Below are 144,179 nucleotides of genomic sequence, written 5' to 3'. Positions count from 1 at the left end.
CCCTTCTAACATACCAGAGATCTTCACTACTTCAGATTAATGGAAAGTATTTATTGTAGTAATCATTTACTGCTGTGTGATGGATTACTCCCCAATTTAGTGGCTTAATAGCAGTATACACATTTATTAAGTCAGGTTTCTGTGTGGTCAGTTTCTGTGAGTCTGCTTAGCTGGGTGTTTTCAGGCTCGGGGTCGCTTGTGTGCTTACACTCAAGATACCAACCAGGGTTACAGTTGTGCATAGGCTTGACTGGGCCTAGAGCACTCTCTCTCAAAGAGAGAGAGAGAGAATAAGGCAGAAGCAGCAATGTCTCTTTTGACCTAGTGTTAGAAGTCATACCTTGTCCCTTCTTCCACTTCAAGTCACTAGAAGCAAATTACTAAATCCAGTGTACATCCCAGGGGAGATGACTGAGCTTCACCTTTTCAAAGAAGGAGTGTCAGTTTGGAGGCATTTTTGTTTTTAATTGGAGGGGGGAAAAAACAACATAATGTAGAATTTGCCATCTTAACCATTTTTTTTCATCTTAACCATTTTTAAATGTACAGTTCAGTAGTGCTGAGAATACTCACATTGTCATACAGATCTCCAGAGCTGCTTCATCGTGGAAAACTGAACTCTATAGACATCAAGCAGGTCCCTGTTTCCCCTTCCTCCCACCCCTTTTAATCACCATTCTGCTTTCTGTTCCCATGAAGTTGACACTTTAGATTTCTCACACCCTGGAATCACATAGTATTTGTCTTTCTGTTTGTGGCTTATTTCACTTAATACAATGTCCTCCAGGTTCAGCCATGTTTTAGCATGTGACAGGACTTAATTTCTAATGCTGAATCATCTTCCATCAAACAGATAGACCTGTTCGTTCATCTCTCTATCTGTCCATGGACACTTGGGTCGCTTCCACCTCTTGGCTCTTATGAAGAAAGCAGCTGTGAACATGAACGTGTAAATATTTCTTCAAGACTCTGTTTTCAGTTCTTTTGGATGTGTACATTAGAAGTAAGGTTGCTGGATCATTTGCTAGGGCATCGTTTTTTGAGCAAACACTATACTGTTTTCCACAATGGTGGCACCACTTTATAGTTTCCCCTAAGCTCACCAGGTTTCCAATTTCTCCACATCCTCCCCAACACCTGTTTTTTTTTTTGTTTGTTTTATTTTATAATAAACACCCTAACGGATATGAGGGGCATATAGTTTTGGTTTGCATATCTCTTAATAATTAGTGATGTTGCGCATCTTTTCATTTATTTGTTGACAATTTCTATACATCATCCTTGGAGAAATGTTTTTGAAGACTGTCCATTTTTAAATCGGGTTCTTGGGTTCTTGTTGTCAAGTTGTGAAGGCGTATTTTTAACCCCCACTTACCATACAGGTTTGTTGTGAAATCTAAAACATCCATGTATACATACCACATTTAATGTCATGTTGTAGGCACCCCCAAAATTTTACTTGTCCACTCAGGGTTTTTATATTAAGTAATATATGTAAAGCTGCTTTAAAAATTATAAAGTGCTACACAAATGTGAATTAATACTAAATATCTATATGCAAAGTATTTTACTATTTTTCTCAGGTTCTCCACATTTGAATGCTTGTGTCTTTTCATCTTTAGACTTTGTTCTAGTTTTTAGCTGTGATTCCTTTTTTTTCCATTTTATTGCAAGTTTTATCAAAAAACAGCAGTCAAAATAGAATGAATAAAGGCAGAGAAACAATAGCTAATTTCACTAAAGCCACATCAGAGGAAGATCTATTTGAAAATAAAATAAAATGGCAAGAAAGCTACAAAGATAACACCATTGAAAAATCCTAAGAGGACCAGAGCTGCTGTGTTCCTTCAGAGGATGTGAGTGATGTTGAAAGATTAATAACGTTTGGATCACGTTAATTACAGTGATGTTATAAACTCGGCTATTCTAGTTGCCATAACAACCCGCTATATGTCGGTTTTCTAATGACATTTCGAACAAGTGCTGAAGCGAACTGCCTCACTTGAGCACTTTGATTGCTGTCATTCAGTGATTTTTAAATTGAATTGTTTTGTTCTTAAAGAGTCAGAATATGTCACTGTCTTCAAATATTTTTTTTCTCAAAATTATGGAGAGGAACTGATACACATTTCTATACAATTATGGAGTACTCAAGAAAAAGAAATACATTTTGTTTGTCATATGCAAATAACAGATTTTTTTTTTCATAGGGATAAGGGAAAAAAAAAAAAAAAACCCACAGTAGGAAAGGGGAGTGCACTTTGTACCTCTCTGAGGACGTGTTCCCTCAGGGAACAGCTTGACAATAGAATTTTTCTTGGAAGGAGCTTACTTTTATCAGTTGTATTTCTCTCCTGTCCAGTCTCTCTTTTTCCTTCCATCTCCCTTTTCCTCCCTTCTGGTAAATTCTTGGAACCTGTGATGCTGATGGAGGTGGCAGCCACGTCTGGAAGTGAGGTGAGGTCGTGGCATTCACACGGCTCTCTGATCTCCCTTCCCTCCGCTGACCAATCCACTTCTCTCTCTCTCCAGGGGCTGCCTGGGGTACATAATGAAAGGAAGACTACTTGCCGCTGGCTTGTATTAGATTGAATTTTAATATACCCAGGAGAATATGTTAAATACGTATTGTGTCGCTGACAAGAAGCAAAGCGTGATTGTACTAGACGTGTTTCTAAGTTCCCACTCAGTCCCCAGCCTACTCTGCTCCTGCTGCCTGTCGGGGAGCCTCCCCACCCAGCCAACTGCCAACAGCAATCACTAGCTGAATCAGAGGTGAGGACCAGAGCCAACTCTAATCAGTCTCTCTCTCCCCTCTTCTCTGCTCTCCTCCTCTTTCCCTCCCTCTCTACAAGTTGAGCTAAGGGGAAAACGCACCATTTGCAATGGCATTTACAGTAGGAATGTGTTCAGTGACAAATCTGTGCTTCAGGATTCTGAAGGGAGAGTGTGCCCCCTGTCCCCCACCAGAGACCCAGCAGCATCTCTATCTATAACCCGTATCTCAGGCAATCTTGGTGGCATTCTCTTATGTAAAGCACATTAGAGTGTCCTATAAACCCTGATCCTACTGTTGCCTTCTGTTTAAGCCCAAGTCTGCCTCTTGGCCAGGCCAGCCATTGGCACCCTCTTCCACTCTCTCCCCTTCCTGCCATTCTCTGTTTTTAGAACTCCCTCTAATGACACAGACTTCCAGGGGCTTCCATCCTTCCCTCCCAAAAGCCCCCAGTCTACCGTCTCCTCACAGTCTTCTCAGAGACCAACAGAGTGAGTTCATCCATCTGGCCAGGCTTCTGTTGATCCAGACCCACAGCAAGACCAGAGCCGTGCCTCAGAAAGTGGGTATTAGGGAGAGGTGCTATCACTAGTGACATCATCTGGACTTGACAAAACTCACATGTGTTTGATTTATTCTGCATCTGGGGTGAAGCAGGTTTGCTGACCCCCATCCCTTTAAGTCTTCTCTGGTTGCTCCTTTTCTAGATACTGACTTCACTGGAACATATGTGAACTGGTTGGGGGAGGAGCCCCCACGGCTGTCACTCTCCACCCTTCTCACTCTAGTCTCTGCCTGGGAACACTGACCTATAGGCATTTTATCAAAGGACTCCTTTGCTCTCTGCTACCTGGGAAGACTGTGAGGAAATGGTACAGTGGGGGCTTTCAGGACTGACATTCCATTTTTAAATTTTTAATCAGAACAATTTTAGAGGAAAACAAGATGTTGCAACCTCAGTATTTTGACTTCAAGTACATTTTAACCTGTTCACCAGAAAAAAAAAAAATTAGACATTGTAGAAATAATCAACACAGATTTAAATCAGAAGAGCCAAAGCTATAAATGTTAAATGTAATAATGACAAAAAGCGAACTGAAGAATCTCATTGTTTTGGTAATTCTCAAAACTACAAAATTTGACCCAGTTAAAATCACATTTTGTAGAAATAACACAAAATAAAATTGACAAAGGCAAAAACTGCTCACAACCAAACTTGTTATTGACTTTTAAAATTGACTAAAAAATCAAGTCATCTTGTCAAAAATTGTACCTATAAAACCTAACCCAGGAAAATTAGACTTGGTAGAAAATGACCACAAAAGAAAGCTCAAAATTGCTGAAGTCGAAGTTGGGAAAATTTAATACAAGTACAAAATGTGATCATTGAATTAAATCCAAATTATTTCAGTGAAGTAAAAATACTGAAAATTATGTGACTCCACAGTAAAAAGAAAATTGATCAACGAATTAAGTTAAAAGAGTTGTTTCCAGAAAATAAGTTCTTGATGATATTCTCAGAAATGTTGGAATAATTCTGATGAAAGTGTTTGTATTCATTTAAGGAAAAAGTCCTGAGGGTCAAAACAACTGTGAGAGGAAAATATCCTCTGTGGGATTTCTCAGATAGCCCCCATTCCCCAGGCTTCCAGTTTTAATGCTTTCTCATTTTTTAAAGTTTCATTTATTTATTTGGGGGAGAGAGGAAGAGAGTGGGGAGGGGCAGAAGAAGAGGGAGAGAGAATCTCAAGCAGAATCTGCACTGAGTATGGCCCCTGATATGGGGTTCCATCTCATGACCCTGAGATCATGACCCGAGCCAAAACTAAGAGTGGGATGCTTAACTGACTGAGCCACTCGGACCACCCCTAATGCTTTATCATTTTAGGGAATATCTAGGATCTTCTTCTAGGGTTCTAACAACTTCTTCTACGTCTAAATACCATGGACTCAATGAATGACCTTAGCAAGTTGCTAAGGTCAAAGTTTACTACAAGACATGAAGGTTCACAGATACCCTTACCACTTCCAAGGGAATTCAGACTTTAAAAGCCACCTACCTGTCACCTCACACCCATTAGGATGTCTACTATCAAATAACAACAACAACCATCAACCACCAACCAACCAGAAAATCGCACATGTTGGTGAGGGTGCAGAGAAATTGAAAGCCTTGTACACTGTGCAGCCACTGTAGAAGACAGTATGGCAGTTGCTTTCAAAAATTAAAAATAGAAATAGGATGGGATCCAGGAATCCCACTTCAGAGTATATATCCAAAAGAATTGAAAGCAGGGGCTCAAAGAGATGTTGGCTCACTCATGTTCATAGCAACATTATTCACAAGAGCCAAGAAGAAGAAGCAGCCCTTCTCCTTCTCATCTCCTTCATCTGTGGGATAAACAGACTGATACATATATATATGGTGTTCAGTTATTCAGCCTTAAAAAGAAAAGAAGTCCCTTCACTTGCTACAGCATGGATGTACCTGAAGGATGTTACACTGAATGAAATAAGCCAGCTACAAAAGGACAAATACTGTATGATTCCACTATGTGAGGAATGGAAAGCAGGGACTAGGTGGAGTGAGAAGTAGGGACTCGTTTAATGGGTGTAGAGCTTCAGTCCTGTGAGAGGAAAAGCTCTAGAACTCTGTTGCACAGCAAAGACTACTTAAGACTAATGAACTGTAAGGGCACCTGGGTGGCTCAGTTGGTTAAGCAACTGCCTTCAGCTCAGGTCTTGATCCTGGAGTCCTGGGATCAAGTCCCGCATGGGGCTCCCTGCTCCACAGGGAGTCTGCTTCTCCTTTGACCTTCTCCCCTTTCATGCTCTCACACACTCTCTCTCTCAAATAAATAAATAAAATTTAAAAAAAAAACTAGTGAACTATGCATTTAAAAATGATGAAGATGGTAAATTTTGTGTGTTTTCACCACAATTTTAAAAAAATCAAGCTACATGAATTTTTAATAGGTAGAACTTAAACAGGATGGATAATTTAGGAAGTTGAGGCCACAACCTAAAAAAAGTGTCTCTCCAAGTTTTCCATGACACTCTCTTTGGGTCAGGCAAAATAAATCCATTTGATCTGAAAGCCATAGCTTAGAGAAGAAGCTTCTCAAAAGTCTCATGCTTTGTCTCTAAAACAGGTTACAAATTTTGCCTACCACTTCATACTAGATCAGAGTTTATTTTTATATAGAAATGACATTGTAGGGACGCCTGGATGGCTCATTCAGTTAAGCCACTGCCTTTGGCTCTCAGGGTCCTGGGATTGAGTCCCACCTGGGTCTCCTTGCTCGGTGGGGAGTCTGCTTCTCCCTCTGCCTGCTCTGCCTGCTGCTCCCCCTGCTTGTGCTCTCTCTCTCTCTCTCTCTCTCTCTGACAAGTAAATAAAATATTGAAAGAAAGAAAGAAAGAAAGAAAGAAAGAAAGAAAGAAAGAAGAGAGAGAGAAAGAAAGACAGAGAGAAAACACTGTAATTACCAGTGCAAGGGAGAGTCTGTGTTTCTTTGAGGACAGTTCCATGCTGGATCATAAGCTTTTATGCATGTTAGTGCAAAAAGAAAGAAATTCTAGCCAACATGGAAAAGGAGGCTTACATTGATCTGTATATGACAAAAAAGTAAAGATTGTAAAAATTTCAAACTTTTCTCCTCCCGAATCATCAGTGATAATGACACCCCAAGGAGACTCATTGTATATATCCTTAGTTTCACACTATCTCTTGGCTCAGTATCTCACACACCTAAAGCTACAGATACTCCAGTGGAGAAGAATATGCCAGTGTTTGAAGCCATAGCATCTGGGCAGAACCACCAGGCTTCAGGACGTAGTGCCTCCATGAGAGAGAAAATTCCCCTTTCCCACTGCCCTCTCTCTAAGCGGATGTTCCTAAAGAGAGAATTTCTGGTCACTTCCCTGGAAGGAGAACGAAGACATTACAGTTTTGTCACCAGTCATGCTCGGTGCTGGAAGGAACACTGAACTTTCTGGAGCACCCTCCATACCTCTGTCTTTTTGGAAAACTCCTACATGGACCTCAACACTGGGCTTGGGCGTCACCTCCTGGTAAGACTTCTGCCAGGTCCACCTGTCCAGCCGCCACGCCTACTCGCTCTCAGGGCCACGTCAGACCACAGGACTTAGACTCTCTGTTGCAGGATCCCAGTCCTGGCTGAGCTCAGATGCTTTGGATGAGAGAAGGACACATAAGGCAGCAAGAAGCAGAGACATCATCCAGGCAGTCCCACAGTCCAGCCAAGGGGAGCCCTGAAACCCTGGGAAGGAACTAATGGTAAAAACAGACTTGCCTTGGGAGAAGGGACCTCTGGCTCCTTCTTCCTATGACGATGCTAGACTCCGAGTTCAGCTCCTCTCTCTGCACTCCCTGCTTCTGCTTCTGACCAGTTCACCTGTCACCTCCACTTCTCTTTCTCCCTAATTTTACTCTGGTGCTATAATTTTTTGAGTTTCTCACAGTCAAAACTGTCAATGACAGGTCATCGGTTGGGTGAGTAAGTTATGTCTACTCTTGGGCAGAATGACAATATCAGGCCTTCCCAGAGTCCCTGGTAGGTCTGAAGATGGTTGCTTTTGGTCGAGTTGCAGGCTTCTGTCTGGGCAGTTCAGTTATGGCCAAGTAACAAGGTTGCGTGGCTCACAAGGCAATTTGTGCACAATTCCATTATTGTATATATCATAACGTAATTGAATTGTTTTCCCACATACTCAGTTCCCTACAAAACTAGAAAGGGAGCAGTCTCCCATCTTTGCACCTTGAACAAAGCACATCACCTGATACATAGTAAACTCTCAGTGAAAGTCTGGCGAGGGTAGGTGAAATACAGATGAAATCAGAAGACCCGAGTTCAGGTCCTGACTTTGCCATTTCATAGCTATGTGAACTGGGGCCAATTATGTAATCTTTCCAAACCTCCCTGTCCTTTTCTATTAAAAGATACTGATGTGATTAAATATTAAATGAAATGTGGACATACCTCAGGACTTGGCCCACTGTTGCTCTGTGTTTATGTATATAATATATTATATGTTATATTTAAGTTAATCATATTCAAATAACACAATTTTATAATTATATTAATGTATATAATTACCTAATTATTAAGGTGTGCTAAAATATATTAATATGCAATATCTGACTATACAGTAAAATTGATGCATAATATATAAACAATATATATATATTTTCTCTTTTTGGATCACTGCCATGTATTGTAATTATGTCTAAATATATTTTGTCTCCCAGTCAGAGGGCGAATTTGAAGGAGGGCATATGTGTCTTAGCCTTTGCACCACCACCTCACCCCATATGTCTGCACTAAGTAAGTATTTAAAATAAATGAATGGTGTGTGTTTGGTGGGGGGCAATGGATTTGAAAATGGCATTTGCTTAAAGCTCTAGATCTTAACAGTTTTCAAGAATTAAAAACAAGCAAGACATAGGAAGCATCACCAATAAATTATGGGCAAACTTAAGTTTCAGTAACTCTGGGTGCCTAGCAATCTTCTAACAGCCAAATGGAAGCAAGGCTGACTGCGTTCCAATTTTCCAGTGTGTGTCTCCACCTGCTGTATTTACTGGAAATCAGCGGAAGCATTCCTTCTCATACTAAGTTTTTCAAGCACATATCCCTGGCGACCTCAGCCCCGCGTTGGGCACAGGTACCTGCACATTTCCGCAGGCACCACTAGGGGGCAGGCCTTTCCTCCAGATGCACTCCTGAGCCGGGCACTCAAGAGGGGAGGGGGGCGGGAAATAAAAGAACCTGCCAGTGTCATTAGGTTTGTTTCTAAATGGAAAAAGACATGTGGGCTTGTCCAGATTTGTATTGTGTTCCCTTAATTAGTTATGCAATCTTTCGGCTCACCTTTCCTTTTGTTTTCTATTTCCTTGTTCAGGTTCTTCTCCTTTGGGTTGTAACAAATAAACCTTTTATTCATTTATTTATTTTTAGAGGCTTGACCCACAAAAATAAATCAAGATGAGGTAACACAAGTAAACACCGCATAATTTAGTTGGTGCAGGTTAAAAACCTGAGGCTTCATTTGGGTTTGTTGTTTTTCAAATAAAGAATTTTTTTTTAAGGAGCGGTTTGATTTCCCTAATTGTTCATATTTTGCTGGCTTGGCCAGAAGGGAAAGGGAGAAGGGGGTTGGCAGAAAGAAAACTTGAGAGATTCTGTGTGTGTCTGTGTGTGTGTGTGCGCGCGCATGCATGCGCACATACTTGCAGATGTAAGGGAGGGCGGGTGGGGGGAAGAGGAGGGACCGGCCAAGCAGATGTTGAGGGGTGGTTTGGTCCCAGGTCACACTGGCCTGTGGACTCTACGAGGCCACCAGGAGCCAGGAGCTGTCCTGGACACTAGCTCCCCTGTAGCCTTGGAGCAGTCATTCTGCTCACATCTCAGTTGCCTTGTCTAGAATGTGAGAAATGTATACTGAAAGATCTTCCAATTTAAGTATGAGCCGGTGTTGAGGGAGAGAAAACATGGGAGGGTGGTTGGAAATGGGGGATGAATATGCATGGAGAGTTCTGAGAATAACCATTACAAAGAAACAACTGAACAAACCAACAAAAAAACTTTGAAGCTGGAACTTTCTTCCAGCCATCCTGACTGTGGAGACTGCACTCCCATGGAGACCTCCCTTTGAAATATTTCCTCACGTGGCTGGAATACTCAGCCACTGGGCTGCTTTCTGTCCCACTCTCTGGACTGTCCAGGGAAGACAGGTAGGTATCTGAGGCATCAAGCAGAGATGTAGCAGCGTCAAGGTAGGCTAGTCTTGGCTGGCAAGAGAGGAGCAATTTCCAACCCCAAATGACAAACTAACAAAATTCACAACAAGAACTGACTCATGCCTAGTTAGAGCAGTGGTTAAAAAAAATCCGTCCCCCTGGGGATGGTACGCTACCCTTCCATGGCTGGGGTAAGCTCTGTTGCCTCAGTGAGTGCTGGCTTTTTATAATTTTTGGAAAATGCCACTCTTTTTATTTTACCTCCACAGTTGCAATTACTCTAATCTTATAGAACTCTAATAATCAGCTGGGATGTGAGTTCAGAGCCATTACCACTGTCTGACTTCATAATAGCCAATTAATTACTACTTACAGAGTTTCAATTATTTTTATCTTAATATGTCTGAGAGTTCTCTCCAGATAATCATTGAAGGAGTTTCCACCCCCATTTGATTACTCCCATGAAACTATCTCTCTGAGGAGCGTAAAAGATTGTTACTTTGCCTGTAACAAATATATATGAAGAATTCAAAGTACTGTACTTTAAATTTGTTACAACTGCAATTTCCAATAGCCACCACTAGGGGATGTGCTAAATTCTTAACTGGTAATTCTCAAAATCTGGGTCAGAAAATGCAGATTTCTAGGCTTGGTAGAATCAGTATCTTTGGGGTAGGAGATTGAGAAATCTGTCTTTATAATAAGTTTCTTGAATGAATTTGAGAGAAGAAGAGTTGCCTAACAGTAATAAGCGCTTCGTAACTGGTATAAGCTCCCTGGACTCCTTCCACAAAAGAAAATCATTATTTAGAAAATTAAGTCATCCTTGATTAAAAACACAAGAGTGGGGGCTCCTGGGCAGCTCTGTCCTTTAAGCATCAGACTCTTGATTTTGGCTCAGGTCATGATCTCAGAGTCGTGAGATCGAGTCCCAGGAAGTGCTCTACACTTCTGCATGGCACCTGCTTGTCCCTCTCTCTCCCTGTCTGCTCCTTCTCCCTCTCCTCCTTCCTCCTCTCCTCCCTCCCATTCTGCTCCTCTCTCTCTCAAATACATAAATAAATCTTAGAAGCAAACAAAGAAAAACAAAACCCCCACAAGGGTGAGTATCCCTATAAGGTGTATCCATGTCAACCACTTGGCTGGAACTCTCAAACCCCTCCAGGCTACCAGCAACCCTTAGCAACATCATTGCAATAGTTTTCTAACCAGTTACCTTCCTTCATTGCCCCTGGAATCAACTCTCCACAGATCAGCTAGAGTGATCTTTTAAAAAATAAGTTCTCTCATCTCACTCATCTGCCCAGAGCCTCTTAATTTACTCCCTATCACTGTCAGAATACAATACAAACTTCTTATGGTAGCCTACAAGGCCCTGTATGAACAGGGGCCTGACCAGCCCTTCTGGTGGCTCTCCCACATGCACCCTGGGCCTTCCCCTCTTGCTGTTCTTCAAGTAAACCTTTGGATCTATGAGCTTGCTCTTTCTGCTGCTCTTGCCTCGGATCTTCATGGCTGGCTCCTTCCTCCCTTCTTTTACATGTCTGCTCAGATGTCACCTCCTTAGACACTTTTTCTCACCACCTGATATCAGTCTTACCCATGGCGGCTGGGCTCCCTGGAGAGACTGGGCTGTCAGAAGGAGACAGACCAGGAGAGGCCCTTTTGCGGTCACAAGGCTGGAGCAGAGTACATGTTTGTTGAATGACGTAATGGAAAGCTTTAAGCTAAATCTCCGTGCAAAGTGAGAAAATATGAGAATATTAAATCTAGTTGCAAATTGGTACTGTCTCTTCCATTATTTTACAGATTCAATGGCTTTTTGTTTGTTTGTTTTAAAGATTTTATTTATTTATCTGTCAGAGAGATAGAGAGAGTACAGGCAGGCAGAGTGGCAGGCAGAGGCAGAGAATCAGGCTCCCCGCAGAGCAAGGAGCCTGATATGGGACTTGATTCCAGGATACTGGGATCATGACTTGAGCCAAAGGCAGCCACTTAACCAACTGGGCCACCCAGGCATCCCGATTCAATGGCTTTTTAATGAAGCTTTCTGTATGCCTCAACTTTAACACAACCTTCCCTTGTCTTCTTTCTTAGGAGTTGTTTTCAGTAGGGGTTTGGGGAGAGATGCATCCTTCTAAAAAGGCACTTCAGGGGCCCCTGGGTGGCTCAGTTGGTTAATTGACTGCTTTTGGCTCAGGTCATGATCCTGGAGTCCTGGGATCGAGTCCCACATCAGGCTTCTAGCTCCGTGGGGAGTCTGCCTCTCCCTCTGACCCTCTCTCCTCTCATGCTCTCTCTCTCACTTTCTCTATCTCTCTTTCTCAAATAAATGAATTAAATTAAAAAAATAAGGCTCTTCAGAATTTTCAAGGACCAAAGGACCTATGAAGTTTAAACTGCATATTTAATATATTTCAAGTTAATATTTTAATTATTGAATTAATATCTTTACTATTTATTTAACTTAAACCAAAAAAAAAAGTTATTTATTGGCTCACCTAACTGAAAAGTTCAGGGAGATAGACTAGCTTCAGGCAGGGTTGGATCCAGGGACACAAACATTGTCATCAGGACTCATGTCTCTCCATCATTTGGCTCTGCTTTCCTCTGCACTGGATATCTTGACTATTATTATAAACTAAAGAAATCAGTCTCAACAAAATGTGGCTCTAACCCTCTTCCCCGTAGTTGAAGATATTTGGTGTTGAGTCCTCTAGGTCTTCTTTCCACCCCTGTCCAGCCTGCCTCATAGCCCAGGACAACGACCTTCATGGGTTACATCATATGAGTTCCATGGGTCTGTGTCTTATTTGAGAATTTGGCCAGTGGGAGTCATCAGCAGGAGATAAGAGACAGAGAGAAAAGAGGGTGGTTTATTCATTGCCCACCTCTCTCCCTGTGGCTCTGCTTTCCTCTATCAAAGGACCCAAAGTGTGAGGCAGTCTTCTGCTAAACTGTAGCTCCCTCTGGGTTCCCATGGCTGTCCCCATCCCTTGCCTCTTTAGGCCTGGGAGTGCTGATGGGCACATGCAGTTGCTAGCTCCAACATGTTTCCCTTCACCCTGCCCACACCTTAGTAGAGTCCCCGCATTCATCGTTCTCTGGTCGCTCCATCTGCATGAGCCATCTGTCCCCCACCAGACTCAGACTAGCATGGCTTACGAGGGTTCTGTTGTCACCGTTGTCTCTTTCTGGTGATAAACATGCCTAAGTTGCCTCAGTGATGGCATTCTAGTCGTTTCCTCTCATTGTCTCGTTCCCCTGATTCTCTGAGCTGTACTTATCAACAGCTTCTCTAATGCCACCTGCCCCTCTGTCAAAGCCAAAACCCCCAGAAAGACTTAGTATTCGGTAGCTTTGTCCAGAAAGGGTCTCTGCCTTCGTTTTCTTTCAGGAGAGTGTATTTTAAGCATAGAGAGCTTTAAAAAAAGACTCAGCTACGAAAGATTCTTAAAAAATGACTCTCCCACAACACCTGTCACCCTATTTATTCTCAACACCCCTTAAGCGATACTGCTTTAAGCAAGACGGGTTGTGTGAGCCTTTAACCAACAAATATCAGCAACTGGGAAGCCCATAAATAGCAGCAGAGAGGACAAACAGGATGACTCAGTAAGCCTTCTGAGTCAGGCTGGCAGGGGCTGGCCTTCCCTCTTAATTATGGGGCGCTGGACCCATTGTCTCTGAAGTCACCTCGGAGTCTCGCCTAACAAATATCAGACATCCAGTTTCTTTTGAAGATGTGCAATCTTCCTCCTTTGACCTGCCATTAGAAAATAAAGTGTCTGAGCTAAGAGGCCTCCTGGTGGCTCACCGTCTGTGTCCTTGGCAATTAACCCCTTTCTGAGATGGGCCACCATCCACGCTTTTGGCTGGTCCTGGTCCTGGTCCTGGCTTTGGCACCCTCAATTTGGCACTCAAATACGGCACTTCACCTTCTGAATGTATCTCGTCTATCTTGAGGGTAATAAACGTTACATAGGTACAGAGCTGTGAAGATCAAGATCCATTTGGCCAGTTCTATGATGTAGTAGAAAAGGTAAAAGCATATTTGCTGTACTAGATGCTGTAATGGTGAACATAGGACATCATACACCTGTCAGAACCCACAGAACAGGCCAACACCAAGACTGTACCCTAAGGTCTCTGTTTAGTAATAATGTATCGATATTGGTTCACCAATGATAACATATATTATGCTAATTCAAGGTGTTAATAATAGAAGAAACTGTGCACTCACCATCTGAATATGTAGACAGAGCCTCTATATGTATTTAGAGATCAATATCCCTAACAAATAGTACTTGAAATTTGAGCCACCTTGAATACAAATAAAATACAGTGTGTTTGCCCATATCTGGAGGGAAAAATAGACAAAGGGAAAGACTTCTTTGCTACCTATAACTGTAAGTAGGCATGGAAGCATTGATCTTTGGAATCTAACAGTTGAGGTCACTTTTCAAAACCACTCCCAGTTTCAGGGTACAGAATGTCTCAGTTGCACCCAAGAGGTTTATTTAGCTAAAGAATGTTGCCAAAGCAAGGAAGCAGCCATTAGGTTTTTCCGAGGATGAGAACACATCCTGTCTGCGGACACACACGCGTGCCCCTACGCAGTGTGGGCCCCACAGCTGTCCTGTCCTGCTGCAAGGCCTTGGGGGTGGGGAGTGGAGCCCAGAGAGGGACCTGCTATGGGCAGAATGAGGATGGGCTATGCTGGAATGAGCCACTCCCTCTGAGAGTCTCTAAATGAGGATGAAGAATTTCTGAACTGACTAGAGACCCAAACCCATCCAAGAATAGAAGTTGGGAGGACAAGGGCTTTTTAAGTTTCTTCCAGAGAAATCCATATTAGAACATTGTTTCTAAGGAGGCTTTGGTTTCCCCCGGGTGAGCTCTGGTTTCAGAGGTCTTTCCCACACAAAGAAGTATTCAATAAAATGTGCTGAATAAGTGAGGGTCAGTTTGAATGTGGAGACGAGTATGAGGTGAGGTCCCAAGCATGAGTTACCACAGGAAGGAGAGACATCTCAGCAGCCAGAAGTGCCTAGTGAAAATATTAAGGCACCCACACAAGAAACAGTGGAAGGAGGAATAAGGAGGAAGATTGCATTGCAGAGTGGTACGATGAGAGCACGGGCTCTTAGTGAAATGACTTGAGTTTGAATCTCAGCCTCGTCACTTACTTGTTGACAGATCTTGGGCAAGTTGATAAACTTTGGTAAGGCTCAGTTTCCTTACTGTAAAGTAGAACTAAAAATCCCTAACTTACATGGGGATTAAATGCAGTTCCACATATAATATACTTGGTACCGTGTCTGCATTATAGTAAGTGCTCAATATTATTGTAGTCAGACATGTCAAATTTCTCTCCAAAATTGGTTTAAGAATAATGAAGGAAATAAATAAGTGGGTCAGAGAAGAGATGAGGAAAGAAAGGAAGTTAAATTCTCCAACGACTTGGTTAAATGTCTGTGGAAGAAGAAAGTCTCAGCAAGGTTCTGTCAGACAAACTGAATGGGTCCCTGCCCATACTGGGTAAAGGGATGTTTATCTTCTCAGCGTGACTTTGAACTGATATGACCATAAGGTGCTGCTGGAAATGTAAGCATGCAATGTGACTGAATTTAGGGTAGGTACTTTGCTTTGCAGGAATTGTTTGGTTTTTGGAAGAGGAAGAGTGCTGTGCTGTGATTTATCATAAAACTAGCGTTCCAACATCATTCGTTCTTCCCATTACAGTTTTAAATATATATTTATAATATATAATATATCCTTGGAAACAGGGTCGGAGCCCAACCTCCCACCCTGTGTGCCCAGTAGAAGGGCAGATGGGCAATCCCTCTCTGAGCTCCAAGGTCCCTAACCTCCCAGTTGCCTTCATTCCTGTGTGCCATTCAGACCTCCACTCTAGCATTTCCAGTCTGTAGGGCAAAAAGGAAAAGCTGAGCAGAGTTTTATAAAATATAGCTATAAGATCAAGGGAATGGTTTTGAATGCATTTGCTTACTAATGGGAATTTTTTTACGAAAGGGAAATAAAAAAGAAATTAGTTCAAATTTCCCTAGACAGATGTTTTAAAGAAATCTGAGCCTTGCAAAGTGCCACCAAAAAGCTTTTCTATTCTGAGGGAAAAAAAAGTAGAATTGTTGTTAGTTAAATGCTTAGTGCTTATTATCACCAGTATATTAGTTTTAGAGCAAATTTACACCACATTGGAGTTACATTTTCATGTTCCATGAGTACATTTTATACATCATTTGGGTCCCTGGTGTAACTGAAGTAACAATACAATAGTCCCATTTTATAGAAGCTAGAGAACGATATTGCTATTTTTTAAAATTTGTTTAGAAAATATACACTATCAGTAGTATTGTTGGGTATTTGGCCTAATATCTCTGGCCAAGCAATGTAATCTTTAGATATTATATGATTCCCATGAGAATAATTACTGTCACCGAAAAGTATGTGGTGATTCAGTTTACAAAAGAGCACATTGTTGCCCGAGCTTGCTGGCCTTGATGACATTCCCACGTGTTCAGGAGGGTCAGAACTGAGTTACATCAGCTCGCTGCTGAAAGCATCACACTGAAGTTTGATAACTGTTAAAAAAAAATAGAAGGCTGAGTGTTTGCCTATGTTTCCTGTATAAAGTAGTGTAATATTAACAGATCAGGACAAAATTGTGGGCTACCATGTAGGTCAGAGGAAAAGCATGTGAAAAAAATGCCATTCTTAACCAACATGGGCCCCGCGCATGATAACATACAGGAGAATACACAATCTTCGAACTATGAGAAATGACGGGGAGGGGCGCAAAAGAACAAGAAACCTCATTTGGTGTCAGTTCATTATTGAGTGACAGTATTTGCTACGTGCTTGCCCTCTTTGCGAGTTTAACTATTCTATTTCCTGATGGATCCATGCATCCATCAAGATCATTGCATTTTTGCATTTGCTCTAGGGAGATGACACATCAAGAAACATGTACTGGTCAATCCCAAAACTTTCCGATGGAGTAGTGAAAGTGAGTGAATACGACACACATGAAGGTACCAGCTACTGACTTCCTCCTGCAAGAAAGCCAACGTGCCACAAAGACCGAGCTGTGCATGTGCGGACAACAGTAATTCCAAGTAGTCCTATACTCCCTGAGGAAAAGGATTACTTCACTTTCTGGGGAGGAGTTTATTTACACAACATGAACAATCTGCTGAATTTTAATTCTGCCCTTTCTCAAAAAGCAGTCTGAGCTCTGCTTTTCAAAACAAGCCCAAGAAATAGCAGATTGAAGGGGCCTGAAATATGAAAACTTGCCCAACTATTAGCAGGAATGACCAATGTAAATAATGCTTCTGAAACTGATTTCACATACTTTGAGCTCTTGATCAGGCCATTTTGCCTCAAGCTAAAATGTTGGAGACCCTTCATTCTCAACATGTGTTTGTTTCAAGCATGACAATAACTCTTACTTCATCACAAAAAAGAAAAAAAGAGCCAAAGGTGAATCCTGGGGACCCTCAGCCCTCAGAGAATGACTCAGCATTGATTATGAGCTTCATGGAGAAACCCAGATGAACACAGGAAAACAAACAGGTGCCAGGCAGAAATTAGGCTGATGAGATGCTAACAGATTGTTTTTTTCTTTCTCCTTTGTAGATTTTCCATTTTGGTTGCAATACATTCTTTATTCACCGGATAGGTAACACCATGCCACTGTCCACAGGGACCTCCGTCTTAGTGTGCAGATCCAGAGACCAGGCTGCTTGCCTGGAACGGCTGCCAAAAACGGTGTCTCTCCAATGTTGAGGTTGCCCAGAGATGCCTTCACTCCTGTCATTTTCTTCTACAACGTAACCTTCTTTGGTTTTCTCACCCATTCCCCACTCAAATCATTCTATCTCCCTCCTGAACACCAGTGCCGTGTATCAAACGCACTGCTGGGCATCTGCCCTGCTTCTCCTCCGGGCCCCTCACACCAGCAAGGACCCCACCATCTCCCAGGGAGCAGCACCTCCATCCCGCAGAGCACCTAAACCAGACCCCTGAAGATCATCTTTGACTTTTTCTTCCTCCCATTGGATTCATAACCCAGTTCTCCCAATTTCACCTCTCAATTTCTCTTGACCTAGGCCACTCCTCTCCATCGCTGTGGCCACCACCTTGGTCAAGGAGGCTACCATCATTTCAAACCTGCATCACAGCACAGGCTTCCTGAGCAGACCACTAAGCATTCTTTAAATCTCCAATCTGATTTTTCTTACCCTCTTGCTCAAAACCTGCTCCCCATCGCCCCTCATCAAAAGCCAAATGCTTTTGTGTGATCTGGCTCCTATTTACTGCTATAATTTCAGGCCTTGTACTCTGTAATCTAGACACTCTGGGTCACGTGATACCCCAGGTTGCCTTCTCCTTCCAGGCCTTTCTGACATGTTTTTGCCTCAGTCTAGAAGGCCTGCGCCTTCTACTTCTTAGGCCTACATCCCTAGACCTGGCTAAACTTTGGGTCTTCAGGACTCAGACTACATGTCGTCCCTTTTAGTGGCACCTCTTTTCCCTCTGCACTAATTGGGTGATCCACAGTTTTACATGGCCTTCAAGTCAGAATATCTAAGCCACTGTATTTCATTTGTCTGTTAACTTCTTCTCCCACTAGATGATAAACTTCTTGAAGACAGGGATTTAGTCTTGTTCACAGTTGTCACCTAGCACGGAGCTCAGTGCCTGACACCTGGTGGGTGTTTGGTCACTGAAGAAAATTTATTTCTCCCGTAATTTTTTTTAGGTTTGCAGTTATAATTGAAAGTTAGAAGGGGTGCCTGGGTGGTTCAGTCAGTGAAGCATCTGACTCTTGATTTCAGCTCAGATCAACATCAGGCTCCTTGTCTAGATGTGGAGCCTGCTTGGGATTCTCTCTCGCCTTCTCCCCCTATCCCTCCCCCAGCTCATGCTGTCTCTCTCTACCTCTGAAAATAAATAAATAAAACCTTTTTTAAAAAGTTGGAAGATAACGTAAATGAACAAATAGCAAATAAATTAAAAGTTCCAATGTATGAGACCTACCGGCATCCATCTAACAGTCATAATTTCTTTCTTTTTTTTTTTTTTTTTTTTTAGATTTTGTTTATGTATTTGAGAGAGAGTGTGTATGTGAGATGGAGTAGGGAGAGGGAGGGGGAGAGGGAGAGGGAGAGGGAGAAGCAGATTCCCTGCTGAGCAGAGAGCCCAATCCCAGGACCCTGAGATCATAACCTGAACTGAAGGCAGATGCTTAACTGACTGAGCCACCCAGGTGACTCAAAAGTCATAGTTTCCTCAAGTAAATTTTTTCTTATTTGATGTGAGGGAATTCAATATATCAGTGTTTCATAGTCTTAGAAGTAGAGAACCTTGACTTTCAGGTAGACAACACCTAAAGAAGTCTAATATCGTCTCTCATGGCAGAAAAGCCATCATGTTCCTGGGCTATTGGGCATACGAGATTCTTCTTTATTAGTTACTTGTTTCATTGCAAGTGCCAGAAACCGAACTGAATTAACTTGGGGAGAAAAAAAATCACTAAACAGATGATTAGTTCATGGAATCCAAGAAATGATAGAATGATCAACACCAGAAAGGATAGCCAGCCTATTAAGTCTCAGAAAGGACTCAAAACCAAGACTGAAGAGTGGCTAGCAATCCCCGTGATTCTTCCGCAGCTCTGTCTCTCCCACCAGCTCTCTCCCCATGGTGGGGAAATTGGGCTGGTCTATTTTGGATGCCACTTAAAGGCTACCATAAAAATCATGATTTAAAATATTTTTTAAAGATTTTATTTGACACACAAAGGTGTACAATTAATAAACATATCCAATTCCTGTTTTCAAACTGTCTCCTATATAGAAAAACTGTTCAAGTTCTTTCCATCCCTTCAATGTTATGGAAATCTTATCTCTTGCTAAAAAAAAATATTTGTAGAATTAGAAAGAGGAGATGCAACTCATATGTGTTGTTTGTTGTTTCAATGGAGCTGAAGGACTCAGCATTCCACCTTTGTTCCTGAGCCACTAATCCAAATTCTTGTGGACAGTTCAGTATATATGCTGCTGAAGCGAACACTCACAGGCAGTTTAGACAGGAAATATGCCCTAGAAAGACACAGCCTTGCCGCAGCTGGAATTCATGAGTGTGATTTAGTGAGAACAGTGGAGGAGTTACACTCACTACACCTGGGTGCAAATCCCGATGCTGACATTTCTGGGAGCATGTCTGTGGGCAACTCAAAAGGGGTGAGTCCATTTACTGTCCCTCAGATGGAGAAGGGGACAAGTTAGCAGTTATCAAGTCCAGACGCTTTAGGTAAGTTTTTTCATTTAACTCCTGCTAAAAAATTGTTTATCCCTTTTAGAGATAAGAAAACAGGTTCATTGCTCCGACTGGTAAGGAAGCACGCCAGGATTTGTTTCCAAATCTAACCCTAAAGCTCATGTCTTCCCCATCGATGACATGTTGCTTCCTAGACTCACCTGAACTTGGGGAGGGGGGATATTGGTTTTGCAAGTCTCCTCTAGGATAGTGAGCACACCTAGTGCTTTCCCCTAGAAGTTCTTATATTATATCTACTACACTTGTTTGGGATTGAGGATTGGAACCAAGGCCAGGAATGGCGGAAGCAAATGAAGAACTCAGACACAAAATTTAAGGGGACACAGAAACTCAGTAATGAAAATAAATAATAGTGTAATACAATATTTTAAAGAATCCAAATGAATACCAAAAAAATGATGATGAACAGAATAATAACTTTTTTTAAGGTTTTATTTGTTTCACAGAGAGAGATCACAAGTAGACAGAGAGGCAGGCAGAGAGAGAGAGAGGGAAGCAGGCTCCCTGCTGAGCAGAGAGCCCGATTCAAGACTCAATCCCAGGACCCTGAGATCATGACCTGAGCCGAAGGCAGAGGCTTACCCCACTGAGCCACCCAGACACCCCAGAATAATAAAATTTTAAAGGAAAACAAGTTCTGATAGTGCTATGCCAAGCCATATTGGAGCCTAAGGCAAAAGGAGAAATGTGTAACCCAATATATGTGTTTTTCTTTATGTTTTAATGTTTTAAATTATAGTATGAACTGTGTAATAATACCTTATACACCTAGAATTTTTTTTCAGAACATTAAGAAATATTGAAAAGTTGAAAAGTAGGTATTAAGAACTTGTAGCATTTTACGTTTGTATTTTATTTATACCAAAAATAGACATTATTATCATCTTACTTTCCTGGCTTTAATGGAAGCAAATTCATTGGTAATATGTTCATGAAAGACATTAACCAGTTCTAAAAATACGTAAAACTCTGTATGTGGTTATACACGGCATAGAGGATTTATTCCTTTTGCCTCTGGCTTGGATGTGGCTCAGCCCATTTCTGACTGGTCCATGAGCTCCACCAGCAGCCTCTAACAGTATAAGGGCTCCGTAAATGGAAATAGGATGTCCAATAATATTTTACACTTCATCTCTCCTATCAGAATTCCTCTGGGGGGGGGAGCCTCTCCTTTCATGGAAAAATATCACTGTCAGGCCGACTTTTCGGATAATATCATAAAGGCTGATAAAGATAAGCTGTGTTCTCACACAACGCCAGGCGCAAATCAATGTCATACGTCTACCCATGCTCCAGGGCTTTCCAAGCTTAGCTCCCTGCTAAATAAGTGAACTCATTGTCTCCTAAATACCTGAAAATTGAGGTTTTGTATAACTTTTCTGGAGCACAAACATTCTTTTAGCAAACATTTGTAGAGAACCACATCCCTACAAAATAAAGCAAATCATGCCTGGGTTTGCAGGTGGTATTATCCAACCTTATGTTTTTAGAATCCCAGTTGATGGTATGTTTCATTGTATATTTTACCATTAGAAAAGCATGAATGAGGCATCTCTTATTACAATCAGAGCTATTTAATAATGCCTTATACTTTTATGATTTTCACTTACACCTGACATGAACATCCTATGAAGTAGGTAGATACCATCTTCTATAAGAAATTAATTTATAAACTTGTATGTTATTTTATTTTAAGTAGGCTCCATGCCCAGCATGGAACCCATGCAGGCTTGAACTTAAACCTTGAGATCAGGACCTGGGCTGAGACCAAGAGTCAGTCTCTAAACCAACTGAGCTACCCAGGTGCCCCCATAAACTTGTATTTTTAAAGCTGGAGTTTATCTAGTGACCAGTGCCCTGGTTTTCAGAGGAGGAAATCAAGCCTCAGAGCAGTGAAGGTTCTTGCACTCAGTCATCCAGCCAGTACAAGATAGAACTGGAATTAGCTCATGTCTCTGATTCTATGTCTCATGTCCTTTCTACCCCACCCTGTTGCCTTTTCTCACAACTATGAAGCCTAGATTTCAGAGAAGCAGGTGTAGACAAATAAAGCAAGAATGCAAGGTTGAATATAAGAAGGACTAAAATTACCTAACTAATATGAAATGATGTACCAAGGAGGATGTGAATTTTTTGGAATGCGAAGTGATGAGGAGTTACAGCGTTACTCAGCCCCAAGCTCCAGTGAGCCAAGGCCTGCGGGAAAGGGGAGATGTGTGGATATCACATGACTGGGGGGGTAGGAGGGTGGTCAGCATAAGCAGGTGTCAGTAGTTGGCCAACTTGACAGAAAGTTGAGTCACAAATCTGGCCAGATCCAAATCAAGAAACAGACCAAAGCCCCAGGTAGATGCCATTAGAAAGACCTAAGAAAACCAGAAATAAAATACACTACATGATTTTTCTTAAAAAAATACCTGGAGGAAAAGATGAAAATGTTATGGAGATAAATGCTGGTAATCCCTGCACAGCCATGTGAATATTCTTAATACCACTGAACTACATACTTAAAATTGGTTAAAATTATAAGTTTTATTAGATGTATATTTTACCACAATTTTAAAAAAATCATGATGTGATTCAGGTTAACCTCATTCTCTTCACCTCACAGGTGAAGACAAGACTCCTTCTAGGTCAGAAAGAGTCAGAATATGTTAAAGCAGTGGCTGGGGTAAAGATAGGAGAAATACACTACCCTAAGGGAACATTTGGTAATTTTGTGGTTATTTTGATTTGCTCAATGAGTGGGGTGCAACTGGCCAGGATCCTGGGATTAGAGAAGTCCGACAATATGTGGGTTGGTCATGAAGACAAAGAGCTTTCTCCTATCAGAGACAAGCTTTGAATGTCATTCCCAGGTGAGAACTATGTTTGTAATGATCTGAGCCCCACTTTATTACATAAGACACAGAGTATTTTTGAATAGTGTTAGATGAACGGTATTTTCTAGGAATGCCATTACCATATAAATGCAGGGAAGGTCAGATGCTGTCTCACTTAGAATTTCACCCAGCACTTCATACCATTTTGGAAGATCACCTCACCAATGGTGATACCACATGTGGTATCTGAGTCATTAATACATCCCAGTGTCAGTCTGCATTTCTAGCTGCCACAGTCACAGTGATTCTACGTGTTAGTGCAAGAACCTGGTTACAGTTCTTGTTTCTCTTTCTTAAGTTCTCCTTTATGTTATATTAATGTCATCTTCTTTTAAAATTATGTGTGGGGTTAATTAATGTTATCTATTCTTTTCATTTTAGAATAGAAAATATTTGCAACAGGAATGGGGTTGAAGCTGTTGAGACATACTTATATCCTGCCAAGATTTCTTGGAGTTCACAACTCTGGGTGATCTTCCAAACACTTTAGGGGAATCCATGCATTCTTTTGTCTGGACAGAGGCCACACCTTTATCACTGGCCTGCCGTATCCCTTTTGTGCTGGTGTCAAGAATCTAGCCTTGTCCAGACAAGCCAGAAATATCTCTTCCAAATACTCTGCAGCATCTTCACTGGGGAGCAAGAATTTCAGCTGTTAGAGTACTGGAGGCCTTGCGAGGGTACCTAGCAAAGAGTGTAGTTAGTACGAATTCTGAAGAAGAGGCAATGATCAGTCAAAAAAGGAGAGTCTAAGGGGACCTGGGTTAAGCAACCGGCTCATGATTATCAGCTCAGGTCTTGGTTTTTGGGTCATGAGTTCAAGACCTGCGTTGGGCTCCATGCTCCTTCATGTAGAGCCTACTTCAAAAAATGCAGATGGAGAAGGGTAGTCAGTCTATAATATGTGTTCTAGCCCCAAGCGTTGCTTCTAAATTAAGCAAAAATATTTAAGAATGTATGCCCAGGAATCACTGTATATAATCAAAAGGAAGTTGAGCTTAACTGGGACTGTGGTTATTCACAAAGCTGATCAATTCCTAGATCATTTTGGAGAGTTGATCATATTCTTATGTTCCTTGGGGAGACATTGATAAAGTCATTAAAGCAAAGGAATCCTGTTAAAAAATGTGGTCTCTGTCCTCCCTGAAAATAGAAGGTGACTCAACTCAAAAATAGTTTTCATTCCACTTCCTTTCTAATAACCACACCAATTTCCTGTATAATTGTTTTCCTCCATACACATTCACATCCATTTGTTCTCATACCTGAGAACCAGAGAACATTGTGTGTTTCTCTTAGAGCACTTTAAAAACAACTGTTCTTTGCACAACCACTTTATAAAACATAGCTTACCCAAACTTGATTTCATAATCTAAATTGGGCAATGAAAAAGCCAAAGGTTAATTAGTAAATTTAAATTCTAATTACTTTATCACTATGTTGTTTATAATGGTAAAAAATTAGAAACGACCCAAATGTCCACAGCAGGAACACAGTTCAGTAAAATACAGCCCATTCATAAATGGCATATCACTCAGTCTCCAAAATGATCTTATAGAATTCTTACTGTTATTGAAAAATGTGTAAGATATAGTCATGAAAATATTAAAGTTTTTAGTGAAAATGATGCTCATACATATGTGTGTACATATATACACATACGTACTAAGGGGGAAACTGGAGGTATATAAGACAAAATGTTACAAGTCATTTGAAGATTGTGTTTGCCTTTTTTTTTTTTTTGCTTACCTGTATTTTCTCACTTTTCTCCATCTATATTACTTTTGTAATAAAAATGGTAAGCCCTATATAAATAAACACATTTATCTTTTATTGACATCCAGTATTTTCTCTGAGGCTGCCATATTTTTCATATAGCTGCAATACACAAGCAACTAGACAGAACAGGAAGCCAGAAGAACTAAGATCTTTTTCTTTATTAGATACCCTGGGCAGTCATTATCTGAGTTCATCACCCCTCAAACTCCAAACTGACTCTTCAATGAGTGAGGATGAAAGGACCACCTTGTAAGGCCGTTCTGGGATCAAATATGACCCATATTGACCCAATGACCCAATGACCAAATATGACCCAAATATGACAAATAAAAGCTAATTAAGTTCACTCCATGTTTTTCTTTTTCTTTTCTTTTTTTTTTTTTTAAAGATTTTATTTATTTATTTGACAGAGAGAGGCAGGCAGAGAGAGAGGAGGAAGCAGGCTCCCTGCGGAGCAGAGAGCCCGATGCGGGGCTCGATCCCAGGACCCTGAGATCATGACCTGAGCCGAAGGCAGCGGCTTAATCCACCTTTTTAATATTCTGCTCTGTGCGTTGCTCTTTTTCTTGTGTTTTACTGTGCATTCAGCCTCTTCATGGCATGCTGTCGGTCATGGGGATGTTATACTGGTTTGGATTGAGGGCAAGGGCTGAGATGGGACCTCCAGAGCTGCCCAGCAGTCCTGTTCTGTGGATCTTCGCCACAGCCGGGACAGTGGTAAGGTGACCCTTGTGGCTCCACCTCCTGGAATGAATCCCTCCCACCACCCTGCAGAGATCCTGTCACCTGGGCTTGTGCTCACCTTCCGAAGGTGAGTTATTTTGTAGGGAATGTTGATTAGTCGCCTCACCTTGTTCCCCTTCATAGACTCTGCTCACTTTTCTGTTGGGTTTTTGAGTTTTTCTTAGATTGATCTGAAGACTTAAAAACAAACAAACAAAAACTCTACTTTGTAACTAGAGCCACAGGACCCCTGGGCCGACCCCATCCATACACACTGATCTGGGCCAGCATGGGGCCAAGCTCCAGGGGCACGGCGAGGCAGGCACAGTGCACCGCAGGCTGTGGGCCCACCGCCAGGTAACCACTGGGCCTCACTGGCCTGGGCCCTGGTGAGAGGGACCCTGTGGTTCTGCTCTGGGTTCCCTGGGTGGCAGAGTGGGTATGGCAGACTTCATTCAGGATGAAGTTTTTTTTGGTTCTTTGTTTTTTAATTCTATAAGCTAAGCCGTTGTTGGTTATTTTCTGTTGTGAATACTTGTTTCCCAGTCTGGCATTTGTCATTTAATTTTATTTTCTATTTGTTTCTTGCTCCTACTGAGTATCCAGCTGGTTTTACATATTAATTCTGTATCCAGAAACTGTCCCTTAATGCACTTTTTAATTGTAATTGCTTTTGGATTATGGTGGATTTTCTATGTATACAATAATGTCCTCCATATATAATGACAGATTTGTTGTTTTGAAGTTAATCTTCATGCTTTCTTTTTCTTTTTTGTTGCTTTATTTCCTATGTGATATCTCACCTACAATGTTGAATGGAAATGGTAAAAACTGGGTTCTGCTTCTTGGAGGAAAGCTTTCAATAAATGAATATTAATAATAGTATTTGTTACAGATTTGTTTTAGACAATCTTAAGATTAAGGAAGTTGCTTTTTTTTAATTTCAGTTTTGTTTTTTTTTTTGAAGCATAGTTTACCCACAGCACTATCTTAGTTTCTGCTGTATGACATAGTGATTCAACGTTTCTATGCTTGACTCAGTGCTCATCACTGAGTGAGGTCCTCACCTGCCACCATACTTTACTACTATATAACTGACTTTGGTCCCTGTGCTATCCTTTTCATCTTGGTGACTTATCTATTTTATAACTGGAAGTTTGTGCCTCGTAATCCCCTTTCCCTAGTTTCCCCCATCCCTCCCACCCCCCTCCCCTCTGGCAACCATCAACCAGTTTGTTCTCTGTATTTTGGAGTCTTGGATTATTTCTTTGTTTGTTTTGTTTTGTTTTTTTTTTAGATTCTACAGAAGAGTGAAATCATATAGTATTTGTCTTTGTCTAACTTACTTCACTTGGCTTAATACTCTCTAGATCGATCCACTCATGTTGTCCCAAATGGCAAGATCTAATTTTTTATGACTCGGTAATGTTCCATTGTATATATACACCACGTCTTCTTTATCCACTCATCTGTGGATGGGCACTTGGGCTGCTCCCATATCTTGTCTATTGTAAATAACGCTGTTACAAACCTAGGGGTGCAAATAACTTTTCTAATTAATGTTTTTGTTTTCTTTGGGCAAATACCCCATAGTGGGATTACTGGATCATATGATATTTTTATTTTTAATGTTTTGAGGAATCTCTCTACTGTTTTCCACAGTGGCTGTGCTACTTCACAGTTCCAACAACAGGGTGCAGGTTCCTTTTTCTCTACATTCTAACCAACACTTGTTATATCTGACCATTTTGATTCTAGCCAATCTGACCTGTGTAATATGATAGCTCACTGTGGTTGCATTTCCCTAATGACTAGCATCTCTCCATGTATCTGTTGGCCATCTGGATATCTTCTTTGGAGAAATGTCTATTTACGTCCTCGGCCCATTTTTGATCAGACTATTTGAGTTTTTTTGGTGTTGAGTTGTGTGAATTTCTTCAGTATTTTGGATGTTAACCTCTCATCAGAGATATCATTTGCAATATCTTCTCCCATTCAGTAGGTTCCCTTTTTGTTTTATTGATGGCTTCCCTTACTGTGCAAAAGCTTTTTTATTTTGATGTAATCCCAGTAGTTTATTTTTGCTTTTGTTTCCCTTGCCTGAGGGGACATATCTAGAAAAATGTTGCTATGGCCTATGTCAAGGAGATTACTGCCTATGTTTTCTTCTAGGAGTTTTATGGTTTCAAGCACACATTTAGATCTTTAATTCATTTTGAGTTTATTTTTGTGTGTGGTGTAAGAAAGTGGTCCGGTTTCGTTCTTTGTCATGTAGCTGTCCAGTTTTCCCCAGCATCATTTATTAAAGAGACTATTATTTCTCCATTGTATATTCTTGCCTCCTTTTTGTAGATTAATTGACCATGTAGGCATGGGTTTATTTCTGGGCTCTGTGTGTTTCTTAAGCTAGCCATCATATTTATTTGTTACAGCAGGATGGACATAAGTGAATGGATATACAATTATTACACTTCTACTCCCCCTACAGAACTCAGATTCTGTTACTGCCTGTAGGAAGTTTTCCTGACCAACCCCTCCTCCTGCCCGAATCTCATTTCGATGATCTTCTGTGTACTCACCTATCATCTGCTCACCTATACAATCACAGATCAAAACAATGACTTGCTTAGTTTTTTCATTTCCTTTCCTCAAGGGAAGGCACCATGTCTTACCACCAGTAGATCCATAAGAATGCCTGACACTTACCAAGCCCTCAGTAAATGTTTGTGGAAGGAGTGAGTCAATGACCACTTGCACCTTATGTCTCTTACAAATGAACTCCCTTCAGACACTTCCATACGTATTGCCTGGGACAGTTTTTGAATCTTTGAAAATCTCAGAAGGGTCTCCAGCTCTCCCTGCCAGAAGATCATGTGTTTCACGTTGACACCTTGCCAATCACCCAAAGAAGTCCTGCCTCTCATTCATGCCATTGTCAAGTTGGCTTTGGTTTCCATGTCACTGAAAATCTTTCCTCTTCCATAAATCTTTTTTCAATTTTTCTCCAGCTTGTTGCAATCTTTCACCTGTTGAACTTCTGAAACCCATAGGGACTATGCCATTAATCTGACAATCACCATATACTGCTAAGCACCTTTTTTATATTATTGTATTCAACTGTTATTTCTCTGCAGTCTTGTAGCTCAACTCATATTTATTTCTTCGTCCCCCAGGTCCCAGAGTACATTCCATGTAGTCGCTGCCAAATCTTACTCGTCATGGCCTTTCCTACAATGTTTTGCATGTGTGTACCCACAGATGTTTTTTAACTGACTTGAGGACAGAGGGACATCATTTAAGGAGCTATATTTTCTGTTTACCACCTCACCAACCCCAGACCCCCTGAGACCATCCATTCTTTTTCTGGCCTTTCTCTGCCCTTTCTCCAGCAGCTTCCAACTTTCTCACTTCTGGCTTCCATTTGGGTTCCACACTCAGGAGACTAATGGTGGCAGGACAGAGAGGTGGAGAATTGCTTCCCGTGCTTAGCCAGCCTGCATTGTTTGTGTCCTTCTAAGACTGTGACTTCTCTAGGGTCATTCCTCTTCTAAGGTTCTACCTCTCAACTGGGGTCCCATCACATCATTTTCTCCCTCTGTCTTTCCTGGCCTGGGGCCTAGGTATCTTTTGTTGATTCTCCTGCCTTGCTCACACTATGGTAAGTAGTCTCTTCATTAGGATCTCTCCAGAATCCCAGTAGAGTGTGTAGTTTCTTTGCCAGGAACTTGACTGACCCATGAGACTTTGGTTTAGTTGGGGATGAGACTAGAATAACTTTATAAGTTATCATCCTACCCAGGACGCTTATGGGCGGGAGATGGGGCACTGCTAATAATTATCATTATCATCACTGCTAATAACCATCACCACAGGCATAAAGCAGAGCTGTTTCAGGCTACCTGGAATGGATGGACATCCTAGGAAAGTCAGACACATAAGCAGATCACTGTATAATGAAAAGATAAAACCTTTCTAAAAGAGATAGTATTTCAGGATAGCGTAAGATAAATGCCAAAGGGTGGAATAGACTTTCAGAGCTATAGCCTTGCCAGGAAAAGAGAGATCATTTCTCCTCGGGGAAGACTATTGAGATCAGCATGATGCTCGGTGCTCCTTCTCCAACTAAATGAAGTCACGCAATCCATGTGTGCTTGGCCCGTTTTGTAGTTTTTCTCCAAGAAATCTCATTCCCAGTTTATACCCACCTCCACCCTCACACACCCCCAGCATAATTCTCCCTGTGTCTTTCTATTATGCTGCGTTTGTAGGGAAAACAGATTAATTTAAATTTTAGTCAATCCTTCCTTTTCAAAAACACCAAATGCATTCCTGATTCAGCTGTCAATCACTGTAGATATGGGCTATTTTTAATTTTTTTAGACCATGGATTAGCTTCATTTTGCAAAGATATCTGAGAGGTGACTAACAAGCTTTACTCGGAAACTCAAACACTCGTCCTAATGATAGCATAAAGCCTAATAAGTAATCAAGAAATCCTTTTTTTGGTGTACGTATGTGTGTATATTTTGCCTCCCTAAACAAAGGATTTGACACCTAACGAATATCAAAAGCCTTGTCACCCTCTACAGAGGGAATCCAGACTCATTGCTCCCCCACTTGTAGCTGATTCAAAGCCGCTTGGCAAGGCAGTGTTTCTAATCCTCATGTCACCAGTAGAAGCAAGTTGCTATGAGCCCCAGTGTGTGACTTCAGGCTTGCCAAATCGCCGCTTTGTTCAGGCATATCATGCAAATGCGATAGTTCATAAAAACACTGGTACTCCTACCTGGGAGCAGGAAGTACCAGCTACATTGGTACCAAGAGTTGCTTTTCTCCTACTTGCCAGCCAGCTTGTGCTAGTTAGGATTAGACCAGTGAGAGCTAGGGGAGATTTAGAAGGAGTCCTACAGCACCAAGACCCACAGGGAAGAAAGCAGTAAGTGGCAACAAAAAGCAGGCACAGAAGTTTAAGGGAAATGGTGCAGATCAATGCAGACAGGTGGGAGAAAAGAGAGGAGCAAAGTCGGGGAAGAGATGTTAGAGATGCCAGTCACATGGGCAGCCTCTTACTCCACACTCGCAAGCCATTAAGATCTGAACGGAGCAGGGTGTGCGGAGCAATTTCGGCAGGATGCAAGGTGCAGGCATGAGACAAGCAAAAGCGGCAGGGTGCCTTTGACTACGGAAAATTCGAACTGACCTACGTGGCTTTTCAGGTCTAATCCACTGCAGGCCCGGTTCAGATTCTTCCAAGGCACTCTCAGCCTGCTGCTCACCATATCACCAGGGAGAGTCTCTTGCTGTTCTGACGGTTCTTCTCTCTCTCCGGTACCTAGCACACACAGTATTCTGTAGGAGGAAAAGAGAGCACTGGAAACTCCCTGATGAGAATATTCTGGGTCCATATGGGGTGTAACATTCTGTCAGCCTGTGAATTTTAAAAACCACCCTAAGGCCCAAAACTAATCCTTCAATTATGGGCTGTTGCCTGCTGTGCTTTGCACGCATTATGTGAAATGGATTATAACTAATTTTTCAAAGTCAGCAGATTGTTATTTACCCATATGTTGACAGTCAGTTTGAAGAGACAGAAACTGTGTATCACCTACTCCATGAAAAACACTACACCTACTCAAAAGTCTTCGTTGGCAACATTTACAGTGGCTTTTCCTTTTAAAATTATATTAACATAATTGTATGTATTACATATAAAATTATCTGTAATTTTTATATAAATATTTTCATAATATGCTCTATAGCTATAAATGTATATTAAAATACAAATATTACACAAAATAACTTATAAACGTACCGTATATTTTATAGAAATAATTTTATATACAATATGAATATATTATAAATACTATATATTATAAAATTACATAAATAGTTTTGTTATAACTTCTAAAGGAAAAATCAATGTAAGTGTTTCTAATCGATGTGTGTGTGTGCATGTGTGTGTGTTCAGTACCTAACATTGATAAAAACCTTTTCTAAAATGTGGCAAGGATCTACATGGCACAATATCAATATGGGCACATGCGTTTTACAAATCTACCATTACCGTTATTTATAATGACAAATAATTACATTCCCCCTCCTCTCAGAAACGCATTATGAAGCCTACTTTGCAATGGGTACTACGCTGTACATCCTGATCTAAACTCGTGTAAGGTAGAACCCCTCTTCTCAGGAGTTTTGTAGACCCATATGAGAGAACCAGTTCCTTCACAGCACGGTAAATGCCTTGATAAGTATGTGCTCAGGTGCCAGAGGAGGGGATTCTGGGAAGAATTTTGCAAAGAGGGTGTCAGCAGAAGCTGAATTTTGAAGGATGATGAAGAGCTCATTGAAGAGAGGATGAGGGGGAACAGAAAGGGTATTCATGCAGAGGGTAGAGGGAACCCTACCCCCTACCCTCTGCATGGCTCTGTCTGATGCCTTTATGCCCAAGACTCAGGGTAGACCCTAAAGAATGAATGCTTGACAGCAAGACTAGATTGATAAGGTCCCTATCACTAAGGCACTTGCATGCTAACCCATGAGCCATGGGAGATTTTAAACAGTGACATAGCATGATCAGTTGGTAGAGGAGGAAAAAAAAAGAGATGAGTTTAAGGAGAAAGGTTATAGGCTGATACTGGAGACTTTAAGGCACCCCTGGAAGAAGAAATGAGAGACAGTAGAAAGAAAAAGACGAGATTAATCAAGCTGTTTAGGAGTGAGAATTTAATGTCTTAGAGCTGCTTTTAGGTGGAGAATTAGAAAGTGGAACAAGTCTAGGTTGTCTCTCCAATTTCAGGCTAAGATTATTGGGTGAGTAGTGGTATTCTTTATGAATACAGGACTACTAGAGGATAAACAGGCTGTTGTTGTTGGTTATTTTCATTTTGGCAGTGTTTTGGGGGAAGGATGTGGAGATAAAACATTCCTTCTGGGGTGTTCTTGTTTGAGAAACTCTGGCTCCAGAGCTCAGAGCGTGGTCTGAACTGTAAGCTCAAAAATGGGACCTGGCCAGCATATGAGCAGATGTGGACGCATGTGATGAGGTCACTTGGGAAAAGGGAGGGAAGGTGGAAGAACAAAGACCCAGGATAGAATCTTGGGGTCCACTGCCAAGGGCAATAAGCACAGATTGTAAAGGAATAGCCAAAAAGATAGAAGGGAAAACAGAGAGTATTTTCTTTGAAATGGAATAGGGAAAAGGGATCAAGGAGAAAGAGACTTTGAGAGTATCAGATACATTGAAATCAAGAAAGATTTTTAAAAAGGGGGGAAAGTGCTTACTGCTTTAGCAGTGCATTCAGAGAAAAAATTAAGTTTCTGGTATATAATGAATTGATAGACTTTAGTGTGCCAATTTAATACTGGAAGTCATCACTGGACTTTAACTCCATGTGTATTCCACTGTCAAATAGTGGATCAAAGATCATTCCCCTCAACAAGGAGAATGACTTTCAAGGGGTTGACTTTCTGTGGTGTCACCGTTTGGGGACTCCAGAAGCAGATTCCAGTGAATGGTGAGCTAGAGTTGAGCATGAGACATTTATGAGAGATTGATACTGAGAGGAGGGAGAGGAAGGAAGGTGGAACAGAAGGAACATGCTGGAGGAAGTCCAAGAACAGGTTAAAACACCTGCGCCTCTGTAGCATGCCTCACTAGGTCACTGGATGTGCACTGCCCCTAGAAAGGCATGGCATCAGGAGGTGGTCTCTAGAACTGAGGCAGACCCTGAAGGGATGAACAGCTGGAGTCCCCGCCCATACTGGACCACAAGGGGATCCGGGCAGTGCTCATTTGTTCGAACCTGCATGGCTTGCAACGTCTTTGGCCAAACATGTGAAACAGACCTATGACAATGGGTCGTTGAAGTAGCCACCTGTTTGTTCTTTGTTCTACATCAGCATTATAGAGCCAGTTAGTTCTCTGTCATTACAAGTATGAAACGATTTTTGGTGATAAAAAGTCATTAAATTATACTCATATGATGTAGGTTATGTGGGTATAAAAACCTGGACTAGACAAGAATGTTATAATTATATTTTCTTTTGGAATTAAGTGCTTGCTATAGTTTATGTCTGAAGGAAAAGAAAAAAATAAATTGAAGTATAGGACAAGAAAGCAATTGAGCTGTTCCAGTAATATCCAAAACAAAGTTTGTATTACGGAGGTGGAGAGGAACATCTTTTAACAAATGCTTTGTAGAAAATGCTTTGTAATTGGACAGCCCTGAGAAAGTAGAATGAAGCAATCATATTTGGTTATATATTGCATTGATACCGTTTGACATCTCCTCCTTTGCAAAATAAATTTCCTCTGTGCCAGCTGTAATTAGGGGCTGAGATAAAGCTGCCTTAATATTCTGCATATTTGATCGGGGCTGCCAGCAGCTGTCGGATCACTGGCTCTGTTCTCATGTACAATGAAAACATCAAAGACATCTGTGCTTTGCCCTAAAATTAGTGTCAGAATTGCCCTTCTTTCCTTTATTGTGTAACCAGCTTTGCTGCATAACTAACTAGGGAAACTCCAGACCCTGCTGCCAGAACCCTGAAGGAAAATGATCAAGGAAAGACTGGAAATGGGCAGATAGGTCCTGTGCTCGGCATAAGATGTCAGTGTCGGGGGTTTGGACTCACACAGACTTGGAGTTCACACCTCCGTGTTTCCCACATCCCTGTGACTTAGGGCAGGTTACTTAAATTCTCTCAGCCATAATGTCTTCTTTTGGCAAAATGAGAATGATGATAGTCCCTACTTCATAGAGTTGTTTGGAAAGAACGGTACAGATGAGGCAGGAAAGGGACTCAGTGTGTGCCCTGGGTTTAGTCTCCACACCCTATGTGTTGCTGTCCTCATTCCTTCACGTCATGCCTTCTTGAAGAAATAATAACTACAGTGGCTTTCAAGTATTCATTTACTGACAAAACAAAAGTGTGAAGAGAGCCCATTCTCCACAGTGTGAAAAGAGTCCCTTAGCTCTAACACATGCGCATGCCCACAACATACAAACCGGGGACTTGGTGACAGAACTAGAGGCTGTTATGCTGTCTCTGAGCACCCCAGCTGCTTTTGTTCTTTGTATACGGGGCCTTGGCATTTTTTTCCCACTCCTCCTCTTGCCTCTGAAGATGTATATTTTCAGAAACATGTGCTGGCTTTTCTCCAGTTGCCCCTCCAACTCCTGACACTCTCCTGTTCTGTGTCCTGGAAGGTTGACCTAAATGGATGGTAATACCAAGCCCCTTTGCCTTCTGGCTTCCCAATGGGTCAGGCGAGGGGGCGCCTTGGCAGGAAGAAGAAGGAAAGGAGGAGACGGAGGTCAGGTTGTTTTTTCCCTTGGCTCTCCTTGCTGAGCATCAGCAGCCCCTACTCCTTACACCATGACGCCTAGCGGAGCTAACAGGTCCCAGTTGTCATTAACCCTGGGGTACTTCTGCATCTCTTGGTCGCTTCTTGAAACCCTGTTCCCTTTGTCAACAGTCCCTTAATTAAGCTCGTGACCCAGCTTGAGTGTGCCATCTGTTTCCTGCCAGGATCCTGACTGATTCAAACATCTCAGGCTCCTTTGAGTTCCATCTCTTCGAACTCATTTTCTTCACCTCCTCGACCAAGTGATTGGGTTTCAAGTGGCAAAGATTTCTTTTCATGATGAGGGGAGGAGTGGGGAATGTATAGGGAGCTTTGTGAATATTGTCTCATAATTTTTTGTCCCATATGAGACATTAATAAAGAGAATATGGATACATTTTTTAGAGATTTTTTTCACTTATTTGAGAGGGAGAGTGAATAAGAGAGAGCACAAGCAGGGGAAGGGCAAAGAGAGAGGGAGGAGTAGGCTCCCTGCTGAACAAGGAGCCCGATGTGGGACTCGATTCTGGGACTCTGGGATCATGACCTGAGCCAAAGGCAGACGCTTAACTGACTGAGCCACCCTGGTACCCTGGGTACATTTTTATGTGTACTAGGAAAATCTAGTTTTAATCCTGGGGAGTCTGGGATGGTGTCCAAAGAGGAAGGTAGGCTTTCACTTTTTTCCTCATGCACACACTTGTATGATTTTGTTTTTAATTGGAGAGTATTTTTCTTTATTTTTTTAAAGATTTATTTATCTGGGGGCAGTGGTGGGAGAGAAAGAGTGCAGAGTGGGGGAGGGACACAGGAAGAGAATCTTCAAGCAGACTCCCCACTGAGCACAGAGCTGTACTCAGGGGCTCAACCTCACAACCCTGAGATCATGACCTGGGCCCAAACCAAGAGTGAGATGCTTAACCCCTTAACTGACTGAGCCAGTCAGGTGCTCCTCTTGTATGATTTTTTTTTTTTTTTTTTAGAAAGAGAGAGAGCACAAGGAATGTGGAGAGGCAGAGGGAGAGCGAGAGAGAGAATCTCAAGCAGGCTCCACACCCAGGGTGGAGATGGGTGGAGCCAGTCAGAGCTGGACAAAGTCTCAGTCTCATGACCCTGAGATCATGACCCTAGCCAAAAGCAAGAATCAGACACTTAACTGACTGAGCAACCCAGGAGCCCCTGATTTTTATTTCTATAGGCAGGTACTACTTCTGCCTCCAAAAAGTGTATATTTATATATGTAAATTATATATTATGTGTATTTATTATATATAAATGTGAAATATTTTAAATACATATACATATTTACAAGGATGACTGGGTGGCTCAGTGGGTTAAGCCTCTGCCTTCGGCTCAGGTCATGATCTCAGGGTCCTGGGATTGAAAGCCCCGTATTGGGCTCGCTGCTCAGCAGGGAGCCTACTTCATCTCTCCCTCTCTCTCTCTGCCTGCCTCTCTGCCTACTTATGATCTCTCTGTCAAATAAATAAATAAAATCTTAAATATATATATATAATTTACATATAATTTATATATATATATATATATATATAATTTTTTTAATGTTATGGAGCAAATAAAGATTCCAGGATCTTCCTCCAGAAACTGTGAGTCAGTGGCTGTTGAGTGGGTCCCAGGATGAGAACACATAATGTTCTGGTGTAACCATTGTTGCCGAGCCACAGTGTGCATTTGTGAACTTGTCCCACACAGGAGCCCCAGCTGTTGATCCAGGCCAGAATCCACTCACCAACACTTGAAACACAGCCCCAGTCCCTGGAGGATGGGGTGGTTTTTACCAACATACACCAGAGTGCCTTAAGACCAGGGGCAGCCCACTCCTGCTTGTCTGGATCTGTGCTGATTTGCGGCCACGGGAGCTTTGGACTGCTATCTTCACAGTTTCTACTAGTATTGAAACCTGAATTTGGAGCTTAAAGTAGGATTATGCGGATGATACTTGGATCTCGTCTATCTTCTTTCCTCACCCCATCTGCAAACCCTGCTTCGACCAATGCTGCTCAAATCCCCCTTGGCCATGTTCTTTACTAGACAGTTGTCTGCCCCCCAGTTTTTCTGATCTTGCCCATTGCATTGTTCCCTGAGCCCCAGCTTAGTAACTTTAATTCTCTTGGACCTTCTCTTTCAGTGTTTAAATAGTTTCTTTGCCACTAACCCTGTTACCAGGAATCTTCTAATCTGAATTTAACTTGATTTTAATCTGTATTTGTATCTAACCTTTTTTTTTCCTTGAGTAGCTTTCATTTAGAAATACAATGGAATCTTTTCTCATTTTTCTTGCTTTAGTGGCCATGACAAGTGACGTCACTAAGTCACCTCAGTCATTTCTACAACAACAGTCCCATCTACCTCCCAACACTGACTCAACAACTTGATTTTTTAATAAGCCATTTTATTGTGAACCACATGTTACAATTTTAAGTAGTTATTGAAAATTGAATAAATAAATGTATATATGTATCCCTTAAGATCTTTTACTGTACAATGAAAATTTTAAAAGATTTTATTTATTTATTTGACACACAGAGAAAGATCACAAGTAAGTACAATGAAATGTTTTTAAGTGGTAACTATTCCATACATGGCTCTCTCCAAATTTCCAAGGGTTTCTGAAGCAAACTGAGGTTCTGTTGTTTTTTTATAGTGGCATTCTCTGGTGCGGGTCTACTAGACTCTCCCTAAAACAAAGGGGTGGGCAAGGAACCAGTCACCTCTCTCCTAGTCAGTGATTCACCTGTAGAAGTTGTCTTGTCAGTTCTGGAAGCTCAGATATCAACTAATGAACTGAGGCCCCATTCCTCTTTGGTTCAGCAGACTTGTATTCAATTATCTCTCCCTCCCACTCAGAAGCATGACTTGGTTACTCATTAATTTTAAGGGGATTTCCTAAGAGACATCGGGAAAGATTTCCTGGTTATGTGGGCTGACAGCTATGGAAGCACTAACAAGGGAAGTCATAAAAATCTCTTCCTGGGAGTCTTTATGAAAACAAAATCAAACAGGTCTCATTGAGCAACAGTACAAGAAGGAGAGGAAGAGACGTGAAGCAGTGAAGTGTTGTCTGATTCTATGATTGCGTAGTAACAGATGGACTGCTAATTTAAAATAAGAAGCAGCAATCGACAAGAGTTAGTGATTCCCACATTCCATGGATGTTTTAAGCACAGATTTATGCTAACTGTATTCTCACCTTCTTTGAGCTTAATACAATTTCTTCCCGAGTTGCAGGGCAGTATTTACCATTACAAATAGTGGAAGCTGAACTTGAGATTTAATATCTGATCATGACTTATCTTCCTCTCCCGTGTCGTTCCAGTCTCTGGTAGTGCCAGGATTTTTGGTGTGGGTAGAATGTAGGATGTGGCTTTTTATTCCTCAAGTTCGCTTCTGCTCAATCTCCATCCCTCTTGTATAGGAGAGGATGAGGATGAACACAGCTTGCCCACACCTCTTATTAAATCGGTACAGTCAGCTTTGACACAAACATACTTTCCATACCTATCTAATTTACTGTAGCAAGCACAGGTTTTAAACAAATTTTTGCCATCAGGTGAACACAGCTGAACACAGCAACAATCCTTCTCTTTGCCTGTGAAGTCAGGCATTTTTTTTTACGCTTATCTTTTACAGGTTTGCTTATGGTAACCCTATCACCACCATGTGTCAATGCCCATGGAGAACCATATTTCTGTGACTTTCTTTTAGGAAATCTGTTATTTTAGTACAGATGACTATTATTCAAGTAAAAAAAAAATTTTATAATAGTTCGTTTCCAAAAAGCGGGTAACTGCTAAAGAGAAGAATCAGCTGAAGCCTCAAGTGCTGGAAAGCAGAGTCTTCTGTGGCCCTCCTAGGGCCCTTAACTGGGACTCCCTCCAGGGCCCTGGCAGCAATGTGTGGCTATATTTATGTACTGTATGCTGAGATTCTTAAATCTTAAAATTATCCGTAATAGAATGTTATTCAATTACTGAGCCCCTTGTGTATGGCAGACACTAAGGGCTTTACCTATAGCTTCTTATGAAATTTCATTCAATCCCCTAAGAGAATATGAGTCGCAGCTCCATACTACAACGAGGAAAGAGGAACAAAGACACTGGATAACTGACTCAAAGTCATGTGCAAAGGAGTAGTGGAGACAGGGTTTACACTACCCATGGTCCAAGTAAGCTTTTATCTCGGGGGCTTTTGTGTACAGAAAAGCATATTTTTGATAATAATTTGATGAATATTCAATTTATTAAAATATAACTTTCAAATCTATTTTTCTTTAGACCTTTTTATATCATCTAGGGACGATCCCTTGTACTTCTTTGCTTAATGCTCAAATATCTCTTACATTTGACAGCTCAAACGCTTATAAATATTTAGCTATTTATACATTTCATTAATCAGATTCTCTCAGACATCCTAAATTACACTGGCAAACTCTTAAACCGCCTGACAAGTCAGTATTTTAAAAAATTTTTCTTATAAGAAATTTTATACATCTAATACACCAGATCTTTAAATTTAGAATCTTACTTCCTCTTAAGCCTAAAATACAAACAATATAGGGGCACCTGGGTGGCTCAGTGGGTTAAGCCTCTGCCTTCGGCTCAGGTCATGATCTCAGGGTCCTGGAATTGAGCCCCATGTCGGGGCTCTCTGCTCAGCGGGGAGCCTGCTTCCCCCTCTCCCTCTGCCTGCTTCTCTGCCTACTTGTGATCTCTCTCTTTTTGTCAAATAAATAAGTAAAATCTTTTAAAAAATAAAATAAAATACAAACAATATACAAAAGTGACTTTATCGCAAGCCTAAGTTACTAAACTTATTTTGAAATTTCAGTATTAAAGTACAGGTTTTTGGTTTATCATTTCATTATTTCTTTATCTTTCTGGGAAAAATGAATAAATGTTTACCCAAGCAGAGAGGACAGAGTTACCCCTTCAAGACTACTTGTCATAGGACACAGAGCTTCTCCTAAGACTAAACCAGTGAATGTTGGAGTGAGCCTCAGTTTATATCCAGATTTTACCTTCATTGCCCCTGGGCTTCCTAAATCTGTCCATCCAACTTAGATAATCAGATAAGTTTCAACTCCTTGTGATCTTATGACTTTCTAAAAATCTTCCATCCCTTAAAATATTGGGAGTTTTTCAGACCTTCAAGTTTTAATTTCTTTGTAAATAACTATGGACTGTTCTGTTAGTGAAACTTTGAACATGTTACCCAGACTTCAATCTCCACCCCCTTCACCTGTTTATCTTTCTCATCAACTACTATTTTATGGTTATAAACAACCCTAAAAACCTTCCTGTAGCATCTGTAGCTTTCTGTAGCATCTCTACCTCTGGGAATGAGTTTCTAACAGTACTAATTCCAACCAGCAAAGTGTGTCATTGAAACACTTCTTTTTCATGATTGAAGTCTTACTGTAGCGTTCAGCTGTCCCTCAAGGAAATTCCTTTTCAGAGTCCCACATGGCACCAACGTATTTTCCCCATCATAATATGGTCAGAGCGTAATAATGCCAAGAAACATTCAAAAAGACCATGAATGTGACCCAAAAGTCCCTGGCCCCAGTCTGTGACTACCAAATAAGGTCAGACCAATTTACCAATTACCATAGAATGAGAGGGAAAAACAACCTAGTAAATTATTCTGCTTGTCATTTGAAGTGGCAAATAATGACTGTGGGGGTACAACCCTAAGAGGATGTCACCTATTTCCTGTGTGGGGGCCCCCTAACTTCTATATCCAAGAATGATCCAGATATTTCCACAACCCGGATTCCTGGGCAAAATGTCAAGTTGAAAAGACAGAGATTTTCATCTGCCCCAGCCCAAGGCTCCACCTTCCAAGCCCTCATTTTATGACTTGGGACTGCCTTCTCTCTCTCCAAGAGGGCACTCTTCTTATGTCATAGTCTCCAAAGACATCAGAACCATTATTATTCCCTGTTGTCACATTTCCTGTGACCCATATACTCATGTGTGGTTGGGTTTGTTTTTTTTTTTTTTGGTTTTTGGGGTTTTTTTTTTTTTTTTAGTTTTACTTATTTATTTGTCAGAGAGTGAGCAAGCGCTTGCACAAGTAGGGGGAGCAGCAGGCAGAGGGAGAGGGAGAAGCAGACTGTCTGCTCAGCAGGGAGCCCGATGCGGGGCTCCATCCCAGGACCCTGGGATCATGACCTGAGTGGAAGGCAGACACTTAATGGCCCTATATATATATAGGGGCCCCTATAACTCGTGTCTTAACACCACAGCATCAGCACTGCCTTCACCACGTTGTGTCAACCGAGGCTGCCCTAGATCTCTCCCAAAATGAGAAGTGGATATGTCAGCCCTCAATATATTCCCTGTAATTCTGGAAGATTTTCTGCTGGCATCCTGAAGGGAAATTCTTTGATAAGGAAACATACACAGGTCCACACTATCTCTACAGGAACAAAAATAAATAAATGAGCACAGAGCTTCTAAATTGAAATCAAAAATAATATAATTTTCAAATAAGTGTTTCTGTCATGTGAGCCCCTGGGGGACTTGTTAAAATACTGATTTTGGGACCCGATGCCAGACCCGATTGCAAGAGGATGTCTGGTGACAAGGTCCAGGGAATGTATATTTAAAACAAGCCCTTCCCATGATTCTTTTGCATAAGGGTTGGGAACTCCTGCTTTTAGGGCAGCCCCACCCTTAACAGTTGTGGTGCCCAGAGCAAGAGTAAAATGGATGCCCCAGGACCACCCCTTTTCTCCTTCCACTTAGCTCCATCTCTTACCACGTGGGCCTCCCAAGTGGCCACTCCTTTAAGCTCTGTCTGTACACGTCTGGGCCTCAGAGCATTCTCAAGAAATCACTCTCAGTGAAGAAGCTTGCAAAGGTGTGTATATTTGAGCAGGGGATTAAGGGGTCCTTGATGCCCACATTGTGGTCAGGAAGTAGCAAACACATCCTCTTGGTCCTGGGGATTTCTCCCCCCATGGAGAGTGGTGGGCCTGAGGAGGTCAGAATGGAAGCCTAAATCCCATTTCTAAGAAAATAGTAGCGGTGGAGACATAGGTTTCCTAATCTATTTACTAAACAGAGCTGCTGTGTTGGATACATCTGTTCCTGAATAAATCCTCTGCTTTAGACTTTTTCCCCAAGAATAATGGGAAAGAACTTAATTTTCTTTGAAACGTAGGTTTTCCCAAAACAAAGGAACTCTCTGTTCCAGAGGTAAGTTTAAGTCTCAACCCTTAGTAAGTAAAAATGCTTACAACTATAAAATGGCAAGTTTTACAGCTGCCACACCCACTGAGTTTTCTCCCAAAATGTATATCATGAGAACCCCATCACACCACAGCTCTCTGTTATTTAAACTTAAAGCCTTCTAGCGTTAACGTAGATTTAAGAAGGGAAAATGCAAGATGGATATTCTCTATCCTTGATGACATGAAGAGGGGTTACTGTGGGTACCCAAGACCAACACACACCAGGTTGTATACAAAAGGACATCTTTAAGGCAGGAAGTCTTGAAATATGAAACCATCTGCAACTTACCATTAATACTCAGAAACTTTTTTCTGTAAGGAAGGAAAACATCTCCAGAGCAAAGGCCCTAGTTCACTGCTTCCTTGATGGCACCATTGCCTAGACCCCTGGGCATTTCCTCTTAGCAGACGGCACTGTGGTGGCCATACATGGAGTTGTCTAGATCCCCTTCTCCAGGGATTGATCTCTAGCCCTGGATTATTTCCCAGAAGCCAAGTTTGTGTTATAGAACTCTCCAGCCCTGGCAACAGTTTCCTGGCCGAAGGGCACCTGACTCCAACTGGGTCACCTGGATTCCCTTAGAATTAGAAGAGAAAGAGAGAATGTTTCTTTCTGTAGCTGAACCTGAATTTGGGAGCCGTGGGCCAGCCAGAATTGTTCCATTTGAGTTGGAAGCCAAGGACGCCCATGTGCACAGAGACAAATGAAATAAATGTTCAGGGAAGGAAAGAAGATTCTTCCTGTGTTCCTATAGCAGCTGCATTCCTGGCTTTGGGTTCTATGGGTCACCTCTGGAGCCTTGCAGTAGATTCTTTTGGGGGACTTAACTCATATGTTACGTGCCAACTGTTCTACCTAGAAGTGCATGACTAGTGATCCACTTACTTGCTTTGACCCCTGCTGTGTCCCTTAGACCTCCACCAAACAGCCGGGAAGCCCAGTGCATTTTAACTCTTAGTACCCATTCAGTTCACCCTTTTCTGTTTCCACTGCCACCACTTAAAGTTATACAGAACTGAGTTCAACTCCCAGTCCTACTGACTAATAGTTGTGTGACCTTGAGCAAGCTACTGAACCTTGGTAAAAAGGTAAGAATCGTAGTATTTGCCACATGAGATCGTTGTACGGATTGAATGATAGTGCATGTAACAAAATGTATGACCCATAGTGGTCAATAAGTATCTATTTTTGTTGTTACAACACTATTGTTTGTATTTATATTATGCTGTATTGAAAGGAGAACGTTTGGGGTGCCCGGGTGGCTCAGTGGGTTGGGCCTCTGCCTTCAGCTCAGGTCATGATCTCAGGATCCTGGGATGGAGCCCCGCCTCAGGCTCTCTGCTCAGCAGGAAGTCTGCTTCCCTCTCTCTCTGCCTGCCTCTCTGCCTACTTGTGATCTCTGTCAGATAAATAAATAAGTCTTAAAAAAAAAAAAAGAAAGAAAGGAGAACATGTAAGTTACTCAGAGATCTCTACCAATTGCTAATGCACCCAACCATATTTTTATTCGGAAACTACTTTAATGACTGTAGTAATATACAGAAAGGACATATGCTTTGCTAGACTATATCTAAAGTTTTTTTTAATTTAATTAAAGTCTTTAAAAGATAGGAAATTGGGGTGCCTGGGTGGCTCAGTTGTTAAGCAGCTGCCTTCGGCTCAGGTCATGATCTCAGTGTCTTGGGATGGAGTTCCGCATTGGGCTCCCTGCTCAGCAGGAAACCTTCTTCTTCCTCTCCCACTCCCCCTGCTTGTGTTCTTTCTCTCACTGTCTCTCTCTCTCTCTGTGTGTCAAATAAATAAATAAAATCTTACAAAAAAGATAGGAAATTATTAGTATTCATAGTGGACTTGATATATCAGGTACACTGATAAGCTTTTAACATTTTCTTAGTTAATTTAAAAAAGAGAATACTAGGGGTGCCTGGGTGGCTCAGTGGGTTAAGCCTCTGTCTTCGGCTCAGGTCATGATCCCAGGATCCTAGGATCAAGTCCCGCATCGGGTTCTCTGCTTGGCAGGGAGCCTGCTTCTTCCTCTCTCTCTCTGCCTACTTGTGGTCTCTCTCTATCAAATAAATAAATAAAATCTTTAAAAAAATTAAAAGATAAAAAAGAGGATACTATCTCTAATTTAAAGGTGGGCAAAATAGAGGCTCAGAAACATTAACTTACTGAGAGACAAAGAAAAATGGACCAGTCTCTAGTTCAAATCCAAGTCTATCTGACTCCAAAGTCATTCCTTCTTTCCTTCCTTCCTTCCTTTTTTCATTCTTTGTTTTCTTTAAGATAATAGAAAATAAATGTCTGACTAGGTTAAACATTGAAAAAATCTGGAATAATGATTAGACATGGGCTTTTTTGCATAAAATGAGGTATAGTTTATTAGACAAAGGAGTCTTGGAGTCATATTTATGCAGTTGTTCCAAGGATTATGTATATTGAAGGGTTGTTGTAGTCTTTCTTTGTAGAATGTCCCAACTCCCTTTAATATATTCCATATTTATCTTTTTGTATCTCTCATGATGTGTTTTAAGTTCTTTTATTGCACAGTATCTTTCTACTTCTCACTTTCGTTTCTTTTTATAATGCATTACTTTTATTTTTTTTATTCAAGTGTAGTAACATATACTGCTGTATTAGTTTCAGGTATAGAGTTTAATCAACAGTTCTGTACATTACTAAGTGCTCATCATGATAAGTGTCCTCTTAATCCCGTTTACGAATTTCACCCATCCCCGTACCCACTTCCCCTCTGACAACCACAAGTTCTCTATACTTAAGTCTCGTTTCTTGTTTGTTTCTTTTTTTTTCTTTGTTTGAACATTCATTTTGTTTCCTAAATTCCATCTATGAGTGAAATTATATGTTATTTGTCTTTCTCTGTCTGGCTTATTTCACTTGGTATTATGCCTCCCGCGTTCATCTCCATTGTCCCAAATGGCAAGATTTCATGCTTTTTTATGGCTGCATAATATTCCATTGCATATCTATACCACATCTTCTTTATCCATGCATCTATGGATTAGGCACTTGGGCTGCTTCCATATCTTGTCTATGGTAAATAATGCTGCTGTAACATTGGGGTGCATATATATTTTCAAATTAGTGTTTTTGTGGGGTTTTTTGTTTGAATACTTAGTAGTGGAATATGATATTTCTATTTTTAATTGTTTTAGGAACCTCCGTACTGTTTGCTACAATGGCTACACCAGTTTGTATTCCTACCAACAGTGTACGAGGGTTCCTTTTTTCTACATCCTTGCCAAAATTTGTTATTTCTTGCGTTTTTGATTTTAGTCTTTCTGACAGGTGTAAAGTGATATCTCATTGTGGTTTCATTTGCATTTCCCTGATGACTAGAGACGTTGAGCATGTTTTCATGTGTCTGTTGGCCATCTGTATGTCTTTTTGGAAAACTGTCTATTTGGGTCCTCTGCCCATTTTTAATTGGATTATTGGGGAGGGAGTATTGAGTTCTTTATGTATTTTAGATATTAGACCCTTATTGGACATATCGTTTTTAAATATCTTCTCCCATTCAGTAGATTGCCACTTTATTTTGTTGATGGTTTCGCTCACTACACAAAAGCTTTTTATACTGGTATAGTCCCAGTAATTTAATTTTGCTTTTGTTTCCCTGGCCGGAGGAGACCATACTCTATTATACTATTTAATCTCCTGATTCCTGCATATATTTCTGTATTGGAGAGAGGAGTAGAAAGACTCATGGAAATAATTGTGGATTACAATCTTATAAACTTATTTCAACCTAGTGTGATAGCTACCCAGAATCTTTTTTTGAGGAGCTAATCATCTGAGCATGTTGACATCCTGAGATTCTGCTCTCCCCATTCCAAACCACTAACACCACCTCGTACATTAAACTGAAATGACAGCACTAACCCTTTAGTTGGCATGGTGGGTTGCTTAAATATAAGCACAAATTTGAATTGCTGATGTAGCAGATAAGAGTCTGTCAATACACCAAATGTTATATAGATATAGATATACAGATGGAAATATAGATATAGAATCACAAGATATTTAGCTTGATAGGCTTTTGTAGTAGGTAACTAAAATGAGTTTGGAATACATATAATGTTTCTCCATGGTAAGAAAATTTGGAACACTATAATCTTTTTCAGAGGTTTCTTTCTTTTGATTGAAACTACAAACGTGGACATATTTACAACAACTTCTTTTAGTACTTGAGTGTGTATATTACCTTCAGGTAAAGTCAAGAAAAGAAAAACCAGCCCAAAGAACGTTTGATGCATTAAAAAAATTAAAAATAAGAGAACAAAGAAGTATTTCTTAGCTTTTGTCACTTCAGAGATCTTTGATGTTCTGAGAGTTAAAAAATGAGTTATACTGTAAGAGAATATCCTTGTCTTAAATACAAATTCAGGTGACATTAAAAATAAAATACTAAAAACCATGGGCTGGATGTTTAAAGATAATCATCATGTTTAATAACAAAGCCTAATTTGCTTCAATCAGAGGAGAAATATAGTTCATCTCATCCTTAAACTAGTAGGCCAGTCACCTGGCCTAAAACAGAGTATATTTTCTCCTGTGCAGTGTGCTCAGAAAACCTGCAGTACACACACCACCTTTGTGTCTCCTCTAAACCAAGAAGTTTGAGAGTGCAGTTTTGCTGTGGGATTAAAATAAGGACAGGGATATTTTAAAATAAGGGAAGATCTTTCATTGAGCATGTTGATTACATTGCTTCTACTGGTATTTTCTATCCTATTTCCTCCCATCCATATGCTTCTTCAGTGTACATTTCCTGCTAAAATTGAGGGTCAAAAGAGAATCACACTTCTGTTTCCTGCTGATAATGTGAACCCAAAATTAGAGCCAAAAAAGGCAAACATCTGTGAAGGCTTAGTCAGAGCGCTGTCTCACTAGTCATTCTTCCTAGAGTGCTATTGCTTTTACTATCAGAAAAAAATGTATATGCTTCCTCAGTGTCAGCACCCTTGAATCACCAAAGCAATCTTCTGGGGAAATCATGTCTACAGAAAAATAACTTTCTCCCCCAAACTGAAGTGGGAGCTAATGAACACAACCCAAGGATATGAGAATTCACTAGTATAGGCATCAGTCAACAAGAGTAGGATATGGAAATCAGATTTTCTCATTCAAAACATTTTAAAGTAATGTTTCAAGGCAGGGGAATAACCTTCATTGAATATAATCATAGGTACTGATACAATTGGTATTTCTCACTTGGTAAATGTCGTTTCTTTTTGCCAATTATTAATAAATCACAACTGGTTCTGAATTTTTTCTTGTACTTCTAGGCAGCATATTAATAGTGTTACAAACATCTGCTTTACTAGAGCATTGATTTCATCTTGAACCCGAAATTATACATTTAGATTTCATTATGTTGTGAATAATTAGGGTCACCAGAAGTCAAGTGATGGACATTCTCGGCTTTGGGACCTTGTTTCCATGCATTTTGCATGGTAAGCTTTATCAAGGTCAATTTCTTACAAACTTTCTGCTTCGTATCATTAAATCTGCAAAGAAATCTGCTTAGAATGTGGATGTAGAAATCTGACCTGATAGGATATTTCTCTGACCCCATTCTGTGGAGTGTATACTTTCTATGTTACATTGGTCCATTTTTAAAAACCCCACCGGCCTTTTTCAGATAGAACTTTCATTAGAAAGTGCTCTTGCAGTTAAGAGACGTCAAAGAAGGAGGTGGTGTGTGGTTGGTTGAAAATGGCTGCCCGGGGGTGCCTGGGTGGCTCAGTGGGTTAAAGCCTCTGCCTTTGGCTCAGGTCATGATCCCAGGGTCCTGGGATGGAGCCACACATCGGGCTCTCTGCTCGGTGGGGAGCCTGCTTCCTCCTCTTTCTCTGCCTGCCTCTCTGCCTACTTGTGATCTCTGTCTGTCAAATAAATAAATAAAATCTTAAAAAAAAAAAAAAGAAGAAAGAAAATGGCTGCCCGGAGGTCTGTCCACATCTTAATCTTCAGAACTTGTGAGTGTTGCCTTGAGATAAGATCGCCTTGGATTATCTGAGTGGGCCCTAAATGCCCACACGAGAGAAATACGGAAGGAAATTTGAGACAGATACACAGAGGAGGAGGGGTGTGAAGATGGAGGCAAACTTTGCAGTGATGGGACCACAAGCTGAGAAAGCTAAGGAATGCCAATAGTCATCAGAAGCTGGAAGAGGCAAAGAAGGGCTCTTCCTTGAAGCCTCTGGAGAGAAGTGATGGATTTTGGACTTCTGGCATTGAGAACTGTGAGAGAATACACTGTTGTTGTTTTAAGCCACCAGATTTGAGGTGATTTGTTATAGCCACTCTAGGAAACTAACATAAGTACCTTCACCAAATTCATCATGGTCCTCAACTTTGCTGGTTCTGAAAATTCAGTTTCATTATTTCAGCCATAAATACCCTAGTCCTGGATGACTACTTCCCACTAACCAAATACACAAGAAGCAGATTGAAAACCAGATTATGAATCTGTTCGTTTACCAGGGAAACTATCCCCGTTCTAGTAATTAAGATTAATGACAAGGTTAGAGCATTTAGAGGTATATTTAGAAGGAATGAGATTCCTCTCATAACCAGACTCCAGCATGAGACTTTCTGGGACCTCCCCAGCTCAAGCTGGTGAGAAGACTGAAGAGAATCAGAAACGATGTGAGGTTAGGAGAACACCGATGCTGCTAGAGTTGGTGCCAGCAAGGGCTACTGGAAAATGAAATGTGCAAAGAAATGAAAGAAAATCATTTGGTGGCAGGCAGGTGTAGATATTGGTGGGGACAGGTCCAAATCCCATGACAGTGGGAGAAGTACACACAAAGAGCAATGAATCTGAATTATTCTCTGGGGAATAATTCTCTGGGGAATCTGTCATATTCTCTGGGGAAACAGAACCAGCAACATGGTAAGAGAGACAGACAGTTTAAGGAAATGGCTCACACAGTTGTGGAGGCTGGCAAGAGTGAAATCTTCAGGGCAGGCCAGCAGGCTAGAGACTCAGGGAAGAGTCCATAAGGCAGTCTGGAAGCAGAATTCCTTCCTCCTCAAGTCTTTGCAGTTAAAGCCTTCTGCCAATTGGATGAGGCCCACCCACATTATAGAGAGTAATTTGCTCTACTCAAGGTATAGTGATTTAAATGTTAGTCACATCTTAAAAATCCCATCACAGCGATATCCAGCCTGGTGTTTGACCAAACATCTGGATACTGCAGCCTAGCCAGGTGGACACACAAAATTAACCATCACACTGACTATTCATGATAGTATTCCAACCAAGAGAAAGACAACACAAAAGGCAAGAGCCAGCTCTCCAGAGAAGGAAACAGAGTGAAATGAAGAACCCAGAAAAACCAAGCCCAAGCATTATTAAAGGTTATAGAGAGAAGGGAGGACTGCTTAGAATTGAACCCTGGCAATATTTATAATATTTAAAGTAGGGTGAGGTCTTAGATAAGAGTTTGTTTTGAGCTTTGCCTGAACATGCAGTTGCCACCTACTAACCCCTCGACATTGGGCATTAAGATGTTGGTGGCCACCCAATAGGTAGGTCAGGGAGCAGCTGGAACCCACATTCCAACCAGCTAGATGACAGACTGATGGATATTTTGCAGCACAACTTCAGGGCTATGACACCAACAAGCACAGACGGACAGGATCAATAGAAATTCTCATATTCTGAAACCAGAATGACTAGAAATGAGTCCTGAATAAATAAGGTGACGTTGTTATCCAAGAAACCTGAACCACAGGGTGAAAACCAAATTCAGAACTTTGTCTTTAAGATTTTGTTGATTGGGAGGGGTGGGGAAAAGGTAGACAATAAATATTCCTTGACTTGTCTGAAATATCTCTTTTTCCTTTGGAGAGAGTAGGAATAGGGGACCTTTTGAAAATTGCTTACAGGAAATGAAAAGCAAAGAGCAGAAATGTCAAGAGTCAACTTTCAGGAGCGACTTTGAGAGACTCTGGGCACAAGTAGGGTTACCTTGGGGTCCATGTAAGAAAGGACAAAATCCCAGGGTCATGGAACAGAACTGGCAGCATTCAGAGGTGGAAAACTTTAGTTAGTACAGACACTGTCACCAATAGAAATTAGATACTTTCATATCTCATTATGGTTGTTACAGATATCTCAAAGTATCATTATAGTCTTCACTACTTTAAAACTATGGTAGTTATTGGGCCTGATCATTTAATTAGTGAATTAATAAACTTATGCTGTTTTATTTCAGTTTTCAAAAATACTGCGTTTCTTCAAAACATTTGATTTCCTTTGTAATCTTGTGTATTTTATTTCATGCAATAAAAGTGCTATCCTGAAAAGGATCCATAGGCTTCATTAGACTTCCAGAAGGGTCTGGACACAAAAAAAGTTAAGAACACTTAAAGGATCTATAATTTTGTCCTATTTATATTTATTCATTTAACAAATGTTGTTTAGAACTTACTTTGTTCCATGGACAAACTCTTAACTCAAAAAGTATTTTGGAGGGATTTGGGGGAACGGGTTTAAAAAGGAAACATAGCACACAGTGAGGTATTAATTTAAACCACAACATAAATGCTACAAAAATAATGACACAACGAAAGCCATGAATTTAGGGACAAATCCATCTGAAGAATTTCTTAACACTATGTAATTTGTTACTGCTAAGCTTTTGATTACTATATAATCAGGCTGACAAATGACTAATGCTGGGCAGGTCCAAACAAGTGAATTCTAGTTTTGTTTGGGACTCTGTCTCCCCATCTTTGTGTCGAGTCTTAACAGAATTTAATGGTCCTACCTCCCTTTGGGTTGTCTGTCCCTCTGTATGACTGACAAAAAGCTTTATAATTTTTCTCATCTAACTATTGAGTAATTACCCAGAAGCTCAAAGTACATTTACTTTGTCCATCATTCCTTTTTAAAAATTATATTCACAAGTGGAGGGAACAAAGGCATTTTACAAAATGTGTGACATTTTGATAATGAAATACCGGAAGAAAAAGAGAAGATAGAAAAAAATGTAAATCTGCCACAGTTTTTAGAACTCACTTTTAGGAGTTGACCACTGATTATTTAAAGAAAACAGAACCATAATAACAGGCAGTAAACATTGGCATTGATAAGTTTGAGATCATCACATCCATGTTTGAACTCAAAGCGGAAACTATGTGAATGCACGACAAAGCTGCAGATGAAGCCTAGACACTGATGGAAAGAACTGAAAGCAGAAACCATAGTCCAGGTAGTGTGAAAAAGCCTGAAGCCGGGAAACTTGGGAGCCAGGGGCAAAAAACGAGCAAGCCAATCCAACAGGCAGCAGAGTGGGCTGGTTTATTCTTCCTCCTCCCTCAGCCCACACAAAGGCAGAAATGAACAGACAACACTGGTGTTGTTGAGATCATGTTTCCCTGGTTGCCACGCTGACTTCAGTGGCGTTACCTAAAAAGTGGTGAGTGTGGAATCTGGTAAATAATAAAATGGAGTATTTGGATTTGGGGGTGTTGAAGAAGGGATTAAGAATAGCCTTCATTCCTCCCAGTCCCCCAACCACCCTCAAACAATATCCATGCTGATTAGAAGCCATCCATTTAATAGGAACTGCTATGGGTTGAACCTTTGTTCTGGCAAAATTTCCATGTTGAAATCCTAATCCCCAAGGTATTAGGAAATGGGGTCTTTGGGAAGTGATAAGGTTATGAAGGCAGAGCTCTCATAAATGGAATTTCTGCCGTTATTTAGGAGACCCAAGAAAGCTCCCTCACTCCTTCTGCCCTGAGACGTTACAGCAAAGAGCTAGCCATCTAAGAAGTCAGCTCTCTCCAGATGTCCCCCAAATCTGCCGGCGCTTGATCTTGCCCTTCCCAGCCTTCGGAACCTTGAGACATAAATGTCTGTTGTTTATTAGCTAGCCATTCTCTGGCATTTCTTTAGAGCAGCCCAGACTAAGATGCTAATGTTTTGCAGAGATAACTTCGCTCTGATCATAATTTCTCTTCCTTCTAAAAACCAGATCAGGAACGTAATCTTCTACACCTTCACGCTCAGTAGTTTTAAGTTTTCTATTTTATGGTAATAGCAACATTTGTAATGACAGTTTTTACACCTCTTAAAGAACACTTTCTTTTTTGCCAAAGTACACAAAACAAAAAGAGTAGGTAGCATCAAAAGACATTTGAGTTTAAACGTAAGCATTAAACTCCCAGATGCTGAAGTCAGTTATGAGCAAATCTACTGTTGTCACCAAAATCTTAGAAGGAGGTAGGTGTTATAAAAGCCATCTGAATCCTCCTTTATGGCTAAATAATGTAGCCAAAGCTATAATCTGTAGTTTATCTTTTCTGAAACCTTCCTTAATGCGTCAGCAAAGGAAATTAAGATCTTAATTAAGCCCTTTTCATTAGCTGTAGCAGGGAAGGCAGGGCTTTCCCTGCAGATGAGCTGATGATGTGATAAAATGCCTAGAGCAGGAGAAATGCTACTTTGTGTCAGACCAGGATTCCAACCAATAGTTTCTTATGGTGCCATTGAGACTAGCTTGTGATTTCTTATCAAACTCCAGGGAGTGTTGTTGGACCTTGAACAACCTTTGTGATTTATGTCGAATATCCCATCCCTTAACTTATCTGAAACTTCATTGAACATAGACCTGTTGTTTTGTCTACCCAGCAACTGTTTTCCAGGCCCTGCCCTCACCCCTCTGTCCAATTTTTAGGGTTACAGAAGGTTTTACACAATTCCTATGTTAGGACACTGCTCCCATTCATGGTCAGTTGGTCTGGAGGGCATTGGGCCTCACACACAACTCTTGATCCCTGCCTCAAGAATTTTGAAACTGGAACCTAGAGGAACAATCATGTCTCTCTAAGTAGCTACACTGTTACAACAACTAACCTGGGAACAGTTCCTACTGACTGTGGACTGCAAACAAGAACACAGGTCTGCACTGAGGAAGTGAGGCAGATGAGGAGAGAGGGGGAGAGATAAAGATCCAAAGGAGAAGAATCTCTGGTCTTCCTTTTGTGCTCTAATTGGTGGTTCTGCTCTTGAGGATCTGACACCTCTCAGATTCCATAATTACGCCAGTTGTTTTCCTATAAATCCACTCATTTTTATTGTTGAGCGGTTTGTTTGGGTACCTGTTTCTTGCACCAAAAAATAAAGGTCCCTACTAATACTCATTTATTTAAGAAACTTTGCTTATTTTATATTTAACATGTAAATTATTTATACTTTAGCTTGTTCTACCTTTTGAAGGTACAAATTTCATCAGCCTTTAATTCATTTCTTCTAAAGGGCATATCTTAAAAAAAATAAATAAATAAAGGGCATATCTTTCAAGTGTCAGGAAGTGCCTTCTAATCCGAGGTTTAATGTTAATTTTGTGTTCACCTGAACCATTCCCTTAATTATTTAAAAACTTTGCTCATATCCTCTGTTTAGTTCAGTTAAGTTCATACATTATTGGTTACTTTGTGTCAGGCAATGTAGGAAGGAAGAGATCTCATAAACTAGTAAAAGAGAAATATTTGTAAATGAACAGTTGAGATGTAGTGTACCAAGAGTTAGCAAAGTAGTGCATTCAAGGTACAAACAAGGGAGTTATTAATACTCTGACTAGTAATAGACAGTAGTTTTTTCCCTAGCACTCTTCCCCTAACTTTTCTAGAAACTTCTCTTTCACCTTCTCCATGCAAATGTTAACCTGTTCACTCAAGGGAGTTGAATGTTCTCAACATGAATTTATGTTCCATTTCCACTCTGGCCACAAAGACTGGAAACCTAATATAAGCTGTGCAAATTATAGTGTCCTGTGTCCAGCCCTGCGGCTTACCTCCGATGAGCCTCACCTCCTGCCTTCACACACTTGTGCAGTCTCCTCCTACTCTGAATGGGGCTTACCTATGTAATTATTAGGATATCAAAGAAAAACAGAGTATGACTTTCATATCTGGATCAGGGAAAATACTAGAGCTTTATGTTGGAAAACAACTATACCTCAATAAAAAATGAAAATGAAAAAAATTTAAAAATAAAATAATTTTTTAAGATTTTGTTTATTTATTTGAGAGCACGCACAAGCAGGAGGAAGAGCAGACCTTCCACTGAGCAGGGAGAACAATGTGAAGCTTGATCCCAGGACCCTGAGATCATGACCTGAGCTGAAGGTGGATGCTTAACTGATTGAGTCGCCCAGGCACCCCTAAAATAATTATTTTAAAGAAAGAAAACATTACAGCTTCTGTATTGCTCTGGGGTAAGCCACATGCCTTGTGGTGAGAACACTCAGCTCTATGAAGATGTCCACATGTAGAATGGAGGTCCCCTGCCAACAACCAGCAGAGCTTAGCAGGCATGTAAATGAGTACCCTTGGAAGAGGACCCTTTGGTCTGGTGAAGTCTTCAGAGATAACTGCAACTTCATCAGAGATTCCCCAGCCCCAGCTGAAGGTAGAACCACTCAGCTAAGCTGCTCCTAAATTCTTGTTGCGTAGAAACTGTGTGAGATAATAGATGTTCATTGTTGCTTAAAGCTACTAAAGTTTGGAGTAATTTGTTATGCAGGATCAGATAATTAATACCATAGCCAGTCATTTGGAAAGACATAATTGGTCCAAGGATGGACAACTAACCCAAGTTAGGGCAATGACTAATTTCCCCCCAAAGTTTTGATAACTATTACAGAAAACATGCAGAGAGTTTCTCTCTGATGGATGAACTTACAAGACATAAAACTTAAATGTTATAAGTGACTATGTTTCTACCAGGTGAAGAAAACCAGTCTTAAAAAGCATGAAGTTGACAGAGAGGAACAGAATGGCAGGGAGAAAGCCATGATCATATTAAGTTCTTAGTTCCAACTATTCCTGACGCTTACCTGGGTCTTGCCCTTTCTTTGGCTCCAGTATTCTCCAGAATACTACTCCTAATTCTATTGCCTTATGGCCTCTGCATAGCTTGGTCATCTCTCATTTATTCTCTTGACCTAATCCCTCACTTCAGTTGCTGTTTACATGTCATCTTACCGATGAGATCACCTTGCCTAAAATAGATTATACAATGTGTGGTGACTTTTTAATTTATCAACTTCCTAGGTGGAACATTTTCTAGAATTTTCTCTCTTGTATGTGTCCAGGTAGGGTGGACCACAAGGGAGATTCTTTAAAGATTTTGCAGCTGGGCCTACAGCTGCTCTTTTGTCCCTTGGATCCTCCTTTAGCTCCTCCAAATTCTGGTGCAAGTGAGCCTGCTTAGCTCTGGACTGATGAGCCCCAGGTTCTGCAGAATAACCTCATCACCAAGGTCAGAGGCAGTAAGAGTGAACCCAGGTTTTTGTCTGTCCTTGTGGAGTTGCACCTCAAGCTTATGGATTCCAGTCTCCCCTTAATCATCTTTCCTGCTTTACATCCATTTCCCCCGTCCCAGTATTAGCAGACCCAGAGACAATGGTTTCACAGGGATTGCTTAATTAGCTCTTGATATTGTGGCACTGGGAAGTGGGGGACATAAACATTAAGTGGAGAAGAGACTGAAAGAGGTCCTTAGTATCAGAGGGGGCCAAGGTGATTCTGACAAGTACCAGGAGAAAACCTCACTCACCATTTACAAGGCAGAGGGCATCACGTTGGCAGATTCCAGCCACAGAGGACAGGATCAGACAGAGCCAAAGAAAGACCAGTTACACCTCCTGTTCTAGTGATCTCCAACCCAGTGGATTAAAAGAGAGAGGAAGAAGAGTGAAAGAGCTGACTCTGAAGGTCCTTGAACTCTGGGTCAAGCCTTAGATGGTGGAAAAATAAGGATGTGATTAGAGTTTTAAGTGGACTCAACTGACTTTTTAATAAACAAAGGGTCCAAAAAGTTGTGGGATCTTCTTGACATATCGTGAAGAACCTACCTAGTAAGGAAGAGCTGATATAGCATAGCTGAGGCCAGAGAGGGAGAAAAATAAAATTTAATGTTTGTACTCCATCAAGTTTATCCTATTCAATAAATTGGTGATGTTCAGGTTGATGGTCCTCGTATTCCCAATGAGTTATATGACCCAGTAAAGGTAAGACTACATTGTAATTCAGTATAAGAGAAGAAGACTAAGAACTCAGACAGAACCTTAAAGGGTCAAGAATGGGAAAAAGAGCCAGTAAAGAAGACTGAACAAGCAGAATAGGCAAGACAAGAAACGGCTTTGAGAAGGAATCAGTTCCATGGTAATTTATGCTGCATAAACTTGAGTGATCCTAAGCCCTACCAGCCTATAGACACAAAATTGATCACATAAATTTGCAAACTTCATAGCCTCTACCTCTGATTTGTGTAATTGCTCGTCACCCTTCTCCTCTGCAGGCTTTTCTATAAGCTCTTCAAGAGAACATTGTTTTGGGCACCTGGGTGGCTCAGCTGGTTGAGTGACTGCCTTTGGCTCAGCTCATGATCCTGAAGTCCTGGGATTGAGTCCTGCATCAGGCTCCCTGCTCAGCAGGGGATCTGCTTCTCCCTCTGACCTTCTCCCTCTCATGGTCACTCTCTCTTATTCTCTCTCTCAAATAAATAAATAAAATCTTTAAAAAAGAGAGAGAGAATATTGTTTCTTTACTATCTCTCAACTTTCCAGTACTTCAAGGTACAAAATCCTGAATGAGCTAAAAGGACTACATTTTATTTATTGTTGCGTGGGGTGAAGCCATGTTGTCTTCCCTACAAAAATGGGGAATATGATAGTAGTAGAGACTCCTAATTGTACTTCTGTATCCTTTTGTTTATGTGCTATCCCAGGCCACCAAACATAAAATATGAAAAACAATAATCTAGTTTTCTTTGGAGCTAGGTATGTCGATGTGATGAGATTCTAGCAATATGCTGTGACAGAATTCCCCTTTTCTTCTTTCCCGTCTTCCAGCTGGTTGGAATGCTGAAATCATGCTGAAGCAGCCCTCAAGGAGCACAGGTGACCTTGTGAATGAGGAGGCCCCAGGAGTTGATCCTGAGACATACCTCCCAGTGAGTCCTTTAATGAAGCTGCTGGGAGTGATGTCATTAGACAGTCCACTGCTCTCAAAGCTCTCAGCTGAAGACAGCCACCTTGTTCAAGTTCACAGCCATCCCAGGGTGGCCCACATTCAGTGACAGATCACTGTGGGAGTATCGAAGCCTGGCCATTTGGTTTAACTCAGGACAACTCTGAGGGATCCACCACAGCTGTCATTGGGCCTGGATCGTAGCTTGACCCTCTCTGCTCTCTCCGACTCCTCCTCATGCCAACCAGGCAGGCCTTTGTGTGGCTGATGCCTAAGGCTGCAGGGCCCTTTTCCTACATAGTCTCAGAGATGAAATTTTTTCCTGTCCTCCTCGTTTTTGTTCATAACTCACTGCCTCAATGAACCTTGCCCTCCCTACCCTACTGGACTATCTGCCCCACAAACACTCCTGATCCTTGTCATCCTGTTATGTTTTCTTTTCTTTTCTTTTTGTATGCTTATCATTCTCTAATACACTGTATCACTTACTTATCTATTTATGTGTTTATCGTTTTTTTTTCTCTCTCTCTCTCCATCAGTAGGATGTAAGGTCACAATAACATGAGGACAGGGATCTTGGTTTTGTGCACTGATACATCCCATACACCTGCAGTAAAGCCTGGCACATAGGAGGCATTCAGTAAATATTTGTTGAATGGGTGAATAATTCTCAAGGAGAATTTTGCAGATATTCAGTCTTCAGGACCCTCAATTCCAAAAACAGAATGGAAAGAATTCTATGGCAGCAGGTTCATTTAATTGTTCCATTTTCTATGTCATCCAATATGAAGTTGGCCATGCATTTTTTAAAAGACTTTATTTATTTATTTTATAGATCACAAGTAGGCAGAGAGGCAGGCAGAGAGAGAAGGGGGGAAGCAGGCTCCCTGCTTGAGCAAAGAGCCCAAAGCGGGGCTCGATCCCAGGACCCTGAGATCATGACCTGAGCTGAAGGCAGAGGCTTAACCCACTGAGCCACCCAGGTGCCCTGGCCATGCATTTTTATGGAGCACTGTAAGTCACTCCTTTTATACTTTACATTCATTAGAATCTCCCCCCACCTCACACACATCTCTAAATATTATGATGTCTATTTCGCAGGTAAGGCCTGTGATTTCTGTTCCAAAGAGATGTCTATTTGAAAAGAGTGACTTTCCTTAGAACAGAAAACTTAGAAAAAAAAACCCTGAAATTCTCAAATGTGGTCATCCGGGACAGCTCACTGGGTCACATGGTAGGGTATGGTTACTTCTAACAGGAACTGTCTGTTCTCAAGTACAATTCATCACAACTGAGTTGTTGGAAACATTGTTTTGCTTCATATTACCAGCTTCTGAAAGAAGTCAGTATTTGTGAGGTTTCAGGAAGTTTCCTTTGAAGTGAGCACTCCAGTAAAAACATGAACTAGATCTACTGAGCACCCATGGAGTCAGCCTGAGGATTTATTCCTGTATTCTCAGGGGCTTTCTTCTCCTGGTCAAGTTCCTGTTTTTTCACCATTTGTCTTAGGAGTTAGTAAAGGTTATTTAAATGTCACTCATGAGTAAACAAGAATATTGATTCTACCAAAATCTTGTCATCTGAGGTTATATTCTTGAATATATTTCTCTAAATTATCAGTTATTTTTTCATTCTTTGACTTCAATTTTGCCTGGTTCTTTCTCAAACTATATTTTCTAGTCACACCAACATAGACTACTTCCTACTTTGTGTAATTGTACACCAGAAAAAATTCTAACATCTAGTAATGACAGTCTTCTCCATTCTTAAGAATCAGAAAATTGCCATATCACTGTCCTTTGTCCTGCATGTTTCATATGTAATCAGTTTCTATTCTTGATGTTTCTTGATCTACTAGATCACACTAGATCTACCATTTATCTATTATACTAGATGCACTGAATCACAATCCCGGGTACAGGACCCTAGACTCTACCTAACAATCAACCACACGAATTTTGTGCGTGATACAATTTGAGGATTACTAGATGATTGTGGTATTAACAGGGCTCCTCTCAGGCCAAGGAACTTGGAGGGTTTAGGTGGGGTCTCCCTTTCATTTTATTTTGTATCTTTTTTTTTTAATTGCATTATCTTAGTCACCATACAGTACATCATTAGTTTTTGATATAGTGTTCCAAGATTATTTACATATAACCTTTGCTATTAAAAACAATTTTATGAGCATTTGTTACATATGTAATAATCTATATCTACTGGAGATTTTTGAGGTTTAGAAGACTGACATTAAATATTGGTTTTCTGGGTCATCTCAATGAGGAAATACATTACCAATTTAGTTCATTCAGGAGGAAAAGAGACTATCACATCAAAGGCTATAAAGTTGACAATATATAATGCAGTTATCAAACTTTCCCTTCATTTATTCAACAAATATTTGGTGAAAATCTGTGTTTTAGGTGCTGTTCTATGCTCCAAGGATATAGTGAAGAACATTAATAAGCTTCCTACCCTCAAGGAGATTACTTGAGAGTGGGGTGGGGGCAGACATTTAGAGGAATTTGCCCACAGCAAAAAAGTTTTACAAAGATGTTCACAATGAGAATTTTATATTGGCAAAATATTGAAGACAACCCAATGATACAATGAATGTGTCAGCAGAAAATGAGTTAGAAATATATGGAGTATTATATAGCTATTAAAAATTATAAGTGTTTGGTTTAAAACACAATGAAATAGTCATATGAAATTAATCAAGCCAAAAAATCTCTTAATGGAAAGCTAAATCTATGACGTAAAAAATGTCTTTAATGTATTTCCACAATTGGAAATATATTTACTCTGTTCGATCTATGCTCCATTAACAGTATATAACATGCATTTTCTATTTAAACAAGGAATTCAAATAGCCATCAAAATTAAGTATGTATATTAACAAAGATTAGGAAAATAAGGCATGTTTGGGGGCTTATTACTTATTGGCAACTTTGCCTTCTGTAAAGTTGCTTAAATTATTACCAAAAATCAAGTACTATCTTTTAACAATAAGAAATATTTTGAGGCACCTGGGTGGCTCAGTCAGTTGAGTGTCTGCTTTCACCTTGGGTCATGATCCCAGGGTCCTGGAATTGAGTCCCACATCAGGCTCACTGCTCGGCGGGAAGCCTGCTTCTCCCCCTGCCTGCCACTCCCCCTTCCTTGTGCTCTCTCTCTCTCTGTCCAATAAATAGAAATCTTTAAAATTAAAAAAAAAAGAAATATTTTACTGAGACCTTTCTTTCTAGCTATACTTGATTTGGCCTGAATACATTGAGAAAACTAATACTGCTCATAGTTTTTTAAAATATGGAATGAGGACCCCTAGCATACCATTAATCATTTTGGTTTATGTCACCAGTGATCTGTGATATATAAGAGTATGTTAAGCTCCTGAATTAACAAGTATTGTAAGGATATATAAATGAATTTGGGGGGAGGTAGGGAGGAGCACAGGGAGAGAGAGGAAGAGAATCTTAAGCAGGCTCTTAAGCAGGGGGCTGCATCTTACAACCCTGAGATGATGAACTGAGCCAAAATCAAGAACTGGCCACTTACTTAGCTGAACCACCCAGGGGCCCCAGGATATATAAAGGATTTTTAAATTTGGGTATATTACTGCAAATGGTGAAAAGACGACTTCCTGTTATTTCTGAGTTCATGCTCATCAAATTACTGAAAATCTGGTATAAGGGAGAATCCCTGATACTTTCTATGTTTGAGAGGGATTAGTCATGTAAATGGAAATTAAAGCAAACATTACAATAATAAGTATAACTATTAGGAATATCTCAATATAGACAAGAATTGAATGTGACACCATATTATTTTGTATTTCTACATAGATCTAAATCCAATATGGACCTTAAAAGGTTTTATACATTAGCTTTCTACCAACAGCTTACCATTAATCCATTTCAATACACTATCAGAAAGTATAAATGAAATAATTATAATGAAGAAGGTGGACTAGGAAAATAATCAAAGTCTATTTAGTACATAGTTTCTAAGTGGCCAATATACAGAAAATATTGAATTACGGGAATTCAGGGATAATCAACAGATCTTAGCCAGTTGTATATAGAAATTTTAATCAGTTGTACTTACACCTCAGAATCTCCCGGTGACTTCTTAAAAAGTGGGCCATATTAAGTTCTTCCTTTGGAGATTTTAAACCATTAGGCCCTGGAATAGAATTTTTACTCCTTATTTGTTCAAAATCTTTCTTAGGTCCTTCTGATGATCATGACTGGGGAAAATCACCCAGGTAGGACAGTCATTATAGATTAAATTGGGAGGAGAAAGCATAAAGGGACGCTTTCACTGCACCATGCCACATGGAAAGGAAGCTGAGGCAGGAATGGGCAAGGTGTTGTAGGGAAGAAAGTAGGTAGACCGTTTTTCAGAGTTCAAGGCAAATAAAGATGGTGATGTCCACTGAATGAGGTAATTGGAAGGTATTTGTTCACTTTAAGAAATATAGTTCCATAGAGGAGTGGATCCAGATTTAGGGCTTAGGAAATGAATGAGTGATGGGGAATGAAGGCAGTAAGTATTTACAGCTCTCATTTGAGAATTTGGCAGGGGAGGGAAAGTGAAAAATAGAATGGAATTTGAATAGGAAGTGAAGGATCAAGAGATTTTTTTCCCCTCAAGAGAAAATTGCCTGAACATGTTTGTAGGCAATGGAGAGAAACCAAGTGGAGAAGAACAGAGTGGATATTTTAGAGCAGGTAAAATTGGGATTTGTACCTCCAGGCATTTTTATTTTTTTTATTTTAAAGATTTTATTTATTTATTTGACAGAGAGAGATCACAAGTAGGCAGAGAGGCAGGCAGAGAGAGTGAGAGGGAAGCAGGCTCCCTGCCGAGCAGAGAGCCTGATGCAGGACTCGATCCCAGGACCCTGAGATCATGACCTGAGCCGAAGGCGGCTTAAACCACTGAGCCACCCAGGCGCCCCCTCCAGGCATTTTTAATATATTTGTGTAAGGACTAAAATTAGTTACAGTGAAGTTACACAAGTTTAACTAGAATTCAAATCTGAGTAAATTAAGGGGAAAGGAGAATCACCACTAAAAGTTCTTTAAAAAAAATCTGTAAGAAAGTTCTGGGCCAAAGTGGACAATAGTAAAATCAAAGTCAGTCTCTGCTAACCTATTTTCTCCATTTGAGCTTAGATCCACAAACTGGAAGTAACAGAACAGATGCAAATACTATGGAAGAGTTCAAGTTATAAGATTTAGACAGATACAGATAATCTAAGCTAAAACTGGAGCCATCTTGTACCTCTACTTTTCCACCAGAGGAGCAGATTACTGGTTACGGGGAGTGCTGGCTGCTGCCTCCAAACTCACCAGTTTAACAGCCTCTTTGGAATAATCTCTTAAGGTTTGTGTACTAAAGACCCAAAAGCATGGAATTTTTTTAAAATTTGTTGCTTTCTATATTTTATGAAAACTTTTTTTTATTAACATGTAACATATTATTTGTTTCAGGGGTACAGGTCTGTGAATCATCAGTCTTACACAATTCACAGCACTCACCATAGCACATACCCTCCCCAATGTCCATCACCCAGACACCCCATCCCTCCTACCTCCCTCCCCTCCAGCAACCCTCAGTTTGTTTTTCTGAGATTAAGAGTCTCTTACGGTTTGTCTCCCTCTGGATCCCATCTTGTTTCATTTTTTCCTTCCCTACCCTCCACCCCCCACAAATTCTTCATATCAGAGAGATCATATGATAATTGTCTTTTTCTGATTGACTTATTTCAAAGCACAGAAATTGTTTTAAAATTTAATTTTTTTCAGTGTTCCAAAATTCATTGTTCATGCACCCCACCCAGTGCTCCATGCAATACGTGCCCTCCTTAATACCTACCACCAGGTTCACCCAACCTCACATCCCCCTCCCCTCAAAAACCCTCAGTTTGTTTCTCAAAGTCCACAATCTCTCATGGTTTGTCTCCCCCTGCGACTTCCCCCAACTCACTTCTCCTCTCCATCTCCCAATATCCTCTGTGTTATTCCTTATGCTCCACAAGGAAGTGAAACCATATGATAATTGACTCTCTCTGCTTGACTTATTTCACTCAGCATAATCTCTTCCAGTCCCGTCCATGTTGATATAAAAGTTGGGTGTTCATCCTTTCTGATGGAGGCATAATACTCCATTGTATATATGGACCACATCTTCCTTATCCATTCGTCCATTGAAGGGCATCTTGGTTCTTTCCACAGTTAGGCGACTGTGGCCATTGCTGCTATGAATATTGGGTTACAGGTGGCCCTTCTTTTCATTACATCTGTATCTTTGGGGTAAATACACAGTAAGCACAGGAATTTTTCAAAGAAATTCAGGCATAATAAGGAGAAGAGCTTGGTTGGTTTAAAATAATAATGATTTTTTAAAAAACAGTTTATCAACTCAGGATAGGATAGGTCAATAGCAACCAGCCTTATTAGGTTGTGACTTGACAGAAATGATCATTGAGCAAGATTATTCTGCCAGTGAAGGTAGGATGGCCTGGAATGGATAAAAAAATAGAGACAGATCTGTAAAGCTTTTGCTATCCTGCCAAATGTGAGGTGATGAGGGTCAGAGCCAGTGCCAATTGTGTTTAATTTTATGTCACTGGACATAAAATTCTAATTAATGATTTGAGGATTATAGTAGAGTACTGGTTTGTTTTTTATAGGATGGTTTTACTTTGTTTTTAAACTTGTATTATACTTTATAAATATCAAAGCACTGCCATGTTTTATTATTTCATTTGAGCCTCACAAAAACTTTCTGCAGTTGAGAGAACAGAGTTACTTTTCCGGGCTATTCTAAGAGCTAAGAGAGATTCAGAGCAGTTTAACAAGTTAACTTATTGAACAAATGTCAATGTCTAGTGTGTGCCAGTCACTCTTCTAGTTGGGGTTATATATTTTGTTAATGCCTGAGCCAGAGTCAGAATTTTTGATCTAGGATGTTGATGGAAACATGGCCTCATTGCATTTATTTATGACTGTTCTTTAGGAGGCTACGTGCACACAAAGCCCAAGATGCAAATCTTGGTAAATATATATGTTGAAATGTACCAAAAAACATAGCCTTTTGGGTATGACCTACAAAGGAAAGGTTTTTATATCTGACATGTGGTATGTCTCATACTTTTTTTTATGGAGCACAATCATATACATCTTTTTAAAATACCTTTGCATATGGATTAAAGGTTTAGACTTCTTAATTACATAACCCAGAGGGTACAAGGTATGTGTCACCAACCATGATAAAACATATTTAATGATGCAGTTTTAAATTTAAAAGCTGTGCAGCTTGATTTCTTTGCATTCTGTAAAGCATTTTCAAGCACATTAACAGATGCTTTACACCTCAGTCATAGAGACATCAGAGAATTTCTACTAGGCAGAACCGGAAGAGTTCGATAGAACTCTTAAGATTATTAAAAAAAAAAACCAAAAAAACCAAAACCGAATCTTGATTTGTTCAAATCTTATTTTGAAACAGAGGTCCTGAAGTGAGATTTACAGTGATGTCATTTCTGGAGTAGAAAAGCAGACATTATGGGGCACCTGGGTGGCTCGGTCTGTTGAGCATGTGACTCTTGATCTCAGCTCAGGTCAGGATTTCGTGGGTTGTAAAATTGAGCCCCACATGGGGCTCCATGCTGGGAATCAAGCCTGCTTAAGATTCTCTCTCTCCCTGTGTCCCCCACATTCTCCCTCTCTCTCTAAAACAAACAAACAAAACAAAACAACAAAACAGATGTTATTTCCTAAGTTGTCTACCCAGCGTTTTTTTTTAATATATTCTTTTAAATATATTTAAGAAACTTCATTTTTTGACGGGTATGCCTTCAATATGTTCAAGTTACAGATGGAGTCTGAGTCTTTCAACATTTTTTAGAGTCTGCTTGATTATACTGGGCTGAAAATTCTAGGCGTGTGCATATATGCACATATGCACTTAACACACACATGGATCTAGCTTCCAATTTTTATATTTTAAAACTGTTTATTTTTAGTTATTACAGAGAGATTAACAATGACTAGAGAAAGTAAGGCATTAAAAGTGTGTTTCCTCCATAACACGACTGAACACTAGAAGCAAAAGTCATATTTTTGTTAGTTTCTGCATGGTGCTGTAAAGTTTCCATGTTCCTTGTCTACATGGTCTTCCTGCTCTCCCAGGGTGGGGAGTCTTTCTCTTCACGTTGATGTGGTCAGACTAGGCAAGTGACTCTGCAGAAAAGGCACATTCCTTAGTCAACCTTATGCTGTCTGCCCTGTCCCTCAATCATCGTTATTGCCTTTATGGGCCATAGCAAATAAAATCTTGAACCCTACCTACAGCAGAGACGACTAGACACCAGCTTCGGACGCACCGTAAACAGAACAGTCAAGGTGGCTCCAGCACACGGTTTACGTTTGAGTAGTCGCGACGATCTAGCTGTAAGGCAAGGCCATGAAGAAGAGGAACTTCATTCGGTTTAGGGCGTTTCTTCCCCTTTTCCGTAACTGGATGGGAAACCTTGGGTTACTTGGGTCGGTCACCTCTAAGTGGCAATACTGATGACACTGTCAGATGAAACACAATGCCCCTGCTGTCAATGGCCGGTCCCTATATTCAAGTCGTTCAACCCCATATTCCACTCGGAAAGCCCACAACCGATAGGACCCTTAATCCATTCGGGCCACAGGGACAAATCATGGAAGCCACAGAGACAGGAAGGCACCAGCGCGCGGGTTCCCGCCTCTTCTAGGCCGCGCGCCGAAATCAAACGCGACCCTGGGTCTTTCGGGGCGGTGCCACGCGCGTTCCGCTCCCTCCGCCGATGAAGCCGCAGCCAACGCCCGCCCGCCCCGCCGCAAAGCTGCGCGGGGGGCGCCTCAAGGCAGCGGGGAAAGGCTGGCCGACGAGGAAGAGACGCGGGAGGCGCGCTCTGCGCAGGCGCGCGGCGCCCCGCCTCCTCAGCGTCGGCTCCCCGGCGGGCGGCGCGGGCCCTCCCACTCTCCCCCGCGCCGCCTGACGGCCCCGGCCCTCGCTTCACCCCGACGCGCCCCGGCGTGCGCGTCCTCCCGCCGGCCTGCAGGCCCGGGGCCTCCGCCTGCTTCCCCGCCGCTGCTCCTCGCGGCCCCGGCTCGCGTTCACGCTGTCGCCCGGGCCGGCGCGGCCGCGGGCAACCGCTCCCCCTCCCACACCTACCCCGCCCCCTCCCCGCCTTTTCCGCCTTTCCGTCCCCCTCCCTCGGCCCGCCGCTGCTGCTCCAGATGAGGTGATGGCAACGGCCAACTTCGGCAAGATCCAGATCGGGATTTACGTGGAGATCAAGCGGAGCGATGGTGAGCCGCGCCGCCGCCCCTACCGGCCGGGCCCTGCATTCGGGTGTTCATGGAGGGGACGCGGGGCCGGCCACCTCATTGATTGCTTCGCCGGGCTGTGGGGGCGGGAAGGCGGCGGCCGCGGCGCTTTTGTGTGTGGCGTGTGTGCGAGTGAGGCCGGCGTGGGGTCCGCCCCGGGTGCAGCTGCAGTGCGGGGGGCGGGGAGGGGCCGCTGGCGATGGCCTGGGTGTCGCGGCAGCATCTTTGGGGGTTCGGGTGGGTGAGGCGGTCGGTCCCGGGACGGGGGTCCCCGCTCTTCCCACGATCTCCATCCTCCCTGGGGACAGCGGGCTTCTCTAGGGAGGACCCAGCCTCGCGTTTCACCCCGGCCTTTTCATTTTCCGGCAGTGTCTACCAGGGGGTGGGGGTGGGGTGGGGAGAGCGTGGAGACCAGTGGTTTCAGTATTTAGAGAATCAACTGCCGGCCGGAGGCGAGGGGAAAAAGGCCAGCCCTGAAGCTGGTCAGGCTTCTTCCCCAGTCGGTTCTCGAGCATGCCTTTCTTTTTTTTTTTTTTTGCTAGTCCCTTCCTTGGAAGAAGGATGCGGCTCGGCCATGAATATGTGGGGGTGGGGGGAGCGGGAAGAAGTGTTCGATAAGCTTCCCAGAGGTGATGAGACTGAAAGGGAAGGAGAGGGATGAGCCTAGTCAATGCGATGCTTACCGAGAGGGTGGGGGTGGGCGACCGGATGTTGATATATTCACACCCTCGAGAGAGAAGTTAAAGTGAGGTGAACATACCTGCTTAATAGAAAAGAAAAAACCTTAGGCTTATGTATCTTTCTATCCTCTTGGGGAAAATGTTTTATGTCACTAGCTTGGGATGTGGAGTGAGATGCCAGTCAGGCACGGAAATAATTTATATTGTGAAAGAGAAAATGCACGGAGAGAAATAAGTACAATTTTTCTCAATTCGAGTATTGGAAGAACTAGAGATATGTAATAGGTGTGTGCGGTGTTCATGACTCCCTCTCCCTGACACTCACCTTTATTTATGGCTTATTATCCTCTTGCATGGTCTGTAGTAACGTTGCTATCACATCCACACCCTCCTGGTTTCTAAGCAAGTTTGACCAAGTTCTGTGAAGCTAGATTGACGTACCTGTTATCTGTGTGATATATTGTTAGACCTCGTATAGCTAATGATTTTTTTCCCTTATATTTGAGATAATAATAACCGGAAGCATCATTGCCCTGAATGTGCAGAGATCACTTAGACCGCTTAGAGCTTTAGTAGTTACCAGTAACACCACCGGGAAAGCGATGTCTCCTTTTCTTGGGTTGGGGTTTCTTTTTATTTTCTCTTCGAATTACTGTCCTTAAACAGTTCTGTTACTGTTATTTCTCTTTTAGGTGAACAAGGGTTCACTGCATTCTAATGAAAGTAGGATTTGCATATTATTTGAAATTTGGGGGTGCAATAAATGTGTTAGGTTCTTTATATTCTAAACCATTATGATTGTAGGTGTTATTACAAAATATATTTAAAAAACGGTATCATAGGGCATGTGTAATCTTCGAGTTTTTAAATTTTTTCTAAACATCTTTTTGTTATGACTTGAAATAATTTTGGTTCATTTTTGGGTTCTAGGACAGAGACTTAAAATAGTCTTCAAGCCTTTGCCTTTACCAGAAATCCAAACATATATGTAGGAGCTTTGTGTTCTTCTATACGTGCTAATAACCTAAAGTCACATTTCAAAAACAGTTTGCCCATGGGGTCATAATGGAAATTGTTACAGAGTGTATTATCCCAGCCTTTAGTCATGTACATATTTATGCTCCTCAGATGCATAATCGAATTGGTGGAAGGTAAAAGTAGACAACTTAAAGGGAAGGGTCATTTGCATTGGATAGTGGTGTGTCACAGCAGAAAAAGATGTGTAGGAAACTCCCCACAAGCTTTCTTTTTTCACATTAAAGAAGTTGTTTTGTTTCCTCCCACTTCTATAGCAGGTCTGTATTGGATAAAACACTAGTGGTTATTGTAACAAAAATAAACTTTGTAGTTGGATGAGCACTAATGTCATGCCTGAGACAGTGGGAAATCACATGAGTGAAGAAGGGTTGCTGTTAATTGGTCACTTGATGTTCTGCATGCTTCCTAATGGTGATACTTGTTTAAAAGCATGCTTCTCCAATCAGTGATGCTCATATATAAATAAAACATATTCTGAGGGCCAAGAGATAAACTAAAATCAATTTATTCTTATCTTTAAGGGCTCTTCTCAAAACTAATCCCAGTAAGTCTTCACTAATTACTAAAACCAGATGGATAGTCAGCCTCTGAAATCCTAAGTCATTCTGTATCACTCATGAGGCAGCATATTTCCTGAAGTATTAATATTTGCATATATTTCTTTTAATATTGTATTTTCAAACTGCACTGGAGAAGAGCTGGTGTAGAGAATCCAATTGAGGGATGGCAGGCTACCCAGATCCACATCAACCACAGTCAGGGTGTTGCGGGAGTAAGATGCTAATAGCCTCTTCAGTTTCCTAAATTCATCTTTGAATCTCCTCAATGTCCCTAGCAGAGGTTCTTGCATATAGTTTTTGAGTGAATCATTTATTATTGGATCTTTGGTTTTCAAACATTTAAGCTAACCATTCTGATGAAATCTTACCTGGAAGTGAAACCTTTCTGTGTAGGCTACCACCTCCTTACTCTGCTCTGCCCCCTCTACCCCACTCAATTCAGGCCTCTTAGTACAACATCCCCAGAGTTGACTGGAATTGAGTGATCTGCTGAAGCTAATGTGACATTTCTGGTATTCTGACATTAAAAATGACAGGGGTCAGATATACTGAAATTGTTCACCAGCAGGCGATAACCTGGTATGAAATTAGACTAGTTTCTGGAAATGGATAGTCATGTATAATTTATTTTTTTGCATGTGGCTCCCTATTACTCTTTTGAGTCACCTCATTTTTGGAATCCAATGACTCTAAAACCTGCAATCTTACTGTTACGTAGCTAGGTAGTCTTTTCTTTCTTTCTTTTTTTTTTTTTTAAGATTTAATGTATTTATTTGACAGAGAGCGTGTGCAAGCAGGGAAAGCAGCAGGCAGAGGGAGAGGAAGAAGCAGGCTCCCCACTGAACAGGGTGGCTGACGTAGGGCTCCATCCCAGGACCCTGGGATCATGACCTGAGCTGATGGCAGAGGCTTAACCAACTGAGCCACCCAGTGGCCCCATAGCTAGGTATTCTTTATTGGGAAATCTGAAAAGTATTGTAAAACATCTCTTACCTGCTGCTTGACAGTATCTGTAATTATCATTTAGAGACTAGGGGAGGGATGAGAAATGTTTTGAATATTTGGAAGCTGCAACTCTGATGGGATTGTTCTCTGGGGTCTCTTAGTCACAGCACTGATTTATGTGATCTGAAGAGAAGGATCAACCAGAAGGATCCTTGAAGTTAGTCTAGTTCTCATTTTTATAAATATGGAAACAGAGCCCTAAATCACTTTAAGGGACTTGTGTAGATTCATACAGCTTGTTATGGCAGCCGGGAACCTGTCTTGCATAATATAGGAACCAGAGTATCAAGAACTGTGGTAATAAAGTGAGAATTCTGTTATTTAGGAACCATACACAGCTTTCTACAACCCAATGAGGATGTGTAGCAAATGTTTCTCAGTCTTAGAAGGGCACTAAGGAGCAGTGTTATAGAGCCCACTTGGAATGATCTGGTAAAAAGTGATAACGGGGGCGCCTGGGTGGCTCAGTGGGTTAAAGCCTCTGCCTTTGGCTCAGGTCATGATCCCAGGGGCCTGGGATCGAGCCCCACATGGGGCTTTCTGCTCTGCAGGGAGCCTGCTTCCTCCTCTCTCTCTGCCTGCCTCTCTGCCTAGTTGTGATTTCTCTCTGTCAAATAAATAAAATATTTTTTTAAAAAAAGTGATAATGGTATAGTAACTAGAAGGTCACAAGGACAAAAATAATACTGTTTCTTAATAAAGTATTGGTGAAAAGAATGCTTTAATTAGGCATCTGAAGTCATGAACTTAAAGATTTCAAAGGATTTATCAGGAATCTTGGAGTTTAGAGCAGTCAGTCTTTAGGAAAGATTTTAAATGGCCTAATTCTCCTTCCTATTTTGCCATATTCATTCTTCTGACAGTTCATCTTTCCGTGTCGTTAGGTAAACTTTGGAGAATGGACTGTGAATGTAGGTAATAAAAATGAACAATGTAACAATATAGTTGTTCTTTAGGTACAATTATTGTGGCTCTGTGGAGTGGCTGGAATAGGGAAATTTGTGGATTAATAATTTCCTTTTACATGGTAACTAGTATGATAATGGTTCCATATATGTATAGTTAGGCCTTCATAGTTTTCTTTAAAATCAATTAATTAACATAGTGTATTATTAGTTTCAGAGCTAGAGTTTAGTGGTTCATCAGTTGCTTATAGCACCCAGTGCTCGTTATATGACATACTCTCCTTAATGTCCATCACCCTGTTACCTCATCCCCCTACCTCCCTCCGCCCAGCAAACGTCAGTTTGTTTCCTGTGATCAAGAGTTTCTTATGGTTTGCCTCCCTCTGATTTCATCTTATTTTTCCCTCCCTTCTCCTATATTCACCTGTTCTCTTTCTTGACTTCCACATATGAATGACATCATATGATAATTATCTTACTCTGATTGACTTATTTCGATTAGCATAATACCCTCTAGTTCTGTCCACATAGTTGCAGATGGCAAGATTTCATTTTTTTTTTAAAGATTTATTTATTTATTTGGCAGACAGAGATCACAAGTAGGCAGAGAGTCAGGCAGAGAGAGAGGAGGAAGCAGGCTCCCTGCTGAGTGGAGAGCCCGATGCGATGCGGGGCATGATCCCAGGACCCTGGGACCATGACCCGAGCCGAAGGCAGAGGCTTTAACCCACTGAGCCCCCCAGGTGCCCCAAGATTTCAGTTTTTTAATGACTGCATAGTATTTCATTGTGTATATATACCACATCTTCTTTATCCATTCACCTGTGGATGGATATTTGTGCCCTTTCCCTAGTTTGGCTATTGTGGACATTGCTGTTATAAACATTGGGGTGCATGTGCTCCTTCGAATCACCGTGTTTGTATCCTTTGGATAAATATTTAGTAGTGCAGTTGCTGGGTCATTAGGTATTTCATTTTTAACTTTTTGAGGAAGTTCCATACTGTTTTCCAGAGTGGCTGCCCCAGTTTGCATTCCCACCAACAGTGTAAGAGGGTTCCTCTTTCTCTGCATCCTTGCCAACATCTTTTGTTTCCTGACTTGTTAATTTTAGCCATTCTGACTGATACGAGGTGGTATATCTCACTGTGGTTTTGATTTGTATTTCCCTGATGCCAGATGATGTTGACTATTTTTTCATGTAGGCCTTCATGGTTTTCAAACAGGCTATTTAATTGGATCCTCACAAGAAACCTGTGAGGTAATAGTGTAGGAAGTGATAGATTTATCATTTTATAGGCAAAGAAACTAAGATTGGATTATTTGTCAGGATCACGTGTTAATTAAATAAAATTACATAATCTCAACCAAACCCTAGATTCTTTCACTCCGAGTTTTCTTAAGTGCTGACACATGCTTGTGGATGATGGTATGAAGTTATATACCTTTTGTACTTTAGTGTTTGGTTTTTTTCCTAGATGTAAAAGCCCCTGTAGTAAAATTTTTTTCTACTGCTACCAGAGAGGCTCAGAAAACCTACAATTGGTAACATTGAATTAAATTTTCCAAATTGGTGAGATCAGATTGAATTCTGACATTTTATTAACTATAAGGATGAAGATTCAACAGTTTAAGGCTTTAAAGCCCTTTTCACTAGTCACTTGTTGCTTCTAGAATTATCACAGAAACCCAGGAATCTATGTTCATTGCCTAGTCACTTGATTCTTAGGCAAAAATTTTGGATTTCTGGGGAAAACTTATGTGTCAATTTGTTCTGTATGTCATAATTTTTTAAAATCTGGAAAGTAACAAAGTGCTAGTTGAGCCTGTGTCTTGTTTAAATAGGGAAGGAGGCTTGAGTGTGGAATGTCTAGAACAGGGTTCCTTTAGGGATCATCTAGACCCATTCTCACTAGTCACAAGTATACTTGTCATTAATATTACATTAATCTTTTGCAAAGCTTAATTCTTGGATTCAGCCATCTACTTTGCTTTTAACACCTCTGTCCTGTAACATAAAATAATCTTTTTTTTTTAAGATTTTATTTACTTATTTGAGAGAGAGAGAGAGCATGAACAGGGGGTAAGGGGGGAAAGACAGAGACAGAAGGAGAAGCAGGCTCCTTGCTGAGCAGGCAGCCTGACATGGGGCTCGATCCCAGGACCCTGAAACCTTGGAATCATGACCTGAAAACCTTCCTCATGAGCCAAAGGCAGACGCTTCACTGACTGACCAACCAGGCGCCCTAAAATAATCTTTTAAGGTGTTTGTTTTGAGATCATACTTAGGATAGAACAGATAAAATTTTTAAGCCTTAGGAACAACTCATTTTCACTCTTCTGGTCCAGTTGTGGAGTAAATATAGGTTACATTGCCCTCCCATCACATACTATCTCCTTCAATTAAAGTAATAAAAATTGTATTACAGTGCCTAAGTGAAAATAGGCATTAGAACCTAACTATCTTAAACATTTAAGGGCTTGATTACATGTAGTGGATACTGTACCATGTATTTTACATAGAGAGCTAAATCAGGTTCATGGTTATTGGGATTTGTCTTGTGAAAACTTGCTCAAATGAAATGAAATATCATTTCATTGTTGGTTAACCTTAAGTTAACTTTTTGTTGCTGTCTCCTGGGAGTAAAATGACTAGGGAGGTGTCCCTTTTTAAAATTGTGCTTGTAAATCTAGTCTTTGCCTAGGGCTCTCTCATTTTGGTACCACTTGTTTTTGTCATTCTCTGCTACAACTAGCCTTGAGAGAGTGAGGATGTTTTGGTATATAGACCATAAGTAATTATGCTGTATCACAAAGTAGTGTGATCTCATAGTTTTTTCTTATTGAAGATTTAATTAAGTACATTTTTTAATTAGTTAATAGCTTATTATCTGTCAGGCGTTCTGATAGGTGGTGGAGATACAAAAAAGAATAAGGCACACACAGTTCCTGCCTTCAAAAACAGTAAATAAATGATTGAGGTATAGTGTGATATGTACCAATAGAAGTATGCTGTTCTGTGTGTACATGATTACCACTTCTCTTTTTAGGTTTAGGCTCTTTATTTAGACTCTTGGGAGTTAGGAGTCTTCCAGAAATGCTCTCCTTTTCACCTGATATCCATTATCCCTTATGGTGTACTTTCCTGATAAGCCCATATTCATCCTCAGAATTCTTAATACAGTGCCATCAATCCTTGTAGCCCTGTCACTTTTTTGAAATTGTCATTATTTGTTATTACTGGCCTATTTTCTCTAATGGCCATCTGAGTTTTAACTTTATGGCTTTTTACCTTTGTTTTGATAGCTAAAGGAATCAGATTTTCTCACTTTTGCATTTCTGGTATAGGAGCCAGTGGCATCAGGTTTCTCTCTAATATTGGGGTGCTTGTAGACACAGGGACCAAAGAAGGAGAGCATGAAAAATTGATCAATCACCTGCTGGTGTTTGTATGTAATTTGGAAAACCCTCCCCACAGTATGGCCAGGGGACTATAAGAATCAGACACCTGCCTGGGATATATGTTTTACTTACTTTCAAAGACTTATTTCGTACATAAAACATTTTTAAAGGAAAGATGGGATTAGGATGGGACATAGAGTAAAATTTGCATGGTGTTTACACTATACAAAGAGTGACTTTTTGATTTTAACTCTTGGTCAGCATTTATCTACTCAGCTCCATCCAGATAGCTTGTATCTTTCATACTGCCACATGAATTGTGTTTGTTTCTTAAAAATTGAATCCTGGTGTTATTCTTGATATGTGGAGGAATTTAACATTTGCACCCTTTATAAGGTCAGTTGCTTCCCTAAATGTGTTAATATCCAGTATCTTGCTTGATTTTCATGACAACCCTGCAAGGTAGACAGTATGTTATCCATTTCGTGGAAGCGAAACCCTGTGCTCAGAGTATATAAATCACTATGAAGTGTTTAAGCCTTATGAAGCTCAATTTCACATATTTACATTATATGCATTGGTCAGGACAATGTGGTAAGTGTATTTTAGTGGTGTGAGATATAGATATATTTAGGGAACATTGGATAAATGTAGTTGTGGGAGTTCTCTTTCTAAATTGGGTAGAGTCTGTGTAGTGGTTTCACAACCCTGGCTACTCATTGGAATCACCTGTGAGACTTTGAAATTAAAAACATCCAAACATAAAAAACAGCCTCCTCTCCATCACTACTAATATCTGGGTCCTTTGCATAGGGAGTCTGTTTAATTGGCCTGATACGGAGCCTGAGCATTGGTATTTTATTTAAAAATTTTAAAATAACACCTGCATTGATGAAACTTAACTTCCCACATAGAGGTGATTTCATTGTGCACACAGGTTGTGATCTGTTATTTTAGAGAAATAAAATAACATTTTATTTCTCTAAAATAAATGTTATTTTATTTCTCTAAAATAAAGCATTTCTGAATAGTGATCAGACAACATTTCACGGAGAGTGAAGTTTTAATGGTGGAAAGAAGTTGACCAGTAGAGTGCCGTGGGGGGATGGGGAGGAGACACTGCAGGCATGTAGTACAATATGTGAGAAGTCCCTGAGCTGAAAATGGAGGGCTGTCAAATAAAAAAGCATTACAAACAGATAGAAGAGAGTGTGATAGAAGAGAAAAATAAGGAAGAAGTAGTAATCTGGGACACGTTATTGAAGACTTGGAAACAAAGGTAAGGTAAGGCTTCTTGGAATTAATTTCTAGGACACTTGGAAACTACAGTAGGACTTAATCTCCTAAAAGCAGTAATAGGAGTTAGCTAGTGATTAGTGATAGATTAAGAGAGAGAATAATTCTGAAAATGAGAGCTAGCAAGGATAAGATTGCATCAGTCCAGGAGAGTGAGCAATGATTAAGGAAGAGATAAGATCCAGCAATCTGCAAAAAGAATGGACGTTATATGGTGGTATATCACTTGTGCTGAATAAAGAACAGATGTGGTGAAAGGAATGGACTTAACATTTGGAAAGTCTGAGTGTAGGTTACAAGATCTCTTCTGTTTAATCAAGCTAATCCTATTCATGAATATTTTGTAGAGGACTGTAGAGCCTGTGTACAATATGATACCAAAGAGAACATACAACTCGGGCTATTTACAGTTTTTTCGCCACTAGTATCTTTAAAGTAAGTGAGTCTAAGGTATGAGTCACTTCCAGTAAATGTTTATATGTAGAACAGGAATTTACTTAAGCTGTAACTAACTGCTTTGCCTACTTAAGACTCAGTTATATAGTGTATTAGCCATAACCCTCAGAATTAGTGGAAGGGAATTGAAGGAAAAACAACACTTAAAGGATATAGCTTCAGCTTTTTAAGGGATGAAGCGTTTTGAATCTTAAAATACAGCTACTCTTTTTTACTTTTCCTTTGCTCTTATTATTGTCCTATTTTTTTTGCCTTGGCTTTCACCTTACCTTTTCATCCCTAAAATTCTGAATGTCATTTCAGCATTTAAAATGTCTTAATTGCTTTTGCAATTTAGGACTTTAAAGAGGTAAGTGAGGGATGAATAGAGCACATTGGGTTTTTAGGGCAGTGGAATTATTCTCTATGATACTATAATGGTAGATACATGTTATACATGAGTTAAAACCCATAGAAGATACCACACCAAGAATGAACCCTAATATAAACTATGAGCTTTGACTATTAGTACTGTGTCATTGTTGGTTCATTGATTGTGCAAGCGTGCGGGTTGTGGGCTATTGATGATAAGGGAGGCTCTGGGTATCTGGGGCCAGGGGATTTGCTCAATTTTTGCTATCAACCTAAAACTGCTGTAAAAAATAAATTTATTTTAAAAGGTGGGTATGTACACGTTAGGTGTTAAAAGTTAAAGGTGCTTTTGGAATAATGGACCAATTAATGGCAAGAATTTATAGTATTTTTAATAATGAGGTTCTTATTCCATATCAGGTTGCAGTTAAGGTTAACTTTTGCTCTTCATTTTTGTTATGCTTTGTCTTTTGGCCAATATGAGAGATTTAGGGTTTGCGGACACAGTTTTTAAAATGAGCTGTAGTGCAGTGAGAGGATTGAAATAGGCCTGGCCCATGGACATTTTGAGTTTATAGTTCAAATGGTGTGATAGATATCCAAGCAGTGTGTCTAGAAACTTTATTCTTGAGGGGAGCCAGGGTTGAATTTAAACAGGTGTTTACCTGTTCTAGTTATAAAATAGGGAATTCCTCTTGTACGGTAAATACATGAAATCCACTGATGTTTCATCATATGGAAAGTGAGTTGGGAGTGCAAACAACATTAAACTTTTTTGGGGAGGAGGTAGTATTTTTAAGCCTTTAGTTTACTGTGGACTAAAAAGAAATGGACATTAGTGATTTACCAGTATATGATTTTTAGGAATGGAGAACAATTAGATACCCTAATTAATGAGGTACGTCTTAACAATTTAATCACAAACAACTCTGATGAAATACTGCTATAGGTCAGACTTACGTTTTTATAGTGAAGATGTTGACTTGTCTAAAGCTATACGTGAAGTCAGTAGCAAATAGATTAGAGCATAGATTATCTTCCTCTAAATTCCTCTACACTAATTCCTTAAGAGTTCTTTGTGTACTGGATGTTCCAGGCATTGGAAGTCAGATCATTAAATAGTGCTTTCATTTTTCTTTCTATGGTGTAGATTGCCTTTAGTTGTTTTTTTATTAATTCAGCTGGCATATGCTGCCTGACCATTCTATGTCCCTTAATCTGATGCCTTTGAAGGCAAAGAAACAGGATTTCTTCCTAGTAAAGACTACTTTGTCAGTTGTAGCAGACTAGTAAATAACTGTGGCACTCAGTGCGAGTGCCCTGGGGCTTTATGATTTCTTTAGAAAAAGAAATGTTGGTCTTTGCCAGTCTCTTTGCCATTGCGTGAGTTTAGGCCATCCTTGCTCCCATGACCCTCAAAATTTTAGACAAGGGCATATGTTTTATTTGAAAGAATTTCTTGTTAGATGAGCAGCAGTATTGTCAGGAGTATACAAGAGATTATAGAAACTTGCTAGGAGTCCATTGGCATAATTGATGAATTTGGGGGCCTCTCTAGATTCAGTCATCTTTATTTTTATAAAATTGTTGCTTGAAATTGTTTTGGGGGTAATGTATGAGTTGCATTTTTACCATCCACTTCCCCCCACAGCCGTTAATTGAGAATTGGCTACAGGATGACCCTAAATATCTCTGTATTTTTTTTATATGGTTTTTAGGGTACCTTTTTTGGGAGGGGTTCACTTTTATTAAGAAAAATACATTGCTTTTAACTTTACATGTCCTTTGGGTTTCATTAAGAGCCATTCCTTAACTAAACTAGAAGTAAATAAAATATTTTGTGTTCTTCCAGCCCTCATGTTTTTCCTTCTTAAACTTTGCAGGTGTTCTTTCTCTCTTTATTTTGTTAAAGTCGGTGTTCCTCGGGGCTTGGTCCTAACTTTGTGGTACTTCTCACATAGTAATCTCTCTCTGAGTGAACTAAATGCTTCACCTCAGCCTTGGTTGGCTGCGGATAGTACTCTTTGTATCTGATGGATGGATTACTGAGTATCTCCATATGGCTGTCTCATACATAGGTCAAATTCAGCATGTCCAAAATTGGACGCATCACCCACTGCCCAACGCAGAAACCTAGATGTCTTCCTTGGTGTCTCCTAACATCATATCCTATCCTCAGGTTCTCTTAATATAACTGCTAAAGCATCTCTTCAGTCCGTATGCTTTTTCTATCCCTCTGCTGTAATCTTGGTGAGGCTAGGATTATGTCTTTCCTGAATTGTTGCAACAAATTCTTAATAGGTCTCTCCAGCTTTGGTTGATTTTTCTTTAAGAGTAACATTTCAGACATACAAATGTGACCCCTTAGTCATCTGCTTAAAACTTTTTGTCACATGCTCTCTCTCTTGCCCTTTGGTTAAAGCCTCACTCTAACATAGCTTACTCTAGACCCTGAACAAAGTGACTTCCCTCTCCAGTCTGATTTTTTGCAGCTTATTTGAGGCCCTCCAGACATATTGAACTCTTTTTAGAACACTCCACTTCTACCTACCTAATTGGTGTATTGCTGTTCCTTTTTGTCTCTGTTAAACATTCTATTCTTCCTTGATTTCAAGAGTAGAATAGGTCCCCTGCTTTGTGGTCTCTGAGTCCCCTCTGTTTATTCATCAGAACTCTCATGGTATTGTATCTGTTTAATTTGTCTTTGGTCAGACTCCAGTTCTATCGTATCCTTGGTGCCTAGTGCAGGTCTTGTTCATGCTTAGTAAATTATTTATTTTTGAACCAGTGATTAAATGAAGTTCTAGCTGTGCTCTTCTTTCACTGCTCTATTCAGTTTCTCACGTTCTGAAAAAAATTGATTTGTGTTCATCTTCAGAGCATTGAGAGGTATGTGTCTTTGTTGTTGTTATTGTTTTTTTTTTTTAAAGATTTTATTTATTTATTTGACAGAGATCACAAGTAGGCAGAGAGGGGGAAGCAGGCTCCTCACCGAGCAGAGAGCCCCATGTAGGGCTTGATCCCAGGATCTCGGGATCATGACTCTAGCTGAAGGCAGAGGCCTTAACCCACTGAGCCACCCAAGCGCCTCTGTGTCTTTGCTTTTAATGTACACTTTTAACTTGCTTTTTAAATTTAAGTACCTGTTTTGAATATTAATATAGTACCATGGTTAATAATTAAGTTCCAAAGGATATATATTAGAAAGTTGGTATCATACCCTTGCCCCCTAGCCACCTGAGTCTTCTCCCAAGAGATAACCAGTATTTCCAGGTTCTTGTATATGTGTACAGGGGTTTGTTTTGCATTTCCAAGGAAATGTTTTTATATTTCTACTTACATATAATATAGATATTTGTAATTACATATTTTTGTGTATGTATATTTGTATTTGTAAATATATTTTCTCTACAGATGGTATATTGTACACACTGGTGCTTCTTAATATTATTTTCATTTAATAATAATGATATCTTGGAAGAACCTTGGAATACATAAATAATAGTCTATATGGCTGCCTTTTATTATTGGTTAAATATACCACTATTTAGATTGTTCCCAATCTGTAGCTTTTTTTTTTTTTTAATTTATTTATTTGACAGAGATCACAAGTAGACAGAGAGGCAGGCAGAGAAAGAAGGAGAAGCAGGCTCCTTGCTGAACAGAGAGCCCGATGGGGGCTCGATCCCAGGACCCACAGATCGTGATCTGAGCTGATGGCAGAGGCTTAATCCACTGAGCCACCCAGGTGCCCCCCAATCTGTAGCTCTTATACAGCCAATACTGTATTGAAAAATCTTGAACTTTTGTCGTTTTTTGCATACTGATGACTGTATCTGTAGTATAGGGTCCTAGAAGTAGAATTTCTGGGTCACAGAATTGTAGTTTTTAAATTTCAGTAGATCTTTTTTTTTTTTTTTAAAGATTTTATTTATTTATTTGACAGAGAGAGATCACAAGTAGATAGGCAGGCAGAGAGAGAGAGAGAGAGAGAGGGAAGCAGGCTCCCTGCTGAGCAGAGAGCCCGATGCGGGACTCAATCCCAGGACCCTGAGATCATGACCTGAGCCGAAGGCAGCGGCTTAACCCACTGAGCCACCCAGGCGCCCTAAATTTCAGTAGATCTTGACAATTTGCTTCTAAGAGAATATGTGAATTTACCTTCTTATCTGCATAAGTGCTCTCTGTCCACAGCAATGTACAACATACGTTTTTGAGATTTGCTAGCTTGGATTATAGAGATTAGGGTTTATAGAATCTAGTAGAATGTTTTCTTGTGAAGTTAAGTGGCCCAGAAAAGATAGCATACTTAATCTATAAAGTGTTTATGAGGTCTAGACATAAAATAAAAAGCATTTAAGTTCTAGTGTTATGATAGCTAGTATAGAAAAACAAGATGCCATGTGTTATTAAAAGTTTTTGAAAGATAAACATTACTGTTTTTAACCTAATAAACTTGATTAGCCTTAATAATAGAGTGGGATTTTTTCATACTCAAGCACAGTTAAATAAATTCGTGCTGATGAAATTATTTCCCTGTATTTCTGTCAGTTTGTAGTTGGCTAACTCACTTAAGTAGATTGCCTTGTTATTCAAGGCCAGATCAAGGAACTAAATCTCTTAAAGCCAGTTATGTCTCTGTTCTTTTACTGTTCACAATGCCAGCTTTTGACTGGAAGTGTAGTTGGGTGAAAGTGTGTCTGTTGTTTATTTGTTCATCAACCAATATGTATTGAGCATTTTAGGCAGTGTACTAGTTATTGAGTAAAAGCAATGGGAAAATCCACAAAAATATGTCTCCACACATAATACATTATATGGTAATTAAAAAAAAAAAGTCTCCACATGGAGCTTTCATCCATACTGAGGAAGTGGAAGATGCACAGCTATGCCACTTACTCACTTGTTTTTTTATTAATAGAGAGAAATCACATCATCATGTTTGTTGAAAGGAAGAAGCCAGAGGGATGAGAAGAGATTAAAAAGAAAGAGCAAGGAAAGATTATCAGTATATTAAGATTTTGGAGAGCATGCATCAGTTGATCCTTAACATGACATTTGAAGGCTTTGTGTGATCAGGCTCTTAGCTTTCTCCTGAGTTACCTTACATACTTACCTCCTTGTTCCCAATGTTGAGACTCACTGGCTTTCTTTTAGTGATTTTTTACTACCTCAGAGCCTTTGTACAAAATCTTCCCTTCACCTCAGATTTTCTTACTGCCCACTCTGCCTAACTCAATTGTTGCTTTTCGTTCTCAGCTTCAATATTATTTCTGTACTTGTCAAAGGGGTCTTTTTGGAGTCTCGAATCAAAATTTGATCTCTTATTCTTTCTCAGTACACTTTACAGTCTTAAACTCTGTCCTACTTTGTAAGTATACGTTTATTTTCGTGCCTTTTTTTTTTTTTTTTTTTTTAAGCCATATACCAGGTCTTTGTGGTTCTCTACTATAAACTTAGCATCCTAGAGCACCCCGGGGTGGCTCAGTAGATTATGTGGCCGGCTCTTGATTTCGGCTCAAGTCATGATCTCATGGTCCCAGGATCGAGCCCAGCATCAGGCTGTGTGCTCAGAGGGGAGTCTGTTTCAGTATTCTGTCTCCCTCATCCCCTTTCCCTCCCTTAAAATAAATAAATAAATCTTAAAAAAAAAAAACCACAACAAAAACAACAACTTAGCATCTAGTATGGTACCGTATGTCACATAGCAGGGATTTATTTTATTGACTGAACATGTTATGAACTTAACACCAGCAATGAATAGATTAACCATGTCTTCATATCCTCAATAATTTAGTTTAGTTTTTTTTTTTTTTTTAATAATTCAGGTTTTAAAAAAACTTTTCCAAGATTTTAAGAGTTAGGAATTGGGGGAGGGCTGACTAGGCAGAATTGAGGAATTTTAGGGCAATGAAAATACTGTGTATGGTGCTGTAATGGTGGGTACATGTCATTATACACTTGTCCAAACTTACAGAACATACAGCAGCAAGAGTGAATCATAATGGTCTTTGGGTAATTATGATATGTCAGTGTAGGTTTATCAGTTACAACAAATGTACTAGCCCGGTGGGGGTTGTTGTTAATGGGTGAGGCTATGCATGTATGGGGGCAGGGACTATATAGAAAAATCTCTATCTTCTGCTTAATTTTGCTTTATACCTAAGGCTGCTCTAAAAATAGTAAGTCTTTAAAAAACAAAACATGCTGTATTCTAGAAATATACCCAAGAGAAGTGGAAGGATCTGTCCGTATGAGAACATGTACATTAATGTTTATAGCATTATTCATAATAACCAACAGGTGAAAACCCCAATGTCCATCAGCTGATTAATAAATTGTGGTTTATTCATGTGATGGGATATGACAACATAGACATTGGAAACATGTTTAGTGAAAGTAGCCACTCGCAAAAGACCACATTATATGATTTCATTTATATGAAATGCCAAGAATAGGCAGATGGCTAGAGACAGAAAGTAGATTAGCGATTACTTATGTTGGGGAGGAGGATGTTGGAGGAATAGGGAAGTTATGGCTAAAGGATATGAAGTGTATTTTTTGAGGTGATTAAAATATTACAAAATTGATGATTGCAAATACCTGAATATACTAAAAACCATTAAATTCTATACTTTAGGTGAATTGTATATTATGTGAATTATATCTCAATAAAGTTTAAAAAATTCATAGCAACAGTGGGGAGTTTTACTTAAACTTGTATTATTACTTATAAAGGTGAATATTTTTTACATTTTTTAATCAATTGTAGTACTTTTTTTCTATCTCCTCCTACTTTTTTTTTTTTAAAGAACTGCTTGGAAACAACATTGCAGCCCTCTTCTTTTTTTTTTTTTTTTTTTTTTTTAAGATTTATTTATTTGACAGATAGAGATTACAAGTAGGCAGAGAGGCAGGCAGAGAGAGAGAGAGAGAGAGGAGGAAGCAGGCTCCCCGCTAAGCAGAGAGCCCGATGCGGGGCTTGATCCCAGGACCCTGGGATCATGACCTGAGCTGAGGGCAGAGGCTTTAACCCGCTGAGCCACCCAGGCGCCCCTATCTCCTCCTACTTTTTAAAACTATTTCCCTTGGGGGGCCTGGGTGACTCAGTTGGTTGGGTGTCTACTTCTTGATTTTGGGTCGGGTCTACGGCCATACCACCCTGAACGCGCCCGATCTCGTTTGATTTTGGGTCGGGTTGTGTTCTCAGGTTTTTGGCATCAAGCCCAATGTTCGGCTAGGTGCTCAATGGAGAGTCTGCTTGGGATTCTGTCTCCCTCTCCCTGTGCCCCTTCCCCCACTTGCATGCACAGCTCTCAAATAAATATTTAAAACTGTTTGGCTGAACTTGATTGTACTATTTTATCCAAGTTATCTTCCTATTTCCTGATCTATTCTTAATTTCTTTTCTAAGTTCTTGTTCTTTGTCCACTTCTTAAATGTTGGTGTTTTCCTAGTGTTTTATCATTGGGTCTGTTCTGTTTCCATGTATTTTTCCCTAGTTACTGTGATTTACTTTTTTTAAGTCGAGATAGAATTCACAGGTCATAAAATGAACCCTCTTTAGGCAATAAACACAAAAATGATGAGACTACGTTAAACTAAAAAGTTTCTGCGCAGCAAAGGAAACCAACCATCAACAAAATGAAAAGGCAACCTATCAAATGGGAGAAAATATTTGCAAGTCACATGTCTGATAAGGGGATAATATCTAAAATATATTAAGAATTCAGTATCAGAAAACCAAACAGTCTGATTTAAAAATGGGCAGAGGCCCTGCATAGACATTTTTCCAAAACAGACATACACATGGCTGTTAACTAAAAAGATAAGAAATGACAAGTGTTGGTGAAGATGTGGAGAAAAGGGAACCCTCATGCTCTGTTGGTGAGAATATAAATTGGTACAGCCACTGTGGAACACAGTATGTAAATGCTTCGGAAAATTGAAAATAGAACTATCATGTAATTGAGTGATTCACATATGGTTATTTATCCAAGGGAAATGACACCCTATTTAGAAAAGGTATTGGCACCCCATGCTCATTGCAGCATTATTTACAATAGTTAAGACGTGGAAACAACCTAAGTGTCCATTGATAATGGATGCATGGATAAAGAAAATGGAATGAAATATTTTTTAGTCATTAAAAGATGAAGGGAATCTTGCCATTTTTGATAACATGGACGGACTTAGAGAACATTATGCTAAGTAAAATAAGAGTAAGACAAATACCATATGATCTCATTTAAATGTGTAATCTAGTATATGTGCTGCCAAAGCGAGCACTAAATGTGGAATCTAAAAACCAAAACAAAAACAACTCATAGATACAGAGAACGGACTGGTGATTGTCAGCAGTCCTGTTAAGGAGGGAGCAAAATGGGTAAAAGCTTTCAAAAGGTATAAACTTCTAGTTATAAAATAAGTCTTGGGAATGGAATATACAGCATGGGGACTATAGTTAATGATATTGTATATTTGAAAATTGTTAAGAATACATCTTAAAAGTTCTCATCACAAGAAAAAAATGTGTAGCTATGTATGGCAATGGATGTTAACTAGACTTATTGTGGTGATCATTTTACAGTATGTATAAATATTGAATCCTTATGTTGTATGCCTGTATTTCAATTTTTTCAGTAAAAAAAGAAAAAAAAATCCAGGTGAGAAACAACTTTTTCACCCTTTTAAAAGACACAGTTCAGTGATTTTAAGTATAATCACAAAGGTGTTCAACTATTATCACAGTCTAATTTCAAAACATTTTCATCATCCCAGACAAACTCATACCCATTAGTAGTCATTAATTTCCCCTCTTTACTCCATCCCCTCGCATCCACTGCTTAATTTTCTGTCTTTGTGGACTTGCTTATTCTGGACACTGTAAGTGGAACTATACGAAATGAAACCTTAAGTGTCTTAACTTCTTTCACTGACCATAATCTATGCCCAAAGTTTTTCCATTTTGTAGTATGTTTCAGTATCTATACCTGAATAATATTAGATTTTACCTACCCATTTGTCAATTGATGGGCATTTGGGTTGAGTTTTGTTTTTGTTTGGGAGGATTTTGTTTTATTTTTGCATTTGTGTTTCTTGTTTTTTTTTTTTTTTTGTTATGTTATTAAGAGTAGCATTCACGGATAAAAAAACAAAACCCATCAGTATGTTGCCTACAAGAAACTCATTTTAGACACGAAGACACCTCCAGATTTAAAGTGAGGGGGTGGAAAACAATTTACCATGCTAATGGGCATCAGAAGAAAGCTGGGGTGGCAATCCTTATATCAGATCAATTAGATTTTATGCCAAAGACTATAATAAGAGATGAGGAAGGACACTATAACCTACTCAAAGGGTCTGTCCAACAAGAAGATCTAACAATTTTAAATATCTATGCCCCTAACGTGGGAACAGCCAACTATATCAACCAATTAATAACAAAATCAAAGAAACACATCAATAATAATACAATAATAGTAGGGGACTTTAACACTCCCCTCACTGAAATGGACAGATCATCCAAGCAAAAGATCAACAAGGAAATAAAGGCCTTAAATGACACACTGGACCAGATGGACATCACAGATATATTCAGAACATTTCATCCCAAAGCAACAGAATACACATTCTTCTCTAGTGCACATGGAACCTTCTCCAGAATAGATCACATCCTGGGTCACAAATCAGGTCTCAACCGGTATCAAAAGATTAGGATCATTCCCTGCATATTTTCAGACCACAATGCTCTGAAGCTAGAACTCAATCACAAGAGGAAAGCTGGAAAGAACCCAAATACATGGAGACTAAACAGCATCCTTCTAAAGAGTGAATGGGTCAACCAGGAAATTAAAGAAGAATTGAAAAAATTCATGGAAACAAATGATAATGAAAACACAGCAGTTCAAAATCTGTGGGACCCAGCAAAGGCAGTCCTGAGAGGAAAATATATAGCGGTACAAGCCTTTCTCAAGAAACAAGAAAGGTCTCAAGTACACAACCTAACCCTACACGTAAAGGAGCTGGAGAAAGAACAAGAAAGAAACCCTAAACCCAGCAGGAGAAGAGAAATCATAAAGATCAGAGCAGAAATCAATGAAATAGAAACCAAAAAAACAATAGAAAAAATCAATGAAAGTAGGAGCTGGTTCTTTGAAAGAATCAATAAGATTGATAAACCCCTGGCCAGACTCATCAAAAAGAAAAGAGAAAGGACCCAAATAAATAAAATCATGAATGAAAGAGGAGAGATCACAACTAACACCAAAGAAATACAGAGAATTATAAGAACATACTATGAGCAACTCTACGCCAACAGATTTGACAATCTGGAAGAAATGGATGCATTCCTAGAGACATATAAACTACCACAACTGAACCAGGAAGAAATAGAAAACCTGAACAGGCCCATAACCAGTAAGGAGATTGAAACAGTCATCAAAAATCTCCAAACAAACAAAAGCCCAGGGCCAGACGGCTTCCCAGGGGAATTCTACCAAACATTTAAAGAAGAACTCATTCCTATTCTCCTGAAACTGTTCCAAAAAATAGAAATGGAAGGAAAACTTCCAAACTCATTTTATGAGGCCAGCATCACCTTGATCCCAAAACCAGACAAGGATCCCACCAAAAAAGAGAACTACAGACCAATATCCTTGATGAACACAGATGCAAAAATTCTCGCCAAAATACTAGCCAATAGGATTCAACAGTACATTAAAAGGATTATTCACCACGATCAAGTGGGATTTATTCCAGGGCTGCAGGGTTGGTTCAACATCCGCAAATCAATCAATGTGATAGAACACATTAATAAAAGAAAGAACAAGAACCATATGATACTCTCAATAGATGCTGAAAAAGCATTTGACAAAGTACAGCATCCCTTCCTGATCAAAACTCTTCAAAGTGTAGGGATAGAGGGCACATACCTCAATATTATCAAAGCCATCTATGAAAAACCCACTGCAAATATCATTCTCAATGGAGAAAAACTGAAAGCTTTTACGCTAAGGTCAGGAACACGGCAGGGATGTCCATTATCACCACTGCTATTCAACATAGTACTAGAAGTCCTGGCCTCAGCAATCAGACAACAAAAAGAAATTAAAGGCATCCAAATTGGTAAAGAAGAAGTCAAACTATCACTCTTCGCAGATGATATGATACTATATGTGGAAAACCCAAAAGACTCCACTCCAAAACTGCTAGAACTTGTACAGGAATTCAGTAAAGTGTCAGGATATAAAATCGATGCACAGAAATCAGTTGCATTTCTGTACACCAACAACAAGACAGAAGAAAGAGAAATTAAGGAGTCAATCCCATTTACAATTGTACCCAAAACTATAAGATACCTAGGAATAAACCTAACCAAAGAGGCTAAGAATCTATACACAGAAAATTATAAAGTACTCATGAAAGAAATTGAGGAAGACACAAGAAATGGAAAAATGTTCCATGCTCCTGGATTGGAAGAATAAATATTGTGAAAATGTCTATGCTACCTAAAGCAATCTACACATTTAATGCAATCCCTATCAAAATACCATCCATTTTTTTCAAAGAAATGGAACAAATAATCCTAAAATTTATAAGGAACCAGAAAAGACCTCGAATAGCCAAAGGAATATTGAAAAAGAAAGCCAAAGTTGGTGGCATCACAATTCCGGACTTCCAGCTCTATTACAAAGCTGTCATCATCAAGACAGCATGGTACTGGCACAAAAACAGACACATAGATCAGTGGAACAGAATAGAGAGCCCAGAAATCGACCCTCAACTCTATGGTCAGCTAATCTTCGACAAAGCAGGAAAGAATGTCCAATGGAAAAAAGACAGCCTCTTCAATGGTGCTGGGAAAATTGGACAGCCACATGCAGAAAAATGAAATTGGACCACTTCCTTACACCACACACGAAAATAGACTCCAAATGGATGAAGGACCTCAATGTGAGAAAGGAAGCCATCAAAATCCTTGAGGAGAATGCAGGCAGCAACCTCTTCGACCTCAGCCGTAGCAACATCTTCCTAGGAACAACGGCAAAGGCAAGGGAAGCAAGGGCAAAAATGAACTATTGGGATTTCATCAAGATCAAAAGCTTTTGCACAGCAAAGGAGACAGTTAACAAAACCAAAAGACAACTGACAGAATGGGAGAAGATATTTGCAAACGACATATCAGATAAAGGGCTAGTATCCAAAATCTGTAAGGAACTTAGCAAACTCAACACCCAAAGAACAAACAATCCAATCAAGAAATGGGCAGAGGACATGAACAGACATTTCTGCAAAAAAGACATCCAGATGGCCAACAGACACATGAAACAGTGCTCCACGTCACTCGGCATCAAGGAAATACAAATCAAAACCACAATGAGATATCACCTCACACCAGTCAGAATGGCTAAAATGAACAAGTCAGGAAATGACAGATGCTGGCGAGGATGTGGAGAAAGGGGAACCCTCCTCCACTGTTGGTGGGAATGCAAGCTGGTGCAACCACTCTGGAAAACAGCATGGAGGTTCCTCAAAATGTTGAAAATAGAACTACCCTATGACCCAGCAATTGCACTACTGGGTATTTACCCTAAAGATACAAACATAGTGATCCGAAGGGGCACGTGTACCCGAATGTTTATAGCAGCAATGTCTACAATAGCCAAACTATGGAAAGAACCTAGATGTCCATCAACAGATGAATGGATAAAGAAGATGTGGTATATATACACAATGGAATACTATGCAGCCATCAAAAGAAATGAAATCTTGCCATTTGCGACGACGTGGATGGAACTAGAGTGTATCATGCTTAGTGAAATAAGTCAGTTGGAGAAAGACAACTATCATATGATCTCCCTGATATGAGGACATGGAGAAGCAACATGGGGTTAGGGGGATAGGAGAAGAATAAATGAAACAAGATGGGATTGGGAGGGAGACAAACCATAAATGACTCTTAATCTCACAAAACAAACTGGGGGTTACTGGGGGGAGGTGGGATTGGGAGAGGGGGAGGGGGCTATGGACATTGGGGAGGGTATGTGCTATCATGAGTGCTGTGAAGTGTGTAAACCTGGCGATTCACAGACCTGTACCCCTGGGGATAAAAATACATTATATGTTTATTAAAAAAAAAAAAAAAATTTGGAAGGGGAGGCAAACCATAAGAGACTATGGACTCTGAAAAACAACCTCAGGGTTTTGAAGGGTCAGGGGTGGGAGGTTGGGGGAACAGGTGGTGGGTAATGGGGAGGGCACGTTTTGCATGGAGCACTGGGTGTTGTGCAAAAAGAATGAATACTGTTACGCTGAAAAAATAAATAAAATGGAAAAAACAAAAAGAGTAGCATTCACCTATAAGTTGTTGTGTGGACATATGTTTTACATTTTCTTGGGTATATAACTAAGAGTGAAAGTGCTGGGTCATATGATAACTCTGTGGTGAATTTTTTGAGGAATTTTCGTACTGTTTTCCATGGCTACAATATTTTGGCATTCTCATAATATTTGAGGGTTCCACTGTTTCCACATCCTTGTGGAAACTTGTTATTGTCTATTTTGTTATAGCCATCCTCCTGGTTGTGAATGTGCTTACTAGTCATTTGTATGTCTCTTTATGGAAAATGTCTCTTTAGATTCTTTGCCCATTTTATTTTATTATTATTATTATTTTTTTTAGATTTTATTCATTTATTTGACAGACAGATCACAAGTAGGCAGAGAGACAGGCAGAGAGAGAGGAGGAAGCAGGCTCTCCGAGGAGCAGAGAGCCCAATGTGGGGCTCGATCCCAGGACCCCATGACCTGAGCCGAAGGCAGAGGCTTTAACCCACTGAGCCACCCAGGTGCCCCTCTTTGCCCATTTTAAAAATCAGGTTTTGTTGTTGTTGAGTTGTAAAAGTTATTTATAAGTTCTGGATATTATTTTCTTATCAGATATATGCTTTGCAGATATTTTCTCCCATCCTCTGAATGGTGTTTTCCCTTTTTTGGTTAGTATTCTTTGAAGCACAAAAGTTGGTAATTTTTTTTTAAAGATTTTATTTATTTGAGAGACAGTGCCAGCTGTGGGGGGGTGGGCAACGGTAGGGGGCAGACAGACAAGCAGACTCCCTGATAAGCAGGGGGCCCAATACAGGACTTAGTTCCAGGACCCTGAGATCATGACCTGAGCAGAAGTCAGATGCTTAACTGACTGAGCTACCGAGGTGCTCCAGAAGGTTTTAGTTTTGATGAAGTCCAGTTTATTCATCTTTTGTTGCTTGTGCTTTTGTTTTTCTAAGAAACCATTGCCTAATCTAAGGTGCGGTCCGCTTGGTCCTTTTACTTCTATAGTCCTCTCCATGACCTTTATCACCTAAAATATTTGTATATATTCTTTGATCTTAACACTCATTCTTGACCTTTCAACATAGAGAGCAAATTAATTTAGCATTTCTGAAAAATACACTTCAGTTTGATAGAAGATGAGTAAGGTCTTAGAATATTACTTTAAAACAGATCAGTGGCATAGGTTTCATTTGATTAAAAACCCTTTCAACTGTACTAAAACATCTGGGAAAAGAAGAAAAATAAATGTATTAGAAGGGATTGTTTTTTAAGATTTTATTTATTTGAGAGAGACAGCTTGTGCATGCTCTTGTGGTAGTATTAGTTGGTGGGAGGGGCAGAGGAGGAGGAAGAAAGGAGGGAGAGACTCTCTTAAGCCTCATAGTGCTGGGTCTCACAACCTGGAGATCATGACCTAAACTGAAACCGAAGAGTGGACATTCAACTAAATGAACCACCCATGCGCCCTAGAAGGGATTAAAAAAAAGAAGTGTGAAAACTGCATAAAATTGTTATCTCTATACATACTGTGGTAAATATGGGTGGTTAATATCTGAGATTTCCTTTTAAATAATCCATTTGTAATGGTGGGATGAAGGGCATTAGGATTGGCCTTGTATTAAAACTTTATGAAACTTGAATGAAAGGTATGTAGTGTTTCTAATATATTGTTTAAGTTTGCAATTTTTCATAACAGAATTGAAGTTTTTAAAATAAAAACTTTAAAATGTCTCTTGGGGCTGTATCTTTCTCTTGAGTTTCAGGTCTCCCATCTAGATGTTTCCACATGGATATCCTGCTAGTATTTCAAATGAAACTCATCCAAAATGGAATCCATTGTCTTTTTATCTTCATATTTCTCTGTTTACTGTATTACTTATCTTGGTTAATGGAAATACTATGTACGTGGTTTTCTAAGATAGAAATCTCAGACATTGTCAACTTTCCTATTTTCTTGGAGACTTTTGCTCCTGACTGACTGTTACTGTCTCCTATCCTACTTCTATCATGTTTCTTGGTAAATGCAATATTCATATATAGGTGATCCTTCCATTACTGTGGCCTCTCAGTTCTATGAACTTCTTTCCTTCCTTTCAGTGATCCTGGCCCTTAGCCTTAGGTCACTCACTATATATTCTTAAATCTCCATAATCTTAGCTCTAGGCATGTCTTGTTTTTTTTTTTTTTTTTTAATTCATCATTCAATGTTTCCAGCATATTCCTTCTAGTACCCTGATTTCACTAATCTTTTGACTCCACTAGGATTCATAATCCTATTACCTACCTTTTTTGTTCCTTACTCCCTCTCATGTCCTTACTTCCTTATAAGCACTGTCTCATATATATATATATATATATACATATATGTCCTCCCCCCCCCTTGCTCTCCCCCCCTTGATTGGCAGATCACACCCTCAATATATTTTAAACCTCTCTGTCCTTTCTTGATTGTCTGAAAATGAAAGGGAAAAAATCATATTTTTATGCTGATTGACCACAATTTAAATTTGTGGTTGCTTTTTTTTTTTTTTTTTTTTTTGCATGAGCAGTCATTATCTCTAGCCCATTCACTCTTTCTTAGCTGATTTTTGTCATAAAATCCTGTATTTATTTACTCACCCATTCTCTCAGCCGGTGGCCTTGCTTGCCATTTGCTGCTGAAAAGTATAAGCACTCAGAAAAGAGCTTCTTCAAGTCTTCACATCTACCCAAGTACCAATATCTACACCTGTAACTCTGCCTTCCTTATTTTGCCATGAATAAAGTCTTTCAGTTCCTATGTTAGGCCATTTGTCTCCGCTTGTACACTAGATCTGATCCCCTTTTCTCCTGCCGAAAGTTACCACTTCATCAGTCCATTCTTTGCATTGCGTCATCAGTACTTTGTTCTCTTCTGAATTATTTTCATCAACATTGGAATGCTGTTATATCAGTCATCTTAAAAAGAAAAAAAAACACTCTTTGATCTAATTTTTACTTTTAGGCATGTTTTACTTGATATTTTAACAGTATTTGACACTGTTGATTCATTGTCTTTTCCCTGAAATACATTCTTTACTTGCCTCCTAGGATTCCCATGTTCCTGATTTTTCTTAATTTCCTCATGCAGCTGCTTCATCTTTTTTGCTGTTATTTCATTATCTCCCTGACTTTTGTACATTGAAGACCAGGTCTTCCACACCACATTCTCTTGGTGATCATGTCCACTTTCATTGCCTTAAATACTTTATTAGTAGTTTCCAAACCTGTAATTACTGCCCTCCTCCAAAGAGCTGTTTGAGACTTTTTTTTCCCTAATCACACCCTCCCATGAAATTTTAATACCATACATACTGTTTATGTGCTATGGCCCTTTGGCAAACCATAGACAATTGTAATATCTAAGAAGTCCACTTCCAAAGAACCAGTTTTTGCCTTATTGGGAGAAATAGGACCCCTGTAGAGAATGCCTGATCTATATGCTGACAATTTTCAAGCTTTTATCTTTAGTATGGACCATCTGCAGTTTATAATATACATGGACACCCTTATCCTCAGTAGATGTCCAGTAGATCTCTCAGACTTAATTTGTACAGAACCAGCTCGTACTCTGACTTTAAACCTGTCTCCATAATGAACTTCTGTGGCTTTGTATACCTTTTGTTCTAGCCACATTGACTTTGCTATTCCATGTTTTACCCTAGTGGTGAAAGGGTTTAAAGTAGTGATCAACGGCATGAAAAATGGAAATATTCTTGGCTCAGAGCATCTATCGTCATAGGCTTAGGTAGAGTGGAGCAGAGATTGTATTAACGACTTCCTGGGAGCAGTAGTGATATTGTAGTTAGGGACTGAGAATTTGGCACAGGACAGGGAATGTGCCCCATCTTTATGTCCCTTTTTCTTTCTTTCTTTTTTTTTTTTTTTTGGTAATTTTTAATTTAAATTCAATTTGGTTAACATGGTAGTGTATTACTTGTTTCAGGGGAAGAATTTAGTGATTTATCAGTTGCGTGTAACACCCAGTACTCATCACCCTCCTTAATGGCTGTCACCCAGTTACCCAGTCCCCCCTCCCACCTCCCCTCTAGCAACCCTCAGTTTGTTTCCCATTTGCCTCCCTCTCTGTTTTTATTTTATATTTCCTTCCCTTCCCCTAAGTTCATCTGTTTTGGTGCTTAAGTTCTACATGAGTGAAATCATTTGGTATTTGTCTTTCTTTGATTGACTTCTTACCCTTTGCTTAATACCCTATAGTTCCGTCCATGTCTTTACAAATGGGAAGAGTTCATTCTTTTTTTTTTTTTTTTTTAAGATTTTATTTATTTGTTTGACAGAGATCACAAGCAAACAAGCGAAGAGGCAGGCAGAGAGAGAGGGGGGAAACAGGCTCCCTGCGGAGCAGAGAGCCCAATGTGGGGCTCCATCCCAAGACCCTGAGATCATGACCTGAGCCGAAGGCAGAGGCTTAACCCACTGAGCCACCCAGGCACCCTGATTTCATTCTTTCTGATGGCTGAATAATATCCTATGTGAGTGTGTTATCCATTCATCTGTGGTCGGACATCTGGGCTCTTTCCATAGTTTGGCTATTGTTGACATTGCTGTCATAAACATTATGTGCATGTGCTGCTTTGAATCACTCTTTGTATCTTTTGGATAAATACCTAGTAGTGCAATTTCTAGGTCATAGGGTAGTTCTATTTTTAACTTTTGAGGAACCTCCATACAGTTTTCCAAAGTGGCTGCACCACCTGGGTCGGCTTTAGCTCAAGCGGTTACTTCGCAAAGTCTTCAAAGTGGCTGCACCAGTTTGTATTCCCACCAACAACGTAAAAGGGTTCCCCTTTTTCCTCATCCTTTCCAACTTCTGTTGTTTCCTGAGTTGTTCATTTTAGCCATTTTTACCAGTGTGAGGTGGTATCTCACTGTGGTTTTAATTTGTATCCTCTGATGCCGAGTGATACTGAGAATTTTTTCATGTGTCTATTAGCCACTTGTATGTCTTTGGAGAAATGTCTGCATATCTTCTGCCCATTTCTTGACTGGATTTTTTTTGGGTTTTTTGGGTGTTGAGTTTGATAAGTTCTTTATAGATTTTGGATACTAGCCCTTTATCTGCTATGTCATTTGTGAATATCTTCTGCCATTCTTTAGATTGCCTTTTAGTTTTGTTGATTGTTTCCTTTGCTGTGCAAAAGCTTTTTATCCTGGCAAATTCCCAATAGTTCATTTTTGCTTTTGTTTTCCTTGACTTTAGAGACTTCTCTAGCAAGAAGTTGCTGGGCCAGAGGTCGAAGAGGTTGCTTCCAGTGTTCTCTAGGATTTTGATGGATTCATATGTCACATTTAGGTCATTTATCCATTTTGAACTTATTTGTGTATAGTGTAAGAAAGTGGTTCAGTTTCATTCTTTTGCATGTGGCTGTCCAAAATTCCCAGCGCTATTTGTTGAAGAGCCTGTCTTTTTTTTCTGTTGGGTATTTTTTCTTGTTTTGTCAAAGATTACTTGACCATAGAGTTGAGGGCCCATGTCTGGGTTCTCTGTTCTGTTCCATAGATCTATATGTCTGTTATTGTGCCAGTACTGTACTGTCTTGATGATTACAGCTTTGTCATGCAGCTTGAAGTCTGGAATTGTGATGCCTCCAGCTCTGGTTTTCTTTTTCAACATTCCTTTGGCTATTTGGGGTCTTTTGTGGTTCCATACAGATTTGGGGATTGTTTGTTGAGCTCTGTGAAAAATGCTGGTGTTATTTTGATAGCGATTGCATTGAATGTGTAGATTGCTTTGGGTATCATGCATTTTAACTCTTTGTTCTTCCAATCCATAAGCATGAAAAGTTTTTCCATTTCTTTATGTCTTCCTCAATTTCTTTCCTAAGTGTTTTATAGTTTTCAGAGTACAGATACAGATCTTTTACCTCTTTGGTTAGGTTTATTCCTAGATATCTTATGGTTTTTTGTGCAGTTGTAAACAGGATTGATTCCTTGATTTCTCTTTCTGCTGCTTCATTGTCAGTGTATAGAAATGCAGTAGACTTCTGTGTGTTGATTTTATGTTCTGCGACTTTGCTGAATTCCTATGAGTTCTAGCAGTTTTGGGGTGGAGTCTTTTAGATTTTATACATAAAGCATCATGTCATCTGTGAAGAGTGAAAGTTACACTTTGCTGATTTGGATGCTTTTTATTTCTTTTTGTTATCTGATTGCTGAAGCTAGAACTTCCAGTATTATATTCAACCAACAGTGGTGAGAATGGACATTTCTGTTGCATTCCTGACCTTAGGGAAAAAGCTCTCAGTTTTTTCCCTGTTGAGCATGATATTTGCTATGGGTCTTTGGATATGGCATATGATGTTGAGGTATGTTTCCTCTATCCCTACATGTTAGAGGATTTTTATCAAGAAAGGATGCTGTATTTTTCCAGATAGTTTTTCTCCATCTATTGAGAGGATCATATGGTTCTTATTCTTTCTTTTATTAATGTGGTGTATCATGTTGATTGATTTGTGAATGTTGAACCACCCCTGCAGCCCAGGAATTAATCCTACTTGGTCGTGGTGAATAATCCTTTTAATGTACTGTTGGATCCTATTAGCTAGTATCTTGGTGAAAATTTTTGCATCCATGTTGATGAAGTCATATTGGTCTGTAACTCTCCTTTTTAGTGGTGTCTGTCTGTTTTGGGGATCAAGGTAATGCTTGCCTCATAGAGTGAGTTTGGAAGGTTTCCTTTCCTTTCTATTTTTTGGGAACAGTTTCAGAAGAATAGGTATTAATTTCTCTTTTAATGTTTGATAGAATTCCCCTGGGAAGCCATCAGGCCCTGAACTCTTGTTTGTTGGGAGAGTTTTAATTACTGATTTAATTTCTTTGCTGGTTATGGGTCTGATCTGTTCAGGTTTTCTATTTCTTCCTATTTTAGTTTTGGTAGTTTGTATGTTTCTTTTATTTTTTTAAAGATATTATTTATTTATTAGAGAGAGAGAGTGAGAGATCATGAGCAGGGAGAAGCAGTAGAGGGAGAAGCAGACTCCCCTCTGAGCAGAAAGTCTGATGCAGGACTCAATCCCAGGACTCTGGGATTGTGACCTGAGCTGAAAGCAGACACTTAAATCGACTGAGCCATGCAGGTGCCCTAGTTTATATGTTTCTAGGAATGCATCCATTTCTTCCAGATTGCCTAATTTGTTGGCATACAATTGCTCATGATATTCTCTTATAATTTTTGTTATTTCTTCAGTGTTGGTTGTGGTCTCTCCTCTTTTCATAATTTTATCTATTTGGGTCCTTTCTCTCTTTTTTTTTTTTTTTAAGATTTTATTTATTTGACAGAGAGCACAAACATGGGGAGCTACAGGCAGAAGGAGAGGGAGAAGCAGGCTCCTTAGGGAGCAGAGAGCCCAATGTGGGGCTCTATCCCAGGACCCTGAGATCATCACCTGAGTCAGAGGCAGATACTTAACCCACTGAGCCACCCAGGTCATCCTGTCTTTTCTTCTTAATAAGTCTGGCTTGGGGTTTATCAGTCCTGTTAATTTTTTCAAAAGAACCGGTTCCTGTTTTCATTGATCTGTTCTACTGTTCTTTTTTGTTTTTATTTCATTGATTTCTGCTCTAATCTTTATTGTTCTCCTGCTGGCCTTAGGCTTTATTTGCTTTCTTTTTCCGGCTCCTTTAAGTGTAAGTTTAGGTTGTGTATTTGAGACGTTCCTTGCTTCTTGAGGAGACCTGAATTGCTATGTACTTCCCTCTTAGGACCTCCTTTGCTGCGTCCCAGAGATTTTGAACTGTTGTGTTTTCATTTTCATTTGCTTCCATGAATTTTTTTAATTCTTTAATTTCCTGGTTGGACCCATTCTTAAGTAGAGTCCTTCCAGATCTCTTCTTGTGGTTGACTTCAGATTTCATAACATTGTGGTCTGGAAATACACATGGTATGTTCTCAGTCTTTTTGTACCCGTTAAGACCTGATTTGTGACCCAGTATGTGATCTGTTCTGGAAAATGTTCAATATATACTCAAAAAGTGTGTATTCTGCTGCTATAGGATGAAATATTCCAAATATATCTGTTAAGTCCAGTGATCCATTGTGCCTTTCAAAGCCCTTGTTTCCTTGTTGGTCTTCTGCTTAGATGATCTGTCCATTGCTGTGAGTGGGATGTGGAAGTCTTCTGCTATTACTGTATTATTATCAATGAGTTTCTTTAATTTTGTTATTAATTGATTTATATATTTGGCTGTTCCCAAGTTAGGGACATAAGTATTTACAATTATATCTTCTTGTTGGATAGACCTCTTTATTATGTATGTCCCTTTTTCTTGGTCATGGTCATTATTTGAAAGAAAATGTTTTAGTCTATTCTGGCTGGTATAACAAAATACATAGAGTGAATGGCTTGAACACCAGACATTTTTCACAGTTCTGGGCTGGAAGGTCCAATCAGGATGAAGGTGCTGGCTGATTGGGTTCTTGATAAGAGCCTACTTCATGTCTTAGAGATGGCCTCCTCATTTTGTCCTCACTTGTCAGAGAGAGCTTCTCCTTCCTCTTCTTAGACAGCCTCTAATCCCATCATGAGGGTTCCACCCACAAGACCTCAACAAACTCTCATTACCTCTCAAAGGTCTCATCTTCAAACACCATCCTGTTGGGGGTTAGGGCTTCAACATATGAGTGTGTTGGGGGACACAGTTTTGTCCATCACAAAGTAGTTGGGAGTAAGTGTTTTGAATTTGAAGTGCTATTCAAGCAGTAGAATAATGCATGAAGGAATGCATTTTTTATATAATAATTAAGAATGTGACTTCTTTAAAGTTACATTCAATTGATTTTCAGTGATGGGGGTTTGACACTGTACTAGTATGGCTAAAAACTCAGCATTTTCAATGAAGATTTCATCTATGTAGCAGTTTCATTTTGAATGTTTAAGTGTTTAAATGTATCATTATTTGCCTTTGTAGACAATTTCCATTTTCTTCATTTTCTGGTGAAAAAGTGCTTTTTTAGAATATGGGTTTTTGAAAATCACTTACGATGTGTTTATAACACTCTAAGTATTCCAGGGAAGCTTTTCTGTCTCATTATCCTGGAAGACAGACAGGGAGAGTTGACAGGGTGGATTTTGAATACTAGGGAGTTTTTCTTATTAGTGTTGACTTATGTTACAATTTTTGTACCAAGTTTCTCTTCTCAGTGTTAATATGTTAAGATTCATCTCGGTAGAATATCCAGCTTGCTTTATCAGTGAGAGGGTTTTTTTCCGAAAGATTTTGATGTTACCATTTGGCTTGGTGTCCTCCTTAATGTATCTGCAATGAAACAGTATTGCATTCAATCATTGGAGTTCAGGCCTTAAATTTCCTGATGAAAGTTAGGAGGGTAACTGAAAACCAGTTGAGATAGCTGAACATCTTACAATGTTTTTGGCAGTTTTGTGAGTTAAATTTTGTCAGTAAACATGTACACATTTACATTACCTGGATTACTGTTGTTGAAAACATTCCAAAAGATCCCTGTCTCTTGTAAGGATGTGTTTTAAGCATAAGAGAAGATGATATCTACATGTCACTATGAAAAGTTCACAAAATAGCACAGCTGTATTGGTATAGAATTCCCTTTTGACTAAATAATTTGAGCTAGGGAGCAATCAGATAGCATTACTTAATGTATCCAGCTGAACATCTGTGTAAGGCAGTTTTTCAAATCTTGGGGCTATCAGCAATGTGTTTTTAACTCCACAGTTTGTAAAGTTGTGGTATTCTAGATAGTGGATCTTTTATCTAAACAAATGAGGAAAGATATGTTTTGGGTATTCTATCACCCAAGGGAATGTAGATATGAAGAATGCCTTTGTAGTTAAAATGTGTTGAGATTTATTTAGATAATAAACTTCATGAAGTTTTTTTAATCCTGTTTTATGGCATGCAGATTTTTTTTTTTTTTTTTTTTTTTTAGAAATTCTGTTTTTATGTTCCCTTTACTAGTGTTTTTGGACAGTTTTTAATCTTCTTATCTCCTAACCCCAAATATGCAAAGTGATATCAGGAGACTACAGTGACTTAATACTTTTTAATGGCATCATGGCCCCTTTATGACATTTTTCTTTTGCCTGTGCGAATTCAGAATGGAACTTCCCTAAAAGGCTGCACGGTGGGTTCTTCTAAATGACAAATCTGCCCAGATTGTTAGTGTATAGCGTGGTTCATTCGTCACAAACACCCCAACAAGATCCAACCTTTTCCTGTCGCCCTAGAGAAACTGAACAGTATTTGATTTTCATATCCCTCTTCAAAACAATGGATAGATGAGATGAGAATCTGAAAATTTGTGATTTGTGTACAATATGAAATTTGTCCCATATTTTAACTTGTATTTTCCTCATGAAAATTCCTACTGTATCATTTCCAGTTTTTTCTAGTATTAAAATTCTAGCTTTGTGCTTTTAAAGTCTTAAGAGAAATGCTAGAGCTTTTTAACTTAGTTATAATAGTAACATCTTAAAATGTGATAAACCAAAACAAAAAGGTCTCTATGTTTGGCAAAGTCACATTCCCTAGAGATGTACTAAACAGCAACAGCACTGTTACCAGTGTCAGCTGAGGCAGTATTTGTGTCCTTCTCTAATGGCTCCTTGTTCCCTCAAAGCTGTTGAAGAAGGTGTGACACTTACGTAGTCCTCATTAAGAATTCTTTTCATCACTGCTTAGATTAGTTAACAAAACCTGGGTATCAGAGTTTGGGAATTTGACTTCTGCTGAATCTGCTGTAATCATCTCTGACAAATGACCACATTCTTTTCTGTCCTCATTTATTGGTTAGGGACATGTAGGACAGAATCACATTTACTGTTGGAGAGAATATAAATAATAAATTATAAACTGCTTTGAGGTAGTTGGCAAAATAAGAAAGAATATAAATATTACTGAATAGTTAACAGTTTTTTAATTTCTAAACAATGCTTTTAGTGTGTCCTTTGGTTGTCATTATTTAGACTTTTATCTTGTTTTATTAAAGATTTATTTATTTGAGAGATTGAGAACAAGTATGGGGTGGGGCATGGAAGGACAGATCGTCCATTGAGTGTGAACACCCCCATCACAGGCTCCATCTAAAGACCTTGAGATCATGACCTGATCTGAAATGGAGAGTTGAGGCTTAAGCAGCTGAGCCAGAACCCCCTAGTCTTTTTTTTTTTCTTTTAAAGATTTTATATATTTATTTGACAGAGAGAGAGATCACAAGTAGGCAGAGAGAGAAGGGGAGGCAGACTCCCAGCTGAGCAGAGAGCCCAATGCAGGCCTGGATCCCACGATCCTGAGATCATGACCTGAGCCCGAGGCAGATGCTTGACCCACTGAGCCACCCACACACCCCTCCCCCTAGTCTATTTTAAAGCTTCATTTTTGCAGTCTCTGTTTTTCCAACTTTTTCCAGTTTCATTGTTACAATACCAGAAAATTGTACTGTAAACTTGGTAAAGTGGTTTTTTCTTGTGGTTTTTTTCATGTTCTTGACTTAGAATCCTTTTATAGTCTAAATTTTAGTAGGTTGACAAAAAGGAATTGTACCTGTTTTAAAGGACAGCTGGAAAACAAATCTCTCTAAGACAATGAACATTAATATAACAAGCTTTGCTTTGACTCCACTTAAAAGATGCACTCAAAATTTTGAATTTGCATTCTACACTGGCACTTGGTTTCTGTAACTAAATGTATAATTGATTTATTTTACTGGAATCTATACCAGATTTATTTCAGAAAAATGAGAGCTCTGTTATTTTAATCTGTCGCATGACTTAAATCACCAAAGTTTTGAGGTCAGTGTGTTTTAAGATGATTTATCAGGATTCTCTTCTGATAGGAATTGAGTTGGAAGTGCTCCTCTCAGATATCTGTTAACTACCTATTTGGACTATGCATGCATATTTTACTCACTCTCTGGAAAAATTATGCTAAGTACTTGTTCTGAATGTGTGATTTCATAATTCAGAGTAGTATTTCTTTATTTTAAGAATGAGTATTTATGATGGCTTGTCCTCTTTGTCTCTGCCTGCTAAGGTATAAAAGGAGAGAACTAGAGTTTATTGCCATTTTTTTTTTTTTTAAGTAAGCCCCAAGTTGGGACTTTAACTCATGACCCCAAGATCAAGGGACACATGTTCTACTGACTGAGCCAGCCTGGGGCCCCCTAATTACCTTTTTTTTTTTTTTTTTTTTTTTTAAGTCAAGATGAAAGAGCCTATCAAATTATGCATTGCTATTCTGATTGAAAATTGAGAAATTTTCTAGAGGTTTTATTAAGAAGAGATACACCAGAGTACCATGTATTTAAGTTAGCATATAAGCTAGATTTTTGTGTTAGTTTCCATTACATGGCTATTTACACATGAATGATTAGTGACTACTAGGGTTTTCAGAGTTTGTGTAAAATATTTTTAAATAATATTTTTAGCTAATGATATTTATAAAAATATTTTTATCATTTAAAATTTATGAAACTTTCTTATTTTATTTTATTTTAATTTATTTATTGGAGAGGAAGAGAGCACAGTGGGAGAGGGAGAAGCAGACTCCTCGCTAAGTGGGGCGCCTAATGCAGAGCTGATTCTAGGACTTTGGGATCATGACCTGAGTTGAAAGCAGATGCTTAACTGACTGAGCCACCCAGACACCTCTAAATTTAAAACTTTAAACAAAAGCATATTTTAACTTCAAAGTGTTTGAAAATTGCCATAATAAACAATTTTATAATTGAGGTTTTATTTTCACTAATCATTTTAGTTGTGTTTTTTCTTACATGTTTCAGTTTGGAAAGTGTAATTAAGGTCTTACTATTTAGAGGTTTGGAAAGAAGATTTCATAGAAACAGCTCAAAAGGAACTGATTAAAAAAATGTTTACTTTTGGGGGAAGACTTGCCACATGTATGCTAATGTATACCTCAACTCTATGATTAAGGTAATTAGAAAAAACATGGAGTTTGCCGTCCTAGGTACGCTAGAAACAGCTGCAACCTTTTTAAAAACGGAGTGGGTCTGAAAATAATTGATTATTGCATTTTCATGTTTTTCCTAAGGTTCTACTACTGTGTCCTTTAAATAAAATACATATATTTGTTAGCATTTTAAAATTAAGTCTTTTAGATGCTTGTAATGATATTTTATTAGTATTCTTGGTTGTTTTATTTTGGCTGTTGTCTTCTGCATTTGCAACCGAATTATACTTTATATGCTAGACAAGGTTTATGCCAGCCTAATTGGTTGCTGGCGTTTCTAAGCCTCACAGCTGCTGTGAATTCAGCTGTGAACTAAGAAATATATAATAGGATCCTGTTTTCAGAGACCAAAAGCCAATTGTCAACATGTAAGACTTGTTTTTGACAGCTCAATAAATATGAGATTTTATAGCAATCTTAAGTAACCACCTTAATTTTAAACATTAGAAAGGCCTGAAATTTGTAGATTCTATATATTATTTTTGTTATGGGGCAAAAGGTTGCTTAAATTCAGGTGTTTGTTTTCTATTCTATCATTTAAAAACATAGTTTGTCTTAATATTTACTAATACATTAAAAAGTGGAGATCTGAACTATTTTTTTCTTTGATTTCACTGGACAAAAAGTTGAGACTAAATGATGCAGAGATATTTCTTTTTTTTTTTTTTAAGATTTTATTTATTTATTTGACAGACAGATCACAAGTAGGCAGAGAGGCAGGCAGAGAGAGGAGGAAGCAGGCTCCCTGCTAAGCAGAGAGCCTGATGCGGGGCTTGATCCCAGGACCCTGGGATCATGACCTGAGCGGAAGGCAGAGGCTTAACCCACTGAGCCACCCAGGTGCCCCTGCAGAGATATTTCTTAAAATGAACTAAACATAAAATGGCTTTGAAGTTAAGGTTATGTTTTCAAAATATTTCATATATTTATATTCCTTGACCTAGTAGTTAATAGTTTTGTAAATTATCCTGACATCTAAATTCGGGGTGAAATATATGTTTCTCTTGTGTTGAGACCCACTTTTTTGTTTAAAAATTCCACTTTTTTGTTTAAAAACGGTCAAATATAGAGGTGCCTGGGTGGCTCAGTCAGTTAAGTGCCTGCTTTTGGCGCTCAGGTCATATCCCAGGATCCTAGGATCGAACCCCACATCAGGCTCCCCACTCAGCGGGAAGTCTGCTTCTCCCTGTCCCTTCTGCCCCCCTCCAACTCATGTGTGTTCCCTCTCTCTCTCAAATAAATAAATGAAATTTTTAAAAATGGTCAAATATAGACCATGTGCTTTTTTTTTTTTTTTTTTGGTTATCATATGATTTAATTTCATTTGTATTTATCATGTTTTCATTATATTTAAAAGTCTATTAGTTCTCAGCAGAAACCTATGAAGATCCTGTTTTTAAACATAGACAGTCATCTCCCATTTAAGGTCAGTAATTTGTTCTTAAATCAGATGTTGTATGTGAAAATACTGAGTGGTAGCCCATTTGCCTTTGTTTTAAATGGGAAAAACCACTGTGTTCATCTTTGACCAAATTCCCTAAAACCTATTTCATAAATGTAACTGACACTGTAAAATTATCTACATGTAAGTAAGCTATCATGTTTAATAAATAAGAAATAAGGGTAACAAGTCAGTTTTATATGCAGTAAAATCTTTGCTTTCATTATAATTGCATTTTGCCCATCCTCAGTGGGTTTTTTTCAACATTTTCTTAAATGTCTTGGGAGTCATTCAGCACTGGGCAAAAGAAGGACAAAGTAAATATGAGAGACTTGGAAACGCCTTCAGGATGAACACACAGTGTCAGGAAATGGCTCACAGTGAGAATGATGCAAGCATCATCCTGTGCCTATGTCTTACAGCATTTTGATACTCAACATTTCTTTTTTCTCAAATCTTTTTTAAAAAAGATTTTACTATAAAATCTTTAAAAAAAGATTTTATTATAAAATCTTAAAAAAAAAAAAAGACTTCATTTATTTGACAGAGAGAGACACAGCGAGAAAGGGAACACAAGCGAGGGAGTGGGAGAGGGAGAAGCAGGCTTCCCGCTGAGCAGGGAGCCTGACATAGGGCTCCATCCCAGGACCCTGGGATCATGACCTGAGCCGAAGGCAAATGCTTTGTGACTGAGCCACCTAGCTCCACAAGAATAAAATCTTTAAAAAAAAAAAAAAAGATTCTACAGGGAAAATGGAGAGAGGGAGATTCTGCAGAATTTGCCTGTGCTTCCAAAACTCCAAGTAATTTTTTTACTTCCCTTTCAAAGATTACATTGTCTACACTGTAACTTATCTTTACAAGTAGTTGAAATAAAGCTGAAAACTGTGAAATCTCTTGAGTTTTGAGATTGTTAACAGTCATAAATTTTAAAAAATATTTTATTTATTTGACAGAGAGAGATATCACAGGTAGGGAGGCAGGCAGAGAGAGGGGGAAGCAGAGAGCCCGATGCGGGGCCCTATCCCAGGACCCTGAGATCATGACCCGAGCCGAAGGCAGAGGCTTTAACCCACTGAACCACCCGACGCCCCTGTAACGGTCATAATTTAAATAATAGCAATTTTATACGATTGTGTAAACAGTTTTCAAATCTGACTCCCATTTTTTTATTTGACAGACAGAGATCACAAGTAGGCGGGGGCGGGGGGGAAGCAGGCTCCCTGCTGAGCAGAGAACCCGATGCGGGGCTCGATCCCAGAACCCTGGGATCATGACCTGAGCCGAAGGCAGAGGCTTAACCCACCGAGCCACCCAGGTGCCCCCCTGACTCCCATTTTTTATGAATGCAATGTATAGAATTAAAGATGGATTGGGTCGTCTGATCAAAAATAGTACAATGGGGGCGCCTGGGTGGCTCAGTGGGTTAAGCCTCTGCCTGCCTGCCTGCCTGTCTGCCTACGTGTGATCTCCGATCTCCGTCTGCCAAATAAATTAAAAAAAAAACAAAACAGTACAATGGAGTTTATGTATTACCATCTTTCTGCCCCAGGTACATAAGAAAAAAACCAAAAGACATAGCTGAGCTCAAGAACAAGGTATCGTAGTGGAGCAGAAACAGATCAGGAATACTAAGGGATGGTGAAGCTTTTCAGGCAATGATAGAAAAGTTTAATTCCTATAGGAAGATGGGAACACTAAAAAAAAAATACACACACACACCTTTAGTCAAGTTCACTGTTCGAAGATAAAGACTGGTGTGGCTTTAAAGAGGAGCTTCTTGGAGCTAGGTTTATAGAAAATTTTCCTCCAAGGGAGGCAGTCTAGTATGATTGAGGTAGATATATACAAGGCTGAATAAGCCACTGTACAGTGGGGAAGTCATACCAGTTATTTGTAACTTTAAGTATTCTCACTAGTCAGGTGCTTCATCTTTAGAAATCATAACAGGATACCTAGAAAACTTCCATGTGTTTGGAATTTCAAAAACTCAGATGAGTCATGAGTCAGAGATTCATAAAATTAGGAAATAGTTCCAACTCAACAATAACAGAAATACCGAATATAAAAATGTGTGAGATGCTGCTAAAGCAGTTCTTAGAATAAGTGTAGCTTTAACTGCTTATCAGGAAAATAAGGAATAAAGATGAATAAGCTAAGCATCTGTCTGAGGAATTTGAGATAAAAATTCCCGGCAAAATATGTCCAAAGTAAAAGGAAAGAATAATGATAAGAGCAGTAATTAAGTAATAACAAAGGGCTCAACAAAGGCAAGTGTTGTTCTTGGAAAAGACAAAACTGACAAATCTGATACAAGGTTTGTGAAAAAAAGGTTGAAAAATTAAAAATGAGAAAGTGATCATGGTTACAAATGCTGTAGGCATTCAGCATAATTATGAACAACTTGATGCCCAAAATGTGAAAACTTAAATAAATCTCCAAGAAAAAAACAGAATTACCAAAACAGTCATGAGTAGAAAACTATAATAATAATATAATTGTTAAGTGAATTGAATCTTTTCACAAATAAAACTCTAAGCCAGGACGATTTTAACCAATGCATGCCAGATGCTCAAGGTTTAAATAATTCTAACTTTACACTATTCCAGAATAAAGTTGATATGAGAAAGGAAAACTGCTGGCAAATATTACTCTTGGTCAATGACGTAAAAAATCTAGAACAAAATATTTAATGCCGTTTCAACTAGAATCCTAACAGGGTTTTTAAAAAAATTATTTGTTTGATTTTTGGAACTTGACAAGAGGGTTCTATAATTTATACAGACATGCGAATGGCTAAGAAGATCAAAGAACCGCTTAAAGAACAAGTAGGTGGGAAAGCTGCTTTTACCAGCTAGGAAGACTTACTGCAAAGGTATAATATAAGACAGTGTAATTTTGGCTCAAGGATAAAAAAAAAAATAGGCTGATGCATGTGTGCTTGAAATTTGACAGGTCAAAGTGCAGTTAGGAGAGAAGAAAGGACCTTTCAGGAAATTACACTGGATTAATTTGTTTTTCATGGTGGGAGGTAGGGGGAATGGGAATTGTGTTACCATGTGCAAAAACCAAAATGACAGTGGGTTGCAGTCTTGAATATGAAAGACTTTGTAAAGTCTAGTTTTTAAAAATATTTACTTATTTGGGAGAGAGAGAATGACCTTACATGTGTAAGCAGGGGGAAGGGGTAAAAGGAGAGGGAGAACTAGAGAATCTCCTGTAGACTCCTTGCTGAGCACAGAGCTCTTAGGGCTCCATCTCACCACCCTGAGATCAAGAGTCGGAGACTAAGCTTACTGAGCCACCCAGGCACCCTAGGACTTTGTAAAACTTTAGAAGAAAATGTCAGAACCTGTTGTAATGACATGAGTGTCAGGAAGAACTTGAGGGCATAAAAAGCTATAATTGAGACATAGATATTTGACTACATTAAAGTTAATAAATTGAAATTCATCAAAAGACATCATAAAGTGGAAAGATAGGCCCCAAATTTAGAGAAAACATTTGCGACACGTGTAACAGGAGATTAGTACCAAGAATATATGGAGAATTTCTTCAGAGAAGTGGAAGAAGAAAACAGTCAAAAGGCCCACATGGCCAGCAGAAACAGAAATAGGCACAGTCTTATTAATTCAGAGAAATTAGAACCACAGTATGATACATTAAATCTGACAAATACTAAGTATCATGTGGATGTGAAGTAATTGTTAGTAGGATACAAATCATTATAGGTCTATCCACTCTGGAAAACGTGGCACTAACAGAAAAGTTACAAACCTATGTACTCTATATTTCTTACACATCCTGGAGAAATTCTTGCATATTTTTATCAGTACACATGTATAACGATGCCTATAGCACCATTGTTCTGTCTTGTTTTTAAAAGATATTTATTTATTTGACTGACAGGGGTGGGCATAAGTAAGCAGAGCAGCAGACAGAGGGAGAGGGAGAAGCAGGTTCTCTGCTCAGCAGGGAGCCTGATGTGGAGCTTGATCTCAGGACCCTGGGATCATGACCTGAGCCAAAGGGAGACACTTAACCAACTGAGCCATGTAGGTGCCCCAGCACTATTGTTTCTAGTAGTAAAAACATGAAAACACATGTCCATCAACAGAGTAGTTTAAGTTTTGGCATATTCCTATGTAGTGAAAATAAGTGAACTGCACTTATTTACAACAACTTGAATGAATCTTGGGGAAAGTAGTTTTGCACAAGAGAAATGAGTATGTTAAAGTAGTGTCAGTCCATTTATACAGTTAAAAAATAGGCTGTTCAGGTATATTATGAGTCTTACATTTGTAGGCGGTAAAACTATAAAGAAAAGCTACAGTATGATTATCTCAAATATATAGAATACTGGTTACTAGTGGTGGGGGGGGGAGAAGGAGAGGAAATACAGTAAAAAATTTTTTAAAAATTGAAAAAAGAGAGGGAGATTCACTCAGGGAGGGTGACACATTGAGTTTCCAAGGTATTGTATGTTTCTTTCTTTCTTTCTTTTTTTTTTTAAAGCTTTTCTTTTTTTTTTTTAACATATATATATTTTTAATTTATTTATTTGACAGAGAGAGATCACAAGTAGATAGAGAGGCAGGCAGAGAGAGAGAGAGAGGGAAGCAGGCTCCCTGCTGAGCAGAGAGCCCGATGCGGGACTCGATCCCAGGACCCTGAGATCATGACCTGAGCCGAAGGCAGCGGCTTAACCCACTGAGCCACCCAGGCGCCCCTGTTTCTTTCTTTTTTAAAACAATTATTTTTAAGTGATTGCTACACTCAACGTGGGGCTTGAACCCACAACCCCAAAATCAGGAGTCGCATGCTCTACCAGCTGAACCAGCCAGGTGCCTCTCAGAGGTATTGTTTCTTAACTTGGCTGATGGTGGATACACAGGTGTATGCTCTCCCTCTGTTTTTTTTTTTTTTTTAATATTTAATTTATTTATTTGACAGAGTGAGATTACAAGCAGGCAGAGAGGCAGGTGGAGAGAGGGGGAAGCAGACTCCCTGCTGAGCAGAGAGCCCGATGCAGGGCTCGATCCCAGAACCCTGAGATCATGACCTGAGCCGAAGGCAGAGGCTCAACCCACTGAGCCACCCAGGCACACCCCCCCTTTTCTTAATGTAGAAATATATATGATATAATTTACAATAAAGTAAAGGGAGAATCAGAGAGTCAAAGGGCAATGAATTAGTGAAGTTGGAATACAGAATTTTCTCAAACCAGAGAAATGGGATGCTTTGGAAAAAATTATTTTTTATTATAATTAAAAATGAGAAATTTGAGTATCTCACTTGAACTATATAAAAAACAATTTAAAAGAAACTTTAAAGGCATATTGGGTAAAGTTAGACTTGAAACTTTTTTTAGAGACAACTGTTGATAAACACAATCAGAACCTCATACTGCAGGTATTTCTGGTTATCTCATCCACTGGCAAAAAAAAGCAAACATTTAAAACTTGATTCATTCATTCATCTCTGGTCTTATTCATTTCTTGTTACTGGAATTTCATATTTTTTCCTTCCTGTTGGCTGAGTAAACTGGGCCATGGTAGAGATAAGCCAACATTTTCTCAGGTCTACCTTTCTAAACCTCTAGAGTTTTTTGTTATTGTTGTTGTTGTTGTTGTTTTATTAACATGTAATGTATTATTTGCTTCAGGGGTACAGGTCTGTGATTCATCAGTCTTACACAGTTCACAGCACTCACCATAGCACGTACCTTTTCCCCAGTGTCCATCCTCAGGATGTTTCCTGGGATTGAGAGTCTCTTATGGTTTGTCTCCCTGCCCTGTCCCATCCTGTTTCATTTTTTTCCCTCCCTACTCCCTACAGCCCCCTGCCCTGCCTCTCAAATTCTTCATATCAGAGAGATCATATGATAATTGTCTTTCTCTGATTGACTTATTTTGCTTAGCATAATACCCTCTAGTTCCATCCATGTAGTTGCAAATGGCAAGATTTCGGGGGTTTTAATGGCTGTAGAATATTCCATTGTGTATGTATACCACATCTTCTTTATCCATTTATTCGTTGTTGGACATCTAGGTTCTTCCCATAGTTTGGCTAATTGTGGACACTGCTGCTATAAACATTCGGGTGCACGTGACCTTTTGGATCACAGCATTTGTATCTTTAGGGTAAATACCCAGTAGTGCGATTGCTGGATCAGGGTAGCTCTGTTTTCATCTTTTTGAGGAACCTTAATGGAGCAGCTGCTTTTGATTTTGCTAACATGTGGCTTAAGGTTTTCTGGGTGTCTTCTACTGGTAATTGAACTTCTGGAGGTACCACTGTTGAGGTTTACTGAGTATAGGTTTTGAGAAGAAAATCTTCATTTTCTTTATCCTCTTTGTTACTCATGTCTCTATGCTATCTTTGGAGATTAAGGTCCCTGTGAGATAGGTCTTGTAGTCTATTCCTCAAGGGAAGTTGGAATATTATAGTAGATGCTCACCAGTAGGAATGTGGTGTTGGTCTTGTTTTTGCAACATTATATGCTTTCCCTCATTCTCATAATTGTGGCAATTCTGTTGGGCATGGAGACCCCTTATCTCCTCTTCAGCAACCTCAACTACAGCCTTTCCATTTCTTGCCAAAAGTTATTCTTTATGGTACTCTAGGGTTTAAGTACATCTTCTTTGGAGTCATTTGCTATGGATAAAATCCTATCAATGTCTTAAATTAAAATACTCTATTTTCCCCAAAACCTTTACTGCAGTCATCTTGTTCCTGCTAGTGCGTATTTCTATTTTGAGGCTGTCGGGGTGGTGGGTTTGGGAGACAGTAGCTTATGGTCTTAGCCTCACTACTCATGTTGTGGAGATGGTGATAAATGTGGGGTTTATTGTAGCAATGGTAGCTCCTCCTAGATTGTAATGGCCATCATCAGGGCAACTCATGTCTCTCTGGGGTCCACTCTTTACTTCTTCTACAGTTAAACTCAGTCTCTCTTTTTTTTTCATATCCTGTTGCAGCCATCTATGTAGATACCTGCTTGGATCTCCCTTTAAGGAACTTACCACTCCTTCAGCTCCAGGGAGTGTGTTATAGTTCATAGCCTCTAGGTATTAATAGCTTTAGGCTCCTTAGATTTTGTGCTGAGGCCTTGTGTTTCTTGGGAAACCTCCAGCCAGTGACTGAGCATGGTGTGGGTACTAGGGTATTTCCATTTTGGCCCAGTGTGGGACTGTTTTAAAGGGAAGTCTTTGCTTTGGATCTCCCTGCTGGGTTGGCTAACACTTTGTCAGACCTGTGTCAGGGTCTGAGGCTCTCTCTGCTCAGTCCTATTTTATGTACCCTTTCCTTCACAGGTTTCAGATCTGTATCACAGTCTGAAAGTTTTCCATGTCTAGTCCTGTTGTACCCCCCCTTTATCTTTCACAGTAAAACTCTTATCCACCTGTCTCAGTGTCTGCTTCCTGGTGGACCTGACTGACACATACCACTTCTGGCTGTTTACCTAATATTGTCCATATTAAATTGCAATGAATATATTACCCAGTTTCCCCTTTTTATAAGCCTCTCCCTTGAATCTTTCCAAGTATTTCCTAGGTTATTTCTTTTCTACCCCCAACACCCAGCTCTCTAATGTCCATTTATCTCAGTAAGTGCCTTGTTATTACAGTAACATTGTTTTATATACTATGTATTAGTATTTGTGGCTTGTTTGTTCGTTGTTTTTTTTAAGGTAGTCAAAGAGGTATAAACAAAGGTAAAGTATTGATGTCCCAAGGATTTCATTCAGCAAATATGTGTGAAAATTCCATATGTTCAGCATTTTATTAAATAATATGAAGATGCAGATCTATAACAAATAGTTTTTATCCTTCTTTAATTAATGAGTGGGTGGGTAAGATGAAAACAAGTAAGTAAAAAGTACACAAATGCTTCAGAATTTATCAATCTGCTTCTAGGAATTTGTTCCAAAGAAATAATCTGACATATGTATAATGACACATGTACAATAGTATTCATTGCAGTGTTTATAATAGCAAAAAATTGCACATAGCCTAAGTGACCATCAGTAGGTATGAAGTAAGTTGTAATAAACATAATGGAATATTCTGTAATACGTAAAAATAACTACTTAGTTCTGTTGTTATTAACAACATCCACAGTCTGTTTTAAGAGGGAAAACAAGTTAATACATTAGATATAACGTCCTTTCTCTACAGATAGGAAGTACTAGAGCTGCCAGAGAAAGTGAGGTATAGATGCTAGACTACATTTCCCAGCCTTTTTGGACTTAGAATACTTTTCTCAATCTAATAAAAATAATGCGAATTTCTATAATAGATGATAGTGATTTTTAAAGATTATTTATTTATTTGCCAGAGAGAGAGAGAGAGAGAGAGAAGTAGATAGAGATCACAGGTAGGCAGAGAGGCAGGCAGAGAGAGAGGGGAAGCAGGCTCCCCGCCTAGCAGAGAGCCTGATGTGGTGCTTGATACAGGACCCTGAGATCATAACCTGAGTTGAAGGTGGAAGCTTAACCCGCTGAGCCACCCTGGTGCCCTGATAGTGATTTTTACATAAGAAGTGTTTTAGTGTAAAAAATTGGTTTTTGAATTTTTGTTCTACAATCAGTTCACCTCATAGTAAGGAAACTTTGTAATGATTAGAACTATATAAAGGCATAAAATTTCAGCCATTCTCTGCCCTTGTGTAACCATTTTCATGTTTGTTGAAAATACAGTTTATTCAGTTTCTTGAGTTCTGGTCTCGACAGCACATTGATTAATGATTGCATGGACAAAGGTCATTCCCTAATTGTGAGTCTGGAAATCCCTTGTAAGAAAATTAGTATCATAGTTTTTCAGAAGTTTATAAGTTATAAAATTATATTTGGCATTGTTTAGGAATACCATAATTTATGGATTAAAATATATGTTTTATTCCCACTTAGGCCGAATACATCAAGCAATGGTAACGTCTTTAAATGAAGATAATGAAAGTGTAACTGTTGAATGGATAGAAAATGGAGATACAAAAGGCAAAGAGGTATGATCACTAAATTTTTTTTTTAAGATTTCATTTTTAAGTAATCTCTACACCCAGCGTGGGGCTCAAACCCATAACCCCAGGATAAAGAGACGCATGCTCCACTGACTGATCCAGGCACGCCTATCACTGAGCTAAATTTTATTTCTAGTTCTGCAGTCAAGGTTCCAAATATAAAATAAACTGTAAAGTGTATACGTTTTTTTATATAGTGCATGTATTCTTTATCATTTCTAGAAAAACTTTCACATGATTAAAACATTTCGAAGAAAGGTAGATTCTTCCTGTACATTGTAAGTGGTGGGACATATTATCAAGACCATAAAATGCAGTCTTAATAGCTGTCTTAATATGTGGGTTGTAATTGTAGATAATTTTGTTTCCAGTACTTTTCATGAGACAAATCATTTAACAATCATTCTCTCTGTGTAAATTTGTAATATAAAAGGTTAATTGTCAAAATTTACTCTAAAGATACATGGGTTTTTTAAAACAGATTGACCTTGAGAGCATCTTTTCACTTAACCCTGATCTTGTACCTGATGAAGAAATTGAACCCAGTCCAGAAACACCTCCACCTCCAACATCTTCAGCCAAAGTAAATAAAATTGTAAAGGTTAGTAAGAAAAATTTAGAGTAGAAGTGTATAGGGTGTATGTGCTGTGTGTGTATGTATTTTCTGGTTTAAAATGAAAAGGCTGTTAAGAGTATATTTTAAATATTAGTTTGCTTTTTAAAAAAAAAAACATTCTTTTTGCCATCTATATGTCATGTTTATGCATACATTCTTTGAAGGATTGAGGTTGTCCAGTTCACAGTTAACAGTACTTATTAGGTAAAATCCTAGAAATTCTTTCCTGATTAGGATTTTTCCTAAGACTAATAGCTCCTCAGGAGATAGGGATGTCAAAACCATTTGTGAGTGTTTGTTAAGTGACTACATGTGATTTAGATAAAGAAAGAATGTTTATTATTCATAATAATTTCCCACTCCAGTACTCTTGGGAAATAGTAATTCTGCTATTTATGTTTATTAGAGAAAGATGGGAAATTATAGCATACAGCTTAACTACTTCTGTGTTAATCTGTGAAGATAAACTTTAAGACCATGCTATATACCCTAACAGTTTTACCTTTGTAAAAATTAAAGCCATGCCCTTTTTATTACTTTAAAAGATAATTCCTCTTCCTTCCTATTGAAATTTCTCACTATTAAAATTGTGTATTTACGTGCAGCTCTTTCAAAACCAGGTAGTTGCTCACAGTTGTTGAATCTGCAGTTCTATGTGTTTAGTTCAAGCATGTGTTAATTTTTCTACATTGTTGATTTTATCACACACAAAGATGAATTACATAACTTTAACCCTAGAGAAACTTGGTATCTTACAGGGAAGACATACATCAGCATCCAGATAACGTATGATAGAAGCTTAACGATATCAGCAAAACATTCTACTTTTTAAATTATACATGAGAACGTAAGGCAGATTTTCAATTCATGTAATTCAGCACATTGAGTGTCACTGCTTAGACGTCATTAGTTATGACCTGTAGATGGATTATTTTTCATATTTGGCTTCACAGCCTTGAAGGATCTTTATAGATCATCCTTCTTCGTATGTCATTAACAACCTTTGCTGTGGGGCGCCTGGGGGCGCTCAGTTGGTTGAGCGTTTGCCTTTGGCTCAGGTCAGGATCCCGGAGTCCCGGGATCGAGTTCTGTATCAGGCTCCCTGCTTGGCAGGGAGTCTGCTTTTCCCTCTGACCCTCCCCCCTTCTCATGCTCTCTTTCTCTCTCTCTCTCTCTCTCTCTCTCAAATAAATAAAAAATCTTAAAAAAAAAAAAAAGAAAAACAACCTTTGCTGTGCATTAAAATCACTTAGAGAACTTTTCAAAATACTGATGCTTGCCCACTCCTAGCAGTTCAGTTTTATTTTCTCTAAAGTGAGGCCCTTGTATCAATATTCTTCTAATAGTACCCATTTGATTTAAATGTACAAATGTTCTCTCTTGCGTTGAGAGCCATTATTTGATACCTTTTTTCAGTTGAATAAAATGAAGTCTTGGTAAATAAAGGATAGGATCAAAAATTTACTGCCCTAGACTTTGCAGTTCAGCAAAGTCTTTGAAAGTCTAATGAAGTCTTTCAGTAGAAATGATAACATATCATGGTAATTTGATGTTTTAAGTTTAATAGTAGACAATAGGTTGTCTAAAGCCAGTATTTTATTGATTACTCTGACATCCAGAGATGAAATGTAATGCCTACCTTTGAAATGTATTATGTGGTTTTAGCATGGTGGCTAAAACTGTGCCCTTTCCTGAAATAACTTCTCTTTGTTTCAGCTTTCTCATCTGTGAAACCAGAATAATAATAGTAATGACCTGATAGGGTTGTTTTGAAGATTGAATGACTTAATATGAGCAGTACCTGCCTTGTGCTAATTCTGGAATATTGCATTTTCTGGAGAGGTGGTGGGCAATACTCACATAAACAAACTTGAATACTGATGGCATTAGTAGTAATTACTAGAAGATTATTTATAGTTTTTTTTCTATTTAGTTTTATATTATGTTCACCTACTTTTGTTTAATTAAAGGAAGCCCATGGGTCGCCTGGGTGGCTCAGTGGGTTAAGCCTCTGGCTTCGGCTCAGGTCATGATCTCAGGGTCCTGGGATCAAGCCCCGCATCGGGCTCTCTGCTCAGCGGGGTGGCTGCTTCCTCCTCTCCCTGCCTACTTGTGATCTCTCTCTGTCAAATAAATAAATAAAACCTTTAAAAAAAAAGGAAGCCCAAGTTATAAATAGGAGTAAAGAGAGAAAGTAAAATGAACGTTTTTATTTTTCTCTTACAGAATCGACGGACTGTGGCTTCTATTAAGAATGACCCTCCTCCAAGAGATAACAGAGGTAAACGTTTATCTATTAATTTTGTCTATTAATTTCGTCTATTAATTTGTCCCAACAAGATAAATCAAAAGTGAATATTACCATTGACATTATTATTGATTTAAACTTTATATGGCTAATTTGAAGATTGGTATCTTCCTGATTTCCTAATATAGTAATGTCAATAATGGGGGTGCCTGGGCGGCTCGGTCAGTTAAGTTTCTGCATTCAGCCCAGGTCAAGATCCTGGGGCCCTGGGATTGAGCCCCACGTTGGGCTCCTTGCTCAGTGGGGAGCCTGCTTCTCCACCTGCTTCTCTCTCCCTCCTCTGGCCCTCCCTTGGCTCACGCACTCTCTCTTTCTCTAATAATTAAAATCTTGAAAAAAAAAGCAATACAAAAAATTATTTATAAAGGTAAGTGATGAGTATGAAACTCTGTTACATGTAATTTTTGATTACTCTCCTTTACCCAATAACTTTGTAGATTTGAGAAGAGTATCATGAAAAGGAAAGGAATGGGGCAGTAGTCAGTTAATTGAGTTCTCAAGAGTTATTAATCTAATCCCATTTTACCTGACTTTCTGGCTAACAGTCTTCCCAAAAGATTCACGACTTGGTAATCAGCTAAAGAAAAATTGAACAGGTACAATTTATAATTAATTGCATGTTTTCCCTGTATTTTCAGTAAGGAAATGTGAAGCACAGTTAATTTCTTTTTTACTCTTCAGCAATTCAGAATTGATGTTTCTCTATATGTGGGGGTGGAGGGACAGGACAGGCGTAGGTATTAGAAGAGAGATTGGAGGTAGAGGGAAAGTCCTGCACCTTAACACTATCCTTCCTTTGAATCTTGTGAAACTATTTATTGCTTTGTAAAATGTGGTGTTTATATTTTACTTTATATTTTTTCACTTTTATAACATACATTGGGAAATATTTATATGTTTGAGGAGCAAAGAGTGGGATTTGGAATTACAGGATGGGTTGAAGGAGTGTTTTTTTACTTTATGTACTTGAGAATGTTGTAAATTTTTCAAAACGACAGTGCATTTAAATTTAAAATTTCTATTTTGTACACTTAAATGTATATTTTGGGGGGACCTTTTAAGATTTATTTATTCATTTTAGAGAAAGGGAGAGCTCAACTGGGCAGAGGCAGAGAGGGGGAGAGAGAGAAAGAATCCTCGAGCAGACTCCCTGCTGAACACGGAGCTGGACTCAAGGCTCTATTCCAGGACCCTGAGATCATGACCTGAGTCGAAATTAAGAGCCAGCCACTCAGCTGACTGAGCCACTCAGGCTTCCCTGCACACTTATATTTTTTAAATGATTATAAAAAGTGAGGCTTGGCTTTGCTTTTTTTTTTTTTTTTTAAAGATTTTATTTATTTATCTGACAGATCACAAGTAGGCGGGGGAGTGGGGGGGAGCAGACCTCCCCGCTGAGCAGAGAGCCCGATGCGGGGCTCAATCCCAGGACCCTGAGGTCATGACCTGAGCCAAAGGCAGAGGCTTAACCACTGAGCCACCCAGGTGCCCCTTGGCTTTGCTTTTTTATATAAATTATTCAGATTGAGTTTTGTAGTTAAAATTACCTTGGTGAAGTCTAAGTCTCTGCACACATTAACTTGAAAACCTCTTGGCTTGTTGATTGAACAGAATTGATTATTACATATTCTATTTATACCCACATAAGTAGAAAACTGACAACTTGTAAGTATCAGTTCTTTTGAGATATCTCTCTGTTCCTTTACTAGGGTTCACCTTTACTGATTTTCTGTTCTGAATTTAAAAAATTTCATTTCACTTGCAGTGGTTGGTTCTGCACGTGCACGGCCTAGTCAGCTTCCTGAGCAGTCTTCCTCTGCACAACAGAATGGTAGTGTTTCAGATATATCTCCAGTTCAAGCTGCAAAAAAGGAATTTGGACCCCCTTGTATGTAAATCATGTATCAAGGATTCAGTCATTCTAGGCATACATGTATTCTCTCTTGGTCATCCTTAGAAGTCCCCAAATGGTAAAGAGTCTAATTATAAGCTTGATTGCAGATTTCATTTTACCACTGTGGAAAAATGTTTTTTCTTGTTAGTTTAGTCTGTTAATTGGGTTTTGAAATGTATACTTTGAAGAAAATTTATAAATGCAAAATTAGAACAACTTTCCACTTGCTTTGAATTTGAAATTCTGGTCAGATGATAATTTGACAGATGTTATTGAAGAATTTTACGCTTCTCGATCGTTTTTATTCATGCATCTGTGATTTTGAACCAAGAGATGACATGTATCAATATGTTAAAAGTCATTTTTCTTGACTGCTATCTGTATATTGTCCTGTTCCTGGTTTTGTTAAAGCAGCTCATAAGTTCACATAATTGTTAAAGGCATGCCTTGTCACTGTGTACCATTTTTCGGGTGTATGTGGTAAAATTATACATAAAATTTTTGTGTGTAAGTACAGTACTGTAAATAAGAAGGTCTACTTCAGCAGCTCATCTTTTTCTTACAGCACGTAGAAAATCTAATTGTGTGAAAGAAGTAGAAAAATTACAAGAAAAACGAGAAAAAAGGAGACTACAACAGCAAGAACTTAGAGAAAAAAGAGCCCAGGTTTGTAACTGAAACACTTTGTTTATGCATGAACTGAAGATGTAGATGGTGTCAGTGAAAGTGATTTGCTTGTGAAAAGTAGTTGAGGCATTCAATTAAAGATTTCAATATAGTTCCTTTAGTTGAGATCTAAACTGATAATGAAAAATGATATGAACCTTTGAAAATACTTTACTGTAACAGACTTTTACTACATGTACTTTTTGGGTTTTAGTGGATGTGTTAGCCCTAAAATTTGTTCCATTTTGAATAATAATTCATTGTGTTACAATTATAATGCAGCCATTATACCTTTCAAGAATAGTAAGACTGACTTTGTAAAAAGATCTAAAATATATTCAGAAGAATATCTAGCTAAAGTAGTTGATTATAAAGTAGACAATTACACTACAAATTTTATTATTGTTTTTCCATGGTTAGTAAATTCAGCATATCACAATGAAAGGGGAGATTCCATCTGTTTCAGTTTATGCTAGGTATTAAAAGTGTGTCTCTGTGGTGCCTCTCATGTTCCCTTGGTAACAAAACTGTTTACTAACAGTGAAAAAATTATATAGAAGACTGGTCTTTTATCTCTTTCTAGGTCTTCACCTATTAGAAATTATGTTTCTTTACATATAATTTCTAGTGTGTTTGTATTCTATTATATTCTTAGAACTTGTATCTCTATTAAAACAGGATTATTTAGAAGTACATTCAAATGCCTTTAATCATAAAGATGTTGTGTTACGGAATTATGAAACCAGTATAAAATTCAACTTGAATAAATCGGGTTATATCTTAAAGTGATCCGAGATGGCCAGTTGGGTTTTGAAATAAGTAAAACACAATACAGATAGATCTACTGATACTTAGCACCAATGCCACCTGGTGTTTCCTCTGGGAAGCTCATAATATTTTCATATCTCTTTGTTATCTCTTAATTTTAACTTTACATTCACTGTTTTCATTGACATAGTTGGTGTTATTTCCAGAAGAAAGTTAATTGAAAGTAAGTTTCAGTAACAGTTTTGAAATTTATATTCAAAGCAAATCTGTACGTGGTGCAGGAGGAAAATCTGGCTTCTTAGAATGTTTAATAATTTATTACTCATGGCTAAGAGAGACGGTTAACTATTGTTACATGGGTCTTAATCTGAATTTTCTCAGTTTTGAAGCAGAAAAGTGAAATGCAGACAACATTCCAACATTCAATAATTTGAATTTTAAAGATTTCAAAAATTATCTTGTCTTTTGATTCCTTTAAGTCCTGTCCATTTGAGGTGGTTTTACTGTGCCTTAGGGTTTTAAATTTTTTGAGAGAATCAACCAGAACAGGAAATTAACATAAACGAATCCATGTTTCTGTTTTGCTGGAACACTGGATTAAGCATGGCGAAGAAAAATCTGATTAAATGAATTTTCATAGAATTTCAGTTTTTCTAGACTTCTTTATTGATTTTTATGATGACCACTATTTTTCTCTTGCTTCATTTTCTAGGTTGATCAAGTTGTATGTGTAACAGATGAACTTTTGAAATAATTCGAGCGGCTTTATTTATTTATTTTAAAGATTTTATTTATTTATTTGACAGACAGAGATCACAAGTAGTCAGCAGGCAGAGTGAGAGGGGGAAGCAGGGTCCCTGGGTGGCTCATTGGGTTAAGCCTCCGCCTTTGGCTCAGGTCATGATTTCAGGGTCCTGGGATCAAGCCCCACATCAGGCTCTCTGCTCAGTGGGGAGCCTGCTTCCCCCTCTCTCTCTGCTCTCTCTCTGCCTGTCTCTGCCTACTTGTGATGTCTGTCTGTCAAATAAATAAATAAAATCTTAAAAAAAAAAAAACAAATGCAACAATATCCATTTTTGTAATGATAATAAATGAATTTTCTTTGTCTCCCTATAGGATGTTGATGCTACAAATCCAAATTATGAAATTATGTGTATGATCAGAGATTTTAGAGGAAGTTTGGATTATAGACCGTTAACAACAGCAGATCCTGTAAGATTTTTTGTAAACTGTTGTTCTGGAATTTTTTTACACTATTAAAAAAAAATGTTCAGTGCCCACTTAATACTGGATTTAGCTATGTAGTTTCTTTCTTTATGGGTGTATATTCCTCATGTTTTAAGGTGAATATCAAGAAATCATTCACACTTATGCTTATCTCCCATAATTTGATTAATCAGACATGCTTCCCACAGAGATGTTCTTTTCAAAGCAAAGACTCTCTGTCCTTGGTAGAGCAGAACAACAGTTTAAGGAATGATGTCAGAAGACCCATTCTTCTTTCTGACCATCATTGAAAATTTTATCCCAGTTCCAAGCCTATTTCCTCTTTGATTTGGCCTATAGATGCCACTGTCATACAAATTTACTATTAGTTAATTTGATATTTTAAAATTAAATGTTAGTCTAGCTTTTAGTGGTTGTTGAGGACGATACTAGACCAGAAATCTAGTGCTTGAAAAGTATTCTGCTTTCCTATTACTCAGCTACTTTCCTCTTGAAGACCGAGAATATTTTGGACAGGGTATAGTTTGTGAGTAATTGATACTTAAGAAAAATAATATCTGACCTCACATGTACAGAATACCCTGGGTACATAAGATACATTTGTGTCAAGCCGAAGTATTGTTTAGGATTTCAGAGAGTTGTTGTTCATAACACTTTTGTATATATTTTAGTCCTTGCTTACCCCTACCTGTGTTTAATCTACTACATCTGAATTCATACTTTAGGACAGTAATTGGCAAACTTTTTCTTAAAAGGCCCTGATAGTAAATATTTTTGGCTTTGTGAACCATATGGTCTTCATCACCGCTACTCAGTTTTGCCTTTCTACTATGAAAGCAGCCATAGACGGTATGTGAACAAATGAGTACAACTGTCTCGGTAAAACTTCATAAAAGCGGTAGTGGGCCGGATTAGGTCTGCAGACCATACTTTGCCAATCCCTGTGTTACATATTTATTATTAAAAGGGAAGTATTGAGAGCATAAATTTTATGAAAAACTATGTGTAAGAATTGGCTATTATAAAATTGTTGGAGTTATTTTGCTCACTAATAATCCGAGAATTGCATTTCTTGCTATTAGTTCTCTTTGTCAACACCTTTCCCTTTAATCAACCTCACAGTACACCAGTTGGTAGGGAATTTTGCTTTTGTTATGTGCAGTATATATGGAAGTAAGGCAGCTTCTTAATGTGAACCTTATGCTACTAATAGGAATAGTAGTGCCCTCTACAAAGTTATTTCCTAATTATTTACCAAATAATAAAATGAGTAATTTTCAGTTATGCTCAGAATTTTAGAAATCATTGTCTTTGAACTATTAAAATTCATACGTACTAATTTGATTTTTAAGCTTATTTATCCTATTTATTTATCCTAGTTATGCTATGCATAAATTTCTAAAATCTCTGTAGGAAATGTTGCATAACTGACTTTTCAGTTTTCATATAACACGGTAAATACTGAAATAAAATACTTTATTTCTAGATTGATGAACATAGAATATGTGTTTGTGTAAGAAAACGACCACTCAATAAAAAAGGTATGATGCTTTTTGAACTCTTAATAAGAGGTTGACAGTTGGTATTTATTTTGATGATAGCAGAAATTAAATTGGTATGAAAGAGTTAAATATAAATCATTTTATTTGTTACATAATCATTATGCAGATTTCTTTGTTAGATCTGCTGGTTTGTTACTGCTTTATGAATCATTGCCATTTCTGTTCTTGCTTTACAGAAATTTTGATAATTTTTTTACTTGGTTCAAATATGTCTTCTTGAATGGCATATTTATGAGATATTTATATTTATAGAAATTAATACTTCTATTAAAATTTTTATCACTTTTTAAAAATTATTTATTACATCCAAATGCTGTGAAAATTATTGCGCATTGATTTTCATTTATTCTTTTAGAAACTCAAATGAAAGATCTTGATGTAATCACAATCCCTAGTAAAGATGTTGTGATGGTACATGAACCAAAACAAAAAGTAGATTTAACAAGGTACCTAGAAAACCAAACATTTCGTTTTGATTATGCCTTTGATGACTCAGCTCCTAATGAAATGGTTTACAGGTAGGTAAATTTGTTTTAAATAACAATTTTGTTCTTGTACTGTGTATTTATCACTACCCTGAACCTTGTGTTGATCTTGGCATATCTCTCCAAAAGTACAATATACTCTTTTATTCGGAGTTTAAACAAAAGTTATGTCATAAACACAATAATCAGTATTACTACTTGTTCCCTTTAATTCTCCCCCCAAATCATAGTTTTTATTACTAATATGTATCTCATGCACTATATATTATATATCCCACACATTAGATATATATTTATATATGGATAGGAAATTTCTAGAAAATGTAGGCATTTTCCGTAGTTTTAGCAATGTGATGTGATTAGAGGGGACTTTTAATTTTTACTTTTTAATCTCTGTATTAGTAAAGAAATTTGGAATATTTGTTATATATCACTCTTTAAGTTTTCTAAATCTTTATTTCATATGTTACCATCATTTAAGGCAAAAAAAAAAGTCTGTAAACCTACTTGCATTTGCCTAATTTTTATTATCTTTAAGCATTGGAATAGTTGTAATAATGAAATATTCAACTTATAAAGAACTCAAAGTTATAAGTTTAACACATTGATATCCCAAAGTTGTATGCTAAATTTAGATTTTCATACATAGTTTGTAAACATTGCCTTCTAATTATAACAGGTAAGTTTTAACAGCAGTCCTATTTCCATCTATATAGAACTGTCTTGGCAATTACTTGAATGCTTTTTCATTGCCTTTTCATTTTATAAATATGGCTGGAAAATAGAAAATTAAATGGTTAATAAGAGTCCTGAGAATTGAAGTCTTATTAATGAGATATTTTTTAGATCAACTCCATTGGGCTTAATCCAGTAAACTGGGAGTTCGGTTGTAAAAAAAGAGGAGAAAATTAAAGAATATGTGAATGCTAAATGGTATTATGAAGAATTTGTTTTAAAAGGGAACTATTAATATAAATTGTGTATTTTTACCGGAGAAGAGAGTCCTCTTCCCCTGCTGCTTCCTTTTTCATAAAATATGTCTGTTTGACTTTATAATTATACGGTGTGTTTCTCTGAATATGCTAGATATAGTAAACATTCTGTTTTACCTTATATATTTGCTTCTTAATTTTACCAGTATTGATGCTATCCCCTTTATTTACCTTTGAGGGAATGCAGTTAGGCCTTTTTTTGTCTAATCACTCTGTAGACTCATTCACTACAATTTTTTATTTTTAAGATTTTATTTATTTATTTGAGAGAGAAAGTGAGAAAGAGCATGAGAGGGGAGAAGGTCAGAGGGAGAAGCAGACACCTTGTGGAGCCTGATGTGGGACTCTATCCTGGGACTCTAGATCATGACCTGAGCCGAAGGCAGTTGCCCAGCCAACTGAGCCACCCACGCACCCTCATTTACTACTTCTGTTTGACCACTGTTTCCTGCTCCTTCTGTTCTTTACCTTTTTCAGTTGTTCCTTTAAAAAAAAAAAAAAAAAATTCAGCAGAACTGTATGAAGTGTTCCACATACATTATTTTTTTAAAAGATTTTTATTTTTATTTGACACAGAGAGAGAGAGAGAGCACAAGTAGGCAGGCAGAGAGAAAGGGGGAAGCAGGCTCCCCGCATGGCATAACAGAGAGCCCAATGTGGGGCTCGATCCCAGGACCCCGAGATCATGACCTGAGCAGAAGGCAGAGGCTTAACTAACTCACTGAGCCACCCAGGTGCCCCACATACATTATTTTGAAGCCAATATGAAGAAAGATTTGTTTCCCATTACACTTTCTAGAGCTCTGCTCAATGAAGTATTTCTATAATTTTTTTTTTTAAAAGATTATTTATTTATTTATTTGAGAGAGAGAGAGATCACAAGTAGGCAGAGAGGCAGGCAGAGAGAGAGAGAGGGAAGCAGGCTCCCTGCTGAGCAGAGAGCCCGATGTGGGACTCGATCCCAGGACCCTGAGATCATGACCTGAGCCGAAGGCAGCAGCTTAACCCACTGAGCCACCCAGGCGCCCAAGTATTTCTATAATTTTAACTCTAGCTGTGATTACAATAACAGGTTTGAAAAATAATTCAAAACCATATTTTTGTATCCTTCTGAACTGAGACTATCAACTCCACTGTCTTATATGTATAATTTATATTTACTTAGCTACATTCAAGGAAATCCTGGGTAGATGGCCTTAAGATAATGTTTTTATAGTTTTTTTTTTTCCTCTCTCTTGAGATTATCACTGTTTTGATTTGATTTCTGTTAAAACTTTTAATCCTGGTGGTGTGGGTTTTTGTATGTTTGGTTGGTTTTGTTGGTTTTCACTGTAGAAACCTTACTTGTCTTGCCTAGTATTACATTTTTTTGTTGTTATTTAAAAAACTTTAATATTGTCTTATATATACGTCTTAGCTCAGTTACTGTCTTTTTCTTTCTCTCTTTTTTTGGGGGTGTCCATTGTGACCATCGTTTATTATGGAATTACTTGAAATTATGCTTTAAAGAGCTGTAAGCAATTTTAGGATAAGGTTATTAAAAACTGTAACAAATCAGTGGGTTCAACTGTAGTCTGACAGTTGAGCCCACTGATTTGTTAAAAATATTGGTATGGGGGCACCTGGGTGGCTCAGTTGGTTAAGCAGCTGCCTTTGGCTCAGTTCTTGTGATCCCCGCATGGGTCTCCCTGCTTGGCGGAGAGCCTGCTTCTCCCTCTCCCTCTGCCTGCTACTCTGCCTACTTGTACTCTCTGTTTCTGTGTCAAATAAATAAAACCTTAAAAAAAATTGGTATGACTTTTGTTCATTAGTAAGACTTAGTATTTTATTTACTTAATTTAAATATTGATGGCACATTCTGACTAGTGCATTTTATTTTTAAGGTTTACAGCTAGACCACTAGTGGAAACTATATTTGAAAGGGGAATGGCTACATGCTTTGCTTATGGGCAGACTGGAAGTGGAAAAACTCATGTGAGTAATTCATTAATTACAGCCTCCTATGAGCTTGTTTATTTTCCTTATGGCTTAATTCTAAGACCTAAATTCTTAAGATTTATTCCTGAATAATGTCTGTTATTATTTGTTTTTTAACATGTAGACTATGGGAGGTGACTTTTCAGGAAAGAATCAAGATTGTTCTAAAGGAATTTATGCATTAGCAGGTAACTATCTTTTTTGCATATCATTTGTAATATTTTTGAATATTGCTCAGGTGGCTTTGAAATAAAACTTGGAAATATCGTTCAGGACTTTCAGGATAACCATAAAGTTATGTTGGTGTGTATATTATGTCAGTTTTAGGTTGTCAAACTGCTTGAAAAGAATTGTGAGAATTAGCTTTTGGAACAGGAATCTTGATTTTATTTATATTATTTTAATCTGACATTATTGGGGCTTAGTATCTGTTGAAACTTACTAGTATTTGTTGTCGAATAGGTAATGTATGAAAAGCTTCTGTCTGGTATGGTTATGGGAATAACCTTGCTATTACCACCTATAATTTTATGTTATTTATATGAATAAATAACATTCTTTTATTGAATATGAGAGTGACATCTATATTTAAGTGTAAAAACTATTACTATTTTTTTGTAAAATTAGTGTTCACTTTAGTCTTCATTTTTTTTATTGATACTGTCATTCTAGGTAAAGATTAATTGATTCCTCTAAATAGAGAAAATTTGAATTGCTTTTTAAAGATAGTATTTGTAGGATGCCTGGGTGGCTCAGTCAGTAAAGCATCTGCTCATGTTGTGATCCCAGGGTGCTGGGATTGAGCCCTGTATCAGGCTCCCTGCTCAGCAAGGAGTTTGCTTCTCCTGCCCCTTCTGCCCCGTCCCCTGTTCGTGTTCTCTCTCTTGCTCCCTCTCTCTCTCAAATAAAATGAATAAAATCTTAAAATATAATAATAAAAAAAAAAGATAGTATTTGTAACATCTTAACACATTTTCTTCACATGGAATTCTTGACAGCTCGGGATGTCTTTTTAATGTTAAAGAAGCCAAACTATAAGAAGTTAGAACTTCAAGTATATGCAACCTTTTTTGAAATTTATAGTGGAAAGGTAAGTGGAAACTTAAAAAAACAAACAAACTAATTTTTTTGGGAGGATGTTAAATTGTGGTTTAATATATTTATAACATGAAACTTAACACTACCCATTTTTTTGTGTACACGTTCACTGGCATTAAGTACATGTTTTGCAACAATTTCCACCACGTATTTTTATATGTGTTAGACTATTATGTTAGCATTTTGTTGAGATTTTAGGAAATTCTCTTTGAAAGTCTCAACTTCAATATTGAGCATTATTATACAAGTTACTCTAATTTTCTGAAATAATTTTTGGACTCTGATTCATTTTTATAGAATGGAGTCTTTTTCTTTAAAGCTAGTTTTCCAATTTTTTTTTTTTAAATAGGTGTTTGACTTGCTAAACAGGAAAACAAAATTAAGAGTACTAGAAGATGGAAAACAACAGGTTCAAGTGGTGGGATTACAGGAACGGGAGGTCAAATGTGTTGAAGATGTACTGAAACTCATTGACATAGGCAACAGTTGCAGGTAAATTTCATTTTAAATAAGAGAAACTTAATTTCTTAATCAGTTTTAGATAATTTGGGTATTTAAACAAAACAGAGGTATTACTTAATGCATTTTTGTAGTAAAAATTTGTTCATAAAAATTTCTACAGTTATATGTTACTGAGTGATATCTACTATATTGATAATCATACTACAAATATACTTAAAGTATGCCAGATTAAAGTGTATGAATCTGGTATGTTGAAGTGTTTTAAGTCAGATTGTCCCTTTTTTATTTAAATGATGAAAATTGGATAGTTTTCTTAAGGTTTCTTTGATGGAATACTGTGGTTTACAATATAAAAACTGACATACTTTTGGTATCTAAAATAACCTTAATCACATTGTTGTAGGACATCTGGTCAAACATCTGCAAATGCACATTCATCTCGGAGCCATGCAGTGTTTCAGATTATTCTTAGAAGGAAAGGAAAACTACATGGCAAATTTTCTCTCATTGATTTGGCTGGAAATGAACGAGGAGCTGATACTTCCAGCGCAGACAGGCAAACCAGGCTTGAAGGTGCTGAAATTAATAAAAGCCTTTTAGCACTCAAGGTAAATAACATGTATTTAATTGTGAAAGATCTTTTGCTTTTGACAATTTTGTTTAGAGTAGCTACAAATCATAGCAAATGTAGCATTTAGTAAGGAAGAAAGGTTTGTTTATGTTTACAGTTATTGATTTATAATATACCCAGGAATTTTCTTTATACATACTCATTTTTTCTAGAGTGAAAAAAGATCTAAGATTCTACAGGGCTTAAACTAGTTATAATTATCGTAGGGGAAGATAAGGAATCCCAAAACTCAGCTAAGAAGTACTGTCTCAGAAAAATGTGGAATGGCTTTCAGAAAGTTAGGAGGACAACATTCTATCCCTTCCTTGAATAGAAAAAGAAGGATCAGGGGCACCTGGGTGGCTCATTTGGTTAAGCATCTTCCTTCAGCTCAGGTCATGATCCCGGGGTCCTGGGATCAAACCCTGCATCTGGCTCCCTGCTCAGTGGGAAGCCTACTTCTCCCTCTCATTCTCCCCCTGCTTGTGTTCCCTCTCTCGCTCTGTTAAATAAATAAATAAATAAATAAATAAATAAAATCTCTTGGGAAAAAAATCTTTTAAAAAATGTTAAAAAAAAAAAAAGGTAAGGAAGGATTGGCAAGGTTACAAGAAAACATTCTTTGTTTTTTCTTTTGTCATGTCAGTTTCAAAGTTTAGCTTTTTATCCTTCTATCTGTTACTTCTAAATTCTAGTTAGAGTCTCTAGAAGAATCTTTTATAATAAGTACTTTGTTGTTGTTGTTACTGTTTTTAATTTCATTTTCTTGAATTAGCTTTATGTAAGCATCTTTACTATGCTCTAAACCTGTTAGTAGGATTTCCAGAGCCCATCAGATCTTAAATGTTAGGGTTATAATAAAAGGTCTTTTAAATACATTAGATAAGATTACTTGTTATAAGGAGCCTAATCTGTGAAACTTGCTTTCTTAATTTTCAGGAGTGCATCAGAGCCTTAGGTAGAAATAAACCTCATACTCCTTTCAGAGCAAGTAAGCTCACTCAGGTGTTAAGAGATTCATTCATAGGTGAAAATTCTCGTACCTGCATGGTAAGTTTATGTTTGTTTGTTTGTTTTGTTTTAACCCTGAATAGTGGATAACTCACAATATCTATGGAAAGATTATAATGCACGTTAATAACAGTCATTTAAATTCTTCTATTGTGAGAGATAAAATGGTACTTAAGGTGTGGTCCCTTCCAGTCTAATAGAGAGGATTATATTGCACTTAATAATGCATTCTACTATTTCCAACATCTGAGTCTTCTTGAGGTTGGTCTTCATTGACCTTTATTCTCCTTGAGTATGGTTCACGCTTTTCTTTTTCTTCGTATGTCTAGTAAAATTGGTTTATATAATTTTTTTGTTTATATAATTTTTATTATGAATAAATAGACACTATGAATTCTCTTATGTTCTAAAGATTATTGATTGTCGTTGTTTTAGCAAGAAGTGCACTTAACTTATTTCAAACTCTTGTCTTCCCTGCTTTGGGCAGCAGCAAAAATTGAAAACTGTTCTTTTAGACTCAGCTGTTACTTGGAGTAAGCCTTATGTATGCCTGGTTCAGGAGTTAGCCAGAGATTCGGGCGGTTTTATATGTACAATTTTTGGTTGTCACAATTACCTCCCTACATGATTATCTCTCTTCTGGGACAAACCTCACTTTCTAGCTGCTTTAGTTGGTACCTTCAAATTCTGTCCTTTAGTTTAACCAGTGAAATTCCAGTTTTCTGGTGAAGTTTCAGTTGCCCTGTGTGACAGCAGTGGGGCTTGCCCTTAAACAACAAAATTGTTGTATTGGGTGGGAAGGGGGTAGTGGAAACTCTCAGTGCTCTTCTCTCCTGGGTGTTGACCTCCATTTTCTGTCTGATTTAAATCATTTTCTGGTGCTTTCAGAGAGTTGTTTATATTTTATGTGGCTTACAATTACTATCTGATTGTGGGTGTAATATTGCAAATAATCTTGGAGTTTAGATACTACAAATGTTTATTTTAAATAACCATTTTAAGATTAGATCTTAATGAACAATATGTTGATAAGACTGTCTTCATCATTTATAACATTTTCTTTACCTTTGCATCTTCTCCTTCAGATTGCCACAATCTCTCCAGGAATGGCATCCTGTGAAAATACTCTTAATACATTAAGATATGCAAATAGGTATGCAAAATAGTTATTCAGTTTGAAATTTGAGGAGAGTAGAGCAGTATTTGACTTAATATCTGATTAGGGTAACTTTTATTATTTTTTTCCAATTTAAAAAAATGTTTTGCATGCTATTAAGATGATATGTAGAGTCATTTGGTCAAGTTCTGAAAGTAAATGGAAATGTGTTGCATAATTCAGAAAGAGATTTAGATCTTTAGTAGAATTGGTCTTTCTATCCTAGAACATGATTACATTTTTCTGTTTCACCAAGTTATATTTCATATTTTTTTACTACATTTAAATCATGTAAATTTTTCTTAATAGGAAAGTCTAAATGAGTATAAGGGGACCAATCTGTATTTCTTAAATTGTTTTATCTATATGCTAAAAATTATTTCTGGATATGGATAATACTAAATGCTATATGTGGGAAATCTAGGGTTTGAATAAGTAATGATAGCACTTTTTTTTCTGGTGTTCTATATGGGTTACATTTTACTACTCATTGTCACTAGTGTTAGATAATTTAATGGGCAGTGGTGTTATTACAAATAAAGGACAAAAAGTATTATAGACTTAAAATAATTTATTCCTTAGAGTCATGAAATGCCTTTGGAACTTCAGATTGTGATAGACAGATTTACATTTGTTCCAAAAATTATTCCTGTTGCTTGTTTTGAAAAAATGACTCTGTAGTTTTAAATTTCTCTTATCACATACTGCATTTGTGATTCTCATTGTTAGCTATCAAAGTCCTCTTTGTATTCCATTTCTACTGTGGACATTCCCTTAATTTTACTGAATACAGTATTTGTCCTGTTTAATTGCTATGGAAATTTTATTTTTAATCTTTTTTTTAAAACAGAATACATATGTATACAGAGAAGTTCTGAAAACATTAAGTGAATAATCTAATAAATATTTATACAGTGTAAATTCTATCATCAGATTGGGAAATAGAACATTTCTGCCTCTCTAGAAAGCTCTCCATATGTCCCCTCCTGATGACAAATCCTGAATAACATGTCCAAATCCATTAATCTCTACCCAAAGGTAGATGTTGTCTGGACTTGTGTGGCATAATTTTCTTGGTTTCTCTTTCTCTCTTTTTAAAAACAGTTTTGCCACCTATGAATGTATCCCTGAACAACATAAGTAGCTGTATTTGAACTTTCCATAAATGGGGTCATACTCTTTTTTTCTGTTGTGACTTGCTTTTGTTTCAACTGAAGAGATTTTTTTTAATGATAGTAAAACCTGTTGGAAAGTATAAGCCTTTGACATTTTGCAAAAAGACATTAAAATAACTTCTTTATAAATATAATGGAACTTTATTTCTAAATTTAATCCTTTTTAAACTTAGAATTTTGGGCTCTGAGCTGCAAACATTTATGGTACTTTTAATTGATTTTTATAATGAACATTTTTGGTATGTGGGGTTTTTATCATTAAAGTGCTTCTCTTCCATTTGTTCATGGGAGAGAGGAACAACAGCTTAATATAGCAGAATATTGCCATGTTATACAATTAAAACAAAACCCCTTCATGTCTTCAGACTTCTAACTGCAAAAGAATCTACCTAATGCGAACATACTCTATCTGGCCATTCCTCTAGTTCATTTAGGTCCAAGTAAATGTTTTAATTTATTATCATGTAATGTAATTTATCTGCAATGTGATTAACCGTCTGGGACAAATAATTCTGTCTTTTCTTTGCAAACCTCTAGAAATAAAGATTTCCAACCTCCCCTGATAGCTCATTTGAGGAATATAATTCCTGCATATAGTATTTAGCGTTTGAGTTAGACAAAAGCCCTTGGAATAGAGGAAAATATTAGCCTATTAGGGACGGATAGGTTATCTAAATTAGAAGATTCTGATAGAATCCTAAATGGAGTTGGGAGTAAAAAGAATCACGTCATTGTTAAAAATTTAGGTTTTGTCAGTCTGTATGGTAAATAAGCTTTCCAAAGTGACAATAAAGGATGAAGGGCAGCTGAATCCAGTATTGAACCTGTGACAGCAGTCATTACCAGTAGGTCAAAGACTGTAAGTAGAAGAAATAAATTAGTTTGATCTACATGAAATTATTAGTTTGATTTGTATGACTATCTGTGACCCAACAAAGTAGTAATTTTGTTCAGATTAAATCTAAAAGAAGTAAGAAGAAAAACATGCTCAGTATATTGGATGTTTAATAACACAGTGTTTGGACTCATAGCTAGGCTTGAACCTCACTTATTCTCATTGAATGAACTTGGGTAAGATACTTAATTGCTCTGAACCGATTTCTCATCTGTAAAGTGGTAAAAATAATATCACAGGATTGTTGTAAGATTTATATAATATTAAATGCCTAAAATATACAGTCATAATACCTAACATGTAGGAAATACATAATAAATACTGCTTACTATTATGAAATGGGATGGCTCCAAAAGGAACATAGGGAATCACAAAGAGGTGTCAGAAAAGCCATAATTTGGTTATATAAATATCGGAGGCATTACCAAAAGCAATTTAAATTCCATTGCTGAAGAGGCTTTCCTTAACCAGGGTTCTTCATCTGAACCAAACACAGAAAACTATTTGAGGAACTGCTTTCTCATTTTGTACCAAGGATGGAACCATTCTAGACACATAGGAGAGAAGTTAATTCATTACAAACAGTGGATGCCGTAAGGACTTAATACTCTTGTGTTTTCTTTTAAAAGTCTACAAGAATAGTGAGGGGTCATTGATGCTAATATTTGCAGTATTGACTGTACAAGAAAATTTGATTAATAGTCATGTAGCTAAAGAAGGGGCATTTAAAATTTAGGTGATGGTCTGGTTAAGCTTTTAGGAGGGATCATGAGAAAAGGGGAAATTATACCAGAAAGGAAGGACTACGGACAAAGGTATCAATAGGACAGAAAAATTCAAAAACTTCTTAAAATTATTTTTGAAGTACTCTATATACAGTAAGTCACAACAATGTTGCTATCTTTTTTTTAAATAAGCTGAATACAAAATAAAAACTTGAAATGTGCATTGCTGTCTTTACAAGAGCATTTTCTCTTAATTTGTTGCTGTTTTGGTGCTGCAGAGTAAAGGAGTTTGGAATTAGTCCATCAGACATTCCCTTCTCACAGGGTAGTGGCAGTCGCCCTGATCTCTCTCCTTCTTATGAGTATGACGACTTTTCTCCTTCGATTACCAGGTCTACTTCCTTCTATGCATAAGATGTTTATTTTCATAGTTTTCTTTTGAATTGTGTTACATATGAATATTTCATTTATATTTTAGTTCTGAGCCATTTTATTTTTCATTTTCATTTCATTTGGCAGGTGATGATTGTACTGCATGATCTTCATTTTTGTGTACTTTACTAATTTATTTGCTTTAAAATGTTAGAATTCAGGCTTCCTGTTTCCCCTCATAATTTTAAGGATGATGTCATCTTTGCATATTTATGGTTGAAAGGTAAACTGTCTTGTTTAAAATGAGAAGTTTACCGTTACTCTGTATGTTCTTATAAATTTCCTTGTCTGCGAGGAAATGACAAAGATCCTTTGATTTAGAACATGTACCCTCCCACTGTGTAAATTGAAGTATAATAGGTAAACATTTTTTAATTGATAGAACTTTATAACATAATCTTTATACGTTAGAATTATGATTATTTCACATGTGGCTATTTTAATAGAGCATTGTATCAACTAAAAATCTACAAAGTATATTAAGTTCTCTGATTTTGGCAATAATCTGTTTATTGATCTAAGTGCTGTTGTTGGCATTTTTCTGTTTATATAATTTAATTGCAAAAACAGTTTGTTTTTACTTTGAAATACTGAATCTACATACTTTGCTAATTGTCATTATGCACAATAATTATCTCTGAAATAATTGTAAAGTTACCTCACTAAATTCTGAAAGTTCATTAGCCAAATATCCCTTTAGTCTTTACACAGATTTCAGAAAACTTGATCTGGAAAGCTGGCATCATCAGTCTTAATATGTTAATTGAATAGGATGGTAGTTTCTTGATCCTCTGCATGTGTCTTGTTAATTTTAGGTACCTCTTATGTATTAATAGGGTGAAAGAATTGACTGTGGATCCAACTGCTGCTGGTGATGTCCGTCCAATAATGCACCACCCACCAAATCAAATTGATGACTTAGAGGCACAGTGGGGTGTGGGGAGTTCCCCTCAGAGAGATGATCTGAAACTTCTTTGTGAACAAAACGTGAGTGACAATATAGCTCTAATGACCTGATTTTAGTTCATTTCTTCAGTAGCAGAACTTAATGATTGAAAACTACCATCTGCATCAGGGGTGAGCCGACTACAGTCTTTGGGCCAGCCATATATTTTTATGCATGAAGTTTTACTGAATTTTGGCCATGCTTCATTTACAACTTGTCTGGCTGCTTTCTTGGACAAAATCAATGACAAAAACTGTATGGCTCACAAGCCCAAAATAGGTACTGTCTGCCCCTTTAAAATGTTTGCTGACCCTGATCTAAACTTCTTTTTTTTTTTTTAACTTTCCCTCAGATTTTCTGTCAGCATTAAACTTTGGGGGTATTGAAGGTAATATAAGGAAAAAACAACTTTAAGAATTACGTATACAGGGGCGCCTGGGTGGCTCAGTGGTTTGGGCCGCTGCCTTCGGCTCGGGTCATGATCTCGGGGTCCTGGGATCGAGTCCCGCGTGGGGCTCTCCGCTTGGCGGGGAGCCTGCTTCCCTCTCACTCTCTCTGCCTGCCTCTCTGCCTATTGTGATCTCTCTGTGTCAAATAAATAAATAAAATCTTTAAAAAAAAAAAAAAAAAAAAAAGAATTACATATACAACATATCATATGTATAGGTTAAAAACAATTAACTATGGACACATGCATATGAAAAGAATGCATGAACTCTATCAAAAATCAACCATGGCAAAATGCTAACATTTGTTAAGTATGGTTCACTCTGTATGTTTGAAATGGCTAGTGACATTTCATAATTTAACAATTTGATTCCCAGTTACTCAAAAAATAAAAAAAAAAATGTACCTGTTGTATAAGGATAATAAGGTATAAAGAAGTAACAAAAAAAGCACAAACAGTACATGTTTTCACATGATTACTTTAACATATTGAGGGGATTCCTTTCTGTGAGATGTAAAAGATTATATAATTAACTTCCTTTTTAAAAATAAAACCTACATAGTTTTATGTATTCTTTTAGGAATCTTAGAGTAGTATTTTCTCATGATAAAAGGTGGCATTTATTAGTTGTTTACTACATAACTTACATTAGCTGAGCATTTTACTTATTATCTGATGTAATCCTCACAACTCTGTGTAGTAGACACCATAATTATCTCTACTTTTTAACTGCGTTTCCAAAAGGTGAGGGAACTTGGGGTTCCTGGCTTAAAATAAGAGTTCTAAACTTTGAACCATGGAAAATAAAAAACTGGAAATGAGATCCTGGCCTGAAAATGAGATTCCTATCTCCTGTCTCCAAAAGTTAGGTATAGTGCTTTTTGCATTCTTGAAACAACCATGTACTGTACTTAGGTATGGTGCCTCTTAAGGATTTGGAAAATGAAAACAAGATGGGCCCTCTCTGTAGCAGATCTTTTCTATTTTATTTTTCTGTCTGCCTGGTTAGGTCTTTGTAGGAGTTTAATTTGGAGAGGTTAGGTAGGACTGATCCAGAGGCTTGAAGTATAACATCATGAGTTCTTGCAGTCTTCTCCATATTTGAGAGTATGTGACTTTCCTTGAATTTTTCTACCCCCTGGAACTATCTTGAGGTGGTTCAGCCTTAGCTTTTTAGTTGAGTTTACTGGTGCCTGTGTACCTTTTCTTACTGTTGTCTTACCAAGGTAAATTAAAACGGGATAGGGTCTAAGACATGTCCTACAGGTAAAACCAACATAAGTACACAAAGTAGAAGATAATAAAGAGCATTAGTATTCCAGAAGTAGTTGTACAGACAAAAAAAGTATTCTAAGTAGACTGCATGGAAGTGATAGGAACTTGCATAGTATCTTAATGCAAAAAAAAGAGGACATTCTGGGCTTGACAGGGAGGTGGGCGGATATAATGAATAAAGTTGGTTGAGTGTGTTTATCTTATGATATATTGTACACTTGCATGTCTTAATTAAAAACAGATATTTGTTTCCCAAAGAGAAGATAAAAAGTTCTTTGACCAATTTGATTATATATATATAAACTTTTACAGATGGTAGCATACTGATTGAAGTCAAATGTCTATTTAATCAAAATTTATACATACATTTAGAAGTGTATCTTGTTTGAAAAACCTCACTTTTTAAACTCACATTTTATAAAACAATTTTAAGTAAACCTCATCACTAAAGCCACATTTTGAGGAAATAAATCATTATAGACACTGGGGTTGGGAAAGAAGCTCAAAAAAAGAAAGCAAGGCTAGAGAAATTTTCACTTGATGTAGGACTAAGAATATGTTGTATTTATGTCTGTGGGGTTTTTGTTGATGAGGTAATTAGTTGTCGATTAAGATTTCTATAAAAACTGGCAAACATTGTATGGTGTAATGCAGAAATTAAGATTTAGTAAGAGTTGAGATCTTCAGAACACTAATTTGATAGTCACAGTCATAAAAGACATTATCTTGAAATCTCTTTTCTGGTGAAAAGATATTTAAGACATACAAATGGCTTAGATTGTTAGTGAAAATAAAACAATACTGAGGAAATATTTTAGTATATTTTAGCTTATAATAAACACATTTTTGAAAAGTTGCATTATTCCAAAAGAGATTATTTTTTTAGGGTAATTCTACAGTAAAAGGGGCTAAGTGAAAACTACCCCTTACTGATAGGCTTAAATTTGGGCTGTCTTACTGAGTGTTACATCAGATACTTATGACCCACAAAAAGAAGTTGTGGCTTTGCCTTTTATATTATATTTTAGTAGTTTTTATCTTGCAAACTTCCTCATTTTTTAAATGACATTTTTATAAATTATGTGGGAAAACTACTTTTATGTAACATTTAAAATGTAAACTTTATGTCCTAATTTTTTAAACTACGTTCATCTTAAGGAAGAAGAAGTTTCTCCCCAATTGTTTACTTTCCATGAAGCTGTCTCACAAATGGTAGAAATGGAAGAACAAGTTGTAGAAGATCACAGGGCAGTGTTCCAGGTAAAGTAAGACAGAAACTTTCATCAAATATTTCTGTAGGGAAATTAAGAACTTTCATAATACTTTGAATATTATCCTAATTTTAAAAATTTACTATTGTGTGTATGTATATGTGTATTTGTAGGGATATTTTGGACAGAAAACGAATGGTGGTTACGGTGTTTATTTTGTGCCATGGTGAAAAGACCTAGCTTATTTACTACTCTTCTCCTGCTCTGTTTGCTTTAGTTAGTTGTCCATTTTTAGAAAAGGGTTGAACTTCTGCCCTCCACTGCCTCTTTCTCCATGTTAGGACAGTTTATTTGACATAAGTAAGAAAAATTTCTAAGCGTTATCATAACAGTTGAGGAACAGTATCTTTACAAAGGAGGAAGAGTGCTTTAGGAAAGGGAAGGTTACTGCAGTGGCAGATGTGTGAGGATTGTTAAATCCCTGCCTGTCCCAGTAACTGCTGACGTAGTCATCCCATTGTCCATTCAGCCTATCAAAAGTACTGTCTGATTTACTGTATGATTTCCTTCTTCCCCCCACCTGCTCCCTTTTATAACAAGAAAATACCCTGGAGAATGATACTTATGAGGAAGTGAAGGTAACATTTAGATATCATTATGGAGACTATAAATATGTTTTGAAAAAAAACATGTGTTTTGAGAAAAGGGTGAACAATAGATCAGTCTTTCTGTTGACCTGTGTCCCTTCTCTGATGTTTGAGAAATATTTATTTGTAAACAAATATTAACATGACTCAGCTGTAGGCCATTTAAACACCTGGATAAAAGGCTCAAAAATGGGGGTGCCTGGGTAGCTCAGTAGATTAAAGCCTCTGCCTTCGGCTCAGGTCATGACCCTGGGGTCCTGGGATTGAGCCCCACATCGGGCTCTGCTCAGTGGGGAGCCTGCTTCCCTCTCTCACCCTCTCCCTCTCTCTTTGGCTACTTGTGATCTCTGTCAAGTAAATAAATAAAATCTTTAAAAAAAAAAAGGCTCAAAAATAGAACTATTTATTTTATAAGTTGAGAATAGGATGTACCCTCATCAAAACTATTACAGTTCTGGGACACCTGGGTGGCTCAGTTGGTTAAGCATCTGCCTTTGGCTCGGGTCATAATCTCAGGGTTCTGGATCTAGTCCTGAGGCAGGCTCCTTGCTCAGTGAGGGGCCTACTTCGTTGCTGCCTGCCACTCCCTTTAAATTTTTTTTTTAAAAAGTCTTTGGAAAAAGGCAGGGGGGCGCCTAGGTGGCTCAGTTGGTTAGGCAACTGCCTTCAGCTTGGGTTATGGTCCTGGGATCCCAGGATTGAGTCCTGCATTGGGCTCCCTGCTCGGCGAGGACTCTGACTCTCTCCCTTTGCATGCTCCGCTCTCTTGCGCGAGCTCTCTCTCTCTCTCTCTCAAATAAGTAAAATCTTAAAAAAAAAAAATAAATAAAAACAGTTTTAGTCAAACCCTTATTTTGGTAATCTATTTAGAGGCCTAGGTTTAGATTAAATCAGGAAAGGACACTTGTAATTTAAGAAAATTGTCTCTGTCCTTTTGGAGCAAGGTGTCATATAAAGACTATCATTTCCCACTCTGCCATTTTGTGATGAAATCTAGAAGGTCTTTGTTTTTTGCAGAAGTGATTATTTTTCAGTTTCAATCCAGTATTCTTTTTACAGTTCAGTTTATTGTTATTCTGTGCTGTGATCTGTCATTTCTCAAAATAGAGTGTTGTTTTAAAAGATTAAATGGATAGCTAAAGAAAAAGAAAAATATTGGGATGTGTATATGTATTTTAATTGATACACATAGATAGATATATATATAGGTATAGGAAACTATATGTGTGTGTACATATATATATAGTTGTCATACAGTTTTCTAATAGATATCTAAAGTTAAGTTGCTGAAATTAAGTCTGATAATACATATAGTCTAGTTATAATTAGCTATTAAATTGTACTGAAAGCTAGAAAGTGCCCATTTATATATCCAAAGCCTCTTTAAGTCACTATGGTATGAACTTGTTCCTGATTTTTTTGATTCATAACTTTGCTAGGAAATGAAACTTATCAATTCCACATTATCTAAAATCACTTAAGAATGATTAGTTTCCTTTAAAGCATCTATGAATAGTAAGTAGCTACGATTTAGTGATTTGACTCTTCTAAAATTGACTATCAGTCTCTTATAGTTATAATAATTTTGAAGACCTAGTGTTTGGAATTTAGGGTTGACTCTTGATCCAACCACTATGAGGCCCCAAATGGATTTGTAAATTCTACATGGTTTGCAAGTTCTAGGCTACCATAGACCTCAATAAATTGTTCAGTAGTTTTATTATACTATTCTTCCCCAATTTGGGGGGTAGCTACTAAAGTTTTGAGAATTATTATGCTCACTGATTGATACGTGTTTGATTCATTCCCTTCCCCAAACCCTTACCCAGGGTAAAGTAAAAGTAGGAGAATGAAGTTACCTTGCTTGGCTTATCATGTTTGTGTTTGTGTTAGAATTTAAGGAAATATTTCTCAGTTTTACTATGTAAATAAAGATGTCTTATACTTATTAATATTTTAGAGAATACTATCTTAAGTATGCTTGAATATATTTAACATGTGAAATTTGTAAATTGGTTTCTGTCTTACAAAGAGGCTTATTGGATTGTTGAATTTTTGTCCTTTTAGGAATCTATCCGATGGTTAGAAGATGAAAAGGCTCTTCTAGAGATGACTGAAGAAGTAGACTATGATGTAGATTCATATGCTACTCAACTTGAAGCTATTCTTGAGCAAAAAATAGACATTTTAACTGAGCTGCGTGGTAATTTCTTTTTCATTTTAGTGCTTGAAATCTCCATCTTTGTATGTAAGTGGTGGCAGGATTTTCATATTATAAGAGGATATCTAAAATAAAAATTATGGGTACCATTTAATACATTTCCAGAGGTATAAAGACAGACCAGTCATTGTTTTTTTATAAAAAAGAAACATGGAGTATTCTTTCGAGTGCTTTTTAGTTATCTTTTCTCTTTTAGGCATTTGAAAAGATAAAAACATCTTATGTTTACAGAGGGAAAATGGATTTTAACAAATTTGTAAGTTTTATACATTCATTCAGATTTTTAGTTTGATAGGTCAGTGCTTGTCAGAATGATTTTGCTTAGAGTGGGTCTATTCAGCACTATCCTTCTGTAGCCTCCTATCTGCATCTCTTTTCTTTGCATCTGTGTCATGTCTCTCCTTTGAAGACTTAAAAAATCAAGGGGAAGGTTTCAAGACCTTGAACAACTCAAGACGTTTCAACAATTATCCTTCCTACTTTGTGAATGTATGTGACTTACCTATATGCCATCTATTCTTGGCTTTTTAATTAGCTTGTCTGTGTAGCTTCACATACATGTTTATCATATGTACTTGTTTCTGTGGCATTGGCAAATTAGTTTTCTCCAGTTGTATGCGAATGGATATCTTTGTATGTGTACATGAAATGCAGTGTAAAACCAGAATCGAATTGCTGGTTCTTAACACCAGACTGGCTAATTTTTAACATAGGTCCTTTGTGAAATTGGGTGTTTGAAATTATATTCTATGAAGAGCCAGCAGTGACCATTTGCCCAATTCAGAATTATTGGTGCAAATGTAGAGTTTCTAAAACTTACTTTCATTTTACATATTCTTCATATTCAAGCCTTGAATAAAGTGTTTTCATCATTTTTCTTTTTCTTTTTTTCAAGATTTTATTTATTTATTTGATAGAGATGACAAGCAGGCAGAGAGGCAGGCAGAGAGAGAGGGGGTAAGCAGGCTCCCTGCTGAGCAGAGAGCCCGATATGGGGCTCGATCCCAGGACCCTGGGATCATGACCTGAGCCGAAGGCAGAGGCTTTAACCCACTGAGCCACCCAGGCGCCCCTTCATCATTTTTCTTATCAGAACTCACAAAGAGCTTTTCTGTATCTATTTTATATAGAACAGATCATAATGAGTTATAATTTTTTTCTTTGTAATATGTGGCATTCAACTTAGTTGTATTAAGTGTATCCATAACTTTGAAGAAATTACTGTCTAGCTGTTGTATTTTTTTTTAGGAAAAAAATTTTTTACCATCCAGAGATAATTTTGGTATTAACATAAGAAGTTTGAGAGCTTTTATCTTATATTAACAGGTATGAGATCCAGAGATCCTTAAATTCCTTTCTAAATTTCAGAAGTTAATTTTTTAAGTATCATTGTTCTTTGAAAGAGGGGGAAGAAATTGAGATTCCAACTGATATTCTTTTTCTTTTTCCCAAAGGCCATAACCTTTGCACCATTAATACATTTTAAGTTGGATAATTGTTGAGGGTGCCATCCTGTGCATGGTACATTGCTTATAGGATCCTTGGTCTCTGATGACTAGATGACAGTAGCCACTACCCCAGTTGTGATAGTCAAAAATGTCTAGTTATTATGAGATGTCAGGGGGTTAGTGGGGGAACATCACCCATGGTTACGAACCACTGGTATAAAAAGAGATGAGATATTTCTCACCTTCATAGTTGACTTTTATTTGCCTCTTTCAATTTATTTACCTAGTAATATTCTTATGGGACTCTGAATTAATACATAATAGTAGGAATTTTAAGACCAAGAAATAGATTATTCTATAATCCCCCTTCTCTATCCCCTTTTACAATCCCTGATAAGGACAAAATGACATTTGTTTTTAAAAATTCAAACATCTTTTGAAATTTCATAGCTTAAAAAGGTAAAATAGACATTGGGAATAGAAATTTCTTAATATCGAGGGAAGAAATACCTACTTTATAATTTAATAAGATTTGGAGGCACCTGGCTGGCTTGATTGGTAGAGCATGTGACTTTTTTTTTGTTTTTAAGATTTTATTTATTTATTTGACAGACAGAGATCACAAGTAGGCAGAAAGGCAGGCAGAGAGAGTGGGGGAAGCTCCCTGCTGAGCAGAGAGCCAGATGTGGGGACCCTGAGATCATGACCTGAGCCAAAGGCAGAAGCTTTAACCCACTGAGCCACCCCAGGAGCCCCAACTCTTGATCTCAGGGACTAAGTGTCTTTTTTGACAGGACCATACACATTTAAAACACATATATAGCCTGTCTGCACTCCAAAATGAATTGAAATAAACCAAAATTCAACACTGTAAAGTGTGCCAAACAGAACAGAAACCCGTTGAATATATAGAATAAAGTTATATTCAGGCGCCTGGGTGGCTCAGTTGGTTGTGTCTGCCTTCAGCTCAGGTCACGATCCCAGGGTCCTGGGGATGAGTTCCACATCGGGCTTCCTGCTCAGCAGGGAGTCTTCTACTGCCTCTGCCTTTTGCTCCCTCAGCCATTTCCCCCTACTTGTGCTCTCTCACTCATGAGCGCTCTCTTTCTAAAATAGATAAATAAAATCTTTTTTTAAAAAGGTTATTTTCATGAATCTTTAAATAATGAAACTTTTGCTATAGTTGAGTATTATATTTAATTCTGAGTTTCAGATAACAGAGAACAAAAGGAAAAATCCTGCATTAATATTATGAAGTAAGGCTGCCGACTTGATAGGACCCATGAAGTTGTATACTATATTGCATGCAACGCAGTACTTATTCTCTTGTTCTTTTTTTTTTTTTTTCCAAGATAAAGTGAAATCTTTTCGTGCAGCTCTACAAGAAGAAGAACAGGCCAGCAAGCAAATCAACCCGAAGAGACCCCGTGCCCTTTAAATCAGCATTTGCTGCTAAAGGATCCCCAGAACCCACACTGCTGTAACATACAATGGTTCAGCTGTAAGGGCCATTTGAAAGTTTGAAATTTTAAGTGTCTGTGGAAAATGTCTTGTCCCTTCACCTGAATGACATTTCAATTTTGTGAGACACTCCTTTGTCTACAAAATGCTTCTAGTCCAGGAGGCACAACTAACATTTGGGAATAGTGAAGCATTTTGTTTCATTTACCCAAATAGTGATTTACTTTTGGAGATCCTTGCCAATTTTATTTTCTGTATGAAGTAAGGTTGTGGACTTGATCCAGAGGTGAATAGTAGGGGGAAGCCACAACATTTCCTTTTAACTTGGTTCAATTTTCGTAGCAAGACTGAGCAGTTTTAAATCCTTTGCGTGCATGCATACCTCATCAGTGATTGTACATACCTTGCCCCCTCCTAGAGACAGCTGTGCTCACCTCTTTCTGCTTTGTGCCTTGACTAAGGCTTTTGACCCTAAATTTCTGAAGCACAGCCAAGATAAATTACATTCCTTGTCATTGTAAATTACCTTTATTGTGTGTACATTTTTACTGTATTTGAGACATTTTTTTTGTGTGTGACTAGTTACTTTTGCAGGATGTGCCATATCATTGAATGGAACTAAAGTCTGTGACAGTGGACATAGCTGCTGGACCATTCCATCTTATATGTAAAGAAATCTGGAATTATGATTTTAAAACCATATAATGTGGTTACAATTTTCTTAGCATTTTCTTTGTAAAGAACTAAGATATAAACTAGTTGGTGTATAATAAAAAGTAACAAAATTCTGAAAGAGTTTTATCTTAGGGTAATACATATATATGCAGTGTGTGTTCCAGTGTGGTATTAACAGGACTAATAGTGCAATTTGATCCTTACCAATACCATAACTTAAGTTAAAAAGTGTCCATTAGCACCCCAAAATGTACCTTCTAAATGTACTGATAAAGGAAATTGGCTTCTGATGCATGAATATTTACATGTACACTGAAAGTAGTCCATAATAGAACTGTTAGTTTAAGCCAAGTGTAGACAGTACATAACTCCCATGAGAAAGAATTAAGATTAAAGAGAGTTGACTTTGCCTTAAAAGGCAGATCGAACCCAAGCCCATCCATTACCTAATGTGTGACGTTTCATTCTTACTTGGTGAGAATCACCAAAGTCTCGCCAATAAATTCGATTAGGGTATGCTGCTTTTTAAATGGTGGCACTTATTTTTACAGATTGTTACTCCAAGGAAGAAAACTGGCCACTTTTCATGTATATATTTTGTTAAAAGATTTATATATCTCTCTAGGAGTTCTCCCTTAGTTCCTAGGATAGAGTCCAGGAGTAGATTAATAACAAAAAAATCTCCCAAGGATGTCTTGTTTTGATTTACTCAAAGGAACTACTGCTTATTCATTTGAGGCAAAGGGAAGCTATGAATAGAGAGTTACATGAGCCAGATTCCCTACTTCATTGTTCATAGAACCCAGAGGGTAGTTGTGGGAAATCCTAACACCATGGTGAAATGCTCCTCTGTAAACTTGAAATCTAGAACAAATGTAGATTTTCACAGTGTGCTTATTAATAAATACCTATGGAATGAGTTTTAGAGATAATTTACTTCAGTACAATCACCTTTGTTTTGGAAGGGACTCAGGTTTTCTTGCAGTTGTAAGATATGTTCTATTTGTGTTTATTTCAAAGAGAAGAGGAAGAAT

The 144,179-nt window shown here is 38.4% G+C and overlaps 1 protein-coding gene across 4 annotated transcripts; it reads left to right on the top strand.

Annotated features, from left to right (window-relative positions):
* The first annotated feature begins 65,986 nt into the window (after window positions 1-65,986).
* KIF2A (kinesin family member 2A) lies at window positions 65,987-143,258 on the top strand. 4 transcript variants are annotated; one of them, XM_045999155.1, is made up of 21 exons: window positions 65,987-66,270; window positions 112,645-112,739; window positions 113,236-113,355; window positions 115,597-115,651; window positions 117,444-117,509; window positions 118,138-118,238; window positions 120,123-120,218; window positions 121,720-121,774; window positions 122,151-122,313; window positions 125,156-125,246; window positions 125,374-125,437; window positions 126,248-126,339; window positions 126,697-126,839; window positions 127,213-127,417; window positions 128,359-128,469; window positions 129,516-129,583; window positions 132,660-132,773; window positions 133,650-133,800; window positions 136,641-136,742; window positions 139,408-139,543; window positions 142,362-143,258. In XM_045999155.1, the coding sequence occupies exons 1-21, from the start codon at window positions 66,207-66,209 to the stop codon at window positions 142,445-142,447; spliced, it is 2,178 nt and encodes a 725-aa protein (XP_045855111.1). In that variant the 5' UTR covers window positions 65,987-66,206; the 3' UTR covers window positions 142,448-143,258. The 4 variants fall into 4 exon arrangements, with proteins under 4 accessions (XP_045855111.1, XP_045855110.1, XP_045855113.1 ...); XM_045999154.1 differs by having other exon boundaries at window positions 117,444-117,566; XM_045999157.1 differs by lacking the exon at window positions 132,660-132,773 and having other exon boundaries at window positions 65,990-66,270.
* The last annotated feature ends 921 nt before the right edge of the window (window positions 143,259-144,179 follow it).

Source organism: Meles meles, chromosome 3 (assembly GCF_922984935.1).
Source record: "Meles meles chromosome 3, mMelMel3.1 paternal haplotype, whole genome shotgun sequence".
Taxonomy (NCBI): Eukaryota; Metazoa; Chordata; class Mammalia; order Carnivora; family Mustelidae; genus Meles; species Meles meles.
This window is presented reverse-complemented; position numbering and strand designations above follow the sequence as displayed.

Bases quoted from the DNA above. Each gene is read 5' to 3' on its own strand.
- KIF2A (XM_045999154.1), top strand. From the start codon at position 66,207: ATGGCAACGGCCAACTTCGGCAAGATCCAGATCGGGATTTACGTGGAG. The intron at 117,567-118,137 runs GTATGTAAATCA...TTTTTCTTACAG, and splicing joins AAAGGAATTTGGACCCCCTT to CACGTAGAAAATCTAATTGT. The intron at 128,470-129,515 runs GTAAGTTTATGT...CTTCTCCTTCAG, and splicing joins AAAATTCTCGTACCTGCATG to ATTGCCACAATCTCTCCAGG.